The sequence below is a fragment of the Leptosomus discolor genome, chromosome 10 (assembly GCF_034619465.1).
Source record: "Leptosomus discolor isolate bLepDis1 chromosome 10, bLepDis1.hap2, whole genome shotgun sequence".
NCBI lineage: Eukaryota > Metazoa > Chordata > Aves > Leptosomiformes > Leptosomidae > Leptosomus > Leptosomus discolor.
The window spans coordinates 16798801-16942979 of record NC_141400.1 but is presented as its reverse complement, the minus strand read 5'-3'; the positions used below and the strand labels follow the sequence as shown (position 1 = coordinate 16942979).

The 144179-nt window shown below is 44.9% G+C and overlaps 3 protein-coding genes across 4 annotated transcripts; 1 reads left to right on the top strand and 2 right to left on the bottom strand.

Annotated features, from left to right (window-relative positions):
• Positions 1-41542: 41542 nt before the first annotated feature.
• Positions 41543-90843, bottom strand: KLHL3 (kelch like family member 3). Of its 2 annotated transcripts, XM_086470728.1 has the most exons (16): positions 90747-90843; positions 83913-83928; positions 79229-79345; positions 76159-76265; positions 70502-70623; positions 62190-62352; positions 59196-59305; positions 54214-54330; positions 53077-53226; positions 50355-50472; positions 49434-49631; positions 48505-48606; positions 45756-45884; positions 42184-42324; positions 41826-41969; positions 41543-41571 (listed from the first exon to the last, which is right to left on the bottom strand). In XM_086470728.1, the coding sequence occupies exons 1-16, from the start codon at positions 90841-90843 to the stop codon at positions 41543-41545; spliced, it is 1860 nt and encodes a 619-aa protein (XP_086326854.1). The 2 variants fall into 2 exon arrangements, with proteins under 2 accessions (XP_086326854.1, XP_009948517.1); XM_009950215.2 differs by lacking the exons at positions 83913-83928; positions 90747-90843 and adding an exon at positions 86970-86983.
• Positions 90844-99000: 8157 nt separating this feature from the next.
• Positions 99001-100010, bottom strand: HNRNPA0 (heterogeneous nuclear ribonucleoprotein A0). Its single transcript, XM_086470942.1, has one exon. It carries the CDS (start codon positions 99934-99936, stop codon positions 99001-99003), a length of 936 nt encoding a protein of 311 aa, XP_086327068.1. The 5' UTR covers positions 99937-100010.
• Positions 100011-115133: 15123 nt separating this feature from the next.
• Positions 115134-116255, top strand: LOC104348067 (neuropeptide Y receptor type 6). Its single transcript, XM_009953257.1, has one exon. It carries the CDS (start codon positions 115134-115136, stop codon positions 116253-116255), a length of 1122 nt encoding a protein of 373 aa, XP_009951559.1.
• The last annotated feature ends 27924 nt before the right edge of the window (positions 116256-144179 follow it).

The window sequence follows — 144179 nt, the reverse complement described above, 5'->3', positions numbered from 1 at the left end:
ACCTCAAGTGCTGACATTTTTTTGACAGTTTATCTAAAGTCAATTGTCTTCTATTGACTTTTTTCAGCTGCTTCCAGAGTGACGACACTTTTTAGGTCTGACAGTTCATCTGGCTTTCTATGCTCTCTCTCTCTTTCTTTTGGTTTTTCCCTACCATACATAAATCTTGTCAAAAAAACACTGTACCTTGCTAACAATATCTCACTTCAAATGTGTTTCATTAATTTCTCAGATTCTGTTGCTTTCATTGACATCAAAACCAAGAATCAACAAACCATTTTTAAATGCTTTTGAGGTTCTAAATTGAGAGCCAATTTAGGTATGTTTTCAGTATTTTAACTTGTAAGACAGTGACATGTTACTTGCTCTGATTGCCCTTTGGGAGTCACTAAGTGCTCATCCAGGAGCAAACCCTAGAAGACGCTGGAGCTGGCACATAAGCCACAGCTGCTTTGTCCCTACTGAAGCAAGTGGCTGTGTCCCTTGGGCACCCCCAGTCCAATTCCTCAGTTTCCAGCTGGTCTGAGGTCCAACTCTGCACGTGCTTTCCTGCTAGCTCATTACAAAGTCCCCTCTCGTGTTCAGCAGTGAGAGAGATGAAAGCAACATTTACAGGCTTTGCTGAACTGGAACCACACATCTGTTTTCCTTCTGTAACATACTTTTTCTGCAATACAACTACATTTTCCTATGTGTTCTTTCATCTTTTATACACAAACAATTTGATCAAGCTTTACTCTGTATTCTGTCCAATAAGCCATTTCAAGATTTATTCCAACCTTATGTTGCTGCAATGTCATGTTAGGAAGCAAATTAAGTTTATTTTTATATCACTTTCTTACAAGACTATCTGTTCAAACAGGGATCTCTTCCCTTTCTAAATACCCAGGGTTTTTATTCCCTTTCCAGTTCCCATCACCCTTGACTCCCTTTCTTCTGTGCCATTGCATTTCATTCATCATGACCTAATGAGGTCTTTCCTCTCAACGTACTAATAACACCCCCACACTGCACTTTGGACATCAAAGCAGCTCAGCTTTTCCAGCCTCCCTGTCTCACATGCACACACACAAATCCAGAAGATGCTTCAGAGATCGTCGGCCCAAGCCAGAACTCAGCTTTATGAGACTGTAGCCGCTCACTGCTCCCCAGCCCAAGCAGAATGGGGCCTGAATGAGGGCTTGATGCATAACAAGACAAGAGAGAAACCTTTTGAATTGCTGGATAATCTCCTCTTCTTTTTCCAGATACTCTTCCCTATTGCACCTCTTGGGATGTTTCTGGCACACCTTAAATTCCTTGCAACCGCATGCCATGGATCTTTGCCTGTTGACAGTAGCTGTATCTACACTGATAAGAAATCCCTCTCTGCTCCATAAAAGATTCTTTAACTATGACTTGCAGTTACTAATTTCAAATTCATAGTCTGTCAACACTGAAAAGCCTTCTTCAGCAACTTCTGCCATGTATGTTCTTAGCTATTACATCAAACCCTCCTTTGCTACATAAGAGGAGAACAAATAAATTCTAATCACATGCACAAATCTCCTTCCAATATTTGCTAAGCACTAAATCAACTCTTTATCTTTTCTCTTATTATTTCCCAGAATACTCCTAAAGCTCAAGAGAGCCAGAATAGAAGAGGAAAAGTGCAGAGCATGCTAAAAGAAATGGCGAGGGGGAAACTTTTTGAGTCAAGGGAGAAATCAGAAGTTTGAGTGATGGCTGACAACAAACTGGCTGTTTAGGATGAGGAACCCAGCATCACATTTGAACCTCACTAAAGTCTGAAGTTGATAACTAGACCAGAGCCTTGAGAAATGCCTTGGGTAAAAAGTTTTATTACTATTAAGGCAGAAATTGTGTAGGAACTTTATATAAGAAATGTCAGACAGAGAAGAATCTGCCTTTTCTGTTGGCAGATGCTGGCACAGTCTCTCTCCATTTCGATCTCCCCTAGGTTTTTATTTTTATTTATTTGTGGTATGCTCATAGCCTTAAAAAAATCTAGATCTGATTCAGGGTGCAATTTTTCTATGCTTCTAAGTGACTCAGGACCGTGAGTCCATTCGGCTTTTGATGGCAAAGATGCTCCTAAGCAGGTGTGAAATCTCCAATCTTCGCTCCTTATGAACTTCCCAAAATCAAAATCCCTGGAGATAGGCATTGGGGTTTCAGCTATTAAAACCACCAGCTTATCAAAAAACAGCAGTGTGGGCCAACATTGCCCTCCTACCCCTTGCACATTTTCAGGCTAAATCAAACCAGAAATTAAAAAAATATATATGTTGCTTGGTAAATCCCTATTGCTCCTCAGAATTACCGTGAACCCAAGGTAACAGTCTGTAGGATGTCCTACTAATTTACAACTCACGCCCCTGCCCATACCTCCATCCCCCTCCCTGTCAGCCAGAATTAGAGGCAGCAGAAGGAGCGTGGCTGTAGTACTCGGAAAATGTCGTAGCAACACTGAATGCAAAGGGACTCCCTCGCTCCCAGAGCCACGTCAGCCTTAGTCAGAGGCAAACTGCCTTTGCTTGCCCACAGCTCCGCTAAAAACACCTCCGGGAGCAGGGCTGCTATGTCCAGCTGGTGAATGGAGCTAAGGAAAGAACAAGAGGTGATCTCAAAACCACTACAGAAGCAATCAAATGAGAGTTGAAAGCCTCTGTTGTCAAACTGCAAAGTCAGAGAGAAATGGGATCTTTGAAAAAGACACAAAGCCAACTTGAATGTAAAATGTTTTCCCTTAAAAAAATTCAAGAAACCCCCACGCAAATGCAATCTCAGCATTCAATGAGCAGCCACACACAGACACGCAGATACCCTGGATTTTCCAGCTCAAATCTGAATCTTGCAAGGAGAATGTATTTAATCTGCATAGCCAAATATATTCCTTTAAATAGCAGACAAAGCTGAGGAGCATATTATGCTACCAAGAGAACTCCTTTATCTGAATCATTCTTTGCAGTTTCCATAGTTTTCCTAACTGAATCCCACCAGCATTCTGCACTGCATGAGGATTAAAAAACCCATGATGATTTCTGGGTTCCCAGAAATCGTTTCTAGAGTGTGTTTGGAAACGAAGTTCACATAAAAAAGCACATTCTCGGTAGTATAAAATGAGAACTAGAGAGCACGGAAAGGTGACTGTGCTGCAGTGGGCTGTGGATGGGGGCAGAACACATAGTCCTGTACTGGTGAGCACCAGTAACCCCACACATCATGTACAATGGGTACATGAGAGGACGCTTTATGGAGAGAAAAGGAGGAGGCTACAGGGCTGAGGGCAGTGAGGTGGATAACAGCCCCCAGCACCACTCTTCAAAGGGCAGCGGTCCAGGTAGGCACGAACCACTAGCACAGAGGAGACGTCAGCCTTTGGCAGCACCCAGGTAAAGATGAGTATGGACTGCTCCATCCTTACCCATGCCAGATGAATCTCCCTTCTCAGCTCTGCTCAGGCCAACAGGAGTTGGTCTTGAGTCGTAATTAGTGCCTTTTACTGGTGTAATGGACTCTGAGGGCAGAGAGAATAAACTGGGCATTTGGGACATGTCAATCAGCACTTGCCACAGGTGATGCTTCGGCCGATTTCCCCCACGAATATTAGGGGCTGAAGGCACCTACTAATCACAGGGAGCAAAGGACCTCTAGAGCAAGAATGGTAAATCAAATCAAAGGTGTTTGGAATGAGGAGTGGTTCCAGAGCACCTGATGGTGCAGGGAAAGAACAAGTTAAATGGTCCTTGTGGCGGATGGAGGGAAGTTTCAACCTGCAAAACAGTAGAAAACAGTAAAATACTTTCAGGATTTGGAGATGAGACAACAGATGGGGGGAAAAAAAAAATAATATTGGGGTTCATGGGAGAGCTGGAAGAGAAAGATGACCTTTCTGTTCCTTGGAGAGGAAAGGAGAAGAAATGCTGATGGGAAGGAGTCCCTTATAACCTGAGGAGTTAGAGTGGAAGTGGCGTCTGGAGCCCAACTCCCTGCTCAAACCAGGGCCTGATCTGGTTGAGTTTGCATGAAAATATATGCTGATGTTAGACAATACAGCATATAATGTGCTGCCCGTATTTGTTATGAACTTCTGGTTCTTTATATTCAGATTTCGTATCTATTTGCACATGACTATACAAAAGCAAATGAGCTTACTCTGGAAAGCCAAGCAGCCAAATCCTGCTAATAACAGAGGTTTCATTGCAAGTTGCTGAAGCTAAAAAAAAATCAGTGAGTAAATAAGCAAATAAGGCAACAAGCTGTAAAGCGTAGTGTCACAAGCTGTTCTTTACTGGAGTTGCTACGTTTCAATAACTTGTAGTTGCTTGTGGAAAGCAACCACGTAACTTTCTACTCTGTCTTGTAGGACGGTCAAAATGAAGGAGGACGACAGAGCCAGCAACTCATATTGCCAGCATGGATTTGTCCTCCTCATCAGAGCAGCAACGTGCTGCCTGTTGCAAACTGGTGAGCAATGGGAGAGAGCAAGTCCCAGCAGGACAAGGAAAAATTTTAGTAGGCTGACAATTCAACGCCATTTCTATAGGTCCTGTTACATGGCCCAAGAGGAGACCGTTAGATCAAGTGGCACAAAGCCATTAAGCACTGTATTTCCCCAGTGCAATTCCAGTAATGAAACACCTAGGGTTAGATGACTCTGTGCTACTCTAGCCAGAAAATATCAGAGCTGTCGCTGCTCGGGAACTGTGCATGGATTGAAGGGGGCGGTATGTGTGAGCCAGCAGAGATGCAAAGTCAGGGGCCAGGTCCGTGCCCTGCAGCAGAAGGACATAGCCCGAACTGCTGCAGCAGATAAGCGAGTGAAAATGGGATTGGGAGGAGCACAACGGCTCACCGAGCACCCGAAGGCGCTCAGCTTCTCAAGGTGCCCTTGCGGGAGAGCTGCACGCTTTCGAGGTGTCATTTTGCTGATGATCAAAAGGGATAGGCAAGTAAACGCGCACCCCTGAGCGGCACTAGACCAACGCGATAGCTGTGGATCTGAGCGGATGCTGAAGCAACAGTGTTCGTGCTGACACCATCGCCTGTCTGCGGGCGAGCAGGAGGCTTTGCACCCGGCTGCAGCCAGCCTGGATTATCCCAGGGTAGGCTGGGGAGTGACAGGGTGCCACATCCCATCTCTGCTCAAGTGATAATGTACCTCGGGGTCAGTCCCAGGCTCATCCCTCTGCATTAAAAGGTTTCAGACAAGCTGTAGGGACACGCAAGTAGTGCGGGGTGAGATGTGCACGCTGCCAGTGAACAAGAGTACACGCTGCTTGGCTGGCACCAGGCAAATGGACGTGGAAGTCTCCCAAACACTCGAGCTTTCTCACATGCTCACAATCATAAAAGACAAAGAAAATACAGTGAAATGCATGGAGTTAAATGGTGGCAGGGAAACGCAAACACAGACCAAATGTGCCCGAAGGCAAGAAACCACCTCAGCAGCTGATTGCCAGCTTCACAGGGGTACAAAACAGCTATGCCGTTCCTCCACCCAGAAGAAAGTTTCCAGTTTCTCAGCAATTCCCTTCTAGCTGGTTTGGGTATCCCGGCAGCAGCACCGTACCTAATGCTGTCCCTTTCTCCTGCAGCACGTGAATGCGCAGTAACCACCGCTGCGCATCTCGACCCCTCTGTATACTAATGCCAGGAGCAAGAGCGGGCGGGTTAGTTGGTGGTGAGCCTGGCAAGAGGGAAGGCTGGAACAACCCCCGCAGCACTCACTCCTGCTCCAAACCCTCATGCCCTCTCAGCACAGGAGGGAACATTTTTTTGCTAATTTTCCTTTATGATTTCTTTTAAAAGCACCGTATAAATCTGCATCTGTGTGAAGGCATTTCTGTAAAAATACTCCTTGCTGATACCCACTTCAAATGAAACATTTCTTCTGACTGCATTGTTACCAGTCTCCAAACCATGAACACCTTGAAATAATGAACATTGTCCAGGTTCTGCAGCAGCTACCAGCGGGATGCTGAGATACCACCCAAAATTAGAGTGTGTGAGACAGGGAAAGGACAGAGATATGAAGAGGTCAAGACTACAGAAGAGCTACAAGCTCTTCTGGTCTCCCTCCCCTCCATCTGCTCCCCTGGGAAACTTGTTAAGGTTCCTACCCCATAGCAGAGACCTGAAGAAAAATAGTAAAAACTAAGAGAAATTTCATTTTTAGCTCAGGCTTGTTCAGTGGAAGAGAGGGCTCCACTCTCTCATTGTATTTTTTTCAGACTTCAGGATCTGATCACATCACTTTAAAAGTTTCCTTTTTTCCCAGGAAGATAAACCCCTGTCACTTTATTTCAAATGCTTGCACTTTAATATAAGCCACAGGCTACTTCAGGAATTATACATATAAAAAACCCGACACGTCCAAAAAGATGAGGAAGTCAAATTATTTTCCCTGCTTTGATGTTTATTTGTGTTTTGTACTGCGGGGCACTTGTGCAATATGCACAGAAATGCCAGGAGAATGAGTGAATCCTGTTCAAGTAATTTAGAGGATGAAATGGTAAAAGGAACTGCTTTGAACTAAGCCTGATGGCACACTGTGAAATGCACTTTCTGATCTGCACACTGTCACTTTTCCCTAGCTTGGGTTTGTTACCACCAGGGCAAGTCTGGCCATAAACATGCAAGGCAGTACTGGGACTGGGTTTTCATGCTATTTCTTTCTGTCAGGTTTTGAAAAGGCAACAGAGGAAGACCTGGTACCAAGGAAATACGTGTCTCATTTTTCTTCAGAGCACTCTGGATTTCATAACTAATAAAAAAAATTAAAACATTCTCATTTTTGTACATCATTTACAAAATTGGTCCAAAGTTACAAGAGGAATGTGGAAGAAAGCTATGCAATTGCATGCTGATTTTATGAACGCCACACTAATGCCAATGGTTTAGCTAAAAATCTTCAGTATTGAGACTATTAATTGAAATCCAACCCTTGGCTAATGTGAATTAGTGCTGGATTATAATGCTACATCATGATAAGCAGCTTGGCAGTATTTCAAACAGATTTGGGAAGTTGTTCTACGTTAGATTATAAATACTATTAACAGATAAAAAGCCATAAAACAACCCATCACTTCAAAGGGGATCTTCTGGCCATTTTCTAGAAGAGGAGCTGAAGGTACTCAGTTTGCTAAGCCGAATTTGAAAGCAGAAAGCAAATCATGGTATCCAGAATTATTATTGATTCCTTAAGTTATTAACTTAAAGGCTTACCTCATTCACTTAATTTTTATTTAGGATAAACATTAGTTAGATATAAGAAGGGCTAAAACAGGACAAGCTCTTAGCTCTAAGCATTAGAGGTCTTTGAAGATACACATGAAATCTGCATCATGACATTGTTTTTCCTCCCCAGAATGATGCTGGGGACAGCCAGGCAAAAGCAGGGGTCTCATCTGGGCTGGAAAAGGGCAGGAGCTTTGGTAGGGAACAGCATCAGGTCTGAGACACCCAAGCACTTTCGCATGCCTGCACAGGGCATGTCTTCATCAGCAGTTTATGAGATAGTCATCATTGACAGATCCACTTGAGGTTATGCCAGAAGCTATGCCAACATGTAGTTAAAAAAGCAACGACAAAAAAGTCCTTCCCAAATGAACAAATTGCAAAGCGATAATGAAATGGGGCAGACAAGGCCTCCTGAGGGAAAACGAGATGAAATTAAACTTGCCATCAGCTGATCAGCATGAAGTTTTCTTTTCAGCAAAACCCATCAAAAGAGATTTTGTTGCAAAATGCTGCTTGGACAACCAGTTTTTATTCAAGGCTTCTAAATTTTTTTCCTGCCTACTCAAGCAAATGGGTCAAACTTTTGCTCAGTCCCAGTAATGGTGTTCACACTGATCCAAGACCAAAGGGTCTTCCCGACCCCCTCTCTGTGGTTACAACTGAACCATCCTGCTGAGACCTATTTTGATGCTGGAAATAGAGATAACCCTGTAGACCAAATGGGTCTGTATTTAGATTGTACTGTCTTGCCACTGATAACAGAGATTACAAAAAAGTGCCTCATGGGAAGGATTACACCGGGATCTGTATGCCCGATCCTCTTGTAAGTACAATCCCCTTTTCCAAATTCCCAATGTACTCTCTATGGGCAGCTTGTCTCAGTGGCTACGGATCTCTCATATAACCACATAACAGGTAGTGACACATTTACAGCACTTTTCATCTTTACAACACTGTGTGATGGTCAGTTTTTATTATACTTACCAGACAAAGTGCTTTCCTTAGTGTCCACTAGGAAAGAGATTTTTTCCCAGACAAGCTTTTAGCCTAGCCAGCTGTAACTAACAATAAAGATATATACACATTTTCCCATATTACTATAATTGATAGAAAAAGTTATGTCTAAGCCCAGTATGTTTCTGTCTCTGTTCCCAGCTAGCCCAGCACATCATCCTGAAAACATTCTTTTATATGGTACCTTAGCACTGGCCACCATCTCAGCCCGAAGTGCTCCCTCAAGGGTTTGCATGAGGCTCAGAAAGGATGAAAGAACGAACGAACAAGATCAGAGCTGTTGCAGGTTCAGCTTTAGGGGCTACAGAAAGTAGATTTCTAGTTTGTAGCACTTGCTTATTCCTAAAGTTATTAACTGCTCCAATACAGTATTTATAGCCGGGCTGCCTGCCTTCCTTTCCCCCAAGCAAAACTGTCACTATTTTAATGCTATAATAAGAAGCTGATTTGCTAGTGTACAACTTCAAAGGGAAACTTTCTTCTTCTGCTTGATAAAATATTAATGGAGAATAACGAGGCATGGTGACATTACACAGAACCCCGGGAAGGAGCTCTTTTGGGGCTCCGAAGCAGCCCACTCCCTGGCTGGTAGCTTTTGTTCTTGCCAGGTTATCTAATAAAGGGGCCTGTAGGAAGCTCTCTGTCTTATGTCCCAAATTGTGGCCAGGGACAAGAACTACGTTCCCAGCACAATCCATTTCCTTTACAACCCTGAAGCTCCCGAGCAGGGTCATGCTGGAGAAGGAGCTGCTGAGCGGGCTCATTTCCCATTTCACACTTGGGTGCAACAAGTTGGGAGGGAGCAAGGAAGAGGCAGGAACAGGCCACAGCAAGGTATGGCTTAAAGCTTCCTCAAAAGCGTACGCAAAGTGTGCATCCACCATCCAGCCCCGGCTGTATCTGCTCGCCAGACACCTTTGCAGGCAATACCCCAAGTTCACGTATGAGCTACAGCCGAAGAGGCTTCTCCCTTCCATCCAGAAAGGACCTGACAGGTCTCCCTCAGCCAGTATTTGATGCACAAACATATCAGTTTAGTGTGTCAAATATAGCACGTGGCCCTCTCCTGTATTTTCAAGATCAATCCCTACTGCCCTCTCCTTTCCCTCCTCTATCTGTGCTGACAGACCAGCAAGCACAGTAAAGCATTACTGGGAAAGACTGTTAATCACTCTGGTTCAGAGGCAGGATTGTCAGCATATTTTATGCTATTGCTGCACTTTGTACTGGTGTGGAGCCCGTGCATGACAGCCCGAAGCAGACAGGGAAGGTGTGCAGAGGTGCTCCTGCATTTAGATGAATTTGCAGGAACTGCGCACAGAACTACTTGAGGAATTTGAACATGTAGGGTGGCTGGCAAGCTGTAAGGGGAGTTGTCAGAGTAAAAGAAAGCTGCTGAAGGGCTTGGACAGCAGTTCTTGCCTGGGGGCTGGAAGCCCTCAGGTGCCAATCCTGCACAGGCAATTGCATTGCACAGCAATAACATGGGGGTGCTGAGCTGAGAACATCATTTTGAATGAGACCTTTGTGCCTCATCCTGGCTGTCCAGCTCTGATGCAAGTAGAAGACTGCAACTGTGCTTTATCGTGTTTTATTCATCTTCCCATTCAGGTCTCTGGATTTTCTGTAATTTCTTTTCCCTGCATTGCTAAGACTTTCATGTAACATGAAGATGCTGTAAAGCTCAGCACAACCAGCTAGCAGTGGCACTACACAGAGCTGTGGCAAATCATGCCCTGCTTATCTGCACCGAAATAAAAATCCTCCAAACCTGGTGGTTCTGGCCACCCTTCTCAGGAAAGATTGAAAAGTTCAATGTATCATAAAGACCATAAAGATCAAGCTTTGCCGCCTTCTCTCATTTGGGGTTCTTGCACAAACAAATATAATGTCCCCAGGCAGTATTCTGATCCAAAGAGGTAACTCACTTCTACTTGTTCTTCTAACAGACTGAAAAGCACCTGCAGGAAAAGCCTGTTGCCTGAATACATGTCATGATGTGTTTTCTTTGCCTATTATATTGTGGTAACTTTTTACATGTGATTGAGCACTTGTTTTGATTTTTTGGAAAAAATTTTTGCGTTGGTTTTTTGGGAGTTTTGTAGGTAGGTCATCCCGAATGTGCCAAAGAATAAGAGCTTCAGGAATGCATGTGGAGTAAGATGTACCTAGAGAGGAATTGCAAGAAGGATTGGAGAGAAAATTTTACAAATCTCTGAAGGAGGAGACAACTACTCTTCACTCCTCCCAAGTGTTTCCTAAGGTAGAGGGGAGTTACTCTTGGCCTGCAGCCTCTGCACATGCTGGACATCCAAGCACATCAAGTTTTAGATAGGCTGCATCCACCAGCAGAGAAAAAGTAAGAAAATAAAAGGCAAAGCAGGTAGGTTACCACAGAAGCAGCAGATAACTAAAAGCAGAAATATCATGATCCTGAGTTGGTCCTTGCTATTCATACCTCAACTCCTCGCTCTGCCAAGGAGGTTACACTCACACTTGGGCAAGTGCTTCAAGGTCCTCAGAGGTGAGGAGACACCAGTAGGACTTTGTGCCTAAAGAGAGCAGTGAATTCTTGGCCTCAGATGTCTCTTTGAGCTCTGCACATGCAGCACTGAGGATCCTGGTCATCTGCTGCATACAGGCAAATATAGCAAGGACTGGGTTGAGGTAGAGTGATTGGTTTACATCTTGGCAGCGGTGCTATGTTATCATTGCTTATGGGGTTTCTTTCAGATCTTTCACTGCTTTCCATCTCATTTCACAATGGCTGGTATAATTGCTATCATAGTCCTCAAACACTCAGGATTTCAATTATTTGTCAAGCACTTAGAAATATCTTAAGTCTGAAGGGTAATACATGAAAAAATTGATTCCGTACCGTCAGTGCCATCCCACAGGTTTAATGTCACCCCTGGCTAATCTCAATAAACATTTCAGTACCCCAAGTCATTATCGATTATGGAATCATTGTCTTCTGGCCCCTGTCACAGCTAAGGTACACGAGGTCCTGTGATGGAGCCAGAATTACCTTATGCCACCGCTGCAGCACCCAGCTTGCTCGCGTGGGAACAATGCAAGAGTCAAGTCGCTTATTCAACCTCACGCAGAGGAATATTCATTGATGTTTACTGATGTAGAATGCACACACTACATTAGTCACAATCCTATAAACAAACATGTTTTTCATCCACACTACATTAATCTTGATCCTATAAATAAACAGATAGAAAACTACGACTGTGCTCTAAGATACCCCCTGCAGAAAGAGAGTTACTGTACCAGAACACCTCACAGAGCAGGGCTGCTTATGAGAGACCATGGTTTTGCTTATTACTTTATAACAAGATGGTTATTTAAAGGGAAAATGGGGGTTTGGGGGAGGAGGGTGGGTAAGTTTATGCATTGTAGTATTGTCTTTTAGTACTGTCTGGTTTCAAGGTGTGAGCTGTTGCCCACAGCCTTGGGTAAGAACTTTATAATAAATCCAGCTAAACAAAGCTCAGCACCCCACAAGCAGCACCTCGATGAGTGGATCGTGTGCAGAGACTTTTCCTTATGAGAGGAGGAATACACAGCATCATCTTGTGTTCACACAGTATCCCCTCTACTTGGGTGTCATACTGAAGGAAAACCTTCACATTAAACACCATTAGGAATCACTCTCCCAGCCACAGAAATGTGACAGCTGGCTAACTGCAAACTAGCTTGGGATGGAGAGGACACTGTTCCCAAATAAGATAACAAGAAAGCATAGGGAGGCAGAACACCCTCACCTAAAGTGGAATTTGAAGCTGGTGTGAGTGGATATTAGTGCCTACACATAAGCTGTAAAATCTTTTCTTAACAATTGACTTTAACCACCAACCAGCTAAGAAAATGCCAGCAAACGATAGAAAAGAAAAATGAAAACCATTAAGATGATGGAAAGGTACAGAAAGAAAACCAGAATGAAACTGAGCCCTTTTAACCTCAAGCAAGTGGGCCTGGAAACTACAAAATAATTAGATACAGGAAAAGAGAAAGGAAAAAGGAAAGGGAGTAGTCTTTAATCTAAGGCACAGTTTCATTAGCTGTGTCTTATTCTTTGGCATGGTATTGGACTAGACCGTAGACATTTTTGTCTTTACAACAAACAATATTTGTATTTTAACACGTGATGAACATACGACTAAGCATCTTACAAGTCTCGGCATCTGTATGCATCTCATCAGTACAACCTGAATTATGTTCTGGAGGCTGTAGATCAGAGAGTACCGAGCACTACTCAGATGATTGGTAATATGATGCATTGGCCATTTTAATTAGCTTCCCCCTGGGAAGTGCAATAAAACGCATTCTTAATTTTTAAGACCTTAAAGACAACGAGACAAAATTAGAGCAAGCTATGGAGGCCACCTCTAGAGATCAGGGCCATTGTGTTCCCTTTCCCCAGCAAGGAGAGGACCAACCCAACGGCGCTGCAGAGTGCAGATGATTGCTATGGCACATCATCTATTTGGTACACAGAATGTCTGAGGCCAAAGAAAATTTCTGCCTAACATATCCATTCAAATGTTTTTACTGAATCTTATCTTAGTAAAGGCACTTAAGCAATCAGAAATAAAGCTGCCTATTAATAACACTGCTTCCTTTTTGATTTTTCCTTCCCAAGAGGGTGTAATGAAGGGAAATTTAATCATTCATGAAAGACAACATCTGCATTACGTATCCATCATGTTTCCACTTGGAAAGTGTCCCAGTGTGGCTGTTCTCTTTGGTGTGCGTTACCTTTATACTCATCGTTAATGAAGTTGGTTTTGTTATTAGAGGCCTAGGAGCTGTAGCAGGGGCTGATATTTCCATTCAGAGCATCTGTGTTCATTTTATAGGAGATGCAGTTCAGCAAAAGCAGATACAGATGACTAAACCAGTGGGCAAGGTATGTTGATTTTATTTTATTTAACAGTAATGCAGTGTAACAACTGCACCAGAGGGATGCATTTTCATAAGCAGACAAGCAGATGGGTAAAGAAATTTGACTTGCTATAAAAAGCTTGTAACTGCCAAGCAGTCTGAAAGGCTCCATGGAAAGAGTCGTCTATACTGAGAAGTGTATCCCCCCTTCAAAGATTTCACATTATCTGTGCCATTCTCTCTCTTTGGTGTTTTACACCCCACAGGTGATAACCTTAAAGCACAGCTGCTGGCAGCTAGCCAGAAGCCATACACTTCCAGAACACATTTTGCCTGAATTCCTCCAGATTCCCCTCATATGCAGAGGTGGGCGGAGCAGGGATGGGGAGGGCAGAGGTTTAAACACGAATTGCTCATTCAGTTCATTTCATTGCCTCACGGAAATAAAGTTCTTTCAATAAATCGTATTGAAGCAAAAGAGGTTCTCCGATTCAAATGCTCCAAAAATCACACACATGCCAGAGGAGAGGTTAATAGCAACTACCACCTGAAGAATAGGCATGTAGACTAACCAAGCTCTAGCACACCAAACCCAGGCTCTTTCCCATTTGCACTACACCAGTCAGAAAGGCAGATGTATCCTTTTAGTACCTTAAACTGAAGAAATTGGTAGTTTTATGGAACACAGTGGGACTTAGCTGCCAATCTGTTTTGGGCTATGTCTGTGTCACATGTCTATGTCTGGGCTATATCTTGGACCAGTGTCAAGATCTGCTGTGACTGTAGGGCAACTATGCTGCTAGATTTTAATGGCAAAAAAGCTTCAGACCCTTCATAGTTGTGATCATTGAATCCATCCAAAATATCTACAACAGGGCACCAAAGCAATAAAAGTGTCAGTAACTGAACTGAAGTGTCAGCAACTGAGACAGAGGGAGCAGTAAGTAGAGCTCTCCTCCCACGCTGCACGGGTAACAATGCGCTACCACTGACTGCAGCCCTTAATGGCAAACTGTTCTCCTTGTGTTGACAGCGCACAAAACACAAATTTAACTTGCCAAAACCACAATCAATAATGCTATTTTTTAAATTAACTAGGTTCGGAGGAAAGGAGGAAAAATAATTAGTGTTGCTTATCCCTCAGTGAAGGCTTACACTGGAAGCCCAGACTGAAACACTTGAATACAGATGCCAAAAGTCAGGCACATCACCCTGTCAAGATGAGTGGATGCCTGGCACCCCTAAAAACCAGACAACTCACACTCAGTTTCCTATAAGCTCTTTATTGTACCAGAATGCTTGACTCAGAGCAGCAATCATTGTCAGGCTGCTTTGATGTTTGCAACATCCCAACCTGTTGCTTTGTTGTGTTCGAGTCTTTTGTCTTTGACATTTCACATGCAAATTGATTTTCTTGGTTATTTGTGTTCATTTACAAGAGGCATAAGTCATCAAAAGCAGATACAGATGAATACTCCACTGCACTGGGCTTTCTTTTTAATGCCAACAAAACATAACAAGGCAACCTGAGAGATGCACGTTCATAATCAGTCAACCAGATGGGTGCAAAAATCTGATTTGCTGTAAAAAGCTTAGAGGTGATGAAAGTCTTAAGGATTTGCTGGAAGGCTTCAGCTGTAACAAATCCTGCCAGAGTACTAAAAAGACTGATCCTGCTTTGTCCAACTGTTGTCTCAGCATTAGCTTCCCTACAGCCATGCCAAGGCTATACCTAACGCGGTGCTCTGCGCCGGGATGTGCAGCGTGGGGCAGCTGGTGCTGGGGGCCAACGGCCAGACTACAGATGTTACAGGGGTTTGCTTCAGACCAGCTCTTGTCTGAATGCATGTTAGCGTTGGAGCACACGCCAGCTGGGTTCACTTGAAGGGCACCCGCTCTGTGCACTCGCTCAGAGATGTCTCTGCAATGCAAACCACGGCATGAAAAGCGGAGACAATCAGGGGATTTGCTTCAGAAGCATGCTCTCACCCAAACCACAGTGCTACCATAAACATAGCCACATGCAACTAGCTTTCCTAGGCAAACAAGTGCCCATTGAGCGGATTTGCAACCAGCATGGAGTGTCTATTAACTCCAATCGGAGCTTGCCCCTCTACAAACGTCTATTGCCCTCTGAAATCCAAGTCCCTGCCTCAGTTACATCTGCCAGCAAGACTTCGGCCTTCAAGGGCCTGAACCCCTCCAAAGGAAGGAGCAATGTTTCTGCCAAAATACGTCATGTCAAAAGCTGCTGCCAGGCATCCAGGTCCACCCTGTGCTGGAGGAGCCCACGCCATCCTGGTGGCTTGCAGATCTCCCCAGCACAACACAAGGACACCTCCCAGCTATTCCAGGGAGCCCTATTTCCACACTCTTTTACCTCATCTCCACCCAGGAGGCACTATTTCACCTTCTACTTACTGCTGATGTGTTTTGTAAGTACAATTCAAATTAACTTTTCTACAGGCTGTAACATCTCTCCATCATCCACAAGCAGAACACACAGAATATTAATCTTTTAGCCTCCGTGTGCAAAACAAAATCTATTAGTAGTCTTTTTGCACCTAAAATGAGATCTGCAGAGACACAAAAGATGTCCAAAAGCTGCCATGGGCTGTTAGTCCAGTTGAACTGGAAACTCAGTGGAGCCAGCAAGCCCTCTCAAGGCATGAGGAAATGCCTTGCCTCTCCTCCAAGTAGCTTTTCTCCTGCTTCGGGCGTACACAAATTGTATCCTGATGGGGAAAAATTGTTATTCACTTTATAATTTATGCTTTCTTGAAAGCAGTTTTCATATTTTTGGCTCCTTCTGGGTCTCTGGAAGGCTGGATCAGAAAAGGGTCAAGGCTCTCCAGCTATCCAAGCTTGCAGGGCAGACACTGAAATAAGAATAAAGTGTCTGTTCAATATAAATGAAAACAAGACATACCCACTAAGAAACAGAAAAAAATAATAAGCTGTGCAGATTCACACCGGATTTTGACATTGCAATATGACAGATATCCTTAAAAGCACTTCAGAAGCAGCTTTATCAGCCCTGAACACTTACTAAATGAAGCTGTTGAGACCACACCTGCATGTCTGCTAAACACCAGGTTCCCCCCTTCATGCCCCAGTGAGAATTCAGCTTCCAACTGGCAATGTGGAAAGCCTCAGTGTGCAGCCCTGCGGTGGGAGGGCAGCAAACGTACCATCATTCCCACTCAGGTAACGCTCTTGCCTGCTCTCCTCAGGTCAAGGAGAGGGAGCATCACTGGAAAACATATTCTGCTGCTTTAAAACCCAGCAGTGATGACTGGAATCTATAAATCACGTTGGTTGCTTTTTTTCCCCCAAACCTGTGGGACTGCTCCAAGCATAATTAGGTTTTGGGTTTACAAAAAGTACCAGCATCTGTTGCCTGTTCTGTGCACACTGCCAGTCTGAGGGGACTGCTCCAGGCTCATAACAGCTTTTGTTCTCACAAATAGAGAAAACTTTGCTGAGCCTGGAGTGGGGCTGCTGGCCAAGGGCCTGGGAGACTCACGTTGTATGTGAGACTGGGAGCAGAACCAGAGGAAGGAGGAGAGGAAAGATATTGAACTCAGAGTGCTTCATCCTTTAGTTGAATTTCGGTTGATGAGTCTCAGTTTAAATTAATACACGAAAAATTCCCAACAACAGCAGCTGCCAACAATCCCGTTACAAAATAATGCTGGCATAAAGTAATCACAAACATATGCCTATCTCTCGCTTTAAAGTCAGTTCCAAGAAATTAGAGACTGACCAAGCCCCTTGCAGATTAGCAAGGAAACATCCTCTTGTTAGATGAAAAAGCTTTTCTTCCCCATCTAGCAACAGAGAAAAACATCACAGTGATTCTACCAGAGCAACACGGGGTGCTAGTGGAGGGTTAGCAGAGGGGGACCTGTTAGTCTGTCTCCTCCAGTTTCAGGAGGACATTCTGGGTGACCTTCTTGGTGACCTTGGTGCCAGCACCATCCGTGCTACCCTTGTCACACCCAAAAAATTGCTGTCCCAAGAGCAGCAGCAGGGTACAAATCTGCACAACACAAACCCTCTGGCTGTGGAGGCTTTTAAGGAGAACTGTGGGGTTTTTTATTATTAACAAATACTTAAGAACCACATATATTATAGTGACTGCAATTGATGGTCACGGAATACAGGACTGTAAGGCAAACAGCATTCTTTGTAGAAATATGCCAGCCCAGAAACTTCTAATAAATCCAGCTGAACTTCTAATTACATTTGGGTTCAAATCCTTAGAACTCCATCTAATTTAGTATTAGTTTCATTTCTAGATAAGCAGGTCCAAGCAGTTCCTCTGCTTTTAAACCTGAACTTCTATCCTGTTTGGGCTCTTTACCTAGATCCTCTCCCTTAGCATCTGGATGCCTCTTTCATTTCTCTGCACATGGCAGCGCTGTGAGTGCATCACCCAAGCTTGACGATGCTCTTCTCTTCCTTCTCTGAAGGCCAGAAACACTTCCAGGAATCCTACTACTATTTTGAAAGTGCTGATTCACTTCCCTGCTACTGGAGCAAATTCATTCCCACACCACCAGTATCTTCTGCGCAGGGGGAATAACCCACTAGGTTATTAGGTTGTAAGTAACATCGATTCTAACTCAGGGGACCGTGTTCGGCCAGCTCAAACCTGAATATATTTTTAGGAATACATTATGTATGAGGGTATAGCTATACAAGTGGAGTTAAAGAAAAAGCAGCTGAATGTTGAAAGAGGGAAGAGCCAAGTTACCTGCCCTGCTTCACACCACATTCAGTCCCCATACAGGAATTCCATGAAGTCAATACAAACATGTATTTCATGGCATAGGGGATTGGCAGGTGGCAATATATGCTCTATACTGTCGGAAAAAAAGTAGTACATTTTGAAAGACATTCTCCATCAGGTGCTTCTTAACCAGGAGGGACACGTACAGCCTCACACGGGGTCAGGAGCACGAGCCTTTGCACTCTGTCTTCGCTACAGCCACTAGTAAAAAATTACACTAAAACCAAAGTGACATGTCATGCCATGAAACACAAGGTTGTGCAGCGGCTGTCCAAGGTGCAGGGCAGTACTCCTGCAGGAATAAAGCAAAATCTCCCTGAAAATGTATCTAACAGCTGCTGGAGGTGTTGCTGTCATACGGCAGGCTCTGAAGTCCTGCGGGTTTTCTGTCAAAGACACCAGAGCTTTGATGCCAAAAGAACCAAGTTTGCAATTATATCATTTGCCTTTTTATGTTCTTATCTCCTTTTCTAAAAAAAGTAGAGGAAAGAAATGCCTAAAATAAATTGATGAAGGATTGATTAAAAAGTGCCTTGAACTAAGAAGGGTAAAAAGCCTTTAAGTGGACATATAGAGGGAAAGTTGGATAATGATACTCTACATCTACATGATTAAGAAGTTAGAATGGACTATGAAAGGAAGATAGCATTGAAGGCAAAATAGTAGGACTATTTCCAGCACATTTCAAACTCAAGGCTGGTAACATGAGTTGTCAAACATTTCTGAGATCAAAAGACAAAAACCTACCTCCTGGGGCATTTAAAAAATTAAGAGAAACATTTCTGCTTGCAGGAAGAAGGGTAACACACCAGAAATGAACATTTTTTTACTCTCAAGAAAACCCTACTGGCCAGCACACTTAAACACAGAAGAGACCATAGGGGATTCACAACTGCAGATTAACAGAGCCACCACAGCTATAATCCCCCCTGAAATCCTACAGAAAAATGGAAAAATAAACAATAACACCCCAACCCGTTGTGCTGAGAGGGGCAAATCTGGGTTAGAAAAATCTGATTTTCCTTAGCATGGCACAATCCTGCCCTGCCAGTTTAAGAGGCAAAGCCAATACTATTTGGGAATGACCTGGGATGTCCAGGAATAAGTGATGTACACGGCTCACTGCAGGGAAATGTAGACGATACCTTTACTCTGCGATGTCTGTGAGGGACAGCTAAGCAAATCCTGGTGGGGAAAGGGCACGGGTTACTGCAGGCAGGTTTCAAGGCACAGATGCTTCCTCAATTTTCAGTGCAAAGTGGTGAAGAGTTAAAATATTGTGAGAATAGCATAAAATATCCCCCGGTGCCTCAGCACTCGAGTGCTTCTCACAGTGCAAATGTAATTACCTCCTCTATTAGCAGGCCATCGGGGCTACTCTGTGGAAGCAACCACCTCCTAGTTATTTTGAAGTGCTAATCTGGCAATTTTGTCAGAGACCATCTAGATAAAATTAATTGAGGAGTCAGGGTATAACTGTTACAGAGAGTGGCTATGTTTTGAAAAAGCCCTTCTTCATCCCTGTGTCAGCCTAATCTTGTTTAACTCTCCAGCATCAGCCATGCTGAAAAGATATATCAAGTCAAGCAGTATCTTTGGGTTTGTTTTTTAAGGGACTGAATATTGTCGTAAACAGCAACTGAAGGCCAGGCTTAGAAGCCAGCTAGCTCAGATACCCATCGACTTCAATGGAGTTTCCATGTGTGAAGTGCACGCAAGATCAAGTACAACCACCACTGTTACAATACCACTTTAAAAAGCACTTTAATGCTTCAGAAATAAATTGAGAGCTGCAAGAGGAACAAAAGAACATGCGCATTATTGTGCAGCTGAATGGAGGCTCAGCATTGCTTTATACATTGCTCGGGCCGTACACGTTGGCTGGTTAGGCTGGAAGGGCTACTAAGACAATTTGCTATGTTAGGCTCCTGTTTTACCACAAGCACACAGTAAAGACGTTAAAGTCCGTGACTTTTTCTAAAAGCAGGAAAGCAAAACATGAATTCTGTGAGTCCTATGAAAGCTGAAGCAACACACACAACAGTTGAAAGAAATAAGCCTTTGGCAGCTCTAAGTCGTAAAACACAACAGAGGAGAACCTATGGTTAGCACTTGATAAATCTCCAAATGCCTTGCCGTAATCTTGCGACACTGAGTTACAGTCCCTAGCATGACATTTTGATAACTTGATTTTAAAACCAAATTGGCAAAAAAAGGAGATTTACATCATTAAGAGAAGAAGGAATGAGGGGTTTTAGCTCTTGGTATAGGAGCATGACCATACTGGAATGCTGTAAAGAGCCTCTTCTTAGAGAGCACTGCAGACATAGGGTACAAAACAGGATTCTAGAAATCTTTCTTAATCCAAAAATAAATCAATAAATCAATAAAACAACACAACTATGACATCTCTGAAAAGAGAAGACCAAGAAGTATCAAGGTATTCTGAGATTACTACTAGATTTGTAATAGTAACTACAAGATGATCTGAATTAATATAAATCTCAGGCCAGATGGTGATTATTCACAGATATTTATTAGGCAACACGAGTATTTAGGTGGATTTTTACTTTAAACAAACAAAGAGGCCACACAGAGTCAAAAGGGAGCCCTGAAAAAGGATTGGAAAAAGAAAAAACAAAAACAAAAACGTGAAGCATCGAGCATCTAAATGAGGACTTTCATAAAACAAACTCCAATAAAGATCCTTAGAACACATTAGATGAGTATTAGACGAGGGTAAATATTGTTGTTAGCTTACAGCAAACAACTGATAGGCTTTAGGAGGCCAATGAGGGAACATAAACCCACTTAGATCTGGTATGCACAAACAGTAGAAAAGCATTTGCAATAAAATTTTGTTCATGCCAGTAGTATCACAATCAGCAGCTGCACTGGCTAATCTGATGAGCGGTAATTTCATTTTATGCATCCAAAATAAGCTCTTAGATAATACAATTTTCTAAGAGACACTTGTGTGACAAATGCTTGTTTCATACCAGTCTGCTATTAATTTTAAAAATGTTTGGTTTATTTTAAATCCTCTCTTGTCTCCAGTCTAAGGTCCCTTTGCAAGATTTCCTTCCTGCACTGCATAATTGATGCCATCTTGTGGTAGAAAAAAAACATCAGTCTCCTGATGGTTTCTGTCTCAATAGCCAAAATAATCCTTGACTAACACAGTGTTATAAGAACAGTGACTATATTCCAAACCTACGTCTCTCCTCCAGACTCCCAGCTTTCAGAGCTCTATTTCTATTAAACTGTAAATGGTTATTCCAGCACCGTGAAATCAGCCAACGTGTGAGCTTTTAGAAATTCAGACTGCATACAGGTTTCTTCCTCATTTATAGCTGAGGTGCCAAACCTGCTTCCAGGGTGCTTCCAGAGACAGCCCACACCGAGGCAGCTACTTCCAGAACCATCATCTTTTATGTTAAATAACTCAATTTCTTCTCTTTTGCTGAATCTTTCTCTCACAAACTCATTACTTTCAGACATCTCCATTCTTACCTTACTTTCAGTTTCTTTCAAAGAAAGCCAGTATATAGCTTGTACCACTCTGTGTGTCTCTCTCTTTCCTCCTTTATATCACCTGGAGATGTTTCACATATTCCTGGATGTTCTACTCACATTTTTTCCCTGCTATGTTTTCTGTGTGCTGACCTCACCCATTTCAAAGACATCTGGTCTTCCCTCCTCCCCATCAATGTGTAAGCATCCCCTACTTCCAGGAAAAACAAGCTGGTCCCTCCATCTCTCTCACCCCATCCTCCCTGTCCCCTTCGCCAGGGTGACTGGTGCTGTGAAGCATAGCAGCACCCAGCACAGTCTGGATATCTGCTCTGAAAGTGTGCTAGTGGACAGAATGACCAGGAGATCACACGGATCCATCTCCCTTGCTCAAACTCTTTTCTCTATTGCATGTAATTACCTATTTCCCCATCAGCCATTAGTTACATGGCCCAACCTGCAAAACACTTGTCTTCAGGTACATCAGACCTCTACCTAGTGAGACAGCCATGCTCATCGCCTGCCCTAAAGCCTCCATAGACCTTCTTAATGCAGGCCTACCTCTCCTCAATACTCCCAGGGGGTGACTTGCATCCCTCCTGCCTGTGCCCTCCTTCTCTGACAGCTCCAGCCCATGTAGCAGCAGGTACCTGAGTCTGGAGCATCACCCTGAGCATCACTGCAGCAAGCTGGGCTTTCATGTTTACAACACATCCACAAGCAGGTGACCACCCACCCCTCACCCAGAGGTGCACACCAGGGGTCCCCAGGCTGCCCTGACTCTTTCGAGGCAGCAAGAGCTCTCCTGGTACCTCAGCTGGCGGGGCTGGAGAGGAGAATGGCACTGAGCACACCTCGGAGCAGCTCTGGCTTGAAGGGGAGTGAGCAGGAGCTGGGCACAGCTGGGGATTTTCTGTTTTAACTTTGCTTTTCTAACAGGGCAGTTGCCAAAGAAGAGCTTGAGAATGTGGGGTCTGCTGACTTCAAGGATCTCCACCAGTCTTCAAAAAGCCTCTGGATTTACCTCTCACCTGCTACGAGAGGTATTTTACTGTCCCAGTAGAGGCCAGATGAGCCATTTGCCTGTCGACCAGCAAAGCTGAGTAACACCAGGAATAAAAACCTCCTCAGGTGTGTGAGTGAGCATGTTGGATGAATGACAATGGCAGAGAGAAAGCTTCCTCATTTCCAAGTCCTGCTTCTTACTGAAGAACCTGGATACAGGCAGAGAATATAGAAAGCAGAACCGTGTCTGCAGTGCTTCACCCTGGAGCAGTGGAGTTGAGTCACCACCAGTCAAAACCTTTCTGACTTTACCAAAAGTGGCTCCTAACTGAGAAGCCACATCTCCCACCTGGGGTCTCCACCATGGCTGCCTGCTGCACCCTGCACAAGGGATGATACAACCAACAAAGACCGCGCATTCATCTGCCTTGACGAGATTCCCCGCCTTCCCTGAGGGTCTCGAGCAAATTTTCTTCTGTTTCATGTTGCAGAAATGCCAGGCTTTTGTAAACAACAAATACAGCAAACTAAATCTACCTGCTTTGTGGAAGATAAAGGGGGGGGGGGGAAATCTCTTTATATTTTCTTTTCCTTTAACTTAATTTGCTGTTACTCTACTAAGTATTGGATTTTGGTTTATATAAAGGTAAACAATGTTATCACACAAATCTTAATCTTATAATTGCAGCCTCACTTGAATTACTTGGTGATTAGCCTCTAGGCATAATGCTCATCTTGTTCAGTTACACCTTCATTATCATCAGATTCATTAATTTCATCCTCCATGTGCTAAAACGTTGCATGGTTAAAGGCAACATTTAGCAATATTCAGAACATTGGCAAGGTTCCGCATTCTCTGCTGAAGAGTTTGTAGAAGCAATATTACACCAAGAGGATCAAGAAGTTAGTTTTTCCTTTAGATCCTTCATGCATTGAGGTAATAATTGAACTAAAAAAATATTAGTACTTAATTATTTAATTGTAATTTCAGTGCATACTGAGCACGGTGAATGGCCTTGAGGTGGACCCTGAAGGGGCTTTGCCAGGGCATGGCTGGGTGAGCTTCCTCCTCCTGCCTGCACGGCTGGAGAAGCTGGAATCTGCCACCAGGGAGGGTGTCTGGCCCCTGGGGTAAGAGTTTCACTTGCTGAATGACTACTGCAAGCACCTGAGTTTGCTAATCCTCCTATAAACTAGGGTTTGTGAGCAGACTTGCCTTTTTTATTCCACAGTTGTCCTCAGCAGTGCCTTATGCTGCCAGGCAGTACACAGGTCCTCTGTATTCCAATTCCATTACTACAGTTTTACATAAACCCCTTTGGAAGGGGGCAGAGGGATCAGTCAGTCACACAGCAGGGAAGCGAGTGATGGAAACCAGCCATCGAGGTTACAGGCTCGAGGGAAAGTGTCTCTAAGCAACACAGGTGATGAATCCAGACACAGCAAAGTCATCGCATCAAGGTTGGCACAGTCTTTCCGAGCCCCTAAGCTCATCAAATTATTGTTCATTATAGCTACGATAGAGTCAAATGAGGTGTCACACAATTTGTCTTTAAAACATTGAAAGTACCTTCTTGCAGAGCATGGTTTTGACAAGATTCCCCCACCCTCCCAGAACAAGGGTAAACCCCTTCCAGATGCTAAATGTGCCCTTCAGGAATTATAAGGGGTAGATATATAAAAAAACCTACTTCTGTATCAGCTTAAAAACACTTCCATACAGCATCATCAGAACAAAAGGCACTATGTGAACATAAGATATTATCAAACCAATTCACGGCATTATATAAAATTTCTGTACGTTTTGACCATTAAGAATAACAAGTACACAGTTTATAAAAACATCTGTACATGTTCCAGCTAGAGGCACAGTGACCATGACAGCTAAGGTATCAAGCACAGGGATTTTTTTTTTCTAGATCACTAAAATTTTATATTTTAAATACAATATTTCACAATATTTTAGCTTCTTAGTAAATCAACATATTTGGCAACATGTAGAGATTGACACAGCACCACTTATAGGTGAGAAGCGATACAGCTGACCTGCCAGCAAGTAAACTAGAGAAACATTCCCCAGAGATACTGAATATATTTGGCATAAAGAAAAGAATTAAGTAAATACACATGCAAATATATGAAGGCAAATTTAATAGAAGCCTTCGAACTCAAGTGCTAACATTTGTACAGCTTATGCTCTGCACATCTCTTGTGTACTTTTAAGCTACAGACAGCTTCATTCAACAGGACAAATATGACTTGCATTAGAAGGGCAGGTGGAAGCATTTCTCTGGCCTGTCTTCCAGGGTTGGAGCCCAGACATAGGATGGAATGCAGAACCAAAAATATATTTAATAAAGGGAGATTTATAGTTGTTATTATTATAATCTTATAATACTAGTTTTAGAGAAAAAAGATTATTCAAATTTATTTCTGCAGAAGACAGATCCCCTCAACAGAGCAAGGACTCAGCGATTCAAAGATGCCTCAGCACTGGGGCTATGGTGCTTTTCCTCTATATCCCTTTAGAAAGTCAGCCTCAGACATTTGCAAGGTTACAAACCAGCACTTTTTTGGTGTCTTTTGGAGGTTTCTCACAGCTGGTTGGGGACAATATTAAACAGAGTTAGGGAGGAGCGAGCTGTGCTGATGTGCATGAGAGCCCTCAGCTCCACAGCAAGGCAGCCCTCCAGGAGCCATCCTAACTGTCTTTTCTTTAAAAAAAAAAACCACACACAACCAACTTCTCAGTAATTTACAAATTCGCAGTCACATGGAGAGCTTGTGAAGTCTCCTGCTATCTTTACACTACTTTTATCTGGGCTTCCAACCAGCTCTTAATGACACTTGTGGATGGCTGATGGCAGTCTGGCACTGCTACAGCAGGGATGAGAAACGAGTTTGGCTACAGACTTCATGTGTGCAGAATCATGCCCAACAAATTAAATTAAATTAAGTTAGACTGAAGCTGGTGGACAACTTAGGGACCATTAAAGTGTCAGTTAATTAAAGCTGGATTTACCAAAGGTTGAGAGACAAACCTTCATCTGTTAATCTGTCAAAAGCTGAAACTGAAATGCCCTGAACAGTTTAGGGGATATTTTAAGGTGGTCAGATGACAGAACAAGTTGCCTTTTTTCCACATTGACTTGCCTTCCACAGAAGAAAAAAGGGCTTCAAAAAGTTAGTAATTCCATCAAGAAGCCACAATGAGACCAAGTTCCACTAATAACCCCATCCACAAATCATGAGATTTGGCAAATCAGTTGCAGCTTCATAAAGTTAAAAATGTCAAGGAAAAAATATTTAATTGAAAGGGCTCAATTAGTTCTAACACTTTGCAACAGTAAAATTTATTTTATTAAGTTTCTGATCTTGATTTTACCGGTTGCTTTTACATTTGGATCAAATTCAGACAATATTTCATTAAAAGCAACCGAAGAAGAAAGGTATTCTCTAGGGAGAGCAAAATTAGAGGAATCTGTCCCACAGTTCATTTAAACGGCAATTATAAAATGAGTTCACTGCAAAAAGATATGGATTTCAGAACCAAAGACCTTCTCCTTAACAGCCACATTAAGAACCGCCAGCATATGCATGTCTCATCTTGCATATCTTTTCAAAAAAACTAATTAAAAACATGATATGGTGTCAAGCTTTTGTGTAAGTCTAAATCTCATCTCCATAAACTAATAGAAGCTTTTCTGGTTCATCAACAAGCCAGTGACAGCACAAGCAATCAGTCCCTTCCTAGGCAACACCCGCTCCTATGTTATAATAGAAAAGTGAAGATGCTAATAACCTCTTAGGCCCTATTTCTTGAGTTTCAAAAAAAGCTGTCAATGCAGGAGGCAAATTGAAACAAATAAGAGGCTCCAATTTCAACCAGGAGTAATTATTTGCCCTGCAACCATCTGTATATGCTCAACAAAATCATACCCTTTGACCTCCAGAAATTTCTAAATGTTACTTACAGAGCTGAACAGCTTTTAGGTAATGTTATTGAGACTTAATTTTTAAGTTATGCTTCCATTAGATTTGAATCCCAGAACTCGTCAGCTGGAGAGCATCCATCTCACTCTTCCTCTCATGGGATGTCCAAATCGCTCACTTTTTCCAAAGGCTGTTTCCTTCAGTTTAAACTCAGTGAAGCACCTCCAGCACAGTGTGTCTTACTGCTAACAAGACTTTTGGGCAGTGCTGATGGGCCAAACTTCAGTTTCTACTGGAATAAAAGGGAACTTCACAAAGGCCTCATAGCAATACAGCAGCCAGACAACCAAGAAACTCCATGTGAATGAGGACCTAATCCACTAAACGCTGAACTAATACAGCTCTGTGGGGTAGCAAACAGCCAGGAAAAGTGTTTTGAAAGTCACTGTGGCTCAGCAGGTAGGTAGTCATCATGCCCTGGTGCAAATCCCAGTTTCACCAGTTACTGTGCTTAATATTCCCTTTCCTCAGCTTTCCCAGTGCACTTTGGCAAAAGATTCTATGTAGAAAAGCAAACAATTTTATATATTATATATATTTTATATATTTTTATATATATATATATACTAGCTAGATGCATGATACAACTTTGTGTGGCTAAAATACATGACAGGAGCAGGTTGGCCCCCAAAATCTATCCAGACCACCATGTTTCTTGCAGGCCCCTGTGACGAAGGTTTCCCAGTGCTGCACCTTTTTCCTCATGAGCAAGAGTCCCATGAGACTGCCTGGCACCTATGGCATGCCCAGTGTGCCTCTAGGACTTAAGAAAAATTAATGTAATTGAAATAATTCCTTCATTTATTCTTCCACATACACAAGCAGTGGATCACGGCAGGTGTGCAGGAGACCAGATTTTTGATTGTAAGAACCAAAAAGTAAGAAGGGTAAAAGGCAACCCATAAAACAGCACCCTGTGCTGATCTGGCTCCTCTGGCTCTCTTCCCTCCCCGTGCACATGTTGCACCTCAGAAGCCTTTCAGAGAGACAAATCAGAAAAAAAGTTAATTTCTTTTCTGGATAAACAGGAACAGTTTAGGACAAGAAGAGGCCAAGACCAGCTATTACTTTAGCTTAGGTTGCCACAAAGCATGGACCCAAGATCTTGGACCACACATCACTGAGGCCACCCTAAACCTCCATTGCTCCCAAAAGCAGCAGTCCAGTCCTTACTCCCAGTTTCTCATTTACCACCCAGGCAGCCCTTCCTTGCCCCAGCACCTGCTTTCATACAGCAATGTGGCAGGGGTGAGATCTCTTATCTCATGGTGCTTTTTCTAAACTCATTTCCAGAGGGGCTCAATCGCATTTTGCTGCATGGGCAAACACATGCTGTGCCAGTGCTCCATGTCGTGGACCACCCAGCACTGCTGGGTCTTTAGGTCCTCATCACCTCACCCAAGGAACAGCTTCAGTCCTGTATACAAAAGGCCAAATTTCTCCCAGGCATCCTTGGCATGCCCCAGCTGGAGAGACAGGCTCAACCTCCCCCCAGCTTTTGTTTTTCATCAGTGAGGGATAACTTCTGCTTTGGTGGGTTTGTTTTGTTGTTGGGTTGGGTTTTTTTTTGTTTTTGTTTGTTTGTTTGGGTTTTTTTTTGGGGGGGGGGGGGGGGGGGTGGAATAACAATTAGCAGAGAATCAAACTGTGAAGTGGGGTAAATGACGGCCCTAAGAGTTCACGGGCAGTCAATATTAGCTTAATTAAGCCTACAACCCCACAGTGCCCAAGTTTTGCCCCCAACATCAATGTAAAGGCTCCCCCCTCCCATCAGCTGTGGCTGAGCTCACTGCGCCCTCAGGTACCTCGCACTAGAAAAGAGATTACAAACTACATGGCTTTAAAAAATACCCCTTAAAAACTCCATCTTCTCATCAGCAAGTTATTTTTTTTAACATGTGTCATCAAATGAGGGGCTCAGATACAATGCAGCTGGCAAACAGACTAGGAAGGGTTTGTATTACAGTACTTCTGATCCCAATCTATACGCAAAATATAGCACAGGTGCCTGTACTATGAGGTTGCACTGCTTGGGAAGAAAATAACTTTTTTATTATTATTATTTTTCAAATACTATTTTCACGAAGATGCCATGCATCACAAATGGTTCTTCCTAGCCAGGCTTGCGCTCATTTATTTGGCTGTGCTGACCCCCAGAGCCCGGCGCCCTGTACGGCACATCCTAATGCCGAAACCCATCGGGTTGCAGACACGCTTTCCACCTACTGCCACTAATTCAAAGAGGTTTTGCTGAAGTGATTGCTCCCGCAGGCTGGGGATGATTGCACTCTGACAGCGTGAGGGAAAACAGACATTTACCCTGCCTTGACTCAAATTGCCGCATGCATGAGAAACTGCAGAATTAAGTAGATAAGGAAAAAAAGATACATAGGTATTACAGTAAAAGCACATAGAGAAACTCACGGGGAAGCTGTCTGTTCGTATCTAATATCTTCAGCCACACACCTGGCAAAACCCAAATTATCACTGGATAAGCACCAGCTGCAGCAGAAGGGAGTCCTTGGTTTCTGCTTCTTGAGTCAGAGGACCCCGATATTATTTTCTGTTTTATATTGTACCTCTTTAGGAATTCCTATTCATACTTTTCTGAAATGGTTGTCTGCCGTATTAATAACTATCAAACATACTAATCAAGCATTATTAAACAAAAAAGAGATGGATAATTTGGGTAAATTATTCTTAGGTGGCTGCCATGTAAGAGACATTGTTTAGAACACAGTTGCAATGTTGAAACCACTGCTACAGAGACATCCAGCACAGGAGGACACTGGAAGCTGAGATCCATCTCTTTTTGTATTGAGAAAACACATGATTTCTCAATTTCAGAACTCGAGACAACAAAGCATATACATTAAAGCTCAAAAGCTTTAAGTTTGACTGGTTTAGCTCTTCATATTATTTGGGAAAGAAACACTGGGTTTGAGTCCACTTCAAAGTACCAAATAAAAACCAAAAAACCTATGGCTCCAAATAAAGAGTTTGTGAATCAATTATTCCCCTAAATGACAAGAGTTCTGTCAAACTAACTTTTGCAATTTTTGTTTTGGATTTTTGTTCTATTTTAATGCATTTCCTCCACCCCCCTCCTTGGTTGCCTTAGGACAAGCCTGAAACTTGGGCAGAGCAATGGAAGTGTGCCAAGATCTCCCTGATAAGAATCCCCACTTTCCTTCTACCAGCATTCATTTTAGGCTACTTTTATTCAGAGGACATCAACATCCCTTGCAACCGGGGCTCCATGCCTACATCATATTTTGTGCTCCTGAAAACCTCAAGACTATCAGAGGCAGAGATGGGCAAACGCACCTGCTTTACTCCCCTGCAAAGTTAGCACAATTAACATTTTTCTCCCTCTCCCTCTGCCTCTCCCTCCCTCTCTCTCTCTCCCCCTCCTGATAGGCATTCTGTGACTGCTCGATTCTTGTGCCACTTTATAATTAAAGATACATGGACCTACTTCAGGCACAGATTAATGCATCACAAGACCTTCTACCCATAATTACATAAACTTCATCATGAATTTAAGCTGCAATCATAATAAATTGGCAATAAACAGTAGATGGGATTCCAGAGTGCAGCTGAACTGTGAATGGGCAATTATGTATCTCAGTCTTTGGGAAAGGAGTAAAAATTGATATTTCATAAAGTTCCTTATTTACTAAAAATCAAACGAGCCATTACTCAGTAATGTTCATACTCTGTGGAGCAAGGAGCGGAGAAAGAGAAAAGAAGAGAAGGGGTGAAAACAATCTTCAAATCAGTCAAGATGCTTAAAGAAAAACAAAATTATGTGGGAAGAGCTGGGTTCCATGAAAACCACTGCCTTAGCTCTAGTGCTTCACCAAGCCTTCTCTCATCATTGATGCTGAGCCTTTACTGTATTTAGGCACCAATCACATGTTTTTATTACTCAAAATTTACAAAGAACTAAGCATTAAAATCAGGAAAGGGAGAAAACAAGTTCAGGCTACTTGGTACCAGGCTGTAATCCAGTGCTCCCCACACACACTGACCAGATGCGCCTCTTGCAGACACCATTTGCTACACATTCCCTGTGTATCAGCCTGGGAGAGTACAGCATCACAGGAGCAGGTATCTTCGCTGCAATACATATTTTCTGCAAACTCTCACTCACGGTGTGGCTTTGGGCACACAGCACTTCTACTGAAAACTATGGATATACACAGGTAAACAACAACAGAAAAATCTGCCAGACTGGAAACGTTAAAGTACTGTTTTCTTTAGGAGGGCGAAAGTATTTTACCATTTATTAGCATCAGATTCTTCCCTTGCGCCTTCTCCTTCAATCTAGGAACTAACTGAAGTGTCTTTCTCTTGCACTTGGCACTAAAAAGACCGTACAGTTTCCCTTACCCAAATTTAGGTGTCCTCATGGATGAGGGTTTAAGGCTTGTTTTCTGTGCAAGTTTAATATACCTACATATTTTTTAAAACTTTTAAATTTCAATGCCACCTTCAGCCTAGAAAACCAAAAAAAAACTGAAGTTTGTCCTCAGGTAAGAGGCATTTTTCACAACCCAGATGGGAATTATCTTCCCTCTCCTTCCTGCACAAATGACAGCCTGATAAATCTCATAATCTCTGTATATCCCCCTGCAAAGATAGGATCTTTGCCCTTGGCTGTGCTTCCCAACCTCCACCTTTCCCTGAACGACCTTTCAGACTGACACTTGTCTCCACAGCTGCTGCTGTAGCTCAGAGGTCTGTGAACAAGGACAACACCCCTGAATCCCCCTTAGTCACCAGCGTGCTGGACACCTGGCTGGAGCCACAACGTGCTCCCCAGCTGCAGGGCTGGCTGTCATTGACAATGAGTGCACACAGGGGACAAAGGGAAAGTGCTGAAGCAGGAAAAAAAAAAAAAAAAGGAAGAAAAAAGTGATAATAAATAGCGTCCTGGAAATGAACCAGAAAAGCAGTATCACCTGATGTATCACTCAGGACCACATACTGCTCAGAAACCCTCTATCAGCAAACAGGCTGCTACAGCACCAATACATCACCCATGGTGAGACAGCCTGATGGAAGCCAGGACCAGGACTCCCACCTGCAAACAAGCTAGAGCCCCTCAGCAGCAGCGCCTTGGCTGCAGCCTGTGCCTCAGTGCGCCCTACCACCAGCAAGTTACAGCACGGAGCCCTGCGTTCCTTCATTCAGCAACAGAGACCACGGTATTTTGCTATAAACAAGTGTGTTAAACGTTGGAACTAGTTAAATGTAAAATAGCTATTCAGGAAAATAGGCAGCTCCAAGGACAGGTTAAGCCAAGAGAAAGTCTGTGATGCTGTACCTTGGCACATCATCCTCTTGTAGGAAAACATTCTCTACACTTAAGGGAGGGATCTTGGCAATTTTTCTTCTTCCAGCATAAGTCATTAGGGATGTAGAAAGAAAGCACAATGGAGAAATCATAAGACTTCACTGTGACCTTGCACAAATACCACCACCACCTGCAAAATGCCTGACACCAGGCTCATGTGCAGCACAAGGGACTTGCACCCATCTCTATCCAAGCCACAAGCCACCAGCACAGCGTCCATAACCCAGTAGTAAGAACTTCCACCCCTTTTGTACATACCACTTCTCCTGCAGCTTCATCCTCACTTTACGAAAGCCCTCTTCCCTGGTCGCAACAGGTAGGACATCCCCTGGGACCTGTTCTGGTACATCCCCTTCACAGTCAACACTGCTTTCCATGGCTTCTACTGCAGAAACTACTCTCCTGCCTTCACGTGGTAGGACAAGTTGGTTGGGACCAGCAAGAAGTATAAGGCGTTTCTTGCAAAGAAAATTCAGGAGAAAATCCAGAAAAGTGATTAAACTTTCCCTGCACAGAGTGACCAGGGAAAGAGCGGAGGGGCACATGCAAGTGGAGCAGTCAGCACCTGCAGCTTGGGCCGATTGATCCCAATTAAGGTTAAAGTCATCAAGCAGGTGTTCCTGTTTTCAGTAATTTGCTTCCACCTGGTTTCCCACTTTTTTCTTTTTTGTGTTTTAAGGTAGTTCCCTAACAAAGCAAGTGCAGTCACTGCTTGTTCTCAATAGCCACCAGGATCTGCTACAGCTATAGCCATTTTAACAGTTAAATTACCAATGCTCTAAGCCTCACTCTTCACATCATGCTGAAGGACTCATTTTACAGTGACGATGTGATCTTTTGCTCTTGGAATTTGTGTCAATCTGTATATTAATAAACATTCGGTATAACTAAGAATATAAAAATAACGGTTTAATTTCTTGTTAGATAAGCCAAACTACTCCAAATATCTCACACGCTTTCAAAAAAGAATCATCTTTTACATTCAATATACAGTTGTTGAAAACAATCCAGGTAACTAGTAACTGGACTGATTTTTGAGAGATACCGCTTACTTAAGCTGTGCAGTCCACAAGTCCATTCACACTCTGTGTTCTTGTCAGCCACAGGGCTTTTAAACCTCCTTTTGCTTTTGCTCCCTCTGTTGGGTTAAGCCTGGACCACAGCGCACAGATACAGGCTAAAACATGGCCTGCAGCCTTTGTCCTTTGCAAAGCCTGAGCTAAAGGGGGATTTTGAGAACCGCAGAGGAGAAGACAAAGCAAGTGAGTCATGGACCACCGATCTCATAGGACCCTGTTAACTGATGGGTGTTTTGGCAGCATGTAGTCAGACTGGAGGATAAAGGGAGAAGCAGCACGAGGAGTCACAAACAGCAAGTGGCTTCCTAACAGCAGGTTGGGTGGTGGAGATCTAAAATCTTAGAAACTCATTTAGAGTAAGAGCCCCCAGCCATTTAAACCCTCAAACCTGGTCTGAACTTGGAAAGTCAATTTAGACAAAATCTACCACTCCTGGAATGATTTTATCATGTTCACCTTTCTAGGCGACAACAAATTAAGTGTCTCAGGCTGTTTTCCATTAGTCCACAAATTAGCTGCAACTTTTCAACAGCATTTTTTCCACTAACTAACTGAGGTCTGTTATCACTGCAGGTCTGTGCAGCTGCCTCGGGGATTTCTGGGCACTGGGTCAAAGCTCCAACACTCTGGCACACAATGTGTGCCCTGGGATGCAACAGCAATGCATTAAAGCACATGTGATTACATACTTCATATATCTTATTGCACTTAAAACTAAGCTGATAACATGCCAACTGATAGTTCCCTAAACTTTCCTTACACAGGTAAGAAATTCTAATTCTGAATTAAATCAGAGTTGTCTGGAAGATTGTAACTCTATAAATACTGGAGTTTCCATCAGAGAAAATTCTGTCATGAAAGAAAAGCAAAACCCAGAGTAACTTGGCAAGGGTTCCAGCCTAGGAGGAGAGGGGCTGCATGCAATGTTTGCCGGTCATTAAGCCCTGGACTCTAATTTGGCTCAGGTGCCCGTAGCTCCAGCTGGAAGGGCGGCTGGCTGAGCTCCCCCAACCCATCAACAAGGTGACTTTGCAAGCACAGGAGCTGTGAAGCTGGAAACTTCGTGCCATTTGAGCCAGAGCTGTGTGGTGTTTTACAATACATACAGTAGGCAAAATGTTCCAGGTAGGAAAGATGCAGGGAGGGGGAATGGGGCACCAGGAAGAGTTTTGGTTGTGAGTAAAGTGTAAAGTAAAACAAAACTTTCTGTCTGTGTGTGTCTCAGATCCATGCGACTTTCCCTGCTCCTCTGGCAGAGAAATAGAGTCCAGTCTTTTCTTTAGGGAGATCCAGGAAAGCTGAGTTTAGTGCAACAAAATCCAAGGCAGAAAGAGATGTCCTTTCCCAGGAAAAAAAAAAAAAAAGGGCGAAAGAAGCAGCTAGTGTATATACTGGGTTGTAATGCAATAAAAAATGTCTTACAAACAAGTGCCATTTTTCTGATGTTGCCCACACAGGTCTGGTGGCTGGGACTCACCAGCAGAAATTGCTTGTGGTTAAAAATCCTTAATAAATATCAAACAAAGTCTTAGGGTGCATTTCTGTCCCAACACAACTCTGACTTCAAGAACACGATTTAAACTATGTTTTAGCATTTGTCCAGTGAGACAAATTCACCATTGGGTGAGATAGCATTGTAGAAAGAGTATAATGTAAAGAAGTATGAGAAGGACATTGAAAAATAACATTTAAACCTCTTAGGCAGTAAAGAAGAAGAACAGATCCTTTGGGACAGGCATTGTACATCGCTTAAAGGGCCCCTTTAGAAGTTTTTCTGATTGAAAAAAGGGACTCTAACAATTTAAGACCTGTAATTCAGTGAGCAATATGCTTTGCAGAGGTTTGCAATGAAAGAAAGAGAAGGAGAAGGCTTATGGTAATACAGTTGGTAAACCGAGGCCAAATCAAATACATTGAGCTTCAGCAGCTGTGCCAATTAAATCTCATTCAATTTGCTGAACAAGAACATTAACATTAATCACTTTGGCAAATTTCTTAGAGTATTTCGTGTCACTAAGTAGTTAAGTGATTTTGTGCTTGTTTACAGTGCGGAATGACATTATATGAAGCAATATCATTAGTCACTGAGCAACTGCAGGATGCTCTGGGAACCCCTGTGTGGTTCGTGGTGATGTTTCTGTAGTGGTCCTGTGCCTCCTACAGGCTTTTTTCAGCAGTAGCCAACAGACTTCATTTTTTTTTTTAACTGCAATTATTCTTTGCCATCACACAGTGCCCTCAGCATGGCCAAAGAACAAGTCACCAGCCAGGGGATAAGCAGTTTTGCCTCCTGAAGGCACCACATCCACATCCCATCTCCAGGCAACATCGTTATTGCTTGGAAAAAGGAATTCCTGTACAAACTTCCCACTGCAGTTCAGAGCACAAGGATGCAGGGAATCCCTCTTTGGCCACATTTCTCCATTTGTGCCTACAATTAAATAGGTTCATTGTTTATCTGATGTTTGCAATTTCCATAGCTGAGATTTTCTGCTCTACCTTTGATTCCGTTTCTGGATGAGTCACGTACCAAATTATACAGTATCGCTGTTGCAGAAGAGGCATATCTCACCCTGGGTTATTTCAAAACACCTGCTACCCAGCAACAAAGAGGGGAGCTGTTTTGCTGCGTTTGGTAACAGCAACCCAGTCTGGGGCACCCAGCCTGAGAAACGTGTGGGTGCAACAGAGCCTGCAGGAGAATAACAGGAGTGAGCATCACCTGCGAGGAGAAGGTCAGGTGATCAGCTTGCTTGTTAGAGAGCATTTAGGGGGGACATATCAAGTGTCTCTCAGCAGGTAAAAGTCTCAGCATCCCATCAGTGACGCTCCCTGGAAGCAGCCCACCTGCACGCCAGGAGCATGAGAGCTGCAGGGTGCACCAGCAGGGATGAGGTGGGACCTGAACTCGCTGGGCTCACACGTGTTGCCCAGTACAGCGGTGTGGGGAAATGCTCAATTCTGTCAGGCACTAGAGCTGCTCCACTGTACAACCCTGTTGGGTGAGTTTTCCCCATATTTCCTTTCTTCGCTGCAAAAGCACTTGCCCTTCTGAGGTGGATGAGGCAACATGAGAGCTACTGCTACTTGGTCCTTGCCCTGCCAAGGGTGAAATCCGGGGTGCAACACATGCCAAAAGATTAAAATGTAGGATGCAAAAAGAGACAACAATAGAAAAAATTCAGGTAGCAAAATCAAAGTAGTGAGATTTCTTCCTGTATTGCAAAGGATTTTCTTTAGCTGCAGCTTCACAGATTTATCAGTTTAAACAAAGGGAGCAACTGCGTGGGAGACAAGTTATTCTGAAATAAAACAAGGAATAGCTGCCAAGTCCCCCAACCGAGTAGAGCATCCCACAGTATGTCACTACCTGTTCATGAGGTCATTAAATTTCGGGATCCCACAGGGTAAATTTGACATCATACCTTGTTATTAACAGATAAGGCACAAGGAGCATTTCTGGAAAACCAGAGAGCTCAGTGAAGCGTATCGTAAGTGTAAGACAAAATGGGTTGTGCCACTGGTTAAATGTGTTGATCTTTCCAGTGGTGTAAGAAATAAGTTAACTTCATGGTGTCAGTAGGAATTATTGAGCCCATGGGGGTAAAACCTCTTTTTTCATGTTTTCTCTCTTACCACTCACATTCACTAAAGCTTCTGTCTTTGGCCATCAATGCCCCTAACCGCGGGCTTTCCCACCCCCAAGAGAAATGCTTTTCTCCTGCACCGCAGCAGCTGAACAGCCTTAAACTTCCCCTGGAAAAGGGGCAGCACAGACCCCAGGAGAGCATCAGACCCAGGTGTCAGGGCAGCACCTCCTCCAGCATTTGGACCTCTCAGCATCAGCACACGTGGGTACTGCTGTCCCACTCCAAAGGACACATAATAAACCCAGGGTTTGTATTTGCTGTAATTAAAGAGGGGAGAAAAAGCCACACGGAGTGATGAGACTGTTTCTCGCTGTCAGAAGCTGACAAAATCAAAACAGACCCAGAAGAGTTTCATTAGTCCAGTTTTTATTCAAATTAAAGGATGGTGAACTACAACATGATCTTCTTTTATAATATAAATATGTCAGTGAAGAATGTTTCTTGAGTCGTTCGTTGCACTGGACAAGACAGCTGTCAAGAGAAGTACTTTGCAAAGTCCTTGGTCCTTCACAGTCATGCAAAAAATCTTTTTAAAAAATGAGCTTAAAACAGTCAACCAGCTCATTACTGTATACCGTCAGCTACTGAACCAACAAAGTCTGTTTTACAAAAACAAAGAATTTCACACCCAGGTAAATTATTTCACAATCTTCCATTACTCTTAAGGGCTTTTTATACATAAAATATACAAATTAAAATTCTCAATATTTATTGTCACTGTAGAGGTAAAGAATTTATAAACGCATAAACAAAGATACGGGCAGAGGAAAAAAGTGAATTAATTCATTTCCAGACTATAATGTCTAACAGACCCCCAAACACTCTAGCTTTGAGCAATAAATTATGCTCACGTGAATGTGATTTGCAGGCATGATGTTACGCCAAGGGGGCAACTGCTTTGATATTACACTTTATTAGTAACGAATCCCAAAGGTTAAAAACGAGCTGCGTTTATCTGTTGAACCATCATGTTCACTTGATGAACAGGCATCACACATTGCTGGATACTAAGGATTTTGGTCTCCAAACACTGCAAACAAGAGAACAGTATTAAGCTTTCATGGTGGTGTCATGCAAATGCTGCCAAGTATATTCATGGTAATTACAGTGCTGTACACATCTGTACAAAAAAAGTATTTGGATAAACTGAATGAACAGAAAATTGGGTTTAATCACCCCCCATTTATCTATTAGGCACAAATGGAAAAGATGGACTTGAATCAAACTTGTTTAAACAACAGATCGCTTGAGGCAAATCTATCCTGCTTTACATGCGCTTGCCTGTTTTGCAAAGCCAGCAGGGTGTGCACCCACAGGCGATGCTGTTGGGTTTTGAGGGTGCACATCCCCAGGGATGCTTTCTCCGCAAGAGCAAAGTCACCTTCGGGAAACCCAAGGCCGGAATCCCACAGGGGCTCAGCACAAGGTGACCCCCAAAAAGAGCCGACAACAGAAGAGAGCTGAGGAAAGCCTCCACATTCACAAAGGACCATCGCGAGGAAGTAGCCTGAGTTTGGTTTGTAAAGCTTTGACAAAACCTCCTGCAATAATTTCACTGGGTTTGGCAGCCTGGGGGGTTTGCACACGCGCATGCCGTGGTGTGCACGGCATCCTTCTCCTTCAAACAGCGCTGCGCTCACGCAGGAGCCAAGAAACGAAACCGCTGAGAGACAGCTTGTCCACCAAGCTGACCAGGAACCAAACACATGGCACAAGAAAATAAAATCAGAGTATTGAAATTGTTGTTAAAATAACTAATAATCTAAGAGCGTACTGGTGACTGAGGTAATGGATTTTAATTTATCTCATAATGTTGAGCCCAGTGCTGTCCTCCTAATATGTTAGAATCAACATAGGAGCTACCCCAGATAATTAATCTTTTGTGCAGAAAACACACAGATTCATACCTACATCACAGCCAGCAGAAACTGCACTGGAGTGTAAGAATTAGATCCAGAATTTAACAGAAGTGTCATTGACCACCATAAAAAGCAATCCAAAAAATTCTTCAAAATTGTCTTATAAAAATATTTACAGTAAAATTTGTTAGCGCTAATGCTACGTTTTCAGTCCTAGAAAAAGGCAATCTTTAAAGGATCTGGCTCAGGTGCTCAGAATTAACAACACAAACATGAAACCACACACCAAAGACAGACAAGTTCAAAAAAGCATTTCAAGGGGCAGGGGGATACAGCTGGTTCATCACATGTTACGGTTGTTCATATTGCATAGCTGGAAAACGAGGTCACTTGACTTGCATAACACTGCAACGTTTGAGAAGGAAAGAAAGAAACGTGTCATTGGCCATCGAGGAGAACTGGCTGCAGCCAGGAACAGCATCCCTCACCCCTGGCAAGGGCTGCGAGTCCTAGCCCTGTCCAGCAAGCTGCAGGCCTAGGCCAGCAGTGGGCAGAAATGCCATTTTACAATAGTGGAAAACCACCAAAACCTGTTTTCCTTATAAGGAAGAAAGGTTTATAAGGAGGTGTGTAGCAGGGGAAAAATTTTCCAACCTTCAGGCATCTCCACCTTCCACATCTGACAAACACGGCAAACTTCAAACTTGCATGTCTCTAGCAGCAACTACTAATTTTTCTCTCTAGCCCACACAAACTCCTAGTCTTTGGATAACATTGGCCTTTGCTTCAGTGACGCCACAAGCCTGAAGGTTAGCTCGTCACTGTCCCCAACTACTGAGCTGTAATTGGGCTACACAGGAGCTATCTGTCTCTATACCAGACCTAGCGAGGGCCACGTGTGCCCAAACGCTAGTCCACCTTTGTCCGGTCATCTCAGCCCAACCAGAGATGCTAACTCTGACCGAAATGCTTTGCCTGTCCCATTTTATCCTCTATTCCTGCAGGCTCCATGAAAGGGAAACACCTTTTGGCGTTTACTTTTGAGGCAGTGAATTTGAGCCAGGCCAACCCAAGGCATCATCTTGCTTATGTCACTGCGAAGATGCATCTCAGGACCCCGATCCGAAGGCAGCTGCAGTCAAGGGACACACTCCTACCACCCTCAACAGCTTTTACAGTAAGCAACACCTCGTAAGAGAGCAGCATGTTGTACTACTATTTTGGCACGTTTCACTGCAGATTGTAGAACCCAATGCAAAAGGTTTAAAGGGTATTCTACAAAAGACTATTTTTTAAATTATTATTTTCAAGACCTCTGAGCTGAACATACAATGGAAGGGTAGACATCAAGAATAACACTGCTGTTTCTTTGGACAGTTCACATCTGTTTGTAAAAACAAGAACAGCCAAAGAGGAGTGGGTGCTCCACGTTCCCCACGAAGGTCAGCCCCTCTGTGGGAGGTGACGCAGCAAAGTTAGGTGCTGTTCCCCCACAGCGAACAGGCACCCACCTCACAAGGACCGTGTCAACTCCAACACTAAAAATCTACTTATTTACAGAAGTAACCCACTCCTATACAAAAGCTGCACAAGGTGATGTAGCCTTAAATCCCTCTGAAATAAATTTTAAAGTATTTTTCTTTTCTACTGTAGAAGGTCACGTGGAGTCTTTTTGACAGGAGATCTGTGGAGAAAGAAACCAGCAGAACAACAGCGGTAAGCGCTGGAGCTCGACAGTAACATGGGCAGATTCGGTCCTGCAGGCCAGCTGCCCGCTATGAAAAGCCTCGGCTGATCTACGGGGGAAAAACAAACAAACAAACAAAATAAAAAGAGGAGAGAAAATATTTTTCTTCACTAGCTCCCTTTAGCTAGAGAGTCTTTTGGGAGTCCGCCCTGTACACCGAAGCATGCCAGAGCTTGCGAGGAGATGCAAAAAGGTATTTTAAAGTCAAACATCTTCTTAAACAGAAAGCTTTAAGACTTTGGGATGTAAGCAAGACAGGTACCTTACAGCTGGAGCTAGATTTGTCTGCCTTGAATCATCTTATGAATTCTTCACACTAATAGAGGAACGCCTTTCAGTACAGGCAAGATTAAAATAGCAATTACAGTGACAGTGATTAGTTAATCTCCATACTCTGGAAGCATTAAAACACTGCAGGTATTTTACTTTGCTCATTAATCCCTGCTTGGATGATAGAGGATTCTCGCTGTATGTAAAGTCTCTACATTAATGGCACCATAAGGTATTTCATTTAACATCTAAATGCTCTATTATGAAATGGCATTGAGATGCTGGACAGAGCTAGAACTGGGGCTTTCAGCACAGCTGAAATGCATGGGTTGGGAATCCTTTCTGTTCAAGCAACATTCGTTTCACAGGAGCAATACACCCCATCGGAGCAGCACATGTTTTGTGGGGTTGCAAAGTTTTGCGTGGTTCAGGTGCTGAGACTTCAGCCCCAGGGAAGGCACTGCCCAGCAGGTCCCATCAGGTACAGCAAACAGCATTCATGGCAAGTAGAAAAATCACATGGTGTTTATTTCCACAAGCATTTCAGGAATACATACAGTAGTCCAGTGGCATATACAAACGTATGACTGAGACAGCGTCACACTCAAGCCAGAGCACCCTGTTCCAGTCCATTTCTGCTGACTGCTTTTCTCAGTTGGTACTCAGAAGTTTCCACTGCCAGTAGTAAAGTCCACCCTCCAGGCACAGTGAGTAAGTAGTTCAATTGATAACGTGCACGGAGCATCAGTAGTGAAGAAATCCAGAAGTGTTCATTTTTACTCACATGCCCAAACGTAGCAGTTCTGTTTCACACAAGAAATTCAGTGCCTGCAGTTCAAGCACAGTGTTTATCTCAGGGCACTAGCCATTGAGAAGAACAGTTGATTGCACCACAGATAACAAGCAACACCTTGTGTCTAGCATGAAACATGCCCCCAGAGGGATTTTCAATTTGCTATGCAATCCACTGCAGAGCAGATGATGTTTGTAACTTATCACTTGTCATGCTGAGACAACAACAGCAATGCGATGGGTCAAGTCAGAGGTCAGTCATCTTCCCAACACCACCTAGCTGGATCCGCTTCACTTCTGCTCCTTGCATTGGCTTGGCCGTGTGTCACAACGGTTTGTGAATCACAGCCACACCTGTTGTAAGAATGGACAGACAGACACAGTTATCGTAGGAGCAGCTCCTGGGTTGCAATGTGGCTAACATCATCCTGCAAAGCTAAAGACCAGCAACAGGCTAGCAGAAGAGAGGTGTCTACTATTTCTACAAAAGTCTCCTTTACTGAAAGCAACATAAAACATACAAAAATGAAGATGAAAGCTTCAGGAGGCACAGCCCTCGAGTTTACGAATGACCCCAGCTGTTGCCAGCTCTCCCACTGACAGTTTACCTGCATAACTTCTCCCCGTGCTCATGCTGGTTGGTAATAACGTCCACTTGTCTGTGATGGGGTTGTAGTATTCCACCGAGGCCAAATTGCAGGAACCATCATCTCCTCCCACCACGTAGAGGAGACCATTCACCGCACACACACCTCGAAGCAAAGCACAGCTGGTTACACATGGGCTAACACGTCCCCCACGACACCTCGCCTGACACATTCTGATTCATTCCCAAGCAGATACCTCACCTTCCATTTTTATCACTTTCTTACAACACTGATCACTTACATCACTAGCCCGTTAGTTGCACTAAAAACCACACAGACAACTGCAACCAAACACCACGGAAAGGCTTATTGTCGTTACCTGCATTTCTTCGACACATATTCATGTCTGCTACTTGCTTCCAGGTGTTTGTTCCTGGATCATAGACTTCCACACTCTTCCGTACTAAGGGACCATCATGCCCCCCAGTAGCGTACAGCAGCCCACTGAGAACACCAACACCTGCCAAACAGAGCCCAGCATTAGCCAAACTTACAGGGGAAAAGGCTGCATGTCCCTGGTTCTTCTACTGGGTAATGCTTTGGCTGCTCCAAGGCATTTCCAGAACATGGGCCACACGTGCCTCAAGATCACCTGGCAAATGGTCAACTCCCCACCCAACCACCACATAGCACTACAGCAGGCCTTCAGTAATGCCTGGCAGATGTCCTACCTTTCAGGGTCCCTTCTCAGGCAGATCTTAGTCTGTCTGAGATCAATAGTCTAGTCCCACAACATTCTTCTGCCTTTATTCAATCTCTTTGGACTGACTTGTTCTCTCTTTCCTTTGCCTCTCTGACTGCCGCATCCCACCCCACCTTGTTTCCATCTGCCTGACCTTTTCTGCCATGGGGCTCTTTGCTTTTAGCCTGATTCCCTATTCCAGGAGCTTTATTTTTGCTTTTCCTGCTGACTTTGTGCCACAAAGCTTCATCCCTTCAACACTCTTCTTCTCAACAACTTACAGGCTCCAGCTCTTGAGGCTGCTGCCGGGTTCCTCTCCCCCGACTCAAGCCCCCAAACACAGCAGCAGCACTTGGCACAGACAAGGTGCCTCCAATGCCACCTTCCAAGCCACTTTCACAGGCCCCTGGCTTAATCTCTTGGAGCGACAGTGATCCGAGGTGTGCTTCTGCCTAACATTAAGTAAATTAATTAATTAAACTGTTCACCAATCCGTAAGAGTTAAAACTTTCAGCAACATATCTTCATTAACAGACTCAAAGGCCTCTATTAAAATTAACAAGGTGGGATGCTAGTAAAACAGAAACGTCTGTCTGAATCACATCACTGCAACCATGGGCATTAACCAGCAGGATGCCTCCTCTGCCCTGACGATGGACTCGTGCTGACAATCAAGGGAGAGGCACAAAAGGCGTGCACAGGGAGGAGAGGGGCCCTACCAGCGTAAAACCAATGGGTTTTCAAGTTGGCCCCTGTGCAAATATCATTCCTGTTTGCCACATGCAGCACAGGGAAAGGAGAGCACAGGAATAGCACTGCGATGGTGAGCCAGACAGATGTGCCACGGGAACATCTGGTGGCGTGTCACAACCCAGAAATACGACGTGTCATGTTGCTCTGAGTCTTGCCACGGCCAGCAGGAGCACGGACCACCACAGCCGCCATGCTCCACCTGTGCAACTGCAACAAGAGGCAGGGAGGGGAAACCATCTGAGCATTATTGCTCCTCCCTCACCCAAAACCAGGCCAGCACCTAACTGAGACCCACTGATGAATTAAAGCTCTGTCAGGCACACAACCATTTGGGGGACAGGTACACTGCTGCAGGTCTACCATCATCACCTCCCTCTTCTCCGGATTTTCTTAACTTGCTACTGCTGGGTTTGGCTTTGACCAGCCATCTCTCACTGTACCAAGAGTTGGTGAAGTCCCAACATGACATTGGGACTGATGCTTCACTGGTAATTAATCTCTAACTGCCATAAATCCACCCTACTGGGCCAAATTCTTAGTCTGGTTGAGGTACTTGAACGTGCACCACTTAGGAGAGCAGAATATGTCCCGGTGTACTTCCTGACACCAGAGCTGTACAAGGTATCTCCCAGTTGACTAGGGAATGGGAAGTCACTTAACTGGTGAGGAAAGCCTACTGCATCTGAGCCCAGCAGCCTGAGCTTGCAGTACTTAGCATTTGACTACATACAGCTGTCAGCAAAAATTTTGTACTTTTAAGAAATTTAATTACTAAACTAATTTAAGCAAGTAGGAGAGTAAAACAGTGGGGAACACTCTAAGGCTTTTCCACCTAAAAGTGCCTCCCAGTGCGGCGAGGCAGACAGGGCACAGACGGACGGGACGTTCCTGCCAGGAGGGGAAGGGAACCCCCGGCTGGTCCATCCAAGCGGGCAGCACCCGCACATCCCGGACTGGGGTGCCCCCGGGGGACCTGGGGACACCCGTCCTCACCCCGCTAGATGTCAGCAGCGGGACGGCAACGCCGGCAGCTCCGAGCACGGCTCATCCGCCGAGCTGCAGGGCAGGCGGAGCGGCAGCAGCGCTGGGGAGGGGTGGCGCTGGGCAGTCCCCTCCCCGGTGCCTGCTGGAGGGGCATCTGGGTGACAACCACAACTCGAGGAGCTCAGCTTTCAGGTTGGGAACAGAAAATTGCCAGGCAAGTAAAAGCATTCCTAATCCTGGATTTGCCGTGTGGAGACGGACTTGCAAAGCAGCACAGAGTGTTTCAAACAAAGCAAATTCACTAAAATCCATCTCACTACAGGCACAAATTGTTTTGCTGTGTTTCAACACACTGTCAACAACACAAGACACTCATTCTCTTCTCCTCTAAGCTGCTTTGGGCTAGGTTTAAGCATTCAAGCAGATACTAAAAACCTCTTCAACTGAATTCAAACCAACAGTGTGTGACCACATTTGCCTCACCTGCAGTTACAGAAAAGGTCTTATAGTGAGGACAGAAAAAGACAGTGTGTAAAAAGCAGCCTCTCAACCGCCTAGCTCAGAAGGAAATTCCCACCACAGCTTAACCTGCAGGGTCATTTCAGCCCTCGCACAAAGGGCAGCCTCCGGGCTTGGCTGCCTCTGGGGAACTGCCACTTCAGCTGCTCTACAGCAAGAACTGCGCAATTTGACATCGGAGAGGACCCACTGCACACACTGAGCAACAGGATCAACACTGACACGTTTCCTTTCATCTGAAGTTCATTTTAAAAGCAATGGATAGCAGCTTTTATCCCTTTCAGAGAGGAACAGCCACGGAGAGGACAAGTGCTTACTTGGCCTCACGTCACATAGTAACTTAGAAACCATTAAGAATAGCATATAATCCTTTTTTACCATGTCCTTTCCTCCAGCCCTCCAGACCACCAACTCTTGCCAGCAAAAGGTACACTAAAAACTAGCTTAGCAGGGGCAATCTGAGATGAATTCTGTTACCTTGACTTGGTCTGCACATCACCCAGTGCAGATGTGCTTTGTGCTGCAAAGCATCCACCGGATGCTTGCAAAGAAGATCCGAAAGGAAAATCCCTCTGACAACCCCCAAATGGTAGGAGAGAAGGAGGTGCAGCCTGGCTTTCCAGTCCCAGCTGAGCCTGCAGCCGGCAATTCGGACAGAGAACTCTCTGCTTACAAGTGAGACACACCTGTTAGCAAGGCTAGTTAGAACTGTTGAATATTATTCCATTAATCCAGAAATTAATTTCCATTTGGCAGATTTTAACAAAGTCAGGAGAGCTGCTGAAAGCTTCCAAGCAATTATGGGTTTTTTCCCCTCATGGAAAGGGGGGGTGGGAAATAACAGGTTGCACTTGCCAGCCCAGCAATGCCAAAACGCACTCTTCCCTCCCTTCCGTGAGTGGGGCAGAACCCAGTGATCATCCCCTCTTCAGAACACATCTCAGAGCCAGTACCTGCACCGCTGCGTCGAGTGCTCATGTCGGCTACGTAGGTCCATTCGTTGGTGGCTGGGTTATACTGCTCGACAGTACTAAGGCACTGACGGGACGCTCCGTCGTAACCCCCCACGGCATAGAGCTTCCCTGGAAGAGACACACGTTGGCATCAGCAGTATGGCTACGGCTGACTGACGTTCCCACCACGCCTGACAGCCCCAGGTGAGGACAGAACCTGGCTGAGGGAGGCCCTGGGAGACGTGCCTAAACCTGCTGGGATGTCTGGGGAAAATCCTAGCGAAAGGATCTGAAGTAGACTCGCAGACAGGCGGGACTGGTTTTAAAGCTGTTAAAGCTGTCAACTAAGACAAGGAAACAACACGACCCAACAGCTTAATTAGAAGCCAAAAGCCCAGAGGGTTTTCCAAAGGATTTGTTGGCCCAGGAGAAGAGGTAACATCAAAGCGTGTTCTGCTGCTCGAGCGTTTCCTCCTGTTCAAGTGCCACAAGGCAAGGTGTGCTGTCAAAGGTCGACACTGTACATTAATTACATCACACGAGCAATAAATATGCAATAGCCTCTTATGTTAATATAATACCTGCATGGAAACCTAGACCTGATTTCGGAAGAACCTGGGCCAAATCGAAACCAACCAATGCCGCTAGTACAGCTGATGCCAGCCTGCTCACTCGTACCAACTGATCACAGCACAGAGGATACCACGGGAGAACTTCACAGCATGATGTATCTGTCCCTCCCTGCCTCAACACATGAAAGCTCAATAACATACACCTGGTGAGACCAGAGAAGCACAATCAGATGTCACGGGACTACATCAAAGATGAAACAAGGCTGATGCTCCATCATGTCCTCTGTTCACAGGCCTGAGTGGTGCTCTCTCCTTGTCTCCCTGTATTGTCTACCAGCTCGTTTTGCATTTAAGCAGCAAACTCTCTGGGCAGAGAGGGTTTCTTTGTGCTTCTTTACTACAGCACCTAGCACAAAGCCATTCTGGTTCGAGACCAGGCCTCCTTGACAACCTCCTACAACAAACAACCATTAATACAGTTCAACAAATATGTAAGAAAATTCCAACACAAATTTCTCTACAAAACCCATGAATAAGACCAATTTTCAATCCATAAAAGCAGAACCTGGCCACAAATGAGCTATGCAATTCTTTACATGCACATGAGACTCCCACCAGCAGTTATCATCTACAGTCTTAGACTTTTGCATTCCTCACCCATGGCTTCCTCAGTCTGTGATCATTAGGAGAGGTCTGCAAGAATCAGGTTTACGACTGCACTCCTTCTGTATCTTCCTGTCTCTACAAACACTTCAAACATTGTGCTGCTGGTTCAACCCACCTGGTGTTAGTCAATGAATCAAGGCAAGAGTGCCAGACCAAGCAAGACAAGATAAAGTTCCCTGGCTGGCATCAATTGTTAGGTATTTTCAGTACCCACAGACATCAGATCAGTCTTCATCATGTTCAAACGAACACTGGATTAAGTGCAGGCTGCAGCTTGTTCCCTACACCAATATGATCGGCTCTTCTTCCCCACCACATGCCCTCATTTCATTTTTTTTTTATCATGCACTCCAACATGTGCAACACTTACTTGAGCTTTCAAACAAAACAAAGGAAAAGGATTTCATATGTCTCCAGTAGAAAACCTCTCAGGTATGTACTCAATATTTGTTCTGCATTCAAATCACTTCAGCAAATCCCAATGACTATCAGAAGCCCAGCACTTCATAAGCATGGACCAATTTTGAAGGAGATGCCTCTTACACAAATACCCAAATTTAGCACAATCACCGCTATTTATTCTGACTTTACCTCCCTCCCTCTTCTCGCATAAACACCTTTCATGTACATAAACACGTTTCACATATTTCCCATTCAAACAGGTCAAACAAAACCACTTCAAAGCACAGTTTATCACAAGATCTGTGCTGGCGGCTGCTCCGCACCATACTAATTGGAAACTGCTACGCCACGTGAAAGACAAGGTCAAATAAAACCTTTCACTTGCTTCAGAATTGATTTTACTGAAGGAAGGTTCCTCCTTAAGCTGCTCCTTCTCCTGGATCCAACCCAAGCTGCTCAGCCCCATCTCACTTGAGTTTGGTGCTGACACATAGGTGCCAACAGCTGCCACAATCCTTCCAAGCACCCTCTCCACCCACCTCGTCTGCCTCGCTCCCGAGCTGCTGCAGCACCAGCGTTTGCTACCGCCAGTCCCTGCTCATTTACAAACCAGAGCAGAGCGTGCCGTGCGTGCTGGCAAGCCTGATGTCAATAAACACAGGTTTTAGTATTCCTGCCAAACCACCAGCTTGGGGCTGTGGGACAAACCCTGCTCCTGTTTCTCTCGCTGAGCAGATTTTCTGTGAGGGGTAATCCATCCACGCAGCGTCTGCTGATGGCAACAGCATACACTGTGCAATACCACTTGCTTTCACCGGCCAGAAGCAGCTCAGGAAGAATAAGGATTCAAAGAAACCTGCACACATCTAATGGAATTCACAGGAGGCACGGGCTGGTCTGATACAGGTCTGAGGCTCTTGGAAGCTACACACGATTTTTCACTGAGAGGAGAAGGGAAAAAGCTGCAGCAATTACATCATATAAAATAAATCTTTACCAACTAGTCTAGAGAACAGTTCCTGCAGTTTCCTCCTATTGCACTTAACCATTCAGGCTTCTGTTGGACACAGTAACATTTGCTTGAGAGAAATGGCTGCTGATTTTCTTACCCTCCACAACTCCAACTCCAACACTGCTTCTTCTTGTGTTCATGGGAGCCACAAAAAACCACTCATTGGTTTTATAGCTATAGGCCTCAACTGATGCCAGACCTAGTTAAAAAGGGGATACACAGGTTTTCTAATTAAAAAAAAAGAGAAGAAAAAAAGATTGGTGTTGCACTTTCCTCTGCCTTCTACCTCCTCCCAAGCCCGTAATTCCCCCCACACTCCTGCAACCCACTTTTCCAGTCCCTTGCCTTTCAGGCTGGGACCAGTGCATCAACGCCACTTCTTCAGCAGCTGGAAAAATTGTTACCCTGTTACCCGTGCCCTGGGACTGCTGCCCCTCCAACGTGCTGGGGACACCAAGGTGGAGCACAGACCAGATTCCTAGCCCCAAAAACCCATGTCCTTTCAAGCATTACAAAATGTCCATGCAAAGGTTGAAAAATTCCCCTAGACTCTGCCACATCATACTTATCACCCGCTGAATTAGTTAGTTTAGGGCTTAACCAAGTGGCAAAGCTCTCCAGCAGAGGCAGAGGTGTGAATCTAAACACAGAGTTATGCCAAGATAAATCTCAGACACACATACCCCATTAGATGCCTCGCTGGCATTTTATTCATGTTGCTGTGAAAAATTCAACTGAAACAAGGAAAAATCCCTTTTCAGTCCAGAAAAAACATACAGAGAATGAGACTGAAAGAACCATATCACTAAAGAAAAAAAAACTAGGCTGAGATTCTCTGCAATAACTGATGGGTCAGCACATGCACACGGTTAGTTACAACGTGCAGTAAACCCAATCTCTGATTCTTTCTCTACAAAATCAGAGGAAGGACGCAGGAACCTCCCTAAAGCTTTGCAGTCTTCACAGGGGTCTCTGAAAACATTTTTTTCAGGTCAAGCACTGCCTGGTTTTTGCTCAGTCACCTACCAGTGCTGCCATCAAAGCCGCCCACTGCATACAGGAGATCATTGAGCACAGCTGCCCCTAAAGTGCTTCGTCTTTCCTGCATGCTGGCGATGGACGTCCACTGGTCCTTCACGCCGTCGTACACGTCAACCGTCCGTACCCTCAAAGATCCATTAAAGCCCCCAACAGCATAAACATTGCCAGCCATAAATACCACACCTGATAAAAGAGGAGAGAGATTTTAGGGAGGTTTTACGAACAGTTTGGGAAGCAAGTATCATCAGACGTCTGTCGGGGTGTGCAAGACAGCAGGGAAGAGCAGAACGTGGGCAAGTCTTTGGCATTTTCTGCAGGTTAAGAGCATTGGAGCCAAGTATGATAAAACATACGTGTCGTATGGAAGGTGAAATGAACATAAATACATGGCAACACAAGGCACAGATGGATTTCACACCTGAATGAGTAATTTTCTGAGCCAGACGGAACACCAAATGGTGATCCACATTCACAACCCTGTCAGACGTCTTCAGAGGAACACTCCCAATTTACAGACCTTCTCTCCATCACCCACACCTCGGCACTGAGAAGGACTGACTCAGCTCCTTTGATTTTCACTAGGAAACCAGCAAGGAAAACTGGATGCCTGTGGGCTGCTGGGACAGGAGGAGGAGGGGAAACACCGATGGAGGGGCAGCCAGCAGAGAAAGATGGTTAAGGGGAGACAGGGGCTATGGAGGGCAGACAGGCAGGAACAACTCCTCTCGACAGCAGGGCATCCACCTGAACAAGAAGGATACACGTCTGTAGGGAAAGAAAAGGAAGGATGGTAAAAAGAGCAAGCTGCTTGAGGCCAGGGGCACAGAGGAAGGCTGAGGACATCCACCCAGCGCTGAAGAGCTGCACTAGGAAAACCACGAAGGTTGCAGCAAAAGCTCCCGTTACCTGCTCTGCATCTCCGAGAGGGAAGCTCAGCAACCTGATCCCACCGCTCCTCCTCAAAATCATAGCACTCCACACTGCGAATGGCTTTGGGCGCTTGCCCACCCACCACAATCATCACCTGGAGACGGAAGACAACAGTTAGAACACTTCAGACACCGGCCCAGGCAGCTGCTCTCTGCAAATAAACCATCACCTCAACCTGATCAAGAGTACCTGCCAAAAACCACACTGCAGGCCCACTAGAGTCAGTCAATTCTATTCCAAGGGGGGGAAAGTTATCTCCAATTTAATGCACACTAAATATGGCAACCCCATTAACCCTTCCTCACCGTTTCTGAGGTGGGCAACCTGCCCTGTTTCCCCATGAAACACAAAACCGCTTGGCACTACAGCACACGCAAGACTTGCTGAAGTATTTTTAAGTGAAGATGATCCCAGCACAATTTCCAGAGCCAGCCCACTGTTTAGTCATTATCTCCATGGTGGTGCTAAAAATAATCGATTCCCCTTAGCAAATAAAACCTGACAGCTGTATTGCCACCTGCGGGGAAGATGACACTCAGGGAAATCGCCAGGACTATTAAGACCCGGGGTGCTGGGCTGCTGAAGGAAGTGATTTGTCAGCTTCATCAAGGCTTTTGGCTGCAACATGTATTGATGCAAATTCAGTAATTAAAGCCTAAATTCCTTATAGGGAAGATCTATGTGAAGGTGATCAAGGGTGATCTCAGGAGTGTGAGAACCGCTCTGACAGGTCAAGCTAAAGGTCCCTCCAGCCCCAGGCTCCATTACCAGCAATGACAAACTGTGGATACTGGTGGAAAAGTGAGAAGACCTGGACAGCGTGCAGCTCTTTCCAAATCTGCCCTGCCTGCCACCAGAAGACAAACTCCCCACGGACTCGCTGACTTGCCCAGGGGCAGGGGTCCCAGAAGCCTGCGGCTCAGCACTTGAGGGCTGCCCATCGCTGCGGAGCCTCAGCTGGGCACTGCAAACCAACGCGAGCACAGGCAGCGTCCAAACCACTTGCACCTACAAACAACTCAACCACACATTTCCTTCGACCCCCACAGCTATCAAGAAGAAGGATTTGCTCCCTTTATCACAGCAAATCAGCAGGCACAAACACTACCCAAGACAACCTGATTTTTACAAGGCCAAGGAGCTACAAGCAAGATAATAGGCTTCAAATATTGTCAAAGAGTTGATGGGAAACTGGCTTTAGCCTCCACAAGGTGGCTGTGGGTAGCTGAGGGGATAAGATCGTCACTCGAGGTCACTGGGGTAATGAGCCCAACTCCAATCACGGTTGCTTTAAAAGTACAGAGCTAGACACCATTTAAAGAATTTCAAGAGCATGAAAATATTGGACTGTTTGATCTACAAAGACGAGAACATGACATTAGAAAGCAAATTGAGTCTCAATTAGCAGCCTGACTACTAGTTGTGTAACAGTCTTCCATGGAAAGCTGCAGAGCTTCACACGATTACAGAATTAAGAGATTTCACAGCAGACGGTAATCCCTCATCAGCAGGACCAACAGACCAGATGAAAGTTTCTCAGTAACAGGATTTCTGGAAGATCATCACCTTCTCCCCTTTCTTTACAGTTAAAAAGAAGGGAGGAGAGACCTGCAGAAGATTTGGGTTTGTACTCACAGGTCACGCTATAGAAGATGTTGAGAACCTCCGAACTCATTAGTTCACTGTTCATTTTATCCTTAACTACTTTAGTCCTTGAACAAGGGTCACATCAGCACTTCATGATACCCCCAAAGCTATGTTCTAATAACTTCACCTCAGCGCCAGCAGGCAGAAAGGACACAACACACTGACACACTCTGCAGGACCACAATTTCTCAATGGACGGTCCAATATCTAAACATCTGAATAGCCCCTCATAGAACAGATCTCATACACCATCCCACAAACTAAACTCCCTCTGATTTGTGCTTAGAAAAATAATACACTACAGTTTTGACGTCTCACAATCTCCAAAATGCTCTACTAATAACTTCAGCGACAGTCTGCTGAGAGACATCGTGCCAAACTGTGTTTATCTCCGAGGCACAGGGAAAATAGTTTCTGTTGTCATTTTTTTTTTCACTAATGAAGTGGTGACCAGAGCATCACACGCCTGCAGGATAAATGAGGAGACTAAGAAGGATTATTTATTCAGTAGCTGCTTTGAGTCTATCGAAATTTGCCTCAGGCATCCTGCCCACAGGTCTGGGTGCTGCTGTTCCCTGCTTTCCTGGCTTCCAATTCTGGATTTGGGAAAAGGAAAGACACCTACTGCGACCCTCCTCAGCAGGCCTCCACGACAGTGCTATGAGCCAGCAGAACCCTCAGCCAACCCTCCGAGCTCTACAGGCAGCTGCCCGCAGCTGCCACTGCTCCACGGGTCAGCGATTCTCAAGGCACAGCTCCAGGAGCAACAGCCATTCGCAAAACCACTTGTGGCTGCCAAAATGTTTCAAGAGCAGACCCTTGCCCCTGGGAGCAGAGATACTGCTTCTCCTAAGGGTTTAACTAAGTTTATCTGACTTAATTATGTATCCTGGTGGACATAGGCAATACCAGAAGAGGGAGTAAAACACTTCAAAGGATGGTCATGGTGTTAGTGAGAAGTAACGCGGCATGTACGCCAGCTCCTTTCAAAGACAGAAAATGCCACCGGTAATATGGTGTGAGGCGAGACGAAGTGACGAACCCGGCTTACCTTTGGCAGGCTAACGGGTGTCCTCGGCTTTGTTCTGGGATTCTTTATCAGTTGCCTTTGATCCAGAGGAAGCAAATGATATTTCATGGCCTCGATAAGGAAGTCTTTACAGGTGTTGTTATTCTTGATTAAAGCTTCTTCTTCAACTGTCTGAGAACACGCACACACATGAAAGATCATTTAAACTGAAGTATCCAGCGGCACAGGTCACAAGGAGAAAGAACACGAAACTTGGAATTTCTCTTCCAAAGTACCAACATAAAAAAAAAAAATGCATAAGACAAACACAGACTTCCCCCTCTTCCCAAAGAAACACACACGGCAACATCCAAGCTTCTCACTTTTTTCCAGTATCACTCACCAGTAGCAGTGCTCGCTCTATTTTACCACCCTGCCAGACACCTTACTCGGCAGAGGAGAATTCACCAGGAGTCCAGGTACAAAATAAAAAATTTCTTTTATTTGAATCAGAATTTTTAAGGAGAGGGAGTATCTTTTACTTGGTCAGAAGATATAGTTGAGAGAAAAAAAAATACATGATGGGTTCATCTTGTGAATAACAATTTTATTTCAATTGTATTGATTTCTTTAGACTCAGATAAAGGCACAGCAAAGAGCCCACATGCCTACTCCTTCTTTGGGGATTCTCAGCTCATTAGCAAGGCCCAGATCCCACGACTTAACTCATCGAGAACAATCCCTAAGTCAGAGAGCATCACACCTGCCAGTCACACAGATCCATCTCTATGCACAGACACATCTTAAGCCAAAATTATCACACGACATGTTTTCACCAAACGAACCCATGCATTAGGGAAAACAAATGCACAAGCTTGTAACACCACCACCTGGGAATTTCACGGTGAAAAATCCCAAGATATCAACCTCTAAATGGCTTCCACCCAGAGGGGCAGGAGCTCTGCTCTTGGCACTGCCTGGCAGAGCACAGGTCACACCTACATGAAGGTTTCTGTGCACACACACTGATTTCAGAGTCCACAAGTTTTTCCTTTTATCCCTCTGTTTATAGACTGCAATATGCCAAATTACCCATCCCAGATACAAAGAGCCAAGCCATTGAGTAAGAAGCTACCAGCAGCTTAAGTGCAAGTATTAATTACTCATTTGCAGACTAACCTGTACAAGGTAATCTCTGGGCAAAAGGGGTAGGCGAACATGCTCCATCAGTTTAGCCATGTGCTCTAAGCGAGATTCCTTCTCATAATTTATCCAAGAAATAACCGCTTCAAAGACCTATGCAGATAAAGGACAATTAAACAGAGAAGAGAGAACTGCCTTGCACAGTCACCTACCCAAAATCAGAAGCATTGTGATTTTGCAGTATCAAAGGAAGGCGGTGCGAGCTCTCTATCAAACAGATGAAAAAGCTGTGACCATGCAGAGCGCGCTAGCACCACGGTAGCGAAGAGGTAAGCTGACTGTGCACATTAACACACAACTTCACATCTAAATGTGCTGTATCACTCTCTAAGCTAAGTGTGTGTCCAGGACAATCATATACCTCTGGGACATTAGTACGGGAAGGCAGCCAGGAAACTTAATTAGCCTGCTGACATTTGCACTGGACATTATTCATGAAATCAGCCACAACAATTACTCCTGATAACAGAGATCTCCCCTCCCAAAGGAGTCTGGCCACACAGTAAGTCACTACGCTCACCATCATACTTAATCGCTGCGCCAGTACGTGTCTCCCCCACAAAAAACCCAAGAAATCTTCAGGACGAGTACACTACACGTGCAGCAAAGCCCCTGCCTGCAGCCACGGAGCCTCTGCACTGCATGCATTTCACAGCTAAAAATACTCAGTTACTCCAGCTGGGAAACAAGGACACGCTGGACTTCTGGTCTGAACCAAAATCTAGTTTTACTGCCAGATCCAACCGGTTCAGATAAGCATCCAAACTTTGGCTCCATGACGAGCTGCTCACAAACAACCCCATGCAGCAGGAGCCGTGCAGAGCCCTGCACGACAGACAGACACGTGCAGAAGTGTCCTACATGGGCTCCTGCATGAATATGCATGTGCTTATATAATGGTGAGACTCACTTCTCCCAGAAGAAAGACCTAAAAATGTCACCAGGAGTGGGAAAGGCTTCCTGAAACATCCAGCAAGGCACGGAGAGGGGCTGGTGCAGTCCCAGACGCCACACAGCAGGATCTGGATCATTGCAGTGGAGTTTCCCCACAGACTCAAAATTAAATTCTGATCCCTAACTCACATCTACAGGCAAAATTCCTCACATGCTCTCGCTACCCAGTTACTCGTGGGGGGCTGAGAACAGCCCTCTCCCGCTGACACTGTCCCCCCCAAAAGCATCGCTGGCCCTTCACCCCAGCACACTCAACAAGTGCCCTTGGTTTCAGCTTCCCTCCAGGGTCAACAAATGGTCAGGCCAATTTGCACAGATATTTTTTCCTTTCTTTCCGTCCCTCCCATCACTCCCCAAGAAACCATTTTGTTTGGTCCAAGGTCACTAATTTGACAAAATCAACCAGAACTGAGGGCACCATCTCTCAGTCCCCAATTGGTGCTGGCAAATGTATGTGCAGGAGGCACTGGCAGAAGTGTCCTCTCACAAAGGAGAGGCAGAGAGAAAAGAGGTTTCTTCCTCTTAGGTTAAACTACATACTTTTAAAAAAGCAGTAAAGCACCAGCCTCGTTTCCTACGCCAACAAATCCTCCTGCTGTACTGTTTGGAATTCAGGACACTGCAATGAGGATTTAAGCGACACAACAGGGAGCCGTGTAATCAAACCCCAGCAAATGCAGAGGAAACTAATTCCTGCAGAAACTTTAAGTGTTTTAAAATGAAAATAAACAAACAATTTCACTTGGGCTACAAGGCTTTTAAAGTAGCAACTAGGTTGTTGTGAGATTTTTAATTGCAACAGAGTATGGAAGGAGCACAAAGTGAATCTTTAGCCAACTAACACGCTTTTCATTAACCTCTTCTGCACAAATGCTGAGCTACAGAACAGGTCACAGGACTGGGACATACCCAGCTACAGACCAAGATGACAGTGAATAAGTCTTAAAGGAAGGTAAAGCAAGTGTGCACAAGGAACAAACTGCTTCCTCTGTGCTGGAGACTGCTCCTGAGTTAGGCATACACTGTGCCTACTCTAAACATAACAGAAATTTTTAAAAATCCTATTCTGGCACCTTCCATTGGCTCCAATTCCTAATTTTATGAGAAGCAGGGGAAAAAAAAAATCTTAATCCAAGACAGCGATATCTCTATTTAAAGGCCACATCTGTTTCCATGACTGCCGTGCCCTCCCTCCGCACGCTGTGCCCGCTGCAGACCCCGAGCAGCTGCCGCCGCTTCCCCAGGAGACGGGTCTTTCCAGCCCCGCACGGCCTGCTGCCGGGCTGCGATGAAAGGAAGCCGTTACCCCACAGCTTTATTTAGAGCAGAGGCATGGCCCGAGCCAGCGGCTGGCACCTGCCTGGCTGTAGAAGCAGTCCTGAGCTTGGACTTGAAGTCCTGAGCCTTCTTCCCGCTCTATGGAGTAGAAGGGTCAAAGCCTGGAATATCCCCTTTCTGCACACTACCTAAGCAATGAGCAAGCCCAGACATTTTCCCAGTCTCTTCAGCTAAAAATCCAGTTCTTAGATACTCCCAGGAGTGAGGACTAAACTGCGCGTCAGCTTCTACTGCATGTTAGTGGCATGAGATGATGAGTCGATTACTGGACTCTGTAAAATCCCCAATCCAAAAACCCCAACCACTTTAAAATTTTCTTCCATCACTGTTCCAAGTTGGCAGGAGCCCTTTTTCAAGGCCTGGAAGCCCCTCCATTTCACACAACATTAGTAAATATGAATAAACATGATTTTTTAAACAGTTTTTCCTTGCTTGCATACACTGTTAGAATTAAAGAGCCAATTAGGTCAGGTACAGAAAAAAGCAGTGATAAAACTGTCTTCAAAGTACTCGGCCATAGCAAAAAGAGCAGGCAGGGACCAAAATAAACCTTTGCCCTAAGGGCCTGTGCAACCACAGAGGCTGGCAACAACAAGGGGGAGAGGGAGAGAGAGAAAGCAGGATAATCTTTGAGTAACGAGGAATCACTCTCACCAGTTTACAACTAAAATACATTTCTGTCGCAGCAGACAATTTCTGTAGTCTCAGTGGCCTAGGGACGTAAGTATGCCAAAATTTGTCAAGATAAATAATACATTTTATTAGGCCAATTGGTACTAGTTGGGGGGTGGCAGAGGAAGGGGAGAACACACAAGCTCTTGGGCACACATGCCCTGAAGCATTTTAAGGGCAATATATCCCTGCCTTGTTACCTCCTGGCGCTGGCAGGACTCAGCTACAACGCTTCCCAGCGACCCAGAGACGGCAACGCTCTGGCACACAGGCTGCAGCGCACGTATGAGACACGGCAAGAACAGGCACAAGAAAGCCTCTCCTGAAACCTGGCTGTGACAATTTAGCCCTCGGATGTTTGAAGTATTTGCCAACTTAGCACATCTTGTTGCTTAAAAAGTTATCCAACACATGTGCACACACATACACATAGATATATGTGTATGTATGGATGGATGGATATACACATACATACACTTCATATACATATATATATAGATATATATAACTGCTTGTCTGTCATGAAGCTAACATAAAACAGCAGCCGATGAGTCTGTCCTCAATTTTTTGGACTCCAGCACATATTTCATGTTTATGTTCCAATCCCATTCTCTGCCTCTCTCCTGTTATTCATATCTGTTGTTTTGAACGTGCAGCTTATGCTTACATTTCCTTCCACTGCCTTGCATTCTCAACTTTTACAATCAGCTAAAGAAATACTGGGTTTGATTGTATAAAGCTCAGATGAGGGAAGGAGTACTTTGATTTCTCTGGGCACAAAGCCAATAAAAGCTTTTCAACAATGCTGCACAGGACCGGAAAAATTGGTTACTAAACTTGCACTTCCCTTTGCAGGCTGCTTGGCTCAGGCAGAGCGGTTCTGCTGCGAGTTCACGCCATTTGTTTTTTCCCTTTTTGGCCCTGCCCGTATGGCACCTCGCAGCACCCCACCGAGACGCCCATGCTAGCCCCATGCCTGCGGAAACGCGCTCCCGAAGCCTCCGAGAGGTTGCTGGCTCAGGATCCGAACGAAGCATTGCTGCATTCGCACCTCACGTGGTGCAGGTTTGCTGGCAAGCTTTAGGGTCCCTCTGGGCCCCAGCACCCGTGTCTGCAGCCCAAAGGGGCTGAGCAGGATGGGTGCACACACCTGGATGTGCAGCCTGACCAGCTCAGTACAGAGCAGCAGCACCAAGCACACCCAGGTCGAGCCTCATCCCACCAAAACACAGTCATTCAACGAGGGTCCTGAAGTTATAAGCCATGTAATCCCCAAGCTCTCCTGCAGCCTCACCCAAGGGTCCATCTCCCCACAGCAACAATCCGGAGGTGAGCTGAAGGACTCTAGGCACACACCTCTCCCCAGAAACCTGCCGCAGGTCATGCAAGAAACCTACACCAGCGAAGTGGCTGGACCTGGTGTTCACCAAGTACCGTTACCACTGGTGACCCTCCTTCCCAGGACTACGGACCACATGAGATGTGCTGAACATTTCAACCACAAAACAACATCCACCAGTGCTTTCTTCCCCCCCCTCTTCCATTAAAAACACTGATGATGCTCAAAAAACGTTTTCCTCTTTCTTTTTTGGTTGCGGGTCATCTTTAGTTGTTCTGTCCAACATGCAACAGAAGCCAATACTCCTCCCTGGCCTAATGAAATTCACATTTTTTTGAGGTTTTACAGCAGAGAGGTTTACACAACACCAGATGAGAAGTTCCTAGTTTTCCAGAGAGGGAAGGTATTCAGTTCTGCCTCCCCAGGGCTTTTGGAAGTGATATGGATCTGAGAATCATTACTTCCTGCAAAGAACAACCAAGTGAAGGTCATTTTAATGTGCTTTTAGGATTCACATTATTTTTAATTTTCCTTTCCATGTGATCTCTGTTGGAAAACGGCCCCTAAAGAGCATAACATGAGAACAGTTCCTGATGTAAGATCTAGAAACATTCCAGCATTCTTACATTCACTGTTGCTATACAATTTACTGTACCTTTTCTTCAGAGGAGACTGTGAGCTTGTCACTTGATATTAAACTGCAAACCTGGTCCAGACTAAGGCTAAGAAATTCTTCTCCTAGCATCACCTCAGGAAAGTGCTGCTCTGTTCAACAAAGGAAAAGGGGGAACAGAAAATTATAATGAAATCCATGCTTTAAGTCAATGGAAGGACTACAGCATTCAGAGAACCTCTATTATTACAGCTCTGAGCACCCGAGGCAAACAACACACTGCGATTGCACGGCAGAACAGAAACAGAAAATAGTCTCAAGAGCAGGTTAAGGAAATTTGATGATATTTCAAATACCAAAAGCCCCATGAGACTTTTACAAATGACACTAAATGGGAACTGACTTTTCTGCAAAGCCACTAAGTACCTCCCAGTGGCAAACATCATTAGAAGTGGCAATTCAGAAAAGTGCCAGTGCCTTTCTAAAGCAGTAAATAACCCAGTCACCTCGAGATTCAGCTCTTGCCCACTTCAACTAGCTAGACAGAATCACATCTGCTCGACACCTGGATGAGAGACTCCAGCAACGGTCCTTGATATTTATAGGTATTCAAAGGAAAGACCATCCAGCTGAATCTGTCTGTGCAAGGGGGCACAAGGGTAGATGGGCAAGGGGGATCTTCATCCCATGCACGCACGCGGGATCATGTCTCCTTCTCTCCTTCCACCTTCTACTTCTTTCCCCCAAATAAGTAAAACTAACCTTTCTCCTGGTCCACACCCTCAGCACCCATCTTTCCCAGCAGCTTTGCCCCTTTCCACTGAAGTCTGCAACTGTACAAATTTCTTTTTCTCCCTTTGTGCCTCCAAATCCCTCCGTGCTGTAACTTCGGGAGCCACTCGAAAACAAACTACACATCACTGCTTATAACTCCAAACTGGAAGAATTATGACCAATGATCCAAAAAGGATCATCAAATCTGTCAAGCTTTACATCTAGCCAAAAGGGCGCTAGGAAATAATTACTTCTAAAAAAAAATAATTTCTAAGTCAAAACCGTTGTTAGCCCGTTGCAGACAATTTTAGTTTTGCAAGCATTTGTTACATATACATGCCAATTTAATCCCACCTGCCATTTGCTAAGTCCCGTTTATCTTTGGTTGAAATACAGAAACATGAATCTCAGACTCTTTATCTGAAGCAGCTTTTTTCAAGCTCTAATCCTTTAGCTTTGAGAAGCTCAGACTCGTATCCAAAGAGCTCCCTCCACAGCTAGATCTGCCTGTAGTTTTCACATCTGCAAATTGCTTTGCCTGCCAAAAAGCACCACCACAGGGACACCAGCTGGCATAACTTCCAGAGAGGACCTCCTTGGGGATCGCACCTGAACAACTCCATCACCAATGCTGGTGCTGCAGAGGGCACTTGGGCTTCCCCCCCCACGGACATTACTTGGTCTAATGGTGACAAAATACCACAGCTAAGCCAAAGGCTTTGACTAAAAATAGCAGTATCTGGATAAAGTTCAATACTCTGTCATGCTGGAAATCATATATAAGATCTAATTAACTCTTCTGGCCTTAAAAACTTGAGAAGAAGGAAATGCTTGCCCCACAGTAAGCTGGACACACTCTGACTTCAGGACACAACCTCCTATTCATTCTGGACTGGCATCTGGCAGTAGAAAGATATTTGATCTCTTGTTCTTAGTTGGAAGCAAGTAAAAATATTTACTGATTTTAAGAAAGTAACTTGTGCCTGCATCACGAAGGCTCCTCCACCTACTAAAGTTATCCACTGGCCAGAACTAAGCATTTCTCAAGTAACTGAGCTCATGTACGCATGGACTCTTGAGCATGGGGACTTCTGTCTTGGTTTAACGCTGTTACATAAACAGCATAGTGAAAAGAATTTTAATGGCATTTTTATTAATGGAGTTCCATTAACATTACATAGACTGCTGTACTAACTGGGACTTATGAAGGCCAATAAAACAACAAAGCAGACTTTCTAATTGCCAAACAACCAAATAAATATACAGTGAATGCACTGCTTGTTGGGTTAAAGATTAAACAGGGCCTGGAAGCAAGGATAATGAGATATTACAAGCAAGCCTTTATACAATTAACCATTCCTTCCAGGGTACCTTTTCCTCCAGGGGGTAATACAGCCAGAGCAGCTGTAAAGGTTTTACTTTTATTTGCAGGAGAATAGGGGAGGACTCGGTGGGCACATTTGTATTCCACTGAGCCTACTTATGGTCCAATTAAGGACAAAACCATACCAAGGAAAATGCTGCAGGACAGAGCAGGTGCTTTGGGAGACAGCAGGTGTATTTTTCCCGCTATACAAATAGGGAAAAAAGTAGAAAAACAAACTGAGTAGAGAAAACTACCAGCTTCTCCCAAGCAGAGGTCAAAGGCAACTCTGCCAGAGAAGACTGGAAAGTGCTGGGGAGTTAAGAGCATGGGGCCGCTTGGAACAGCTTTATGTTTACGGCGTAGAGGAGAAATGCTGAAAGCCATGGTCTGCACCTACTTACTGCAACCAAACACACCCACTCTCAAGGAAACAAGAGGGTAAGTGGCCATTGCTCCACAGCTCAGAGGCTCAAACTGCATCACAGTTTTAGCTGAGTGTTCCCACTCCCACTCACAAGATTTAATTTTGCCCAGTGCCATTTATTCCTAGAATGCACAAATCCCCGGCATTGCCTACTGCTCCCACGGGGCAGCTACATGGGGAGGAGACCCGCACTGTGTTGTTGAATAGGCAGCCAAAGAGCTTACTAGAACACACTAGGGAACTATTTAATGGGCTGGGATCCAGAGGAGTCAGGCTTCTTCACCTCCTTCGGTGTTCCCCTGTGACCAAACCACATTTCACAATTTGCTGCATCACAGCAAGTTATTCCCTTCCCTGTTCTAATACAAGAAGCATGAAGAGACCAACCAGGATGTGCTGATCTTGCTCAACTCCACAGGTCACTGTACCTGGAAGCAGGTTTAACTCAACCAACAGACCACCCCTCCCTCACCTGCATAGGCATTCGCCTGCTGCAGCAGTTCAGTACACGCGTGCACATCGGCAAACGCTCGGATTCCAAGGCAGTTTGTGGGATGCAGCTGGGACTGAAGAAAGTCACAGCAGTTTTTTCTAACATCCATCAATTGCAATAAACTAGCAGCTGGCAACAAAACCTGCAAAGGCAAGAAAGTGGAATTAGAGTTAGCAACGAAGAAAGTTGGACTCATGGCTTGTACAAATTAGATGCAATTCCCCTTCAGACAGAGACACATCCCTGTGGGCTACGAGAAGGAAGGATAAAGTTTTAGCACCACCCGTATACAGAAGATCCCCGTCGGTGCTCTGAGAGATAGAAACAGCTAACCCATGATGGGTTAAAAGTGGAGCTGCTCTCCTCGTGCCTTCTCCCCACAAGGCCTCAAGGACAAAACACAAGCAACCACAGATGCACCTGAATTTCTGGCTTTGCTGCTGGTAAGTCCTGCACACAGATTTTTAATTTTTTTTTTCCCTGAAAAGCTTTATCTTATTTATATGCATTACCATCACATTCAAAGCCCACAGCAGCCCAGCACTCCTCAAAACCTTGAACTTTTTTTTATTTCCAACAAAACCCTATTGGCTTGTGAGCAGGGTGCCCAAACTGCTGTGTAAGAGAGGGAGTTCACAGAAGCTCAAGCAGGTTCTGGTGACAGCAAGGCTCTCAGGACAGATGGGGCTAACTATTCAAACCAACATCCCTCATTTTCACTCACACAAAATGCTGTGGACACTTGTGGTTCATGACTGCATCTGAAAATCACAGAATCACAGAATGTTAGGGGTTGGAAGGGACCTCGAAAGACCATCTAGTCCAACCCAAAATGAGGTACTGCTTTGTGGCTGCAAAACTAGGTGCAGAAAAGAGACAGAAATGGATCAGCAACGTGACATCTGAAGGAAAAAAAACACCTTTGAGGGTAGGGAGCGGGACAGGAAGCAGAAAATAAAGTCAGTTGGGATGTTACAGCCCGTGACATCAGCTACTTCCTTTCTTATGTCGTACAGCAACTGCAGACGTGTCTTATCCCAGCTCTTCCATAGCTCTGGCTGCTTCACACATGTCCTTCCAGCTGGGCATCTGTGCTCACCATCTGAGCACAGATTTCCGGAAAATTATTTCCAATTCAAAAGAAACAAGCAGCTGTTAAATAAAACAAATAGGTTAACAGCATTCACCTCCCTAGATCTTGATGGCAGGGAAGGGAAAAAGATGCCCCCTCCTTGTCCCTGCCCGCCTGCCCCCACAGTCCCGTTCCACATCAGGGCAGGACACTGACAACCTGCCCCAGGTCTTTTCTAAGCCGCTGATGCATTCCAGCCCCAGCCCAGCTGTACGGCGTCTGACTGCTGCCAAGCAGCCACTCCAACAGGCAACAATAAAAAAAAGAAATCAATTAACCTGGAAGCCTGTTTTTGCCCAAGCCTCTTGATGCCAGGAGGAGATTAGATTGCGGTTTTGATTAAATCAAGATAGCAATGCTCTCGCATGTTTGAAACCTAGCTGTGAACCACTTTCTATCTAGCCAAACCATCTCCTTCTATCAGCAGAAAGGCGAGCACCTGAGCTGCAGAAGGGCTCTGGGTGAAGAAGTCAGACTCCCTGCAAGCCACCTCTGGCCAGAGCTTCCTCTGTGCATCCCCCCCATCCATCCAGCGTGCATGCCTGCAAATCCAGGTGGGCTGTCTACCTTGGGTGCTTTGGGATATTGCCTCTAAAACAGAACGTACTCACTACGAGCACTGATGCTCACATGCTACGGCCCCCCTGGACATCCCAGTATTGCTATTACAGCCTTGTGCTGGCTTGAGAGGGCAGCGTAGGAGCCTTACACCACAGCAGTTATTATAAGAAAAGGGGCATTATCTTATAGTACTTCTCAGAAATAGGATATAAATGGCCTATCAGGAGATGAGTGGATTTTCTCTTTCTTATTTCCCAGCTGAACGTCTCACCACTCATCTTGTTTTTACCAGGGAAGGCGAAAAGCAAGGAAAGGATATCCGCTCACATGAAGCCTGTTTCCTTTAGAAATAACAAGAGGAAATGCCCTGCCTAAACATGCCGGACCAAACTGCAAGCCCATTAATATCCAAGCAAGTTAGTCACTTGGGTCTGGATTTGGCTTTTAATATTTGAACTCCAAGCACTGTGAATGATTTACAGAGAGCTGGCTTCTCTACTCGATCAGCCTCCATCAGAGCACTGGGACAGACTGCCCAGAGAGGTTGTGGAGTCTCCTTCTCTGGAGGCATTCAAAACCCGACTGGATGTGTTCCTGTGTGATCTACTGTAGGTGGTCCTGCTCTGGCAGGGGGGTTGGACTGGATGATGTTTCGAGGTCCCGTCCAACCCCCAACATTCTGTGATTCTGTGATTCCATACCAAATCCCAATCGTCTTTTGAAATTATGTCAAAATTAGCTGCTATTACTAGTGAGGCCGACTTCTTTGCTAAATAAGTTGAGTCCAGAACCTCATCTACGGTGCATGTGTGTATATGTACACATGTAGCCAGAACCATCTAGTTCACCAGCTGTGCTCCCCAATCTCAAGTTTACACAACATTGCCTGTGCAACTGAATACTTTCATAAACCTTTGATGTCTCTGAATTAGGAACATTTTTCAGCCAAAAGCGCTCTGTGTTGCTGTAAGGTTCATTCCAGAGGCAGGGCATTAACACTGGACTTCAGAGACTGGGGTTAGTTCCCTGCTCTGACGCAGCCTTCCAGGTAACCTTTGCCAAAAGTTATCTTACACCATTCCTCATCTGCAAAACAGAAAGAAGAGCATTTTCCCAAGGCAGGGGATGTATTAAAGCTTATAAGCAGCTTTGATGATGTAGTCAAATTGGAAGCCAAATAAGAGTACTGGCTGTAATCCTCAGCAGCACATCCAGGGCCACAGCTGGGACATCTGCCGAAACAGCAAGACAGCTCCCAGGCACCTTCCCAGGGGAATCTGTGACCAGAGAAACAAGCAGATTTTGTGTTTGCAAGGCAGGTTAAAAATTCAGTTTTAAATGAACTGCACCAGTAGTGAAGACAAAACTACATTACTGTAATGTGGCTTTTCAGTGCAAGGCAGGGGATCAGGCTTTAACACTCCCCAACTGCTACCAGGCAGTGCAGAGGGTGAACAACAGTGCTTCTACTGGAATGCTCCCCTTGGGGTGAAATAGCCCAGGCAGAGGCATGTGTGACAGCATCAGGAAGCCACAAAGAAGGATAAAGGATATAGAAGTGAGAGAGGAAATGGGAGCAGCTGGCAACTTCCCTCCTGATCTACCTTCTCCAACTTCACTGCACAGAGCAGATACACCATCCCTTGGTTAAACAGTGGGATACAAATGTGGGGACACATCCATCAGACGCAGTATAGTCCTCTGGTGCCACCTCCACAACTCTCTCCTCACCTTTCCATCAGGCCAATCCAGTTTAAAAGACTTGCTGTAGGCCTAGGAAGGGCCCCCAACCCAACTGCTATAACACCCCAGAGAAGTCAGCCCTGCTGTTGGCCAGGGCTCTCCAGCACTCCAGGAGGGTGATGCACGGCAAGGAGCCTTTGCTCCAGGGAGGCAGATAGCCCTGATTTATTGCTTCTCCTAAAGCTGAGCAGAAAGGCACTCCACCTCACCCTGGGCATGCACCTACTCTAGTTGCCACTTTTGGAGTGAACAAGGGGAAGGCAGATGAACTGATCTACTTATCAGCCCTTTAATCACCAAAACTGCATCTGCCACAGATACTCTCCTTCCTTGTTGTGAAGTCCTAAGTCCCTAGGGAAAGCTGAGGTGTAGCAGCACACTTCTGAAAAGGAAATGCTACAGCTTCTAGCAAAGCTTTTTTCCTCCTTTCTCAAGCCATTTTTTATTACAATTACTATGTCTGCAAAGCTGACAGCTTCAATATCTATTTCCTCCAGATAGCTGATCTCAGATATCATTCTTTCTACAGGAGCCATATCTCAAACTGTGGTGGGATACAAGGACACATCACACACGTGGTACGCTGCATCTCACTCGTAAGAATTTAATTGTGAAATTAGTTTAATCAGGACTTTTCCCAGGGAATCATTACAACCCTAATGGTCATGGCTTTCTTAATTGGGAGGGTAATTCTCAGGCTGCCTGCAAGCAATTAAGTGCCATCAGTAAGGATGGGTGGGACACACTGAAGAGGGGCTGTATTCACTGTCTACAGCCAGAGGTCCAGGTGTCTTCACAGGACTGACTAGGAGAATGAGAGGCCTGCTCCCAAGTCTGTTCTTCATTCAGCCCTGTTCAAGGACACCGTGTTGAGCCTCTTCTCCATCTCTGGACTTTGCTCCCATCACTCACTGAGCTGGCAGGTTTGATAGTGCTGGAAAGCAAGCAGCAATGCAGCCAGTTCAGTTGCGAAACCAAGACCTAACCGAAAAATTCAAGGAACTGATATGTTAAAACAGCCATCTATTCCATACAGGTAGGGACTAGCAGTCCCCTGTCCTCTGTCTGACATGTGCATATGGTTTCCATTGATGCCAACCAGGGCTGCAAGGGAGCATCTGTGAACTTCCCCAAGTTGCTCACTTTCGTTTTCCTCACTTTCTCAGAAAATGCACTGCACAACTTTCTTCCAAATAAATTTATCAAGCTCCACCTTCAAAGGAATGAGATCTTTTTGTCATGTATATGAAACTTACAACCTTGATGTGGGGTGCCACAGAACAGTAATAACAGAAGGCAGCAAGGACAGAAATCCCAGGATGAATTTTCCTGAGACAACCACACAACTGCAATGAAGACAGAAATTCTTCCTCTGCTCCATGCCTTCCAAACAAGTGGCAAGTTAAATCCCAAATGCATGTTCAGAGGCAAAACACCGCTCAGCACAGAAGCCTCTCCATCATCCATCATCCCCGAGCCCTCCTACTACTGCATCCATATTGCCTTGAAATCTCACTCTAAAAATGAAGTTCCAATTGCATTCGTCGGGGCAATTCTCACCCACATACCCCCAATGGAGTTCAAAGAGAGTATTCGCTCCCACAGGGGCTCTGTGCTGCCCTTCATGGAGCTAGGGTGGACTGAAAATCCCCTTTACCTGTACATTTGGGACATACTGTTGAGGGAAATTGCATGAACACCCCCCAGTAACTCAATACATAGATGATGACTGGAACTTACTGTACAGGCTTGGCCCCTTGTACACACATCCTTCCTAACTTAAAAAAAAAATATTCAAAAACCACTTTGTGCAATGAAACAACAATCGGCTACAAAAATACATGCTTAGAAAAAGGGAGTCTCACTTCCTGAACAACATACAAAAGTATAAAAAAACTACACGTTTCTGTTAGAAAAGAAACAACAAAAATACTGTAAAAAGGCTTCTTGTGGAGAAGTACTGGGCATCACTCAGCATTTGAGCACATTTGGGAACACTCACTCCTGCACCCCGTGTTAGCTTTGCTGCTCATCTTTGTCTTATTTCAGTTCTGCTCCCATTTTACTTTGCTCACTGACAAGATACTGCCTTTTCACTAATCACATGTTTTGGTAGCTTGGCTGCATCTGTTCAGTTAATGCCATTTAGCAATCTTTTTTCTTGTAGTTTCTACAATGACATTACCTGGCATCTATAGCCAGAAATTGCTTCTTCTAGCTGCTGAGGAAGTCTGAAAAAACCCTTTAAAAATGCAGCCTTGCCCTGCTAGAAAATTAGAGCTCATGACATGGCAATAGGAGAGCTCTGGAGATACCCGCTGGAAAAAGAGAAGGTCTCGCCATGCTCAAGCAAGCCTGTGAAGGAACACTGCTGAAACAACACAGACTGGCACTACCAAGGCATCCTTCCAGCTGGATGGCTGACACAAAGCTGTGCAGCGGGAGGATGTGACAATGCAAGGGACCAAACCTGCCCACTTCTTCCTAAGACTGATATTGCTAATCCAAACCAAAGACTGCAAGGAGCTCAGTATTTTGTTGTTCATGCTGTTTGCCTTCACTGATGTGAACCTTTCCAACGAATCACTGAATATTCTTTTCTGTAAACCTTTTTTCCTGTGGCTGCAGGTGAATATTAACCTATTTCTGGCATTCTGTTCAGGGGTAAAACACCCAGAGACAGGATGGACATTTCTCTTCAAACTTTCTATCGGTTTCATCACAAAATCCTATTAAATTCCACAAAGTATTTTCAGCGTGGCCATTTTTAACACACAATAAAATTTAAACTAGTCAGTTAACCCTGCATTAGATCAGCTTCATTTGTTAGCTCCCATCAATAATTTACCTCCAACCTAAAAAGTTACTCACAGAGTGGTTATTTAAGTAAATCCTGCAGTAAAAGGACCTGCTTTAATAGCCTGGGAAAAAAACACTATGCCCAAACCTTAGTATTCAACAAACTTAGAGATTTTTTTTTTTATCTTACTGTGTGAGAGATGGAAGCCAAAATACAGACAGGGCTCTTACTTTAACTCTTTGTAATCCCTAGGCCACAGAAGGCAGGCTTTGGTTAGGTTTTACTAAAAAAGACAGCTTTCTGGTTGCTCAGAAAAGGTAACATCTGGACTTCTTCCTAGACCTTCTGGGCAGGACTGAGCTGGCTCCCCAGCCTGCTCCGGCTCCCGCAACACTACTCATACCCAGCTGCAGGTGTACTCAAGCACTGAGACGCTTGCATGGGAAAACAGCCAGAGCACGTGTAGTCACTTCAAGGAAGCTTCATTCAAGGCAGACTGACTGGGGCCAGCACACCAGATGGTATCCCGAGCTCAGCACATCCCACATGCCGAGTGGGTGCTTCTGGGCCACCTAACAACCAGCAGCATGGAAGGAAAGCGTACGTTTCAGAAAGCACAAGGATATAGTCTTCACATTTCCCACAGGAAAAGGGTCCAGCCTGAGTGTGTGTAAATGTCATTTTCCCTCTAGCAAGTAAGATCCCAGAGGTCCAAGGAACTCCACCCCAGTTCCCCATGGAAGCAATGCTGTATCTCAGCCCCTGATGACCCCAACTATACACTGTAATTAAGCGTGGGCTACACAGCAGACAGCTAGTCCAAGCCACCCACAGTTGGGTTTGAGCCTCAGCTTCTTTGCTGTAACGGCACCTTGACAGTCTCCTCACTTGCTGGTCCTCAGCCTCACCATAGGGCAACCAGGGTCCATACTCCCTACCAACATGACAACTGCCAGGTTGAGAGCACGCCAGAAGGTCAAGTTTGTAAAACTGGAGGGCAGAAAGGGCAAGAAAAGGCACACACAGACTTAGGTCACAAAGGATGGCACAGGGCTTAGACTGCAAAGTGGACATAGCTCAGGGTTTTGTCCAAGTTCCTGCAGGAAGAGCAACAGGTCAGCAAGAACCAGCACCCTCCCTGAGGGCCTGGGGCAGAAGAGTACGTCCCTCCCACAGCAAGAATCTCATTTCAAGCAGAACCAGTCTAATTTTGCCATGTTAATTAGGTCAACAGAACGCACGCAGCAGCATTGCCCCTCTCTCTCTCCAGCATCACAGACACAAACTTGTTACCCTGACCAACATCCAGGTGACAGAGAGGAAGACAACAGACTCAAACTGCCACTTGTGAACACAAATGGAGACCAACCGAAAAGCATGTCCACACAGGAGCTCCCAGCATCCCTTCCAGAAACCAGGGGCTAAGTGCACAGCCGTTTTCTTACCACAAATACAAGCAGTCAAAGAAAAAGCTTTACCAGCAGCCACAGCCACATGACATGACAAAGTGCTCTCTTCCTGACCATCCCACTTTATCTGTAGGCTGCCTTTCAATTACTCTTTCCACTGCTGGACAAATATTTACCTCAAAGAAATTCAAGATGGAGAGCACACACACACAAAAAAGGAAGAATGCCCTCATTTTAACAATATATTCCACTCAAAGCTCTGCCAAACAACTCAAACTACTCAGAAAAATTTAAAAACTAACAGCCAGATTCCTCTGCCATGACCTTAAAACAACATTTGACTTGCTGCTTGTTTGAGTCTATTCTGACCTTCGACAGACTGACCCACAAGTCAGCACAGCTTCTTGGAAGGCAAATGCCTGCTCTCATTATAAGAGTTCCACACAAAAGCTAAATGCAACATGACTTAAGTGCAGAGAAAGCAGCAAAGTGCCTCAAGACTAAACAGTGGCTGGAAGTAGCTCTTTACAAGCTCAACCTTTTACTTTCTGCACCCTAAAGAGATCACTCACTCCCAAAGGACCTGTGCCTTTGAGTTTCAAGCTTTTTACTCTGGTCTCCACAGGACCTGTTGAACCAGACCTACCTGCACATTCTCTTCCGTGACCTCAATCTCAGCAGTGTAGATGTAATCAATCAGCTTCCTCAGGGTCTGCCCATCAACATCTTTTATCTCAATCTTCTTGGCTTTACTTTCAGACATGTCTCCTGAAATTCATTTCAAAAGGACAGTTAGAGTTTGCTTCGCAGGACCTCATTGCAGGCCCTTTCTACCCATATATCCAGCACATCCTCCTGGCATCTGACTAAAAGACTGCCCTGGTGCTACCCCTGACCACTGAAGGACAACCAGCGAGATTCCCAGAAGCCTCCTAATGCCACCTAAAAAACATCTCAATATTTGGAGACACTAGTGTGAAATAAAAGAAGTCAACAAAAGCAACAAGTTCAATTTCTTGCCAGAAAAGAACCTGCCGTAGTTCACTTGCATTCAAACACATACAGGGGCTAAAAAAAATAGCCCAGTATGACCCTCAACCATGTCTCAGCACAGGGACAGACTCAAAGAGACTGTGGACAGGACTTAAGAGGGTTTTTTTTTAAAAAAAAAAAAAAAAAAGTATTTTATATGTTTATTAAAAATATTTTTTTAGATGTTTCTATATATGTAGGTAGATGAGTAAGTTGCAACAGCTAAGTTAGGGTGCTTTGTGGTATACCCTACAATAAAAGGCAGCATTACCCTCTTTCTTTAGAAAGGGCCTGAAACCTGCTGAGGAAAACAAGCACACATGCCAACAGCTACATCGAGTGTGCTGCAAGCTTTTCTCCTGCTGCAACCTGTCCACACGGTCACACCTTACACAAAGCACCTGTGCAGAAAGATGTATTTCTCTTCTCTCACCTTCCCATCACACCTCAGAGGCAAGGCAGCCTTTGGATCCAAACTGTATCCTTTCTCCAAATACATAACTTTTTAAAAAAACCAAACCCACAGAACTAGAGCAGTAATTTCCCCTATGGATATACAAGTAAAGCCCTTATCTGTGTAAGACCCTATATATGATGGGGCTTTAAGCAACCTGGTCTAGTGGAAGGTGTCCCTGCCCATGGCAGGGGGGTTGGAACTAGATGATCTTTGAGGTCCCTTCCAACTCAAACCATCCTGTGATTCTATGAACTGGTGCTTCATGTGCAGCTTCCCCACTGTTGTGGCCAATGCTGTGTGGGCACCAGACACGCATACCCTGTGCTTAACAGGGGCACGTCACAGGAACAAAAGGATGCTGTGGGGAGCAGAAGGAAGGACTCCCAGGGGTCCTTCCAGCACCCACACACATGGTGACCTCACCTTGGTTTTAATCACCAAGATCTTGAGGAACCACAAAAAAGAAAGAACAAACTCCCAAACAGAAAGAAAACAGTAAGTGAAAAAAGAAGCTAAACAAAGGAGAGCGTGAGGAAGTGTCAATTCTTAAACCTAGGCATGAATAATCACTACTCTAAGAAATCTGGTGACTCAGTACTGCTGTGGGATTAAGAGGAAAAATAGTTCCTGCAGCCTATGGCAGAAGTAATTACAGCCTACATCTCTGTACAGCATGCGACAAAACGTGGCCGGGCACATTAAGTGCACAGCACAGAGGCAGACGCTAAAAGGGGTCCAAGCCTGAGCAAAATCTGGATCCTGGAAACTGAACTTTGCAAGCTTCACTTATGGCAATAAGGAGGTAAATAACAGGAGTGGTGTCAGACCATAAGTATTCAAAGAGCCAACAACGTCCCAAGGGAAACGTAGACTGAAATGATATTTGCCTCAAATTCAATTTTGAAAACTAAATAATAAAATGTTATTCAAAGAAGTCCATGAATACAAATGTACAAGTACAAAGTGATAAATGACCTACATTTAGGAGGCCTTCAAAGCAGGTAGGACTTTTTAATTGACAAAATAAATGTTATCTCCTTCACACACTTTCTCCTCCCGCAAAAAAAATACATCTCCAGAGATGAGAGGGGGCTTCTGAGAACAGGCTGGTCCCCATCAGCCTACATGGAGCTGGAGGTGCCTCTAAGGAGCACCCAGCCAAATCCCCAACCCCCCCCTGCACAGCAAGGGGCAAGCGGAGCAGCCAGAGCCCTGCAGTGCTTGCTGGGACCCGCGGGGCAGAGGGGAGGCTCAGACACACGCACCTGGAGATCGATGCAGAAATAGCTTGGAGGGATCGATCCGATAACATCATCTGTCTTTGTGGTGTTCATGTGACACAGGCAACAAAAATAAAGGCTGCGTGGGCTTCCACACCCACCAGCAAGCTGCCAGCCCTGCATACTAACAGCCTCTGCTGCCTCTGCTCTGGTAACAGCCCAGTGCACGATGAGAAAGGGGCATCTTGTGCGCTGTGCCCCACAGTCAGATGGGATCTGACCCCTCCAGCCATCCTGGCATGATCAAGCGCCTGCCACTTGCCAGAGGGTGCTGCTCTGGACGCATCTCTAACACTGCAGAGCGAGGGAGAACCTGACAACACCACAAGCAAGCCAAGGCAGGGGCTGGTGCAGACCAGGAGCAGGCAACAAGCTGCCCCCTCCTCCAAGCACAGACCCAAGGCAAACACAGCCTCTAAAGTACGGTGGCCGGCAGACAAATGGTGGGGTAATTAAGGCACCTCATCCCATATTCCTTCAGAAAAAAAGCCCCACACCTTAAAGCCCACTAAACCCAACCCCTAGGATGTCTTTCATAAGTCAGACTCGAGCCTCACCCGATACCTTAACCACAGAATAATTCAAAGCACCAGCATCATCTCTCATACATAAGGGCTGTGCTGAGAAGGGGCTGCCCGAGGCACTGCACAGTCCCCGTCCCTGCACCGCAGTGGTGGGGCAGACATGAGTGACAGTCTAGGAGCAAGCAAAGGCAGCTAAAACAGGCAGAGTGGCTCCACCCAGACCCTCTTTAGGGGACAGACTTTGCAGACACCAGCCCCTCGTGAAAGCAAGCCCTTCATGCATCATGCTCAGCACACAGCAGTGCTTTCTGCATTCCCCTCTGCTCATAAGGGTGGGGAGAGAGCAGAGCTCTGCTGCTTTGTCGCAAGATAAACTACAGTCAAAACTGCAGCAGCCCGTGGTGCCTTGTTTATCCAGCACAGCAGCTTGCCCTGCCTCCTACGTGCTGCTCTCCAGAGAGGCTTCCCAGTACACAACTATAGCTTTTGTTATTTCCTCAGTCAGAGATATGCTGAAGGAGAATACGAGTGCATTGGGTAACAAAACCACGGCCTCCTGCACATGGGGCAAGCGCTTTGAAGCGGCACACGAGACCTGCAAGGGAGGTTTCTGCGTTGCTGCTTCCTCCTTCAGAAGTGCTGAAGGTATCTCGCAGGAGCAGTCTTAGCAGCATCGCTGCAGTATCTATTATCCTTTCTGAAATTATTGTGGTTTTTTTTCTAAACGGACAGAAATTACTGTCCCAAATCATCCCCACAGAATGGTGCCAACAAGGACCAGCCACCATCCAAAACGCTCTAGAAAGCCAGTAAGGGAAAGGACACTCAGTTACGAAGTGCTGAGTCTCATCTCTCCTTCACCAGTGGAAGATACAAATGGAAGATGTGCCTGCTTATTTTTGGACTTCCCAAGGCTGTTTCAAAGAGGAATGCCTAATCAGAGGACACCAGATGGTTTAGGGAAGACCCCAAGGTCATCACAAGGTCATTCATGAGCCCAAAGTCAGGCCAAACCTACAGGGACAGGGCTTGCAGAGAAAGCAGGCGAAGGTGGACGAGCCGCAGGTCTGTTTGGCTCTCACTGTTCACAGCTTCACACTGATCGTTCACTACCGCGCGGCTGCTGGCACTGCTGGGGACCCCTCCAGCTCCCCGCACCCCCAGAAGGTGGCTCCCCCGGGGGGGACTCCGCAGGTACAAGCCAGTCCTGCAAACACCCACACAATGCAGCTGCCCCCAAGCCATTGGGTTGTATCGCTGATGTGCAATGAAAAAAAAAAAACCCAAGCCACAACCACCAACTAATGTTCAAGTCGTGATTTTAAAATGCCCCCCTCCAGACTGTGAGCCGCCAGAAGATCACACGCTGGGTCTTTGCAAGAGGGAGATCCAGACCTTAGAAATTTGGGACGAGCTAGACCGAAAGCAAAGGGAGAACCAGTCTTTGCTGACCCACTGCCCCCGGGGAGGGGATGGGCAGCCACCAAGGCTGTCACCCAGCCCAGGGGAGCTGCAGAGCCGGCCACATGACGGCGGTTAGCTGATTACTGGTTAACTCGCAGCGTGAGGGATTACACGCCCCGGAGAATTCCTGCATGGAAACATGAGCAGCCCCACACCACCACCTTCCTGCACAGATGACCTCTAAGGATCAGAGGGGATTTTCCAGTATTTTTTCTTTTTTAGACTTCTCATCAGGAACGAGCATCACTACCACTTGCAAGTCGTCCTCGAGGTGCCCTGCGCAAATGGTGGCCTCTGAGCAGCGTCTGCTCCTCTGCCTTGCCACCACCCACTTCCACAGCACAGCACCAGTGCCCTGGAAAACACAAATGCTCCCCACCTCAGCTCACCATGGCAAACCTTACATCTCATCTCACATTCAGACATCCATTTATGCCTGAGGTTTCTTCCCTGCCTCCATTACAGAAGGGAAAAAAGCTTCCCAAATGACAAACTTCTTCCTGAGAAATGTTGCGTTCTGCTTCCAGTAAAGCAAATAAAACGAGCTCTAATCTCAAGGCTTTTAAAAGAAAGAAGCAACCCCTAGACCACAGGCAAAGGAACGTAAAATGGGCAAAAACCCCCAAACTTCATTTATGCTGAAGCTGAGGGACAGCTGACAACCATTTCTTGGAGCATACACTCATTTTCTTTGTATTTGGTTAAGCCGGTTCCTACCCTGGAAAGGAAGGCAAGGAAAAGGAAGGAAGCTGAGGAGCTCCTGTTCAGACTCCTTTTACTAGAATGACTTAAATAAGCTGGTCACTCCCCTGCCTTGGGATCAGCAGGGCTTTTTTTGCTGCCACACCTGGGCATCGCCTCCGAAGGGCACCTGCTACAGGGGTGAGGTGATCAGAGCAAGAATTCATTCGTCGTTTTCCCTTCACACCGAGGTTGCATCTGCCATTACCAAAATATACTAGAGTGCAGCAACACACCCTGCAAAAAGGCAGGGCTGCTAAAACACACTGGGATCAAGAGAACAAGGGTGTTGTTTCAGGCAGCAGCAAAGAGTGCCATGGGAGATTAAACATCCATGACTGCAAATCTGCATCGGCAGGGCTGAGCCTTGGAACTACAATTCCTGTGCCAGCAACTTCTTTGATGTCCACCATGAACATTTAGGGCACTGCATATGCACTTGATGTTAACGATGGGGGGGGGGGGACACACACACACACACACGACAACAACCCAAAAAAGCAGTGAGCCAAACCTCATAGTAACCTTCCTGTGCCTCATATGCTACCCACTCAGCCCACACCCACACAACCACTCCATACCCATATACCATGTCTCAAGGAATTAGTCAGGGATGACCAGCACCATCCATCAAGTGCAGAAAACTGCAGACCTAACCATACTCCCTCTCTCTCAAGGAAACCCTTCCCTCCTAGGCCATGCCTACTGCCTGTGCTGCAGCTCCTGCCAGAGACACAGCCAGAAGCCTCTGGGTTTGCAATGGCCTGTTCCACCCAAGTACAGTGTCTGATGTCAAGGAGAGTACCTGTAAACATTGCACAAAAATAAGGGCTGCAGGCCGCAAGGACCACACGGTGGGCTTCCATCTCCACAGTTTCGGCCACAATCACCACATCACAGAGGAGTCGCTTGCTGGAAAAACACCAGAAAAGACAAAGATCATTACAGAACTCCTGGTTAGGCAAAAAGCTATGTTGGTACAGCCTGGAAAAGTAAGAAGAAAACACACCATAAAAGACAAGGCACCTGAGCTTCTGCCAAATCCCAATGGAAGGTCGTCTGATCCTTCAGCTACCAGCTCCTATCAGTATTTGCCTACAAAGCCAAGCCTGAATCCTCACGATGCTGCAGCCCTGCCTGTGGTTCTGCTTCCCCCACAAAAAAAGAATATGGAAGCCAAACTAGGCATACGTGCTGCCTGAAGAACAGATGGGCAAGGGGCTCCTTCCACCTCACAAAAAAAAAAAGTCGGGCTTACAGAAGGCTCAAAAGAGCTTAAGAGTTTGGGCACAACCTGCAGCCAAGCTCTAATAGATCTATAAGACAAGAAACAGCCATCCAAGGGAACAGCAGCAGCACTTTCATCTTTCCAAAGGGAAAGGTAGACTGGAAAAATTAAGTTATTTCTCTACCTCCTTCCAGTTGCCCCTAAAGAATGTGACCACCAAAACATCTCCTGGCACTGAGCAGCGCAGAGGCTCCCTCAGCCATCTCCCACTGAGGATACATCAATCACTGGAGTTTATCCACAGGCCTGAGGACTTCATTTACCACATGAATTAGTCTGGGATTAAGAGTCACTGGGATAAAGCACAGGATTCCAAACAGAAACCAAAAAAACTTCTGAGCTCCCCCACTGACTCGCTGTACAACTTTGGAAAAGTCACTTCATTAATTAGTGACCTTTTCTACTAGCCCCATGTACAACCTTTGAGGATTCATTAGTTAATGTTTGCACAGGGCTTCGGAGATGCTAGACAGATAGAAGTGCTCAGCCTTCCAATAAGCTGGTTTAAGATGTTTGAGCATATAAATGCAGAATAAGGGTGTTCTTTTCAAATGTCAAGCCTGAAAAAGGATCAGTGTCTGTAAATCTCAATGTCGCCTTCTCTTCAGAAATGCTCATCACGCTGCACTTTGTCTTTAGGAACCTGCATATCAAACAAACACACACAGAGCTTCTAATGGACTAGGTAGGTCTCCTCCATATATTGGAATACATGAGGAAAATGTCTGCGAAATGGAGAGTTATAGTTGGAAAACAGGAAGGAAGTGGGAACTGGCAGTCTGTGCTCTACATTTGCCCCAGTTTGGAAGGGGTGACGGCAATGAGGGGAGCTCTTTAACAGCCTCTTAATGGAGGCTTCCTCATTTCCTTCAGCTTATGTAAAAGGTGCTCTGTTCAGTTCCTCTTTGGACTATACTTATCTAAAGTACCACTCGCTAAATTAATTTCATCTACATTTGAAAGCTAAAAATGTCAAGTGAGCAACATATAGCGAATAGAGTAAAGGCTTTTTCTAGACCATCTGCATGAGATTTCTGGATGCATTTGAACGGAGGCATTCTTACTCAAGGTAGCTATTAACACTGACTGTTGACAGCTTAACAGATCACAAGCTCAATATATATACAATAGACATGAGAACTGTATATTCCAGAACAGCAGCAGGAGCTGACAAAGAGGCATACCCAGAAGAACAGAACATCAAACCGGTGCTTAAGGGCAGCTTTTAGTCTTCTATGTTTTAACATTTCAGTATTGCACAAGATATAGCTAACTACAGGCACTAAGAAACATTGTCCATCTCCAGCTATTCCCACTATGCCTCAACTAACAAAGGATTAATAGTAGCACAATAGATTTCTGAATATAGCTGCACAAACCTCTATTTTCAGATCCTTTGCTTTCAGCACAAAGAAAGAACTAGACAGATGCCAATAAAAAATAAAATAAAATAAAAAAACCAACAAGCACCAAAAAACCCATACTGCACTTCATGTAATTGTTACAAGGGAAGTCTATTTCCATTTTCTGTTCCCATGCAACAGAGAATCGCTGTCAGACATCTGTGGAAGGAGATATTTCTAATCCTTCTGCACACTGGAAAACATGTATATTGGGAAACTACTTCATCCACAGAAGAAAGGCGGCTATTACAGCATCTTTTGAGTACTTTGAGCGTGCAGGAAGAGTAACAGGTGTTACCTGCTTTCATCAAACCATCTGGATAGCGAGGGAGCACATACATTCATGTGTATGACACATGCACCTTCCATAGGATCTTTTCAAAATCGGGTTTCTAAGTCTGTTTGAATGGTAAAGGACTCAAATGAGCTAGTCAGAGAAACGCTCGCTGAACTTTAGCTGTTTCATGGGATAACAGCCACCAAGACACAACTCGGGTTTAACCACTGCCACCACTTTGCTGACATGATGACAGCCGTACTTGAAAACTGTGTTCACTGATATTTTTTCATCCTCCATTCTCCTCGTACCCACGCAGCTGTGTAAAGAGACCAAGGTGTTCTCTTTTAACCAATTTAAAAATTCACAAGTAGAGAGCTGACATTCTTCCCGAGTTGTTGCTTTTTTTTTTTTCACCCCTTACTTTGGATTGCTAAGCCCAGACTGAGCAATGCTACGAGTTAAAGAGAATAAGAACAGTACATTAATAATCTTTGGTCTGTAATTATGCGTAGGTGTCTTAATGTCTGTAATGTTCTATTACTGGTTTTCAGACCATTAGCTCAGTTAAGAACATAGTTTACAGTTGAATTTGCTGTAAGTAATGGAAAAGACTAAATGGATGATCATCTATAAATGAAGGCTATTGCTCAGATGATGTTTTTGAGCCATAGTTGGCTACCTTCTGCTGGGAAGATACAGAGGTATGAGAAGGGGAAAAGCAACCCACCACAAAACGGCTATATTTTAGCTGTCTCTTCCTACTTGTTTATTAATTCCCTACATGCAACCATCAGCTGTGACAAAGTCGGCCCAGAATTTTTTCAAAGTCTCCCAGAAGCCTTTCTGTTCCAGTCAGCCCATTTCTTCCAATCCAGAGAGGGTGCCCATTAAGTCAAAAGTGTACCTCCGTAATTCATTCATGACCTTGAATGCCTTTCTCATGTGAGAGGGGTTGACTGTCACTGTGCGCTGGTCCTTTTCATCTTCAGCTGCCTCAGAGGATCGGGAACTCTGCTTAATGCTAAAAACAGGGACAAAAAAAAAAAAAAAAAAAAGGAGTAGAAAGTTTGACTCAATGACACTTTAAAAAAAGTGTATCATAAAACTGCAGCACAGGGTATTATGCGTGGAGTTACTTGCACCTTTGTTAGTTGCCTCAGGTTTACCATACAAAGAGCATCACAAAATGCAGCTACTTCTGCACGGATGTTGAAAGCCAACCCAGCCCACATTCCAGTCAGCAGGGAAGAAAAGCAAAAGGTGCCAAACACTTGAGGACAAAGCTCAGCCTTACAGGCTTCAGGCCAGGCAAGCAGTATAAGTTGAAATTCAAGCCAGAACATAATTGCCTCACTGAATAGAAATAGACTTCAGCACTGGGAACTACAAGAACCGTGGATACTTTAACATCCATACAGAGAAAGAGTAGTTTTCAGTGTCCCACCTGAAAGGCACAAGGAATCAACACCTGACTTGTAGAGAGGCAAGCACAAACCAACTATTAAAACTCCTTGCACAGCTTCCAAAGCATTAGCTTTACAGAGGCCACTTCCCATTTAGAAACAGGGCTATTTAGTGCCACTGAAACGTATAGAAAGAACTATTAAAGCAGACCTTCCTACCAGCACCACCAGCTATAGAGGTAATGTCAAACCAGATGCACCCAGTTATGTGCTGTGTTTAACCAGGCCAACAGGTGCCTAAGGCATATACGCGCCCTCATTACTTTGTTGGGAGGCACTGGCTCTTTATACAGCATTGACATCAGGTCAATATCTCTACCTCCCTGATCGGAAAGTGTGCGAAATCACTCAGAGCTAAAGGTTTCCACCTTCGAAAAGAGCAGCAGTTAGAGCCAGGTCCCTGTCCTGCTTACACCCACAATTCACCCCTCAAACCTGCCAGCAGGCAAAGGCAAACAAGCCAAATCGAGCAAGGTTGTCCATGTCAAAAGCCAAACCCAAGCGAATGGCAGACCTCAGGAGGTAACCCCACCGCCACCATGCACCCGAATGGAGACCTTCTCAGGGTTCTCCTTCCAAAGGACAGTCTCACTCAGCTCCACGTTTGCCCCTCCTCCCCGCCACCCTTCTTAGTTGGGCTTGTATCACAACAAAAACAAGGCTGAATCGTGTTAAGCCAATAGTCTGGGCAGCCCAGCATCCTGGCTGTACTGGTGACCAGAAGATGAAGTCTGAATAAGGGTACAACATCAGGGAAGTGCAGAAGGATCCCTCCCCAGAACAGCCTGCCAGCCTCTGCTGAGGTATGTATGCATGCACATATGTATCTATATAGGTGTATACTCACACACAGTGACTTTTCCTCTGAAAAATACAATTTTTCACAATTTACAACCCTTGCTGAACATTACGCCCTCCCCATTGCCTGCTCCTGACCTGTGGCTGTTACCAGCACCACGACCCTTCAGACCACATGAAGCTCTTTGCCCCCCCAGCTGTCCTCGGTGGGTTGCATTGTCCTTCTTCTAGAAACAAGATGTTGAATAGCAGCCAAGCTGCACGCAGCTCGAATACACGCCTGCATACTGAGCGGCCTCCAGCTTTGTGCCCGAGACAAAGGTTAATGCCAAAAACCAGCCAAGACCAATTCTTTCACTTTGCTGAGCAAGTGAAATATTTGCAGTCATAAGTGAAGCCGCAAGGCTGAGCACATCACTCAGCACATGTCCCAGTGAGGGAGACAACTTCCCAGACTGTGTTGCAGTCATCACCCAATTAGCTTAGTATGGGTGGATTAGAAGGGAAAAAAAAAGAAAAAATCAGAAAGAGGAGTACCTCTTGTTAAATATTTCGTATTCAAGGGACTGGTACCAGGCAACAACACAACCAGCTTTTCTGTCCCCGAAGAAAGCCGGACTCATTCTGTAGCGCACGCATTGCCAGCGGCGTTCACGGGCACAGAGCAGCGGCGGCACTCGGCTCTTCCCCAGGTCTGCACACCCCAGTGAGGGAGTCTCCTTGCCCCGGGGACACGGCCAAGTTCAGCTGAGCCTTAGTGTTGTACCTATGAAAAGCCCTGGTTGAAGTCTTAGGCCAAGGGAAGTTTGACCACAGCTTTAACCAGCCCAGCGTAAACCCTTGCTTTCTGAACACCTCAGCCTGCCCTTGCAGCACGCCGGAGCCAAGGAGTGAAAAGGGAGGCTCTGGAAGTGCAAGCGACTTCACTGATCTCCAAAGCTGAAACAGGTACAGGAAGCAAACAAAACAAAAAAGAAAACAAACAAAAAAAAAAGAAAGTGAAACCGAAAGGCAGTGGCAGGGACAGCAGTACCCATCGCTCCTGGGGCGGGATGGCTGGACCACTGCAGGATGCTGCTTTGGTCATCGTCCAAGACCTCAAGGGATCCAAAATCAAATGATGCACACAAAAATCACGGGGCTGCTTTAATAAGCACACTGGTGAGATTTATTTGTTGGCACTCCAGTGCCGGAAACCAAAGATTCATTATGTTCAAACTTTTCCACTGGCAAAAGATACAGTTCAAAGGACACGGCAAGTTTCATTGAACACCAAAGTAAATGTCAGATCAACACGCCTTCATAAAGCCTCGACTCCACCAACGTTTATCTGTGTATTCTAAAAGCAAAATCCGTGCTCCAGAATTTCTGAAAAAGATCAATTGGTTCTTCCAAAAAGCATGAAAAAGTAACTTTTAAAAAAGCATCCTAAAAGACATTCTCAGCTTTATTAGCAGGAGTGGATTTCACATTTTGCCGAAGGCTCACCATAAGAAAATACTGCAGACCGTCTGGTTAAAAACTTGTTTCAAAAAAATCAAGATATGCTATTTAAAGTTTTTCCAAATGACTCATATAAAAAAAACACATTTGAAAAATTAATGGCTGAGAGCCTTTAACTCATCTTTGAGACTGACTCAGCTTCCACAGAACTGTGTTCCAGTAATGGACAGAGGATGATTTTATCTTGGAGAAAGATTTCACACCCCCCTGCACGCACTCTCAGAGATCACTGACAAGTTTCCAACATAAAAATGCAAGAACCTAAATGCTCCAAGCAAATGCAACCTGCCACAATGCAAAAGCTACCCCTGAGAAGACCAAAACAGTGCATTGCATAGACCTTTTCTGAGGGGTTTTTCCCCCAAAGCACTAAGAATTATTACACTTACTACACTGTTATTATATTAATGGAGCAAAGCAAAGGAGGAACATGGTCCTCTGATCAAAGGTACCAGCCAAGACCACCCAGACATGCTGGAGCCCCTGTACCTTGTGACCACAGAGACTTTCCCCCAGCACCCGCACGTTTGCCTAGCCCATGTCCTACCACACCAGCGGGACTCGCGAGCCGGCTGCCAGGAGCAATTTGTTCTATTCCTGGGCTATCCGAGGCAGTGCACCGAGTGAACAGACACATGATTTAATTTCCCTGGGCCAGATGAACACCCTCGTTAGGGACACAGCAGGATTCTCCTCAAATAAGGAAAAAGGCTCTCGCTTTCAGAGAGCGCCCACCCCACCGCCACCTCCTGTATGGCCTTACAACGCTGTCCCCAAGTAGAACAAATGAACCCTGATTTGAGAGCCCCCAGATAAGCCAGCGAAGCTAATCACCACCCTGTTTACACCGCATTCCTCCCCTCCAAGACCCACTAGCAGGGCCCGGCTCAAGCTACCCGCAGGCTCAGAGCACAGCTCCTGCCTGAGCGCAGCCGCATACCAACCAACAGAAAGGTATTTTAAAAACCCATAACCCGTAGCTCTGCTGCATACATGTACCAACTATAAAGTTGGGTTGCCGTAGTTACCAGCAGTAATTACAGATGTCTTTGTAGATTACGTTGAAGAATAAAAGCCTTCCTTAGAGGTAAACTGTCCCCTGGCAAGATTATTGCTGTGCAGAGAGCTGGTAAACCCCAGGAACAAAAATCCCAGCTCTGCCAAAACCAATTCTACCACTTTAGTTCACCCTAAAGGGGGAGGGGGCAGATCTCAACTGGGCTGTTCTTCAGAGCAGAGAAGGATGAGCTTCTGCTCGTGTTTCTGGAAGAACAGCCGCCGGGCTCAGCTCCTGGCCCCCATGTGGACACCACAAAGGTCTCTCCACCAAGCTCTCACACTGCAGAGATGATGGGACTCCAGACACACCCAGTCCAGCCCAGCCTCATCCCTCTGCAGAGCACTGGGGGGGTCTCTGGAGGCTGCTCTCACCCACAGGCTGAGGTCTGCTCTCCTGGGTTGTCCCATAACACTGCAGAGCTTCAGCCCCTCAAGGCTGGCCAAAGAGTCAACAGGGCTCGGCAACCTGCCCTCCCTCAGCACAGGCAACCCAGCACCTCCCCAGGCACTTCACATCCTTATGCCACCTTCCAAGTGACAAGCTAACTGTAAATTTTCAAAGCCTATGGAAGCGTCTTTGCAGGATACGTTACAATCATCACCATAAAACATTAACCTTCAGTCTCTGAGAGGTTTGAACAGCTCTGATCTAAAAAACTGACAGATTCCCAATAGCAGTCACTCGTGTTCAAAACTTAAATGTCTCTACTAACATCAGTTGAGACCAAAATATTAATTTAGTCATAGCAAAATGAAAAAAATCACTTTAACTGGTGTAATTCTCTGTTTAGAATCAATGGCCAAAGTCATGGTGCAAATACATTATGCCAAATAGTTTTATTCCTCAAGTCAGGCAGATGCAGCAAGAAAAAGATGTCAGTGTAATGGCATATTTATAAAAATCTCAATTTCTGAATTTGTCTTTAGGTATATACAAAGATAGTAAGGAAAAAAAAGTGACTAAAGGGATGCAACTACCGAGATGGATTTTGAGAGGATTTCAGCGAAACATACCATTAAAACATATCGGAGGTAGCATAATGGAAAGGATTATTTTTTTAATAGCAATATTATTTTCCTATTCTGTTGAATTTTTTCAGTGCCTACATCAGCACAGAGACATTAGCTTAGAAAAAACACACAATTGGTATACAACAGATCCCCAAAAGGATATTCATATCAAAGGAGACCTCAGGGGAAAAGCAGACTTCAGGAACTGCTGGGAAGAAAAGTCTTTGCTGACAGTAATGGAAACAACACAACATAACTCAAATATGACAACACCATTTGCTTTCAAAGGCAAATACAGTATTTCTCAAACAAATACTATGAAAACACTACCCCCACCCAAAAATAAAATTAAAATTACAGGCATTTTAATTCTCCAACCAAAAAATATTAACATTCCAGGGTGTTTTTCCTATTCAAACACATCTTGCAAATTCCAAACCAGAGTACCATGCTCGATCATACAGCCTTACGTAATTTCTCCATAAAATGAAAGTCTCTATCAGCACAGTAAAAGAAAAATCAGGATTCTGAAGTAATTTATTGCCAAATGTGAATGTTTCAGGTTAAATACCCCTTGGCCACAGCTGCTTCTGCCCATGAGCAGTGACATGGGCACATGATACCTCTGAACAACTCAGATGTGCAAGTTAGCAGGATATTTGAGTCCGGGCAGGCTTGGGACCAGAGTCAGAGGTGATGCGAGCACCAATAATGTGTTCCTCACTGACTACAAATACGGAAAAAGCAGTAACATTAAAAACCAGGGGGAATTCCGCTGTCATGAGAGGCACAGTGTGTAAAATTTGAGGCCTAATCTGCATGACACAGATCTGTGTGGAAACGCAGAGCAAAAGTATAAAAAATGGGAACAGAACCAGCCCACGGTGCTCGCCCACCAAGGTCATTTTTTTAACACCTCCTTCCCAGGACTTGCTCGGAGCAGGCAAAGCAGCCTCAGCACAGTCCCACACAACGTGCCCTTTCGAACCAGAAAGCAGGTGAATATTTCCAGCTTTCCTTGCCAAGAGTCAAAGCCCACATCGTTACTGCCCGCAACTAGTTCAGGACCGCCCTCCTCTTCCCGAAAACTAGAAATACAAGCAGCAATTCGGGTAATCATTCCCCACTTTCAGAGGCAGAGAACATGCTGATGGGGACAGTCCTTCCTGCCCTAAAAACAGATGGTCTGGAAAAAGAGGATGAGGCAAAACAGTCCAGCTACCTTCCCAGTGACTTTTTCACTGCTGTATTCCCAGCAAAAGGCCTCCAGTCAAAATGAGACCATTGCTGGTAACGATAAAAACAGGTAACAAGTAACAGCATCAAGGGTGATCCCAGCCTGAGGTATCAAAACAGCTCCACTCCGCTTCCTCAAACACTCATCTACATACATAAAGAAAACCAAAAAAGCAAAACCCATTCTACAGGCTAGCATCTAGCATGACAAACTCAGATTTCAAGGCACTTGAAATTAATTAATATCTGGATTAACATCCAGAGGTAGCCATTCACATCATTATGGGAAGCAAAAGCCTTACAATGTAATTTAAAAAGAGATGTAGCCGGCTGAAAGTTTTGTTTTGCACATTAAATACACAAACAATTGCAATCCTTGAGTCACGTAAGGGTAGAAAGCTGCCCTCCGGAGCTTGGAAAGCAACTCCCACAGGCTGCTGTGAGTGTTTTCCCTCAACAGAGGGAAACTTTCCAGAATTTGGGGGCTGACCCCAGCTTAATTTTCCAATGTATCATATTTAAACAAAACTTCTGCCAAGCCCTGACAACTAGTGCCACCAGTGGGTCAAGCCCCCTCTCTGTTCCCCTACCCCCTGCAAGGTCACCAGCACAAAAGGAACCACTCAGCATATCCTGTTTTTACAAAAAAAAAGAAAAAAAAAAAACAACAAACCACAAAACAACAGCTTAATGCTTAGTTTGAAGCAGTGCAAGTGAGCTTCTGGTGTGCAAAAGGTGCCCCGACAGAGGGGAGGAACGAAGGCAGAGCAGAACATCTCTCTGGCATCTACGAAGTCCCTGCGCAGCAACAACCTTTTATGCGTTCAGTGGACTTTGGGTCGATTCTGCAAGCACTTCTACACCCAGATTTTGGAGCAAAACAGCTACCTTGCAGGACATAAAGTATATACGGCCCAGCTACCGTGCGAGGGAGACACGGGATCCCCTCCCGCCTGCCGTAACACCGGCGCAGCGTCCAGCTTCTACACGCCCAGACAGGTAAATCGACTCCACAGACGTTACAGATTTTCACTCATTACTCCAAAAAGCAGCAAATATCACTGGGTATGCCTTCCACTGCAGCCAGCTGCTGGAGGTTCAAGCCAGGCAAACCCAAGCCCAGCGTTTCGCCAAGAGCATCTTGTCGACGGAGCGACCCCCGCAGCACACCAGCCCACCTTTCCTGCCCCGCACCTCCCGCGCCCCACGAGCGATTTCAGACGACACCCCCTGGAGCAGCCTCCCTCCCTCCCCTCGTTATTCCCATCTAACACATCCCACCGGGAAAAAAACCCGCTCCGCTCCTTCGGTTTGGGCACACGGGGCGAAGCAGGCGGTCACCATGACACGGCAACCTCGAGTGACAACACGGCAGGCGCTCATCGCAGGGGGGATTTCTGCAAGCGGGCAGCACCGGGGAGGGCGGGGGGATCCCCGCAAGCCGCGTCCTGCCTGCCTGCGCACAGCCCCGCCGAGCATCCCGGGGACCGGCATCCCCCACCCCGCATCCCTCCGGGCGGGCACCCCGCGGTACCGGGCGGTGAACACAAAGGTTTTCGTCGGCGTTTTCCCTACCTTTCCTCCTCCATGGTGCGATACGGCGGAGGCCGGGGCGGGGCAGGCTCAGAGCCCCGGGCCCGGCATGGCTGCAAGCGGCCGCCCCCGCCCCGGGGCCGCTTCCTGCGGGAGCGGAGCGCTGCGTCCCCGGCGCGCCCCGCCGCAGCGACTGCCGCCGCAGCCCGCACCGCCCCCCGCCGCCTCTTCCTCCTCCTCCTCCTCCTCGCAGGCTCCTCCCCCGGCGAGCTTGCGATCGTCTCCGGGCAACGGCAGCTGTGGAGGGCGGCCCCGCCGCTCCGCTCCGGCCCCCGCCGCCGCCCCCTCCTCGCCCGGGCTCCGGCCGGCGCCGCTGGCGCAACCCCCGGTGACGGCAGCGAGGAAACAAACAGGTCGATGGGGCGCCCCGAGCCGAGCGAGGGGAGGGCGGCGGTGGCGAGCGGGAGCCCACCGGGCAGCGGGGACGGGAGAGCTGCTCTCCCCTCCCCGGCATCCCTGTACCAGTGCCGGTGCCTGCACAGCTCGGGAGCCGGGCTCTGGGGAGGCGGGGGATGCGCCGAGCGGCCCGTAACTGCTTTAATCCTTGCGATTTACAGACCGAAGGAAAGCTTCAGCGGACTGAAAATGCCCAGGATTCGAGCAGGAGGTCGAGCCTGTGCAGGGGGCAGCGGTGGGAGAGGAGCGGGGATGCTCAGAGCTGCTGACGAGGGAGAAGGTCCCAGCCCACCCCCAGGTCACCTCGCTCCCTCCACAGAAAGCAGGAGTTCCCCAATTTATAAAAATCTTGCTGTCCTTTTAGGCAAGCTATCAGGCCAAATCCACGCTGCAAGAGGCAACATGGGTCCTCCTAAACTGCAGGTGCTGTTTAGTCTGCAGCCCTGGACTGAATCTCACCTGCCATTTTTATTCCAACTGATACACATGCAGGGACTTTTACGTAAATATTTTTTTTTCCTCATTTTATTAAAAGATTTTCTCCATCTTGTTCTGCAACAACGAGGCCCTAGACGTTAATTATAATTAAAGACAAGAAATATTTGCTATTCTCATTATTCTTTGATTCACAAAATGTTCTTGTGCAAAGGAAAGAGATGATTAGAAGTATCAAGAGATTTCTCTTGCAAGATGCTGCTCCATCTCTTTTGTAAATAAATTTCTCCTCAAACCATTGTCCCCAGCCTAAGTCTCTCACATCTTTTAAAATGTATCAGCAACAACAATCAAACAGATGCTGTTGCACCTTCCACATGAGGGTTTCAAGAGAATCTTAGTCTTCATGCCCATTCTTCAGATAAGAAAACTTACACACCTGAAAGTTAAAGGATTTTATCAAGGTCGCAGGGGGCTGGAGAGTCAAGAGTCCTGCTGTTTAAACACCCGCCGTTTGGCAGCCTCCCCATAAACAGAAGAAATACAGATAAAGCCATGAAGTCAAACCTTGCACAGGAGTCAGGCAAAATTCCTGCATTTGCCTTTTGAGAATCCTGTTAAACTACCAGTTTAAGACATCCAGATCCTCAAGAACTTCCCCAGTGTCCATTCAGTCTAATTCTCTTGACGCACAATGTGCAAAACAGCAAGACACGAGTTCAAACCAGAGAAAAAGTAACTATACCAAAAATGGTAGAATTTACCTAGAAAACGATGGCTAGACCTTGTTTCCATTGAGTAAGTCCCTCAGTATCACAAAAAGTCCAGATCAAGGGCTCTCCTTTTTAGTTGTATAAACCCCTCCACCCAATTATTAATCAAGTTTCTCAAAAAGCTATGGCTTCTGCATTGAAGAGCTGTGAAGGGTGCACACAAAACACTGCATTCATGGAAGATTCCAAGGCTGCAACTTCTCAGCATAAATTTTTCATCCTGTTTTTTAAAAGGTATATATATTTAGATAAATATATATATTTATATATATAAACATATATCTTTTATAAATGTATATATTAAGTGTGTATATATATATATATATTTATCTTTGTCTGAGTGACCAACCTGATCTAACCCTGAAGCTAGTCCTGCTTTGAAGAGTGTTTGAACTAGATCGCCTCCAGAAGTTCCTTCCAACTAAATTTATTCTGTGATTCTAATTAAGTAAATATTCATTTAGATAGAACTGTATTATACCATATGTTTTCTGGGAAAAGGTCCACTAAGGAAATTAACATAAGAAAAACAATGAAAGGTATCTACTGAACTAGATGTCTTGGTATCTCAGTGGCCAACTGAAGTCACTTGGAGGTGGTACTTGAGTACTGCACTGGCTCCCAATGGACCTGGAGCACGAGGCGCCTTGGCAGGGAAGTCCTGAAGGAATCTGCTGCCCAGCCACTGCTAGAATTTAGAGCATGCCGTATTGCTTTCACATAACAAAACCAAAACAACAGCTAAAATTTAGCTACTACAGCAACTCGCGGGGACCCAAGTTACCACAAGGCTCCAAAGGAAGCTCTAGGAGACCTTCTAGGTAGGGATCTTCCTACAGCTGGAATCAGTGATGTTTTGCAGCTGAAGCTTAAGAGGTAAGAGACTCCCACTGAAGCACTGTTTTCTGAAGAATGTGATGTGTACTGGAGAGAGGGCTGGAACACACACACCACCACCCCCCCGGCACCAGGACCCTGCTCCCCAAGCAGAGACGCTGCAGAAGCCATCAGCACCTCCAGCCTCCAGGACTGTTGCCCTCTGCTGGTAGATGTCCCACTTTCACACTTCGGTCTGCCACAGGCCAGCAAATTTGGGGTTTATGAAATATATTTTTCCTTTAATCTTTAATGGAAATCACCCTTCCTATGAAAATAGTGGTTTTGCTCCAACAGTTTCATCATAACGTTACCACCTTCAGAATAACCCGGCCACCTTCACCCCCAGGCTGTGATTTCTGGGGCACAAACCATTCTATTGTTCACCCCCCACAGCAGTAACACATCAGCTGAAAACGTTCTTCCTGCTCCTCCTCTTACTCTTTCCTGTAGCACAAGCAATTGATGTCGCCCGCAGCCAGCTACATCAGAAGCACAGGCTTCCTGCCCTGTAGTCATAGTACCTATTTATCAGAAACTTGCTGGAAGATTTTCAGATAGATTTTATGGGTTTGAATTAGTGCTCAAAAGGAAAAATGAGCATTCAGGAAGAGAGCTGTAAAAAAACAACTGTTGTGGGCACTGGAACAAAGGCAAAGGCCAGTATTCAGACACCTAAATATTACTAAGTCCCTCTGCCTCACAAGTCCCTAGTTTTGACTCCCATTTCTGCACCTACTGAAGTGTACAGCTCTCGCTACAGGCTGAGCACACGGGCTTGAGAAAAAGCTTAGGCTGTGATCCAAAATGTGGGATTTTATTTTCCCCAAAATTTTTGCCTAAGTGTTAAGATATCGTTTTAATGTGATTCTTTGTCTTTATAATATATCCCTTAATGCTTCCACTACTACCTACTGTAATAAGGGGAAAACTACCTATACCCTTCATAAAGATGTTGTATGGCTTAATTAATACCTGTATACTGTAACTCAGAGACCACCATAAACAAACCTATTCTCATTCAGGATCTCACCACCCCAACCCAAGTCTCTTTACTACCAGTCCTGGTACATTCATTGCCTCGTTTTCTTCTTAAATTTTTAAAAACACATCATTTCTATTTCTCTGTAAAAGCCAAGAAACAGTCCACCACCCTGGTATTGTAACACTGCATGCTGCAACATTAACATGGATGAGGAAATCAGACAGCTGCCACACATTAAAATTTAGACAGGATTGTTTCTGCAGGCTTATTATTTTACCTGAACAGAAAAAGCACGTCTCATGCAGCATGTCTTCTTCACAGATAACAGATTGTCCTTCATTACCCTTCTCAGTATTTTCTGGGCAAACACCTTTTTCTGCCCAAATTCCATAGCATATTCAGAGTGGGAACTGTGTGTCAGGGGCTCAGCTCGAGTTTCTGTTCACTTACTGCACTTTTGTGGTGTGCTTTTCAGGGCTCAGCTTTCCCATCCTCTCTCTCCACGCAGACGTGCACCCTGTGAGGGAGAAAGAAAACACACTTTGAGAAGGCATCAGAGAGCATGTGGCATCAGCTCGTTACACCACCTTTGGCCTTGACCAGCACCAGCAGTAAAACAAGCCCAGCTCTTCCTTCCAAAGGTGACGTTTCTCAATTCCCTCCCAGCTGACTCCCCAGTACAGAGAAAACAAGAGTTCCCCAGTGCCACCAGCTACTCACAAACACAACGTAACATTTCCAAAACGAACGTGGTTCCGATTCATCACCAAGCTCAAGCCTCAAAGAGGCTTTAAAAGTAACATTGACACCATGGAGCAGAAGCCTGGATTCCAGCTGGTGCTGGGCAAGTAAGAAAACTCCAGTAACAGCTTCTAAATTATAGAATTACAGAACAAGTAATTTGCCTACACTTAAAATTGCAGATAATAATGGGCAGGTAGGCCTAAAGGGTAAAAGGCATGACAATTCACACCGGGTTACTTACTGCAAAGGCCTGAACCCCTCCTTGTGCTCCTGGGGGTCTCTCTTTTTCAGGAGGATACGTCTCCGTGACAATTACGGTAGGAAGCTAGCATGACTTCTCTGGCAGAACATCCTACACAAGAGGCATTAGCAATTACAGCTACCACCGTGCTGCAGTCCAGCAGTGCTCGCGGTGGGGAGAAGTCCTGAACTTGCAATCAGACAGGACTCACAGGAGCTCTCTCCAGTAAATGGAGCATCGTTATTCCAGCAGTGGTGGAAAGAAAACCACCATCCCCCATGAAATCACACAGCGAAGACCTTTGGCCAAGTTTGTCGCCCAGTGAACTTAAGAACACTAAAATCTGAAAAAGTACTAGATAACCAGGGAGAATTGGGAATTTCGCATCAGAAACCTTTCACGATTCTGCAACCCGGCCAGGGAGCAGTCAGCGAGCATCCTCTGGGTCCCCTTCCTCCTCCAAAGGGATGAAATAGCAGTGAAGTATTTCAAAACACAGCTGGCAGTGCTGTGCTTGTAGACAACAGCTAGGTAAGCACAGCCTCCCCCCAGGGCCATGCCCTGCCCCTGTTGTTGTAATTTGTTATCAGGGTGTGTGCCTGGGAGAGGGAGACTTTCCACTGAAGCTGCGTTAGTTTGCAGTGAAGAAAACACAATTATTGATCCACAGAGAAAAAGTAAAAAGAGCATGAACCTCCAGTCCCACACACTACGTGTGCATTTTATCCAGCACTGCTTTCATGCAAGTCTATGCTGGAAATGGGGACTGGACTCCTGATCTTCTTCCCAAGCAGTGCCTGCAGTGACTAGACTTGTGCTTCCTTCCCTCCAGGGTTTTGTGGAAAGCAAAGTTTCTTACACAACAGAAAAAGTCCATTGTAAAACTACAGAAAGCAACAAAAGTTACAGAAATGACAGAAGAGACTGAGATGATGTTCATCTTTTATATTGACGAGATTACACACTAACAGCACATTCCCAGATGTGTAACTTTGCATGCTTTTCAACTCAAAACAGTATCCCCAGTGAGAACAAGGCGCCTGCGAGACAAACTAGTTGGCAATTGCATATTATAAAGTAGCATTTGAACAACCGAAGTATTTTCAGATTTCGTCAGCTCATTCTACTTCGGAGGAATTTTTCTGCAATGTTCATCAGTGATTTGTACTTTGATAGTAGCGAGCAAATGTGCATCTTGACACATTTCCAGCCAGAAATTTAATCCCTTTCTAAACTGGCATGGATTCCTTACTGCATTACACATGAAAAGAGATATTTATAGCAGTTCAGTGAAAGTAATAAGTATCAAAATTAGACATAGCTCTACATAGTATAGTTCAATTTTTTCTTTTTGAGGAAGAGCTGTTCTTTCCAAATCTGTGTATTTTTCGTTTGTGAAAGCATTCAGGAATGAAACTGTATGCATCAGACTAAGAGGGTTAATATCCAGATGCCTCAGACAGATGGCATTATTAGTCTGACTCGGCTTGACATCTAGTTTTCAAAGTTAAGGAGCTTTGGTTACTTGGATGGCTGACAATCTGAGAATAGCCAGTGCTCTGAGCTTGATGCTGTCTGTAATAGCAATACCACGGCTTTGCCTAACAGACTTTCAGCAAAAAAAAAAAAAAAAGTTACACCAAGATCAACCACACTGAGAAAGTACTTGGAAAATGCTTTTGGAACTTGTAGTTTAGGACTCCAACTGGCAAAGGCTGAACCAAGGACAGAGAACAGTACTTGAATTTTAATTTTTATGTTGGGTTTTTTTTTTTTTTCGCGCTACAGCCTACACCTGAAGTGTTCCCTCTTTTTAACTGTTCAGTCTATTCAGTAGATAGAACTACAGGAAATAGAAGAATCTGAAGAATGTCTCTCTTCTGCACCAAACTACAGCTTTACAGCCCTTGCCCTTTCAATGTTCCCACTACCCATTTTCCCCACGAGATGGGTTAGGTGTTTTTAAGGGGAATATAGACATGATTAAAACACTCTTAGAACCGTATGAGCAAGATGTATCAGCTCAAAAAGTGATTATATATTTCCTCCCCTTCATGCATAACAGAAATCGAGGAGAGTTCCAGGATTACAGAAGGCAAAAAGACTAGGATTTGTCAAAGGAACATCAAGGAGATGCACCCAACTCCATCAGCCCCTTTACAAGTCCTAGCACCCAGGCGAACGATAGAAAATTCCTAGGTAAGGATACACAGCAGAAAGACTTTCATCTTGTTATAAGAAATACACATCCGACACCTACCAATAGTAGTACTCACACTACTCTACAACTAAATAGTCATTAAAGGTCAGTGGAAGTAGAGGTGATGGATGTGTGTCCGTATACATGCATGTCTATACTAGAAATAGCAGATGCTTCACCAGCAGACCCAAAAAAAGCCCATCAACAAAAGCAAATAGTGTTTTTCCAGGCTGGCTCAAAAGTCCTTATGGAGTGCTTGCGTTGTGAAATACATTTTGGAGTGAAGCAGGGATGCAACTGTTTTATTCATTTAAGAAATACAAAAATATCAAGTAGAGAACTGATCTTTAAGGGATGCATACACCAGATCACAGAATCAGTTATGCAACAGATATTAAACAACCCATTGTTTTCTAAACTACACCTCTGGCTAAGGTGAAAGAGTGAAATTTCGAGGGTTATACTTTCAGTCACCTAATATTAATCCAAGGTATCATCTACAGACACAGTTTGAAAAACATACTGGAAATGCCTTCTTCCTATTAAACAGCTTAGGAAGCAGAGGTCATAACACATACAACGTAGATGTGGTACAAACTGTTGATTACGTGATAAACACTAATCCATAGTAACTACAAAAGGACAAGCAATCCTTTTTAAAAGGCTTGGCTAAGCCACCTTCTATTAGAAACCAAATCATCTCACAGACCACAGGAGCAAAATCCCATTCTCACAAAATGCCCCATGTTTTTGTTTACTGTGTGCTTACCAGAAGGGTGTCCTTCCATTTTATTTTTGAGGGATTAACCATTTAAACCAAACTTTTGCATTTTCAAAAGAACATTCTGAGGTACGCAGAAAAAAAGCAGCTGCTCTATTTTCAGACTCGAATGGGAGGCTGGGGTCCTCAGCACCACTCAGGCTCAGACCCTTTTCAGCAGCAATAGGAATGCCATTATATTGCGACAATGGTATCAGCTGACAGGGCAGGATAAGTGTTCTGACCTACACTATCCACTTAGGTCTTTCAATGCTAAATGGAAGCAAAATTTGCTTTACAGAAGGGATCCAAGTTGGGGGAAGAACACCATAAAGCATTTGAGAACTTTAAACTACATTTTTACCCATCTTAAATATTCCCACTCCACTGACTGCAGCGCACGTACGCACGAAGTACCCGACAAGAGTTCAAGCCTGTCTCCCGCCAGCCCTGCACTGCGCACACCACCAGCCTCGCAGCAGGTCGGCGCTCCTGGAAGTGGAATGGGAAGTCCAGGAGCTACCACTGCAGCTTCCCCGCTTGCACCACACACCACAAACCCAAACGCTTGCTCAGCTCTGGAGGGTGAAGATGTCCCACCTCAGCACGCGAAACCAGCCCCAGAACAAGGCAGGGCTTTTGCTTTGCAAGTCAGTCACAGCTCTAGCACAGCCAGTGACCCACAGAGCTCTGCTGTGGCCGGAGCTGTTCCAGCTGCTACCGCTGTTCTAAACTACCGTTTCATCACCGCGGGCTGAAACACACAGGCAAGAGGTGCTCCCACAGATTTGTGCCACTATCCTCATGTCTACAGGTGTTCAACACGCTTCTTTTCAACACAGCAGTCGTCAGTGTCACCAAAGTGTATGCCAGGCTAATTTCCTCAGCCAACTAAAATGTACAAGTCACACAAGAAGCAGAGTCAAGAACCAATTATACTTCAGAGTAGACATGAATACGCATTCCTGTATAAAAACTGCACACATCACCACGCCGAGCTATACTGTGCTCTCTGCAAAGCTTTGTTTGGGGGAATTTCTTTTTGTTCATGCAGATTACAAAAATTTTTAAAAAAAATCGTGTTTTAAGAAACCTACTGCACTTTCATTATTAAATGCTGAAAAGTAAACTAATTGCTCTCACTTCCTACTTCTCACAGGTGCAACCAACACAATCCAGCATTCATCCCTGAACAGAAGGCCATTGAATTAGAGATAATTTCAGACACATACTTCAGAACTGAACCACAAATTAAAGAATGGCAAACTAAAGTTACTTTATTTCCAACTCCATGACCATCCTAGAGTGACTATGAGTCACCAATTTCTTTATTTACATGCCAGCTACATAATCTGTTTCACTTTAGTTCTTCCTACACACCTCTACACAGACAAATCCACCCAGGGTCAGAAAATTACTGAATACTATTAAATGCACAAGCAAAGCTTTAGCAAATCTCTTCTGTTTACTAGGAACTGTGCTAGAAACAAGTTTATATTCAAAGACAGTCTTTAAGTCACCGTGTTCAATGTTATCCAGCACAGATCTACATCTCTTTCCATATGCCGAGGCACATTCTAGCAGTGCTGCTCCTTTTTAAACAAGCGCTTACATGAGCTTCTCAAATGTTACCTGCATTGTCACAAGGAAGTTCTCGCTCCCAACAGACAAGAGGTCAGAGTAGAGCAGGTCCCACCAACTCAAGACACCGCAGAATACTGTTAAACAGATGACAATCTTTTTGAGAGAGAAATTAGGCAGCATACCCCCTAATACAGGTGCAATTTCTGGGATCTACTTTTTAGTCTAGAAGACATCAGTCCCACAAGAGGACTGTTACGCACAGACAACCAAGCAGCATGTTTCAGTACAACAGTTCCCAGAATCAAGCCACAGCTTGGTGAAACTACCAGATTTCACACATGAAGTCACTTTTTTAAAAACCCAGTTTCTAGTATCAACATATTCTTTCATGGCACATATCACGTGAAAATACCATCAAGCTATAGTTGGTGCACAAATCTTTACCTTCCCAAGCCAAATGACAAGCCATATCACAGAAGGGAATTTTAACGATTTCTTTCAAAACCAGGCTGCCCCTCAAAAAGGTTAAGGCGATTCCCCATCGCGAGGGACTAAACCATACGCCCAAACTGACACAAGACCTAGAACTCAGGAGTTCGTTTCGGCTACAAAAAGGAAAGCTGTGCTTCAAGCGCAGTTCGAGGATGACTGTCCAACATGGTTTTAAAGCACAAAGATAAAGCAAAAAACTTAAAGCCCAGTAACTGAAATAAAACCAACCACCTGAAGCCGTCTGCCAACAACAGCTGGTACTTGCAGTGTTCTACAAACACTTCTCTGAAACAACCTGTGCTTTCAACAACATCTCGGTGATACTGGTTCACAAGAGGCTAACATGCTTTTGAGAAAAAAAATTATAATGTAACTGCAAATAACAAGTTACTCAGAAGCTATTTATAAAAGCTAAGCCAAAGAGAACCAGTTTCACTGTAAAAGCCAGAAGTCATCACAATCAAGAGGAAACTCAGCTCATGACTTAAATCCTGAGGATACCAGAAGGTTGTCCTGTTGGTTTAAGCTCACACAGGTGATTAAGCTGATGCTAGTTTCACCTCTAATAGCAACAAAAAGACTCATTCCAACTAAAATCAGCTTCAGGTTAGACTGACATCAAAGACTGACAATACCTTGAAACTTCACACAAAATCCCTCAGCCCAGCAGCACAAAGCCCTAGATGGTCAACTTCCCCCTGGAATCAGTGGGAATCACATGCCTAATACCTTGCGTATCTGAAGCAAAGCAAAAAATCAGGTTTTAAGATGCAGGCCCAGAAAGCATCAGCATTAAAGACTAAGCACTTAAAAACCTGAAGTTAAAGTAACTTCGTACTTCTTAAATATCATACATACTCTCACTCAAGCATATAAGGAATTCAAATCTTTATTTAATATCCATAAACCCATAAACGTTGCTATTCTATATTTCTATGCAGGAAGGCAGTTTTCCCCTAAAACATTATGCTTTTTAATAAACAACAAACTTTAATTCTATTGCGTGAAAGGGCTACAAATATACAGTTGTTAATCAAGCAGACTACACAGATATTTTTGCTTTACAACTGGCACCTATGTTACTGGTACACTTCGCTGGCTCATTTATCATAGCACTTTGCCCACATAGTTTAGATTATCATCTTGTGAAATATGGGCAATCCCAATTATTAAAAAAAAAAAAAAATTTGCTGAGGCAGGTATTGCAAATTCATTCCTTTTTTTCCAGTCAACACTCACGGAGCCCATCTTTATTCACATGCAGATGTCATTGCATTCTACACCAGTCATCTAGTGGCATACAGTAACTTTCAGAAGTCAAATACAATCGTTAGCAAACCAATTTCACTCCCGCTGTACCGCAGCCTGCAGCCTGTTGCCATCCTGTCGGTAGATGGTGCTGCGAGAGATTCTCGGGGAACTTTAACGAGGACAATAGTTCAGAGTGAAAAGTCTGTTAACCCGGTACTATGAAAACAAGTATGCGTTTAACAGAAGGGATAAATGCCGACCCTTTCCTGGAAGGAATCATACACAGACAAACCAATAAGAGAACTTGAAACTAAGCCATCGGAAATTCTGAACATTTTATATGAATGAAGCACATGCTTAACACAAACTATTTCTTCAAAACTACACAGTACATAGGCTGATGGAAAAGTCCTATAGAAAAAATTGACCAACCATGTCAGCACGTCAAACTGCCTAGTACAAGATGGTGGACGCACACAAACTGCGTGAGAATGAATATTTAAAAAACAGACCACATCCACGGAGTAGTACTTCAAAAGTTTCTCTGTCGAGTGTTTGAAAACCAATCAATCCACTATGGGAGTAGCAAAAAAGTCAATTAGGACCTTTACTGGCAATGACATATTCACTCTAAGTACACAGAGACTTTAAAGCAGAGGAACACTTGCTTCAAACCTAGAAATGCCTTAAAACCGTACGGAATGGATCCTAGGAAAAAAAATTAGACATGTAAAGGTCAATGAACACAAAGATTTATTTAAAAAATAAAAAACGTAAAAACGATTTTTTTTTTCCTCCTTTACAGAAATGTTAATTTCAGTCATGGGATCCAAGTAGATTTTGTAGAAAAAAATGTAGTAGCCAGGTATCGAGTCCTTACAACAAAGGAAATTCTCCCATAACCCTCCCCAGTTTTTACTCCAGATCAGCAAGACACTTCCCACCCCGTATCCCCCCCCAAACAAATTAAAACAAGACATTTTTTTCGTTGCTAGTATAAAAACGACCAAGGTCCAAGTAATAATAAAAAAATAGAGTCCATCAACGACTGTAACACAAAGTATGTGTATGTGGGGCCCAGTCCATCTTCAGAGAGAAAGAAGTGGCACAGGCAGCAGAGGCGACCCCCAGGGGGCATTTAGGAGCTGCTCCCACAGCAGGGAGGCATTTAAAAGGAGCTGCCCTTCGGCGAATGAGGGAAGAAACCATTTAGAAGCTGCCCCGTATCAAAGGGAGGGCTCTCCACGCCACCCCCAATGGGTACGGGCGCTCCAGCTCAGAAAGAGCCGCCCCCGTAGCCTCCCCCACCATAGCCTCCTCTGTACGGTCCACTGTTACTGCGGCCCCCCCAGTTGCCGCCCCCTCCTCCACCTCCTCCGCCGCTCTTCATCGGGCCGTAGGAGGACTGGTGCTGGCTGTAGCTGCCGAACCCGCCGTACCCGTTGCCGTAGTCGCCGCCTCCCCCTCCGCCGCCGCCTCCGTAGGAGCCGCTGCCATAGGAGCCGTAACCGCCGCCGCCGCCTCCCCCGTAGCCGCCGTAGCTATTGTAACCGCCGCCTCCTTTGGAAAGACCGTTGTGATCCCGGTTGCCGGATCCGCCGCCGCCCCGACCCCTTCCTCCTCCTCTGCCTCCCCGGGAGGGCCTGGAAGAGCCGCCGCCTCCCCCGCCCGACTGGATGTCCTCCTTGGGCACGGCCTTCTTGACCTCCACGCGGTGGCCCTGGATGGGGTGGAACTTGACCACGGCCGCCTTATCGGCGGCGTCGTGATTCTGGAAATAGACGAAACCGAAGCCGCGCTTCTTCCCGCTCTGTTTGTCGGCGATGATCTCGGCCTTCTCCACGGGGCCGAACTGGCTGAAATGCTGCACCAGGTCCCCTTCGCCTACATCCCCTTTGAGGCCACCCACAAAGAGCTTCTTCACCTTAGCGTGAGCCCCCGGTTTGGCCGAGTCCTCCCGGGACACGGCCCGCTTCAGCTCCACCGCGTTCCCGTCCACGGCGTGGGGGGAGGCGGCCATGGCGGCGTCGGCCTCCTCCACCGCCGAGTAGGTGACGAAGCCGAAGCAGCGGGAGCGCTTGGTCTGCGGGTTGAGCACGACCACGCAGTCGGTGAGGGTACCGTAGGCCGCGAAGTGCTCCCGCAGCCCGGCCTCTGTGGTCTGCACGTTCAGGCCGCCGATGAACAGCTTGCATAGCTGCGAGTTCTCCATGCTGCCGCCGGTGCCGGGGCTGCGCCTGGGCCTGGCGCCGAGACTCCTCCTCCTGTTGGGGGGCAGCTCGGGAGGTTTTTTCCCCCCCTTCTCCGTCTTGCCGCTTCTTCCCCCTCGCTCGCTGCGAACAGCGCGACCTCACGGCTGCGGCAGCCGCCGGCAATGGTTCCCTCGGCCTGGCCCAACGCCTCCGCTTCGCCTCACCTGACCAGCAGAAGAGACGGGGCGTCCCGGCTGCCGCCGCTCCCGCAGCGAAGGGGGGGGGTGGGGGTGGGGGAAAACACAAGCACGCACAAAATGGCGGCTGCGACTCCTCCAGAGCTCGGCCGGCGACTGGTGCCCACACAAAGGGGACGCTGGGAGCCCCGCCCGCCCGGCCGCCGCCGCGCACGCCCCCCGCGCCGGCGCAGCCAATGAGAGCGCGCCGCCGGAGCCGTCTGCGACTCACCTTTAGGGGCGGGGCTCCGACCGCGATCGACGAGCTCGGCGGCTAATCAGAGGGCGCGACCTCCGCCGCGCGTCGGCAGAAATGCCCGAGGGGGGTTCGCCGGTGACAGACGCGTCGCGCAGCCAGTAGAGTTGCGATGTAGCGGCCGGTGATGCTGGGCACCCTCTGCGCGCGCCGAGAGAAGGGGCGGGACAGCGACCGGCCCGGGCTGCGCCAATGCGTCAAGCCAGCGGACGGGAGCCAATGGGCGTCCTCCGGCCCGGCCGCGCGCTTTCTCCCCGGCGGCCCCGCCCCGCGGGCGGGGGCAGCGGGCGGCGGGTCCGCGGGCGGCTCGCGCGGGAGCGTTTGAAGCGCTGACCGTTAGGCGGCCGCGCCGCGCGCCCCCCGCCCCGGCACCCCCCGTCCCCTCCGCCCCGGGCCCCGCTGTTGCTGCTGAGGGTCGGGGACAGCGGGGCCGCTGCCCCCTCACGGCTGGGCCTCGCCGGGCGGGGGCCGCAGCAGGGTTACCCGCCGACCGAGAGCCTGGCCCGGCCCGGCCCGGCCCGGCAGGGCCTGTTGACCTCCCGGCGGCGTCCCGCTGGCCTCTGCCAGCCCCGTCACCTTTGTCCCGCTCGCCTTCCCCGGCAGCACGGACGGTCTTGCTGAGGGCAGGGACTCCCTCCCCTCTCCGGGGGTTTTAACCGTGCCGTTCTGTCCGTTCCTGCCCCCTCTCAGCGTTACTTGGCCCTTCTCCCCTCGATTCTGTCCGTTTTCCCCTTCCCAACCTGCTCCCAAGCCCGTTCCCTCGGGCAGCTTCTTTCTCGCTTTTCCTCCTACTGTTTCCCCCCGTTTCCCAGTCCTCCTCCCAACCCTATCACTGCTTCCTCACTCTTGAATCTCTCCTCGGCTCTGAAAAGAAGAAGCAATTAGAGCTGTTCAAGGGTGTGCAAGCCCTGTGAAATGACTAATAATGACATGTAATACTTTCTTTTTTTTAATATTAATAGTACCTTAAACATTGTCAGCTTTAAGACTGCAGTGCTATTTTTAACATACTGAATTTTTCATCAGAAACAGGATTTTTTTTTTTTTGTCTTACACCCACTGGGGTTTGTGTTGGAAATTATCTAGGAGCTAAGAACCATTTTTGTGATGAAATTTTCTTTCCTTGGAGGTGAAAAGGTCAGCTCACGTTTCACTGGGTGCTTTAGCACCTGAACCACACAGTTTCTGAAAGTCATGTTAACTTAGTCCTCCTCACAGATAATTGTCTAATCTAAATTTCTAAAATTAATTTCTAAAACCTTCAGTGAAGGCAGTTTCACAACCTCTTCAGATAGCTTCTTCCTTTGCTCTTTATTTACACAATGAGACAAGTGTCCATTTAGACCTTGAGACAAACTTTGAAAAAAATAACCACATAATTGAGTATATTAAAGGGAGCACCAACCTCAAGAACTCATGAAGTGTTAAAGCATCCGTACACAGAGTACTCAGCCCGCTCTTCCTCTCTGCTGAGTAAATGTGGGCTCTACTCAGAGGATAACACTTCCTCTTCTGTTTGGGCACTTCTCCCTCTTTGCTCTGTTCCTTGTTTCCTGTTGCTTTGCTTTTTCAGGCACTAGATCCTGAAAAGCAGGTCTGTCTTGTCTCATCTATGACAATAATTCCATGGATGTTTTCCAAGATTTTTTAGGACAGTGTTCCCTATGAAAGGGTCATATCCCCTCTGCCAATGAGCACGGGTTGAGAATATTTGTGACCATTGCAGTGTTTGTCAGACACTTAAGATTCACACCTCCAAAGAAAGAGTTCGAGCTGCAAAAAACTTCCTTGAAGTCCTCTCAGTGTATATCCCAGCGCTTGGCTTTCAAAAGCTGATCTGTGCTGGTTTATTCTCCGTACCATCCAAGAACATGAGCACCAAACCTCACAGTCATAAGTCACTTCACCCTCCTGAGTCACAGATGGGAAATCCAGATTAGTGCACCGGAAACAAGAGGTTTTGGGGACTGGGTTAATAAAAAATTACTATTAGACCACCTGGTTTCCAGCAAGATCATATCCCAGATCCCGTCAGATACCTTACTGGTCCCTTGCTCAGGGAGAAGAGCATGAGCCTTCCCTCTCACGCCATCCTGGGAGCCGTTACAACGGTGTGCACTGAATATCCTGACCCTCCCGACCTGGTGGTTTCAGTTTTGGATTAGGCGCCGTGTCGGGATGTAGTCCCAGCGCTGTCCCAACCGTGCTGTGCGGGGATGGCCGCACTCCCGCCTCCGGCTGGGCGATCCCACCTTCTCCCACGTGCCAGCCCTGACGCTTGTCCAAATGCACAGCGACCCGCTTCAGAGAACTGAGATGGCCAAAAATAAATTTATCATGAAAAAGGGGCTCGTTTTCAGCTGCCTCAGCTTTCTGAAGCAGTTTTTTCTCATGATTCCATGAGTGCTGGTGCTGACAGGAGGGAGGAAGCGGAACTGCAACATCCCCCCCGATTTAGACCAACTGCTGTGGCAATGCACCCTTGGAGACTGGCAGATACAAGCGTAACACTGACTGCGCCAGGAGGTTCCTTAACTACAGTTGTCCCAGATGAAGTCCAGAGAGGCTGCACAGCTCAGCACAAAGATCCAGCCTTATTCCTCTTCAGATGGTGTCAACTCCAGAGATTAACACTGCTGGTAAAATTCCAGCCCCATTTCTATCAGCAGGCCAAACTTTCATGCTTTAGTCTCAAAGGCTATGATTATCATTAACCAGTAGGATTAATACTTGCAATATAGTAATCTGATTTTTCTTAAATTGGATTTTTTTTCCTGTTGTAGCCAAGTCTGTTAAGAGTAACTTATTAACACGACAGGAATATTAAATGTCCATGTCTGACAACCACTTATAGGGAAAGTTGTCACGTGTTTAAGTCCACTTGTCTCAATGCATGAACAGACACATTTTATCCAGTTTTAGGAAAGAGAATATACCCGTAATGTCGCTGAAATATTTGTGGGCTTAAAATAATAATAAAAAAGAAGTATCCTACTCTATTAAAAAAACCCCACTTCTTCCCAGAGGCTGGCTGCAAGCTCCACACAATTACAGGAAATACAAAAATATATTTTGCCTACCACTTATTGTAAAAACTGTGTGGCCCTTCCCAAGATACATTAGTATCTGTTTCATGCAGAAAATAACCCGCAAGAGTTTTATAGACCCTTAATAATTCACAGCAAAAAGGAAGAAAAATTAAGAGGAGCTAATTGTGACCTCACGGATAACAAAGAAAACAGAATGCTTGTTTACAGCTCACTTTGTCTCCCTGGATGCCAAACAGACAAGTGTGCCAGGAGAAGGAGATGAGGGTCTTTAAGACGTGAGCAAATCAGTCACTGACACCACTCAAGTATAGCCCGGCTGCTTCCTCTTCATTTGCACTTCTGACTGGTTGATTAATGATAGGAAAACGCCTTTAAAATGTATAGACCCATCTCTTGGAGACAGAAATGTCTCCTCTGATAGTACAGAAAGGCCAAACTCCACTTGACCTGGTGTCCTCCTGACCACTGTCCTTTCCCAGCTGCCGTGTAGTGACATCATGTAGTTCATGTATTCACTCAAAATCACCTTCTCAGAGTTCAGTCCCCACAGCGAGAGAGCCAAGCGAATGCACACATGCCCAGACCCGTACCACCAGGCCCCGGTGACGCAGGGTTCCCCAGACAGCTAAACATCGGTTTCTCCCACATATCCCACAGACCTTGACGCCTCTTGGGTCTTCTGAGCCACCACAGAGACAGACGCCAACCAGACCGCTCCAGTGCCTGTTGGACCGTGCCTGGTGAGGCATCCAGCCACCCGAGCAGTGCACCGGGTCCCTCGTTACACACATCCCTGTGAACGATGTGCCTTTAGGTGCTCCTGAAACCTGCCTCTTCCCTCTGGGTCTGTGCGTGAGACGCACCAGTGCCGCAGCAGCGTGAGTGCAGAACCGAAAGACAAGTCTCATGCTGCCTGGGAGATGTGACAAGTCCACTAAACAGACGGCACTCCAATAGCTACAGCAGTTTCTCCACCATATTTTTAAACAGCTTTTCACTATATACAAGTAAATGCATATACCATCCTATGTATTTAAAAGTTCTTAGGAAAACACCTGTTAAGAGTGTAAATAAGTAAGTTTTAAATAGAACAAATCACGTAGAGTTATACTGTTGTGTGGTTCAGTATGCTGTCGGCTTAGCTTTGCTTACTTAGCATGAGGAGCTCAGTTTGCAGAAGCCTTAGGCCACAAGCTGTAAACTTTTTGCCTAGATTTACAGTACAGAGCTCGTATCCATTCATGCAAGACAAAGCCGCCAGAGCCAGCACAAACCTGAAGATAAGGAGGCTTCAAGGCTACCACCACCAGCCAAGATAACAGCCTGCCTGGAGACAGTGGGATAGGAATCCAAGAAGGAGTCAGAAGGTGTCGGGGGATCTGAGGCCAGAATCACCGCTGGACCAAAGGGTGCATGAAGGTCACGTGGAGGGTGGATGCACAGTCTGTGAGGGTAGAAATGCCCAGGGATTTCTTTATTCGGGGTCCCTCTCTGGAGGCGCCCATCTTGAGCTGACCCTGCTGCTGTACCATCCTATTAAATTATTTATTTTGTAAGATTCAATGCCTGAAACTCTGCTTCAAGAAACCTAGGGTTTGGGCTGCGCTTCTTTAGCACACCGTTAAAAAGAAATGCACACTTTTGCCCCCCTGACAGGGCGGTCGCAGCATCACATCTTTTCAATTCTGATAGCAACTTCTAGAATAAAAATGCACTGTACAAGCAGTTTAAGTTTCTAACACAGGTAAAAGCTCCACCTGTATCATCACCTAAAGAAAATGTGTTGCTCAAACCGGAGGCACTGGCCAAAAACTGCACTGTGTTAAATGTCTTCACGGGATGTTTAGTTAGAGTATTAGAAGGGAGGAAAACCACATGGTTTTCACGCACGAAACACTCCAGTTATTCCAGCAGAAAGCATACTACCGAGAGTCCACAGGAGGGCATCGCTGCTTAAGAGATGGTAACACCGAGGAGTCTGAACAGTCCCTTTCCAGCACTAGGCTCCCTATGTCACCACATATTCTTGGTAAAAGCTTATACAAAATAAATTATTAAGGAGGTTTTTATCGCAATTTTTGTCCCTAAAGAAACACACCTCTGTCGTTTAATGGGTCCAAACTTCCAAGGTAGAAAAGGAACACTGAAGTTTTGGAAAAGAGCATCGGGTGCGACAGGACATTAAGAACTCAGAAGTAGCTCTTATAAATTATAAATATTTTGATTATCTAAGCCCTCATATAAACACAAAGTCATACGCAAAGTCATAATTTGTTTCAACCTCGTTAATCTGGTTTGTATCAGCATGGTTGGCTTCCACAGCCAACAGGTGTTGATTCATTTTTTTAAAACAATGTAAGCGTATCAACTGGATTTTTTATGATAAGTACGTTTTGTTAGTATGGTGCAATCCTCTAGGTTTTGGTCTGATTCTACCTTTCAGCAGACAGAAAGCATTTTGAAACCTACAGGATTCCTTCATGCAGACTGTTTGCTGAATTAATTCTGCGTTGACATTGTGCTCCTTGAAGACCATAATAACATCATCCTAGTGCATAGGTGGAAATAGCTGGGAATAGAGGGGATTCGACCGTAATTTCCCAGATCGCTCTGAGATCCATGCACATTCAGGCAAGGATTTTTTACCTAACCATTCCAAAGAGATATTATTAGACTTTTAGAAGCCTCATTCCTACCCAAATCAACACCTCAGGCAAAGAGTAATTTTGCAGTTCATAGGAAGAGATTTTTGCTAAAACAAGCAGCAGCACCACAAACTTCCCTATCCTGGCCCCTTGCTTCAGCTGCGAGTGTGAAGAACTTCTTAAAAGAGCTACAACTGTCCTTGAAAGAGCTCTTGCTTTTTTGGCAGAAGATTTAGCTTTCACTCTGTTCTGCTGTTTGTACTTTAATCTGCATAAACATCAAATCTGTTGATCTTACTTTTGAGACTACTGTGAATTAGCACTGGTTGGGAGAGGGTTTTCATTGAAAAAGATCGATTAAAATGCACTGAGAGGAAATTAGATAGTCTTTTGCCTGCCTAAAGCTTGAACATGACACTCTTCAGGTTATAAATTTCTACCCTGTGCAAATTCAGATGGGGAATAAAACACTACCCCTCTCTTTTATTTGCTTAATGCAAAATAAGATATTCTACAGATAAAAAGGTAACTACAGAATGACCCACAGGAACTATTTCTTCAGTAAATAATATCAAAAGTTCATCTTATTGAACAAAATCTTCCCTGAGCCCTTTGTAAGGGGAGTGTGCTGAAAGAGAGAAACATGAAGCGGAAAGTCATCAGAGAATTGAATTTGCATCCTTTTCTTCAGACTTAACATCACCTTCTTTCCTTAAATCCCGCCCTCCACCCCTCTCCTTTAACTCTCCTCCCTACTCTCCCTCCTCTTCCCTCTGAAGCTCAATTTCTCTTCGCTTCTTTCATCTTTTCACTCTTATGTCATAATTGATGATTTCCTTTCTTCTGTTTCCTAAAAGTTTACATAAGAGCTGGTCATAATTTGGAGTGATGGGATGAAAGCAAGACAGCAAAATACAGTCTGAAAAGTCAAGATTCTTGTCAAGGATCAAAGAATCTAGCAATGCTGCTGTGACAGATGTGAGAGGGTCGATCTTTGCCTGTATCTTAGTCCGAGACAGACCAGGATCATGAATTTTGCCAAAGGAAGACCTGGAGCCAGCAGCAATCTCAGCCATGTTGTGCTCTTTTTCATCTGCAAATCTTTCTTTATGTATTTTCCAGTTAAATTAAAATCTATTTGCCTTTTTTCCCTTAGCTGTTCCTAGGCCCCGTCTATTTCTCACTCCACAGAACCTCTGTAGGGTGGTTTTTGTGGTGCTTTTGCACGACTGACATTTATCTTTGTTTGAAAACAGCAGGAGGAGTTAACGCTGTGAAGTTCAGTATGTACCTGCCTGAAATTAGCTGTAAGACATCCATGTCATTCAAGAAATTTTAAAATGAGGTGGTGTACAAAAGCGAGGCTTTCTAGACACAAAATAGGAGTCTAGAATTCATATTTTTAATTCAGAAAATCAAAAGTTTGAAAATTACGGTTTGAAACATGCAGGCAAATTGAAACAGACTGAGATTAACAGGAAGAACCATTTGATTATTTAAGTACTTTCTAATTAACAATTAGGACAATGAAAGATGTCAAGGAATGAGAGCACAGGGTTTGGTGCTCACAGTGTTGTTATAAAAAGACTGTAGAACGGAGAAAAAAAACAGATGCAAATTATCATATTCCCCGAAAATCTGTGAGCTATTGAAATAATTCGTTCTTTGGCAGAGATCACTCTTGGGAAACATCAGCTGGAGAAGTTCTAGAAAGCTACAAAGGATTGAAGCAGGGTTTGGAAAGTGGAAATTATTATCAAATATGAATTAATGCTGTCACACTTCTATTACAATTACTCACACATCTTATCTCTCTTTCAGTAAGAAAAGTAACTTGGCTGACCCAAAAAGGATGCTAACCTTCCAGCCAGAGTATATCCATCTCCATCTCAATTGTATGCCAACTTGAATAAGGCCCAGAAATTAGCTGAAAGCTTTTGGCATGATATAATTTTTAAAATGAATATGCTATTATAAGTAACTCATTGAAAGTTAAAGCAGATTTTAAAACAGCTGGCTTTTCATTCCAGGCATGACCTAATTGAGAGGTATGGACCGGAATGAAGCACCAAGAATATTGCAAAGCTATTTTGTAGAGCTATGCGATACAATGGAGTGAAACCTGAACTCCAGGCAGTGGCCCTGAGTGATTGTTGTGATAATATTTTCCAATTAGGAAAAACATTCTGAATCACGGAGCAGTGCTCCAACTTACACATATACATCAGTCCTTCTTTACCTGCATGATCTTTGAAGAAAAATTTACAGTGCATACTTAGGTGATGTTCAGATGTTGCTAGTTTGGTCAAATGATAGTGATTTGCTGAAGGTAGCTTGTTAGGTTGTTGACCTCTCCACAAACAGGAAAATGTGAAGAGACTGTGGTTTTCCTCCATAATAGCATATGATCTTACTTTCCTGATGTTAACTGGCACATCTGACACTAACGCAAGAGATTTCCAGTTATTCTTTCTTGTTTCTCTGTGCCTCTTTTGAAGTGCTATAAAGAATAATACTTAATAGGAAGAAATATTCCAGATCCTTCAGAGATGCTACAGGTCACCGAACCAACTCTTAGCCAAACTGCTATTAAAGAACTCTTTCACCTAGGAAGCTGAGAAATCGTATGTACACATCTCTGCTAAATCCTGCTTTCTGAAGAAGGGGGCTGCACCAGGTAGGAACAAGGACTGCTGCACAGCTACACGGGAGAAGCAACTAAGCCAAAGCGAAAGCTTAGAGTGGTCAGCCGTCAGCAAAGGTTCCTGCTGGGAAAGGAATCATGTAACTGCCAAAGTAAAAGGTGAGCTCAAAGGACTCACACGCTACAGAGGTTTTCACCGACAGGCTGTTGCCACCGCAACAGACATTATCACAAACTGGAAGTCTGCAAAACTGTTTATTGTGGCACCTCATCACTTACCCCGGTTTTCCACACTGCCCGTGGTCTGTAAGTCTGGGAGCAAGAGTAACAGCACGTCCTCACTGCGATCAAGGTGAGGCTGCGCTCCCTAGACAGGGACCCCGTGAGCTGTGAGCTGTCTGGTTTGGATGACAGTGCCCTGAGCTCTCTGCTTGTCACGGCTAATTGCTACCTGGTGTAAAACTACCTTGGGAACATTTATGCAAGCTGAGGTCATGCCTCTAGCTGCTGTATAACCAGATGCTTGGAAAAGATGTTCTAATTGATTTGAAGGTGAATATCATACCTGGAAAGCTTTTAGGATCAGGCTGTTGGAATGATTGCGATGAGCTGATAATCAGTATAATGACTGGCATTCAGTATAGCGATAATCAGAACGCTGATTGTCTTGAGGTTTCTTGTTCATTTGTTTCTTTTGCAAACCGAGACAGAAATCCCCAATAAAATGCTTTACAAATCGTGTCAAAACTCCTACGATTTCCTACGAGTCATCTTTGAGCTGCCGAAATCCCGCAGAGGCGGAGTTACTAAATTTCCACTTGTCATAGGCAAGCCAATTCCAGTCTTATCTTGCAATATGTTTTAACTTTTTGTTATTAGGTTACATATAAATTTGCTTCTTATTACAGTTACAGTCCTGCCTTCCAGTTAGTTATCAATGTCTACTGATAAAGGCTATTTTTCCATCACTTAATACTGAGCAATTTAGAAATCACGTGATCATTTCTATAAATACAATTCTGCTCTCCATTACCTGTTTTTGCAGATGCACACTACAGCATTGGGCTGAAAACCTTGATCCCTTCGTACACAGCCACGGATTCCGCTTCATACACTCACCTTGGACATCAGGCATGAACCGACCAAGAGCAGCTCCACCCACAAGCCTCTGATGTCGGACATGATCTAATTCACAACAGGTTACAACAAAATCCACGGAAGGCAGAAGGTTGATATGGCTGTAAAACCAAGGTGATCACACATTAAACATTCCAGTCTTTGTAAATATGTAAATGCTTATGTAAATAAGCAACCTGGCCTTTGTTTGAAATGTATAAATAGGCTCAGAACATCTTTTAATTTTACTGACTTATTTTTATGGCCTGTTCTGATGCATATCTGGCACATTTAATTTTTAGGTCTTGATTCACTTCCTCGGTTACGCGACAACCAGAAGCAGAAAATTCTAAAGTACTTCGGAAAAGCTTTGTTTTTAGAGTAATTTTGACATTATCAAAACCAGCAAGTGCTAGAAATAGTTTAGAAAAGTATATTCACGTTGCTTGATGGTAGAATTTTTCTTAAAATTTCAGAATTCACAGATGACTCTCAGAATAAAAAGCAATGGGCTAAAGCAAAGGAAATTTTAGGGGGAGGCATTAAGGAAGTCTTCCTAACAGTAAATTAGTCACTTGAATACATAACCTAGGATTACCAGAGATGTGTAAAAAGCAGGTTAGACAAACACATCATGAATAAACACAAATCTACTAGAAACAGGAGGTTTGGCTGGCTGATCTCAGAGGCTCCCTCCGCCCGTTTACTACAAATACAACAGCATGACAGCTATCAGTATTTTCACCTAATTAGTTCTGACCTGCACTCCAGGTACAGCACCAGTCTTGCTCAACCCAAAATCCTATTGCTTTTCGAAATCATTCTCTCTAAAAATACAGATGCAGTAAGACAGACTCCAGTACCCTCTCACATGTTTTGTCTGCAAGCCTCTACTTCTCTAATTTAACAGGGAATCATCATCTCGTTTCCTGAGTCTGTTCCCACACAAACACGTTCTAACTCTGGACTATTTTCTGTTGCCTCTGCTTTTTCTAGTGCTGGAGAGCCACAGGATGGTTCAGCATAACAGACTGGGAAACCAGGTACAAATTCAAGAGTTTAAAAAGCAAAGAACTAAATAGCAAGTCCTAAGAAAGACCAGTGCCTTTCCTGTCCCATAAACATCCACTCTAAATATTTAATAGGGAAATGTTGAAAAACATTACTGGAAAAACAGTAATAATAATAAAGCCCCTTTCCAACATGTGCTAGCGTAATGTACCACGCTTTGCTTTTCAGGAATATTTTTATATCGCTGGAGTAAAAGTTAAAATGGCAATTTCTAATGAAAATATCACAATCTTAATTGCAATAGAGTAAATGATACATGTCATAGGGTGTGCATGCTCTTTCTAAGCAGCTTACAGTATTTTCATATCTCCCTCAGTTAAAACAGCAATAAGCCATCTGTAGATGTTTATGTATGAAATCCAACATAGGGAAAACGTTTGCAATACAGACCAGATAAGATAATTGAAATTGCAAGATAAGGTGTTTGACAGGGCGGAGGGAAGCTGCACAGTGGAGGAAAATCCATCCCCATGACTACTGGTCCTTTCTCCTCCCTGCTCATTGCTGTGTGCCTCTTCTTGGATTCCAGAGCTTGTTTTATTCCTCAGCAGCCGTTTTGCAGCCTGGTGGATTCAGTCACTTTGTTCCAGCAAGAGAAGGAAGGAGAGTTTAAGTATCGCTTGAGCAGCAGATGGCTTTGCTTTGGATTCTTTTATACACAAAGGAGGTGTGCTTGCTGGCTTTGTAATTAACTCAAAAAGGGAAAAGAAAAATTGTTAAAGGCAGCCTGGATATGACTTGAACTTTTCATCAGGTAAGAAGCCAGAAAATTCATAAAACTCTGGCAAAACTTACTGAAATACATCTTTTAAAGAATTATTGTGTTCTGTATATCCTATATTTAAAATTAAATGGAAGGTATCCTCCAGATTTTATCTATGCAGTGCTGTGGAACTTAGTAAACAGACGATGTTTGCAACAAAAACATTTACTGGTCACTTTGAAGGGATGGGACTATGCATCTTTAACATAGGGAAGAAAAGACTTAGGAAAGAAAGCCTTTTTAAAACACTTTTTGTTTTAGACTATGCTTTTAGCTTTCTTTTGCTTATGCACGTTTCAGTAATGTTTCTGCATCCAGAGGAATGAAACAACTGGGCCGAGTGGATTATCATTTCTTAGAGTGTTAAACTCTCACTGTAGTAGAGAATCTTTTCCAAAATGCATGGATTAGTGATCAAAGTAATTAATTCTCTTATTAAACACTTCAGTCCAATTCTGATATCAGCTGTAGTTGCAGCCCAAGGATACTGATTCTGCTAATATTTATTAGCTTAAAAAATGCCACTATGTATTACAACAGAGTTCAACATGCTGCAGCAAGTACTAGTGTAACTTATTTTCCTAATGCTGTGAACACTCCAGATGTTTAAACAAGACAGGTGGAATTGTTTTATTGCCAAGGAAATATTTAAATTGCCTTGCAGTATGACAGGACTAAAGACTACACTTTTTAACTCATAGTTCAAACCAGTTAAAAGAAATTAATTCCTTAAAAAGAGGGTAATGCAGACGATCAGTGTGCCTAAAGCTGATGTAGTGAGCGAACTAGTGATTAGAAGGTCAGTACAGGGACTTTTCCTTCATGGCAGAAAGGGCCAAAGAAGCCCAACCACCCTCATCCCAATTCTTGGGAGAGGACATTCAGCACTCGCTACCAAGCCGTGTTGTGCAGCCATGGATAAATAAGCAAGCATAGCAAATAGTGCATAAAATATTGCAAACCTGGCTCAGCCTCATGTCCTTTGAGTCCCCACAGCTTCTCCTGCTCACATAAAAGGCAGGGAGGAACAGAGCTTGTCTTTGAAGGTATCTTGCTTCCAAGCCAGATCCCCTGCTAACGCCTGATCTTTTCCCAAAGGGCAGGGCTCAGATCTGCGAGCGTCAGGTGAATATCTGAATATCGCAGGCAGTGCAAGGAGAAAGATCACCCTCGGGATAAAGCAGCCAGACTTTAGACCCTCACACACCTAAAGTGGCAGTAAAGCTCATCAGGGCAACATTTACCACTGGTTTGCCTCTTGTCCTTCCAGCACCTGCATCCTTCTGTGTGACAAATCCAGCCAGGCAATCAGTGCTGCTCCAGGGAAAAGTGGTTACAGTGCATTCCTGGAAATGCATGACCTGAAGGTGCTGTTGCCCAGCCACATCATCACCTGCTGTGACTGCGCTGGCTTCAGGATCCCTTTCATTTCTCCTGCACTCGTTAGGAGAAGAGTTTTTGCAAGCTGGTGCGCCCACGGTAGGGTACATGGCTCTTGTTCTTGCCCTGCTGGAGCAGGGACACCTGTGAGGGACTACAAAGTCTATCTGAGCCACTAGACTTCAATAGCTCTCACAGCACGATTGGACACGTTTCTATGCCATTCCCCCAACATAGCTGTCACCAAGCCAGGTGGTTATTTAGGGAGACTACAGGGCTTAATGTCAGCCTCTGACCACAAATGAAGCCATGTTTGGAACATCAGGGCTACATATAGTCACGTGTATCTACAGCCACTTCTCACTGCAGCATGACTGCACTAGTTGAAAAGTGTACTTTAATCAGAATGAGACAGGTAATAGATGCTCCAAAGGTTGTTGTGTTGGGTTTTGTGAGGTTTTTGGTTTTTTAGAATCTTAATTTGAAGCATCCAAACTTACATCAAGCAGAAGTATCAGGGTAAGGCAGTCCAGGATATAACTCTAGCTGGAATATTCTTTGAGTGCCTGGGGGAAAACAGTTACAGAATCATAGTTCCCAGTTTAACCCTGGATTTGGTGTTCAATCTCGTGCAAGCAACCAAACATTTTTTATCCCTTAGTGATTAAATAATGGCAATCATTTCTATCAAAAGTTGACAAATGTTCTACATATAAACAGATTATTCCTAGCAATAATAAAACATCCACTTATCCCTTCTTTTTTGTGCATCCTCTTTAACTTCCCACTGCTTCTCCATCCTCCTTTCTCCACAGGTGCTCAACACTATGGTATTTATTACTAGGGGTGAAGAATGACCACCTTCCAGCTAGTTTTCCAGTAATTCTCCTTCAAAAAGGAATTAAGGTGAGTTAGAGTTGAGTTTTGAAAGGTACATGTGTAGAACATATGTATCCATCTTTCAGTTTTAAAAGTAACTCTTTACATCCTTCTTTTTTTCCTTTCCCAGGTTGGAAACAACCTCTTTCTGACCAGAGAGCTGGTGAGCCTTTGATTTAAGATTAACTTTTTTAACCCAGTGATAAATTCAAACCCATCAAGATATTCTACTGAACCTAATTCTTCCCATTAATATTAGCTTTACAACAACAGAATTGTACTAACGTAAGATTTTTGATTTAAGTTAGAATTGAAAGAATCAACTCTGTGTCTCTTGAGTATATGTGGCATTTAACGACAGAAAACTTTGGAAATATCATTTGTCAACATTGAACAGTGTGTAGGGAAATAAGACAACCTTTCGCAACTACTGATACGGAAATACTTGTGCATATAACTAAGATGTGATCTTTGTTTGGTTGACGTTTTTCTCAGATTAGATTGAGGAAAAAGGACATGCTATCTTTAATACATAAGCAGAACAGGAAACTTCCTTACAGATTCATTCACAGAGGTGTTGAATAACACCTAAGCTCAAGCCCACATTATTTTGATTATGCCAGAGGGATTTGGTGTATTAGCTCACATTGCTTTGTAGTTCTAGAGAAAATGTAAGTGTGATGTCTAAGCTAGCAATGTGATGGCAGGACCCAGTTCTTCTCTTCTGATAATAAAAAAAGCAACAGATTATCTTCATTGGAATTCCTTAAACCTTGCTAAATCTTTGGCTGAGGCAGACGTTACAATATTTTGTTTTGAAAAGCAAAGTTTATCCACAGTTGGTAAAAGAGGATTTGTATCAAAATATTCACACAAGTTTAATCAGAGCTATCACTGTTATTTCTGATACGTCACTATCGGTTTCAGGTGTGTAACACTGTCAGTGCAGAATCTCAGAAATGTAGCATCAACCTCCATAAATATATATATATTCACAAAACCACTGAAACTCATCCACTGGCTTTTCCAGTGCTGCAATTCATTATATTAGATTTGCCCAACACTTCAGGGACACCAACTACAATAGATTCATCGTAATCCCTGCCTTGCAAATCTCCATACAAAGTATATTCTAAATAATACTAGGTTTTGTCCATAGGTTGGGAGATGCTTCGCGATGGATAAAGCCATTCAGCATCCCAGTGAAGTTCTGTCTAACCAAACTATCTCTAACATTAGCTATGCTCAGTTTTCGAACTTTGATACATGCCAACCTTCCTTCCTTGCAGAACTCTTGCTTATTACAGCCTACACATTAGTTACAGTAGTGGGGCTTTTTGGAAACCTTTCCCTGATTATTATAATAAGGAGACGGAAAGAAGCTCAAAATGTTACCAACGTTTTGATTGCCAACCTCTCTTTGTCAGACGTCTTGATCTGTATCATGTGCATTCCTGTCACAGTTGCATACACCTTAATGGACTACTGGATATTTGGGGAAGCTATGTGTAAAATAAGTTCTTTCATACAGAGTATGTCTGTCACGGTGTCCATTTTCTCACTTGTACTGATTGCTATTGAGAGATATCAGTTAATTGTGAACCCACGTGGCTGGAAGCCTAATATTTCACATGCTTACTGGGGAATTATTTTCATCTGGGGGTTCTCCCTCGTAATATCCATTCCTTTTTTAATATTTCACCAATTAACTGATGAACCCTTCAAACATCTGTCTTTCCATAGTGATTTCTACAAGAACAAGGTTGCTTGCATTGAAGCATGGCCATCTGTTACAGAGCGACTGATTTTTACCACTAGTCTGCTGGTTTTCCAGTACTGCTTCCCACTGGGCTTTATTTTTATCTGCTATCTCAGGATATTTGTATGTCTTCGAAGGAGACACGGTAAAATAGACAGGATGAGAGAGAATGAGAGCAGACTGAGTGAAAACAAAAGGATAAATATGATCTTGGTATCAATTGTTGTGACTTTTGCAGCTTGCTGGTTGCCTCTCAATATATTCAATGTTGTTTTTGACTGGAACTATGAGGCACTAATGAGCTGTAATCATAATCTAGCATTTACAATATGCCACCTTGTGGCCATGATCTCAACATGTATCAATCCCATCTTTTACGGATTTCTCAACAAGAATTTTCAGAAGGATTTGATAATATTAGTTCACCACTGCAGATGCGCAGCATCACAAGAGGAATATGAAAATATTGCCCTTTCAAACCTGCAAACTGATGCATCTAAGGGATCTCTCAAATTAAATAATCCCCCTGTGGATATCTAAAGTAATCCAATAGCAGTTTCCAAAGTTTTGTGTTTTGTTGCAGATGACCTCTTTCTGTAGTCTTGATCATGTTACCGCTGAGCTTAGAGGAAGTCTTCACTGTTTAGTTCAGCAAAAACCAGGATGATGCTCCCATAGGCATACTCTTAACAGGTGCTTTATGATAGTATTAATGCTAATAAACCACTTCCAAGAGTCCTAAAGATCAATAATAATAAATTATAAACAGTATTAACATCTTACTTCTTTAATCCACGATTTCCAAGTCACTGGTATACTACCTTGGCACCGATAAAAATATTTCCATTTCAGCCACTGACGCAGTTGTCCTTCCTAAACACTGGGCTTCACCTGAGCAAGCCATGAACAGTACGGCACTCCTAACTGCACCCACCTTTTCACAGACTGTTTTCTGGCCTTTTCATTGCCCAACTGTACGTCGTTCATCTGCACAACAGTTTATAGGCAGTTCACACTGCAAGGAAGGCCCTGTAGGTTATCCTGAGCCTCCACCACCTTCCCTTCAGCCCCACCATGCAATTTGCTTTCATTTATTACCAGTTCAGCCCAGAAATTGTTTTAACATGGGAAAAGGCTAGAGCTGGAATTTTTTTTTTAATGAGCACTAACACAGGCCCCATTTGATGTACTGCAAATTCCACTCAGATTGATGCTGTTCCAGGTGAAATAGGTATTTCACATTTCTCCTTAAAAGCACTATATTCTACTCCAGACCACCAGCACAGATCATTGCTTTCTCTGTTACAATCATCACTAGTCCTTTAACACAGACTTTTAGAATCTCCATTATCAAACAAACACATGAGGAATTCAGAGTATATTTTGCTTTAGCTACTTCTCCAGATTATAGGTTTCTTTTTGAGTAGAAAATCAGGTTTGCCTTTTAATTTCTTTCCCCATATTTCTGCACTAGCAAGAGGCCACACTTGAGGCCGATGTGGTCATTTCTGTTGGACTCTGTTTGAAAACAGTTTCTTTTGTAACACAGTGCATACCAGCCCACAGGTGTAATACCAAACACAACTTTTCTCAAGCTAAAACATTTTAAAAAACACTTTTAAAACCACTTTCCCAGTTCGGCCATAAAAAAATAACCAAACATATTCTTCATCTGTGCTCCAGTGCCAACATAAATAATCAGTTCATATTGGTCTGTTTAAATACAATACTCAGAACACTTTAGTTCAACAGCTCACCATGCTTCCTCTTGTTCAAGTTAAATATAATTTATTACCTCTATTGCTAAAGCCTCTTCTTTTTTATTTTTGAGTTCCAAAAATGACCCATGTTTTAACACTTGTACATAAAGTTCCTTGTAATTTATTCTCTAACTTTAGCAATTTACCAATGCCCCACTTAAGCAAAAAGAGTTAACACTCAGGTTACAATCAGCTCCTTGATGATTCAGCTATGATGAAACCTACCTTAAGGCTGTAAAGTTCTCTTGGATGGCATCGTCCTTTTCTGTAATCATACGGTTCCTAAGGGATCCGGTCAGGTCACAGTTCTCCTGTTGTGTTGCTACAGCACGAGTGCAAACTGTCTGCATTACTCTCCTTACTGGAGGAGCTCTGCCAGAAGAGCCTCACAAGCTCTTGCAGATATGCTGGATTGTTAGGTGCTTCCTGATACACATGGAGCAAAAAGACCTCATCGAAATCTATTGGGGCCTGATCCCATTGAAGTCACAAGAGTAAGGATGGCAGATTTAGTGACATGGTAATCAAGTATTTGAGTGACAGGTAGAGATTAGTTTGGGCATAATTTAGTATTTTTTGCTAATTAGATCAAATGTGAACTGTAACTTAATTTCCTGCCTTGTGCCTCATACAAAAAAAAAACCCAGCAGACAGATAAATACCTAATAAAGGCTAATAATCAGACTGTTCAGAGTATCTTAGTATTAATTATTTCCATTAACTCCAACCCTCAGTCACTGGGCTCCTCCGTTGCTGATACAGACCATCTGCTCGTTCAGCTCAACAGGCGTTTAACCGAGTAGAGAGCAGCAACTCTCAGTCAGCGACCGTGCTGACAGGCCGTGCACAGCCAGGGCGGCTGGTACATGCTTTGGTGATGGGGAGGCGATGGAGCTGGTCCTCTGTTCCAACGGTTGGACTCCAGGGTAATGAAGTGATTAACTATCTCCATTTCACTTGCTTTATTGAGAGCAAATCTGATCCAGGATTTTCACTTTTCTTGGAGATTCCAGTGACCATACGGAAGGCCATCTAGTATTGTCAGAGGAGCATTCACTGAGCAGAGCACTTTAACAAATCGCGGTGGCATAGCTGCTAGAGGCTGGGTTGTCAGCTGGATTTCTCCAAGTGTGGAACACCAATCTCTACCACCATCTTCCTCGTAGTTAAGCCCACTGTTTCCAGCTTCAGGGCCCATGCTTAAAGTGATTTTCAAGCACGTGACATTCATGATAGACTCTAATTTATTAATATTAGACACAATAGTTCAGATTACTCTCAGTTCTCATCGTGACAAACATCTCAGACAGTATCTAGTGTTTGAATCGGGTCTAGCTGAGATTCCCACATGTGAACTTGGCCTGAGTGGCTCCCATACCAGTATTCCCATCCCATAGGCATGCCCAAGTGTGCTTAGTCCTACAGCAGAGGTGGTTTTAGCATTAGGCCCCAAGTGGTTTAAATACAGCTGCAAAATGAACACTAGTCTAAATTATGTGGTCAGTGGGACAGCAGAAACCCTTGTGACCTTATGAGAAGGCCAGGGATGCTGATGGTTGGTCTCCCTTTACTGTCTCTCCCTACAAGTGCTGGGGCAGTACGTTTCTGTGGCACCAAACAGCTAAAAAAGAAAAAAAAAAAAAAAAAGGTTGCTCTTGTTGTTGTCTACTCCTAACACCCTGATCAGAGTTAAGCAATCAATTTTTCCAGTCTGAATCTTGGCATAAGAGGGTTCTTCGCTACCAGGTGGAAGCTCTCTGAGCAGTGAGACTGCTTCAAAAGTGAATGAGAATAGTAATACTTGTGCCTTGATTTCTTCTTGTCATTTCTTCCTTCCACTTTCATTTGAGTCAAGTGCTGATGCTCCATTTCCGTTCTGAGCGTTCAGTCACCGAGCGTCACTTTTCTTAAAGCTGCACTTCTGAAAATCATCGCTAACCAAACAGAGCATCATCACTGTCTTGAAAACATCACCCGTCACGCTGATGTTCTCTCATTACATCCACTGGCTTTATATACAGTCTTATCAGAGAGTTATTATAAATGAGATACCTTATTATAAATGAGATATCTCTCATTTCCAGATAAGTCAAGAGGAATGAACTGACTCTGACAGGAATAGGAACAGACAAAGAGAAGTTACTTATTTTTATTACATAAGCATTATGGACTCCAGCATGGTGTGTGATGGTGCTGTATGTAACTGTGCAATATGCAATAGTTAAAGATTGCTCAGGTCTTAATAATAAACAGACAAATGTTGCCCCGTGCTAGGTAATGCTGGTAACTTTATTTTCCCTTATTTTATCGGTATAGCAAGTAGACAAAATTATAACAGCCTTGCTCACCGGACTGTAGTGACTTGATGCAACCAGATGGAGGACTGTGAGCTTCCTCAAGGGAGCAGAAACATGGAATTAATTACGGAAAGCTAGAGGGGGACCCTGAACTCCAGAATGTCATCTAAATGTCTTAGCAGCCATCCAAATGTCTCAGCAGTGATGGTTTTTTAAAACCTGCATCAGAGCTTTGTTCAAGTGGTTCCGACACATAGACCAGACCAATATATTTATAAACATCCTTGTAAATTAATATATCCTTACATGTATTTGTATTTTATGGTCGATTGGTTTAAGTGTAGGTGCTTATTAACTAGACGCAACTACCTGGAAAATGGCATTCATTGTGAAAATGATTCTGCTGAACAGAGAGCTCAATTGATTATTGACTGTAATTCTGTATGTGGTCAAAAGCAGTGCCCTTGCTGTGTGTTACTTAAAAATACTTGGATTCCTTCCATCTACTGACAAATAAATATTATCCTGTATAAAACTGCTACGCTGCCCAGCTGGTAAATTTTACTGCCTGTAATCTCAATAGGACAGTTCTCATACAAACAGTTCTGGAAATTGGTTTAGCTTTTCACATGTTCACTTATTAGAGAAACAGAGATCAGTGAAAAATTAGATATTTGCTGTTTCCAGAAGAGAGAAGGATTTAAAAAACAGCTAGAGTACCTAACCAGGGCTCATGGTGCTGACACTTTTTCACGGAGAAGGACAGAATCATAAAACAGGGAGGTTTCAAGTGAATTTATGTCTCAAGGGCAGAGCAACCTTTTACTGTGGTACTTCATGATTTGTACTCAAATATAATCAATGTGTTTGGAATACTGTTTTCTTAGACATTTTGCAGATACATTGAATAATCTGTGCAATTTTTCAGTGTGGAAGTTTCCCTTCAGCAGCTCAGGAAATTTTACCTGTAGCACAAATACTGAAAGAGCTCTTCTGAGTGCTGCATTGCAGCCCATTCCAAAGTAGCATCTACCACTGTGTTTTAATTCATCAGTATCTAAGTAAGAGAAAGATACTTTTGGATTTTCTTGCTTAAGCCAAAATATTCATAGTATATTTACCTGCTTTATCAATATTTTATCACATATGATAAAAACTCCTGGGATTTTACAACAACACACATTACTGGGACAGATTCCAGCCTTGAAGATGAGATGCTTTTATTTTACCCAAACCTGAACCACTACAAGTGGCAAATGATACTCAGGTTCTATTTCTTGCATTATATTTTTGAAGTTACATCACAGCTGCATCAGTTGCGAGGTACGAATATTTCACCCTGGCATAACTGGAAATTAACACCGCACTAAACTGTACCATCGCAACAGGCAAAATTCTGAAAAACACTAGAGCTGACTTTCAGGGAGATAAATTTTGCACCTAAGAAGTGTCTGAATCTTATCCAGATTCTAGAAAGAAATAGAAATTACGGCAAGGCAGGTGACTACATCCTCGTAGAAATGTGGCCATTCAAGGCAATCACAATACATTATTTCATGCCGTGGTTCTTACTTAGGAAGCTCTGCTCCGTGCCTTTGGATGCACAGCTTGATTTCAGCCTACTCTCCTACAGAAACAAAGGTTATACCATTATACTGCTGTCCTTTTGACCCCAATAACATTTAAGCCATTGGCCAATCTTAACCAAACTTGAAAGAATAAATGTCTCACAGATTATTACACTCCTAGCTTTGGAAGAACGGTGGCTGGCTAGAAGACAGAAACGCAAGTTGCCACCTCCACTGGAGGGTTACACGTGCAGGAGCACGTTCTCGGCTCTGCCCTACCTGATCAGAAGATGCAGAGCTTCAGCCTAGCAAGAGCACACACCGTCCGTCACCCAGGAGGGGTATCAGAGTTCCAGGGAGATGACACAGAAGTTTTGCCGCAGCATTTGGGATCCTCTGGAGTTAAAAACAACCGACCAAACAAAAAAGAACCCGCACACAAGTTGCCACACTATGACCCCAGTACACTGTTGTAAATACATCAAAACCTTTGCATTCATGTAGGCATGAATGGCGTTTTAAAACATCTATGACATTTTTTCCAGGTTGAAATGGCTGATGGGGCAGAGTAAACACAAAGTAAACAGAAGATGACAAAACATCACCACTGACAGAGAGGTCTTTTAACCCAAACATTATCTTGGGACTCACAAACTATCATGGTTAACTATAGCAAGTCCTCTAAGCCCTGCTCCTCCTTTCCCAGCTTCCTCCTCCATGTTCCCCACGCACAGACTGTGTGGGGCAGGGGCTGTTCTACAAGACATACCAACACAATCTACCATCTTCTACTTGCAGTTCTGGATGCAATTTAATGGAAATAAGATAGGATTTGGCTTTCAGGAGAAAAATCATTCTTTACATTCACAGACACACCTTTTTCTTCTTTTTTTAATCTCAAATCCTCCCTTTCCCCAGGCCCGCCACAGTAGATGGGTGATAAACCAAGCTATTTGGTATACATTTATATATTATATAAATGTTTGGGTTTTTTCTTGTTTCAAACAGTCCTCAGAGGAGAGCAAACCTATAGCAAAGCTTTGATAAACCTTACAGCAAAGGGTCAGATGGACTGCAGATGTACTTAGTGGAACCTCACGCAATCCATAAATATAAAACAACACTGTCCTTTCAATTCTATGTTAATAAGACACTTTAAAATGTTCCACAATGGCAACCTTAGAATTATCTTGTCTGCTATCACTCATTTTTAAACAAGGTTCCTTTGGCACATAGCTTGGTTTCCATGCAAATGCGCTGACTGATGTCTTTTATTTCATTTCATAGGCTTCTCTATTAGTCACAGGCTATTTACATAATGTGATGGAATTGGCACCTGTGTGGAGCTGTTCTCTGTGCAGAATTCATTTCGCTGTCATACCTACTGAGGAAAACTAGTTGATTCATGTAGATGATAGGGCAGGAACAGCTACATGAATTAGTTCTTCCGAACAAGAAGGGCTACTACAGTCAGAAGTGCTCAAAGTTTGGGGTCCCTCTAAAGAGACTCGCTTATATGCCCTTGCCAGCTCCATTTTTAGGTCGGAGACTTCTGCAGTGCTTACTTCCCTGGAGCCAGAACCGCAGTGTCAAAGGTGGCTCGGAGGGACACGGGTTTCCCAGGGACCCTCTTCTGTAGTGACTGCTGCACAGCCTCCACCTCCACAAGCTCCCAGGCCAGGGTTACATTTCCCCAGCACATTCAGATATTTCTCTCTCTCATCCTCAATACAGGCCAATGAGCAACAAAATGACTACCTTTGAGAGTAAAATAATTTGGATGGCATAGTTGATGATGATCCCATGCTTTTATTTCTACCTGGAAGCCATCTCAGGATTTGCAATCCTTACAACTACTCAAATCCATCCCGTGACTGTAGTCTGATCATATTCCCATCATTCCTCAAGTAGTTAGCCAATGCAAACTATTTAATGCACATTAGATTGTTGGGCTTTGGGGGTGGTGTTTGTGTTTTAGTTGTTTTTCAAATAAACGCAACCACTGTTTTCTTACACATGAGAAGTCAATCTAGGCAAGAATAAAATTTGAGAAGTTTTATGTGGCTCAAAACAAGAAAGGAGGTCCAGGAACAGTCCTCATACTCTCTTCTGTCTCTCCAGAGCCAACTGTACCATTCCTCTGGAATTTTCCTCAATAAAACATCCAGCTGTCTCCTGCCCCCCCTTTTAAGTAACTCTGCAGGAACTTAACAGCATCTGTTGCCTCGCAGTCCTTACCCATTCCCATTGCCTCTTGGACAGATTCCACTGCTAAAGGAGCTCCCTTCAGCTGCAGAAATGAATGCCAAACAGCCTGGATTTTGGGGAAGAGGCTCGACTCTGAAGCGTGAGGGAAGGAGCTGAAGTAGAACGGAGCCAAGACGAATGCTCACAGGAGCTCAGACCCTGGAAGAGACTCAGGAAGATTCTGCAAGAAAATGGAGATCCAGTTTACAAGCCTTGGAGTAGATTGTAACAGCATGAAAATACACATATGTGTTTAGCTCATACGCTGTGGCAACTAGCCGGGCTTTCAGAGAAAAAAAATGATATTTGAGCACCATATCCTCACAGGATGTTTTTACAAAGACAAAAACGCACAGGAACAGTTTCATATTTAACTTGCACAGGAGGGAAATCCACATACACACTGCAGCTGTGCCTGGAGAGGTAAGAAATACAGGCTCTCCTGGCAGGAACACAAGGCCACCAGGTACCTAAGATGTTAGCCAGGGACCCCAAGCCTCCTCGTGTAAGGCTAAGGTCTTACAGCAAAGAGCACAAGAAAGCCCAAGACCACGGGCTGCTCTGAGAACACAGCCGACCGGTGGCTTTGCCGCAGGATGGGCACTTCACATCCTCACCGCGTGGTTGTAAGTTTATTCTCGTTTGAGGCAAAGTACAGGTCAGAGGGACCTCACCACACCCACAGGATAAACCTTTGGGAGGATAATTAGTCAGCAAATAAGCTCTTTTAAGGTATCCAGGCCTAATATTCCACTATTTGTAAAGAATAGCTTTACCAGCCTAGCAAGGCTGTCAGCATGGGATGACAGCCTACCCAGCACACAGTTACATTTTTGCATTTCAGATGGCTTTAAGTGTCTTATTGCTTCCAGCTTTTTATTCACAGACCTTTCTGACCATGTGAGCAGGTCAAGTTCTCACTTACACCAAACACACGCTGGTTAGAAACCAGACTTAAAGATCTCCTCCCTGGGACCCGCATCATTCATGTCAACCAACACCAAGTATCTGTCGAAAACAGCCTACGCTTCCTCCTGAAATTGGCTCTCAATAGAGCTATTCCCGCAGGTGCCGTCTGTCTCCAGCTCTTTGTCTCAGCCCGAGGAGGGAGGAACTGTGGAAAAATGTCACACTCCAGCAGTTTTCAATGCTGCCATCCGGGTTAGTGACCGTAAACGTGATCCTGAGAGAGCACATTCTCCAGGGGCATCCACAACCTTTGAGCACTGCAGAACCTCCTGACAACCAGTGTTGGACTCCCCACTTGTTGGGCAGAAGACCCAAAACCTGAGGCATATGAGGTATAACCATGTCTTGAAGTGCTCTTTATTAACTAAAACCAGCTAAAACTTCACCTGTATTTAGGCGTGCATACAAAACCATCAACACACTTAATCGTCAGTTGAAGGAACACAACTTGGGAACACAAGATTGCTGGCTTCTAATTAAAGATGAAGTTGAGACTCCTTGAAAAATTTGCCACAGAGTTAGTACTGAATCCAAAAGCAACATCTGAGTTGACTGAAAGGTCATCAAACACAGGGAGATAATTACTGCTCGGTGTTCCAGGAAACCCAAGCTCTGACACTAAATTTAAAAAAAAAAAAAAAGAAAAAGCGAGCTGGAAGCCTTTGATGAACAATAAGAAAAAGTTTCTTTCTTCCCATCCACATCATGCAAACAGGCCAGGCATAGAGACACTGAGGGCATTCTGCAAGAAAACCCCAACAATGACGTAAGCCTGAGCATCCTGTTAAACTTCACGTCTTTACTCACTGAAATACAGGACAAATCAAATATTTAAAAAGAAAAGTATTTTTTTTGTTGATAGTATAATTTACTTTGCTGATTAATCAATTTACAGAGTTGATTAGCTTTTGCTTACACAGCTTTGAGTCCTTGCCTCTTTGCAAAAGGCAAATGTACTATGTACTAAGATTCCAGGAATACTCAAGCTGTGTTAAAATGCTGTGTGGGGTCAGTGGTAAAACACTTTCAGTATGTTTTCGCATGGAGGGGATCTGCAGCAGCTGTACAAAAAGCATTTGAGAATAGCAACAGCAAGTTATGAACAAAAACAATTTATGAACAAGGAAAAATTATGAACAGTCAAATTAATATAATCAAGAGGTACAGTACATCTGCTGCTAAGAAATAATAGCTGCTTCTTGTATTCTTGGAAAAGCTCAAAAAAATCAACTGCTCGTTTAAGAATTAAGAAAGCTTTGAAAACATACAGAATGAATCACTGAGGATGGGAAGGGACCTCTTGAGATCATCTAGTCTAACCCCCCGTGTTCAGTAAGAGACAATGCTTTTTCTGCAGTACAACCATAAATTTACCTAAATAAAACTTCAGCAGAAACCTGCTCCTGGGAGAGCTGGCCATGGAGGAGCTGTGGGGGGCGCGTGGCCAGCGGTGCCACGGCACATCGCTTCACCACTGCTGATCTTGAGGGGAAGCGTGGCTCCGGGTCAGTATCTCCCCACCCCGGAGGATTCTTTTTTTTTTTTCTCTCTCTCAGTTCATGTTGCTGATAAACCAGGAGCTGAATTTTCTCAGAAAAATCAAAATCCTCCAATGGAGGCCACTCTGGCCGTCAGCAGGCAGGCGGTGTCCGGGAGGCTGTGGTGAGCAGACGTGGAGCCGCTGATGAAGCAGTCAGGAGCCGGGTATGTCTGGGCAGATGTGCAAGGCAAAACGTAAATTTTTTTATTTTTTTCACCCAACAGACCCAAACAGGGCTGAAATCAATAGAAATGAGTTTTCTGCCCACTTCATCTGTGGGATCCTAATGGGTTTGGAAGTTAAAGTTTCAGTACATGGTACAGATACAGAAAGAGAGACCAGCAGAACAGCCTTAGATGGCCAGAATCCAGAGATCCTGCAAATTACTGCCATCTACATTTTATATTAAATATGTCTGGAGGATGCTTGTCAAATTCGATCTTCAGGAATATGTGTCAACCTTTTATACTGACTTTATTTGTTTTACATTTAGAGCAATCAAACTAGTCCCCGAGGCAGGTATTACTCGCATGCCACCTTTAACACAATCAGATTAGCGCTGTGTTTACTCTAAAAGCTGAAACCTTGGTGCCGTGGTGAACCAAATGCTCAGCATTGAAATGAGATCACCTGAACAGAGCGTGCAGCCCGGCCCCCATTTCCAGCCCCATCTTGGAGAGGACTGTGCTTACCATATGGTGCTCCTGCTATGCCTGTGCTATTTCTAGCTTCAAACACTGGAATTGGAACGGACAGATGTAAAAATAAGGCTTTGATCCTGCCAAGACATCTGCTGGCCACACCATAGAGCTTTTTTGCTGGTTGTCAAACCAGCATTGTGCCATGCACCCTTCAGATGATCCCTGTTAGTCCTGTCACAATACCGGTTCACACACTTTGCTCTTCCTTACCTGATTCCTCAGACCTACTTTTTCCCTCATTGCTTTCTCTCCCGCTCTTCTTGCAAGCCTTCGTGCCTGGATGTGGATGTGTTTTGACTCTGACATTATTTATCCAGCTAGAAAGAAAGCAAACTTATACTCTAGGCAATTAAATGAGTCTTTCACTTTGGAAAACCTCATTCCACCATTTACCTGACATCCGCCATCAGCGTGAGGTGCCACTTCTGCAGCACAAACAGACCTCCTGGAGACTGGCCAGTCCTGTGCCCACCACCCCACGCCCACTCCTCTGGGCACAGCTTCCAGTCAAAATCTGGTGGAAAAGCAGGTACTGATGACTCTTTCTCATCCGAAGTTGCCCACATCCCAATGTCAGCTTAAGGTAACACTAAAAATAAAATAACAGTTTACCTAAAAGCATTAATTTCTACATAAATTCCTGGATTTCTACTTAACTGACCTCTAAGGATTTTTTGGTACACCAAACACTCCTTTCAAAGCCAATGATTAGGGTTGTACAAAACCCATCCTTTTTACTCTACTATTCAGCAGTTAGATTAGCCTACGAGTTTTAACATCTCAGCAGCCATCCTCCTGCAAAGATGAACACTTTGCAGTCCCAGTCAAAAAGCCTTGAAAGGCTTCATGATTCACAAGGGGGTGACAGAGATACAGAGGCTGTCTCCTTTGCACAGCGACTAACCCTCTTAGATCCCCACTGCTGTAGCAAAGACAGAAATCTGGCTTGTGTAGCACTCACTTCAGTGCTCGGAGTATATCGTAAATGAACCACTTGGCGTGTAGGATCAAAGGTAAGAAAGTGTGTCGTTATCCGGGACGGTTGTGGAAAGAGGCAGGTTTCACCCAGGCTGAGTTTCCAAAATACATATAGGAAATGGATTACTCCTGTCTCAAAGCTCATCACCCATTTCCAGCTATGCCAGGACAGAGAGCCCTCCAGTGCTTGGCTCTTCAGATTGAAAAGCAACGTAAAGAAAGAAGGCTATATTCATGCGGTCTGTGGAAGCAATCTTACAAGGCCTGGAGCTTGTGCAAGGCGTAAATTAATGCCCTTTGGACAGTGCGCCTTGGATTTATTTACTTTTTTGCCCATTAGTCCTCACAAAGCACCTCTTCCTGCTGTATAGCGATGTAAATTGGCCAGGCATTAGCATGTGATTTGCTACTCTTCAGTAAAAGGCAAAGTAGGGTGGAAACTCCGAAACAGCCTGCAGAAAAACAAGGCAAGATCTGCAGGAAGCAGCAATAGCTGATACTGCTGGATGACAGAGAGTCTTTCTGGAATTACCAGCCTTCCTTCAGATCAGGTGCAGCAACATCTGCTACAAAAGCCTGCAGTTCCTTCTTGGACACAACTCACGGCTCAGAAAACCTCTAGTTAGGGCCAAGTCACTAATTCCTTACTGACCCTACCCAACACAACTAAAGCCTGTGGTCTCACATGGAGGGCAGCCTGTCTGAAAGGCATGATGTGGAGGGTGCTGCAATGTCACCTGCTGTATCACGATGGTGGGTTTTAACCTTATCAGAAAGGATGAGAACAAATGCGGTCAGCTTTGGGACACAACAACCACCAAGAGCTAGAGTTAGTAAAGGCTGACTTGAAACCAGGATGAAAAAGGTGCTGCATTTCCACTCCACCTCTCTCCTGATGGAGGTCATGCAGCCGGGGTGTATCGTTTGGACGGATCCAAACGCAGCCAGTTAAGCAGGTGCAGAGCCTGCGTTCACATCGTTTTCTTGAAGCCAAATTCAGGCCTGCTTTTCCTTGTCTGCTGTTTACTCCACGCAAGTGCCACATGACATTAACATGAAAGCTCCCTGAAATTCCACCTCACTAACATTTAAAAATACGCTATTGATTGGTGTCTGTCTTGTGTCGGGACTTGTCAGCAAGCTGCTGTGAAGGACACGCGAGTGAAGCGGGGCACCCTCCAGAGGCGTTCTGCACGAGAAAGGGATGGCCCAGAGAGCTCAGCAGCTAACTGCAGTTCCCAAAGGGCTACGTACACTTTGGTAATTGAGATTATTCCGGTTTCCCAAGCCAGATGGCTGATTGATCTGATATTACAGAGCGCATAGCCAGACTAAAGCAGTTTGTCATGCTTCATTACACAGTCTACTTCCATGTCTAGCTGAACATCTTCAGATCCTCTGAGAAAAAAAGTAAAAAAAAAACCAAAAATACGTTACTCCCAAAACTGCCAGGTATAGCAATACCCTTGTCAATAACTAAGTTGTGAACCTTCTTAGCGAAAGCAGTGTACTTGCAACGCAATAAGACAACTTTTCCCAGGCAAGTATTTTGCTCTTCAGGTACTTCCAAAACGTGAAGTTGTTGCATGTCACAAAGAAAAGACATTTGCCAGTCAACTGCCTCATTTTAAGTGTAATGAAAGGTCAGGACAAACTCAGCTCTAGATCCCTGCCCAGGTCTACTTATTCTGCTTTGATTCCCAGCAGCACACACTTGTTCGGGCAGCCTGGGAGGACCAGCAGTCCCTTTCTGCACGTTACTGGGAGCACCTGCAACGCTTCCTGCACAAGCACTGTGTCAACTCTTCTTCCCACGCAGCCCAGACCTCTCAGTCTGCCAATTTACCACACATTACACCGACACTACTATAAAATATAGTGAAAGCGTTCAGACACTGTATTATCAATGAATTTATACAGCTGCATTTAGACAAAACCCTAAGAGAATCCAAACCCGCTAAGCTTCATGCACGAACTGCCTGAGCTGTCTGCCGAGTTCCACTGTCATGCTCGCCACTCTGCTAGTAAATCTGCAATTTCCACATATTTTTCTCCTGGTGGCCTCCATGTAAATATGCAGAGCTTGAATTTATGAAACAATGAGATTTATTTTTTTTTTCCTCAGTTTTGAATAGAAGGAAGAAAACCAACCGGAATTCTTTCCCCGTCTTGCTCTGTTATTGTATTGGCATTTTGTCTTTTTATCTCCGGAGACCAGAGTTAAAGTTCCAACCCAATCACAAGTCACAAGGCTTGATGGAATTGCTTCAGTCCCTAATAATTATTTGTCCACATCATAAAACCATTATCACACAATCCGTCATTGCTAGCCATTATTGTTTGTCCAAGGCAGCAGGTTGTATTGGTCGCATCTGAAGCACAGGCTGGGTTGGGCAGCTTAGATAACACAGCAACTACCCACACAAGGCATACCTTTAGCTAGGAGAACTCTTCACTCTTTTGAAAAAAGAACCAAATCAACACAACTCAAGAGGAGTGGTTGCTTTGTGGGCATATTTCCTGCTAGTGTTTTATGGGTACAAACTATTTTTCGCATTGCAGAAAATCAGGGCAGTATTATGCCTAGATTGTATCTAATTAATTTTTCATACTAAAAACCTTCTCAATGCCAGATGGCTGCTATGTGGCTATTTAGAAACCAGACGGTATCAGTCAGAAAAAAAACAAAGCCCTCAACTTTGTTCACTGAGCACCCTTTCCATCCATGGCCTTGCTAGTGAAATTGTATTATATACCTCTGAGCAGGGAAGTCATTTAAAAGAAGCATGAATTTTTATGATTTTAATGCACCTCCCTAGGCTTCAGAATTATTCCTTCCCATTGAAGCCATTACTCTCCAAGGTAAAACACAGGCACATATAATGTTAACTTTTGATCTATCTTTTGCTAAGTCAAAAGAGCTTTTGGTCATCTTCATCATCATCGTACTTGGGGCCACTAAGAAAGATGCACAGGGAACCTAGAGGCTGGGTCTGGTGTGGCTCCTGTTGCCATCTTCAAGGTACAGTTTTCTAACTGGCAAAGGACGATCATGCCCACCAGGACAGTTGAGCAAGGGACAGGGAGGGCTCCCGGATCCAGCACAACCGCAATCAGACCCCACGTTTGTCAGTGCTGGTGCAGAGAGGATCAGAGCCCCCATCCCCTTCTGCTCAGGTGAAGCCTGGGCTTACACAAACAGGGCAAAGGCATTTCTGTCCTGTTTATACCAGGCTACCCGCTGGCTAACATTTGCCAGAATGTCACAGGGAAGGGAAAAAAAGTGCTCCTTAATTATAGTCCTTCTGTTGTTCGACTCAGGGGTTTTATTAAAAGGGAAAAAGCATAGAGAGCAGCTAATCAGCTGCTCCTAACAAGTGAAGTTCTGGAGATTGATTTTTCAAGTGATTAGCGGTGCAAACACACATTTTCACAACTCACAGTCTTTGCATTTTTATCCACCAGCTATTTTTGTTAACCAAGAAAGGATCAGAGAGGGACAGTTAACAGCCAGTACTAGCCTAAAATGCTAATGGCTTTATTACCACAGCACACAGATTTAAAAACCTATATCCCAGCTTTGTTTCTGTAGCCCCAAGAGCTCCATAGGTTCCTCATGCAGCTTTAATTAGAAGCAAAAGCTGTTGCTGTACCTCTGCACATATGATTCTTTCACGACAAAACATTGCTTGCTGGACAAAATGCCATTCGGCTTCACACAAGCCACTCACCATCTCCAGCAGCATTTAGCACCCTCGCTCCCATGCTCAAGTTAGAAGCTCTAATGACAGAGCAGGGCAGCTGCCAGCAACTTATGGGCTGAAATAGGAATTGGAAAAGCTTAGAGACAGATGATATACCCTGAAGAGAGCTAACAATAACCATGGTGGCATCAGACAGTCTATATGTTTGCTGTGCTTCTTTCCGTACCTGCTAGTCCCTTGAGGTATCGAGAACTTACAGCTGACTGTACTGCTGGGATCGGGAACGCTGGGTGCTCAGCACTTACACAATACACTTCCAGGTAAAGCCATGCCACAAAAATACCTGTTGTATGGACCACTAACTAGATTTAGTTTAAACCTCCAAAAAGGGCAACTTTAATAAAATTATCACTTGTCTACCACTCGTCATCAAATTTTCTGAAGGCAAAAGTCATACAAGTCTCACCAGTGAGACACCTCTCTGAGCAACAGATTAGATGGGGAAAATTTCCTTGCTCCCACAAACAATTAGCACATTTTCACCTCCCTGGCCCCACATACGTTGGTGACAGAAGATGTATTTTTTCCCCGTGTGCTCCTTTTTACCAGCCATATCCAAGAGAACAGGCTGGATGAGCTTTGCTGCCCACAACTTGAAGAGAAAACACCAGGGAATTTTCCTTCTCCCAAACATGAGTTTCCATGAAATTTCCAAACGCCAGTCCAAAATCTCATGGATGGCAGCAAGTTAACATTTCTCAGAGCAGGTAAGAAATGCACGTGTGGAGATAAACAGCAGCGTGTAAAGCAGCTGTGCTGGGGAATGAGCGACTCCCAAGCCATGCATCATGAGAGGAAACTGCAGATGAGAGATCGGTTGTGCTCTCACCCCCAGGAGACGCCATCCTGCATGCTCCATGGCTTCTCCTTCATGCAGCACAGCCCTGCTCACCCTCCCTGCCGTGCAACGCCTCACTGGCACCTCTCCACTGAAACATCAGTCCTGATGCGCTGTGAGATGTGACTTTGGTCGCCAAAGATGGATGGGCAGGTCCCAGCTGGACAGTGGGCCCACAGGATCCCTGCCCACACTGCAGCAAAGACTTTCACAGGCTCTCAGGGGCATTAAAATGTCCGTAACTCATACTGGAGGGAGACGGTTTACACAATCAAGGAAATACATTTAGGCTGCGAATACCTCAGCTCTCAGCAGCTGGAGGGAGAGGAAATGGGGAGCTGCTGCTTTCATTTCATTCTCACCAAAGCAACCTTGGTCTGGCTTAACAGGGTTTATGGCAGGTTTTAGATTCTATTCCTTCAACCTTTTACAGCTTCCAAGATGCAGCGTTAATGCTGCAGGAAGGCAGAGGACTCTGAATGAAGGACACAGTTGTCACACAAGTTGTCACAGCCCTCCCGCTTTCACCCACTGCGCTCTCATTATGGAGCACCACGGGATATTCACTTACACCGACGACTGGAGCTTCACAGCCTTCCTGCACACAGTGATTTTTTTCCCCTAGTGAAATGCCATCATTTCCAATTAGTGCAGTTGTGCAGGACACCGTCACCGAGCCTGCAGTTAACAGTTGTAATTAAGTGTTGGTGACTGGAGGAGCGTGGACTAAAGCACTGTCTATACATCACACAGATCCACATATACTGTTCTTCAGCAAGATATTCCAGCCCATATCTGCAAACCCAGCCTTTTACACTGCACTGCTTTTCATCCATCCTGCACAGTGATTGCAGCAGGTCAGTGGGACCAGGACAGAGTATGACTGTATGGGTTTGTCCTCACTCAAGATTTGTGGCTCCTAGATCATCTCTCCAGGCCCCACGGATGAGCCGGCCTCATAGCAATCAGTGAATTATTTCCAGTCTCAATGCCAGGTTTGGTTTTCCTCTCCAAACTGTCGGCACAGGCAGCTCTTAGACCAACATTTCACTCCCAAGAGAAGCTTTGACCCAGTGCAGAGCAGCTGGAAAGCCACCTGAAGTTGCTTCCTAAGAATTGCTCTCTTGAAGAGAAATCCACTGTCTAATTTAGGGCTGTCACAAAATCCTGTGTGCCCCAACCTCCACTTTCTGGCCCGTGGCACGGATGGTAGAAGCAAGCCCTGGCAGTAGCCATGTGATAGTTTCCTGGACCCTGAATTACACTAGACATTGGTGCAGTGCATCCAGTCAGGGATGTTTCTCCTCTCCCTGAGGCAGCTTCAAAATCACAAAAGTATAAATGAATACATACGGTACCTGAGAGTAAAGGTTGGTTCCTTGTGCTTATGCAGGCTCAGAGATAATCTCACTGCAGTTCTCAGTGGAATTAATTCATGCACTGTGGACCCATAATGTTATCAAGATATGAGAAGGAATGCATTACATAAATATACATGGAGTGGAACAGCTGAGACCAATTTTCATTTTTGCTTCTGCACTTAGATATGCTTTGTAGATATTTTCCTTCAGCAAATGATTCAATCCATCACAATTAAAGTAATACAATGTAATCTTTCCTTTCATTTAATTGTTCCCCTTCTGCCAGATATACAAGTTCAAAATACATTCAAAGTAATATTTAAAATAGAAAGATTATTTTCAAAATTAGCACAAATCTCCTAATGGGTTCAGAATTACATGCTGGGAGTCTTGCAGTGCATTGGGTTTGGGTACTTAATTTTAAAAGATTTCCAAAGTATGCCACCGTGAATCTGAGTTGATATTTCCCAGGAAACTCTAATGGACTTGGGTATTCAAATCCCTCAGAAGATCAATCTTCTTTCCCGTTGGCTGCTGCAAACACTCTCCTTCCCCCTCGTGCTCAGAGCAGAGCTGTCGCTCTCTTGGATCCAGGACGGTGCCTGCAGCCCACGGGAGAAGCAAGCCCTGCCTCCTCGCAAGGCAGCAGCCCACAGCATCCACAGCTCGGGTACTTACAGAGCTGAGGCGCGAAGCCACGGGGAAGGTCACAAACACAAGGTCAGAATGAGAGGTGCATGGAAAGACACCAAGCAGAAACTCAGGGTGTCCATTTCTTTGGCAAAGACACTCGGGGTGAGGCGACAACCGGCTGTGAAGCCAGGCCACGTGCCCCAGCAGCTTTGCTCACTGCTAGCTCGGGCAGATTTGACCTGGGAACTTAAAAGCTTTTACTAATAGTTCCATAAGCTTGCCCAAGGTAAAGCATATGTACATACAGATACACTTGTTAAATAGCAAAAAAGACCCATGCTCAGAGCTTTTGCTCTCCCCTGTAACCAAGAGGCAAGTGAAAAAGAGCAACTCAACATCACCCCAATTAATGAATGTGATTTCTTGTGTCCTTTCCTTCTGTCTTCCATTTCCTGACTATTTTCAACTCCCTTCCCTTGCTGCACCTCTTGAACGTTTGATTTTATGTCTAGGCTCTGCAATGGAGAAATGCCAGCACTGATGTTTCTTCAGTGAAGAACTGAGGACTACTTAGTGTGGGGCAGCCCACCACTCTCAGTAGGGGCACCAAGCGTTGGAGTGTCACATTTTGTGTCCCTGCTGAGATCCCCAGGCTGCAGAGCCACTGACAATAATTTTAGTGGAAATGGCATGCGCCATCACTGTCAGGATTTAAGTTTTCGTTCGCTGTTGAAGCAGGGTTTTATACAAGCAGCAACGCTGTTTTTTCAGGACCCTTCCTCAGCAAGCAATTCAGAGGAAACGATTACCTAAACCAAGCTGTAAGTGTTCACATTATGCTGAAGCACTTGCCCTTCCTCAGCACGGCCATCCTAGAGCTCTCTAACTACTTAGCAAGACAAAGGATGCTAAAGTAACCAGCTCAAACCCTTACTGTAGCAAGCATGCAGCAGGACCTGAAAAATAGCCTCAGAAAAGAAACTGGTGTAAAAGGAGTAAAAACTCACGAGTTTTTTTCCTTTTCTCAACTGTCTCCCTGTGTCTGGCAGGCAGAAAGCAGTGTGCGAGCACATGCAACAAGCTTTACAAGGTCAGGATGGGAACCAAAATCGGCAACGTCCTACCAGCTCACTGTCCCCCCCGCTGGGTTTGCACAGAAAGCAATGCTGGTCTGTCCCAGGAGGGCTTGGGCATCTCCAGACTGCGCTGCATCAGCCAGTACAAAGCCCTCCCCAAGGACACCAGCGTTGCTGCACAGCACCTAGGAGCATAAGCTGGGGAGGAAAGGGTCCTTATTCTCCTTCTCACCCAGGTGGGCTGGAGCAGGGACCAGCCTTCATCCCAAACCTTTCCCGTTCCTTCTCCCGTGCACGCTGACCAATGCAAGTGAGGCAGTTACAGACACCCACCGGATGGAAAACTGGCTATTTTCAGCACACAGCAACAGGCAGCGACTTGCCAAGTGCAAACCATGGCTTTTGGAGTTGGTCTCCACCCCACAGTGGTGTCAGTGGAGGAGCAAGGTGGCCAGCTGTGCACTAGTGGAGCAGAAGGCCTGTGTCTCTCCTGCTTCATGGATGAATTGAGGACCATTCTGCACAGAAACACTGGATACAGTTATTTACACCACTGTCGCAGGATCCAGACCCTTTGTCTCCAGATACAGATTTACTTCATGTAGTCGCTCTATTGAAAATAAAAATTGCCTAATTCCTTGCTTATACACTCATAAATTAAGACATCAGAACTCTTATTTTTAATGCACACATACTGCTATTGGCCTATCCCACCTGGAGACTTGTAGCTAAACGTGATGCATGTTTAAATCAATGGAAGATTTTTCCTTCATCTTCAACAGAATTAAGTGAGACCCTCAATACCAAGATCCTATTGTGTTGTGATACTAACTGGTAGTAGGATGCACATTAGTATGTACAGCAAAACATAACATCAAATCGAGCGCTGTTAGAGCCTTATCAAAGAAATGATCGACAGGAAATATGTTCTCTGAAAATAACCACAGTATTTGCTCATGGCACTCACACGAGGGACATCTTTGAGCCACACCTCATATCTTTGCCAAATGAGAAACCTCTAAAAGAGCCTAATTTTTTGCTCATTTTAATTTTGCCCATTTGATTTTACATACAAAATTCTTTAAAAATAATGGCAACGTATTTTAAAAAAGAAGTGGGTTTTTTTTTTTGTATGGACAGCATAAAGCGAATTAGTGATAGCAGAGCAAACTAACAGACTCCATGCAGCAGCTTTTGACCCTCATTTACACAGAGGAAATAAACAGGGACAGCAGTCCTCCTGAAATACAGGATGGACAGAAGGAACCATCTACATGGCCTGAGTTACCCAAAAACCAAGGGCATGCCACAGTGATTATAACCTTATGAGGTCAACTACAATTTCTTCTGCTTGTTCATGTCATCACGGCTTACATGTTTCCAACATCCAAAGCCTGACAAGCTTTTTCTATCCTCCTACCACCTCCGAGCCATACAAATAATTAAGAAGCAACCCCATTTACAGCAGGGGAGAACAAGGCGGTTGAACATGGGGTTGTAATGATGTAAAGGTTGGGGCTGCAGCCACTGTTAAATCCGAGTCACACAGAAGGACAGGCTGCTAGGCTGGGTTAAAATAGGGGCTAAAATTCCTGGCCGTTGTTGTCACACACCCATCGACGGTCCTGGCCAAGGGGAGCTGACAAAGCAGCTCATCCCTTCCTGCGACTCCACCGAGCTGCCGCCTGCCCCAGCCCCTGAGGGTGCCGCTCTGTGCCCACCTGGGCGACAAGGAGCTCTGTCCCACCCGTCAGCCACGAAGCAGAAGTCAAATCTTTTGTTTGTTTGGCTACGAACCACTGCAGCAAGGCACCCGAGGAGAATCACAGGAGGAATTACAGCCACCAGCTGCCTATAAAGTTACTTATACAAAAAAACCCAACCAACCAACCAAACAAAACCAACAGTAACACAAAACTACTTCTGCTACAGCCTTAATTTTACAGTTTAAATGCTCAGTGATATTTCACCTGCTCAGTTCCAAGCTGTGAGGTGTTCTGCTGAGGTTTTGTGGATTGCCTGACCAGGCACAGAGCGCTGGTGCCATCTGCCGTTTGCTGGGTATTGGCGGGCAAGCCCAGGCAAACCAAGTAACAGCATAACAAAAGAAAACGACTGGATAAATTAATATCCGGCATAAATGAAAATCCTTCAGATGCCTGAAGGTCTCCTGTGGCAGTTTAGGGATAAACGGGGTTTTACAAAGATTTATTTACATGGGAAATACCACAGGCAAATCCTTGCTGACACAGTCCTTAATGCTGCATGAAATTGGACACAACGCCCTTCGAGAAGCAAAGAGCAGGATAACAACAGAGATAGCCACTGACTTTTAGGGTTGAACTTTATTTACTTAGTTAGTTTTAGCTCCTCAGCCAGGAGCATGACTCCTGGAGCTCATAAACCCAGCAGTCCTGAGGAGAACGAACAGCACCAAGCGCTTTTCCTAAAAACTTATTTACTATTTAGGACACACAGAACCAGCTCCATATATAAAACCCAGACAGAAACCCAGCCTGCTCTCATCCAGCTCCTCCACCAAAGGCACCTCCAGAGGCTCACAACCCTTCATGCTGTCGAGAGCCACCTTCCCACACCATCCCCCCTGCAGCCTTCCTCAGCCACCCTCCTCCTCGCCTCCTCCAGCTGAGCCACCTCTGCTTTCAGGACCCCCTCAGCAGGGCAGGAGGTGACAAATCCCCAGGGAAGCAGCTCCTGGCTGCCCTGGCAGGGAAGGTGCTGCCCTGCGACAACGGGGGTGATGAGTGGCGAGGCTGAGCACTGGGGCACGTCCACCCCTCATGGGGACAGGGGACCTGCCTGCCCCCTCCCTGCCAGGGGTGAGAGCACTGCAGTGTCCTGAGGGGCTGCAAACACAACCACTTGCCCAACTGCCTTTTCAAGATGCCCAGTTTATGTCCAGACCTGACACAGAGATGGCAGCTCCCAAGATACTGGTTTGAGTTTGACAAGGGAGGATGTCCTTTTGCTGGGGCCCAGTTCAGCTGGTTTGTACAAGAATAATTTCCATTGTCCTTCAGGAGAGTTATTTATACTGACAATTGCGCTCTGCCTTAAGCACTTAAGCCTGCTGCCCAGCCAGAAAACAGGTTTCACACCAGATACCGTGCCTCTTCCTACCCCCACCAGTCACTAAATGCTGATAAAAGGTGCTGTGCCGTGCAAAGAAGGCAGGTAGAATATTTCTGGCAGAGCACAGGCAACATAATTTTCAAACGCCCTTTCTTATGGGCATTGAAATCTGCAAACTTGAGGGCCAGAGGTGCTTGTGTGGCCATCGAGAGAGCTGCAGCTGTTGGGATGGCATTCTGAATACGCAGAGGGAGCTTCTGCCAGAGCTAAAAACAGAAACCCTGGGTGGCGCGAGCAAAGTGCAGGCGATCCACATGCTGCATTTGTTCTGACCGTCTCTGGCTGAGGCACACCAAAAGGACAAGTCTCTGCTTTTAGCCATTTTCTCTACCTCGATAAATTGACTCTATGTCCTAAGCACCTAAGGGAAAAGGCAACTGCAAGAACCACTGTCGTGACGGGAAATGGAATGAGAGATGATGATGAATGCAATCTTTTCTGCTCTAGCAAGAAGGTTGCTCAGGGAAAGGCCAGGATAAAACATCCTTCTCTGGAAATATCTCAGCTCTAGCTAAAAACCTACACCCGCATCCATGGGGGGAAACTCACCAAAATTTTGACGCATTTTGTGGAGCTGTCTCATGATGCAGCCTGCAGAGGTTTGTTGGGACCCAGCTTGGGGGCACATCAGTACACTGTCTCTATAGATATCAGGCTAAGTGTCCTACCCAGGACTGGCAAACAACCAACAATGTTCACCACTCCTCAAACTGCCTATAGATAAGTCTGTATAGCCCAGACGGGCACAGGCTTAAGTTACAGTGGAAAATACATTAGATATGTCCAAATGTCTGAAGTCAACCCCGAGGGAATGCTGCCAGAAAGCATAGCTGTAAGACCATCCAAGAAACGGATGCCTCGAGGCATCATATAGTAACGTCTCTCTTGCAACACTGCGAGTGAACTTCAAGTTGAGGCTAGTCAGTCTCCCCATCAAAACGCTGCTCCAGGGATTCAGGCAAGCAGGCACCTCTGCTAAGCTGCTTTCAGAAGTTAATACCGACAGATGACCGAGGACGTCTGCCAGCAATGCCACTTTTGTTACGTAATAAGACAGTTCCAAATTACTCACGCTCATTTGCAATCCTTTTCCACCACACTTGCTCAACCTCCTTGAAGTCTACAAATATGTGCTTGAAGTCTACAAATATGTGCCAGCATAATTTAGAGGAGTATTTGCCTAATATCATCAGAGATGATCTGAATTTACACAAAAATACCCATGATAAGCATCTCAGCTAAAACTACTGATCTGTCTGGTTCAATGAGAACATCAGATCTTCAGTGGAACAACTAGTAATGGCAGGAGAAAGGTCAAATATGTCCTGTTGTCCAAACACAGCCCTCACAGAAATTTGCATTGCTCCTCTGAAGCCAGAGGAACCGTAGCAATCCACATGTGGGGTTGGAGCAGTGTACTACTACCAAAGTTGGAGGTAGCCCAGCAATTGCTGGTCTCAGACAGGCTTGGTTAAGTTTAATCAATCAGACTTGGCTGAGTCTACTGGTGAGTCCAGTTTCAGACAGGTTTTACTAAGTGTAATCAGCCAAACTTGGCTCAGTCTATCGGAGTTTACCACCCACTTGGAGACCTCTGTGGTGAGAAGATCGGAGGGAGGGCTTGGGGAGCCTCCCAGCATACACACTTGCAGCCCCTCCACTGCCTTTGGGCCACAGGCAGGCTGTGACACCTTCTGGCAATGACACATCTGTGTGACTTAAACCTCCCCAAGCCCCTCCTTCTCTGTTCGCAGTTGAGTACTTTTAACTTCCAATCAAGTTCATTCCACTTTGCTGAGGATCTCTTAGAAGAGCCCTGACGGTTAGCAGCAACGGGCACCACCACCTTCAAACATACCACAGGCAGAAGCAGAAGGCTGTCCTTGCACCCGTCTGCTCAGTGTCCTCTCTTCCAGCAGCTAGCTTCAACCAGCCTCTGACGACCAGAGGCAAACCACTCTGGGGAAGACCAGCTGGGGCACGCCAGGCTACCTGGAGCTCCTCTCTCTCCCCAGATTCATAGCACTGCCAAGCTTACTCCCTATCCCAGCCTCCCTTGTGACATGAACACCAGCTTACGCTCAGCTTCTTCATGCAAGAGTGAGAAGGTGTGCTGGATTTCCTCGCAGAAGTGAGAAGTTTCTGCCTGAACTCTGAATCCAACTGTAAAAATTAATTTAATTCTTGCTGTCAAAACTACCCTAGACATCAACTTGCCAGTGAAGACACCTAGTTTCTCCACAGGGCAGGTCCATTCATTTTCACACCATTTCTCCATTCAGAAATCCCTTTTGGAAAAATAAAGATTTTTTAAAAAAAGTCACTACTCATCTGTCTTGGGGTCTGCTGTGGTATAAATTGAAATGTCACTTCAGAGGCCCCTGACAAAGCACTTCAGGAAGAAGGGCCCCAGCATTTGTGGCCTTTGCGCCAGCTGCTTTTCCATTTTGGGAAGGGTTTAAGATGGCTGGAATAGCCAGTCTCTTCCCACCACCCCTGCATTCAAGCCAGTGTCAAAAGTTCATCTGATAATTACGCCATCAGGAGTTGAATAATAGTTTAAATTCCTCGGGCTAAATTGTCTAGCTAGAGGATCCAAGCAAATCCCACTGACTTGCAGCAGAGTTGCTTGTCCACAGAGCAGGAAAACAGCGTTCCGGGAGTCCAAGACCCCTTCCCCTTCCTCGGAGGTCTTCAAGCCCAGATGAGAACCAGAGAGGCCCAAGACAGCCAAAAGAAGAGGGTGCAAGCAGTTGCGGCTCCCAGAGTATCCCCACACCACAGTCTGCGCTGCAGGGAAGCATCCACCCATCCTCAGGCCCAGATGACCTTGATACAATTTGCAGGGACTCAAAAAAAAATGGTAACAGTGCCAGGAGAGATGCTTTAGCCAAAAGTAATTTATACCTTTTTGCACAGCTTCTGGGACTCAGCATGAATGAAGCAGGCAGGTAACCGGAAAAATTTAAGAGCTTGTGCTTGCAGGAAACCAAACCACAAGTCATATTTTCAAACGAGGAATCTGGGGAAGGCCTGCAGAACCCCACAAAAAGTAATTCAGCTTACCTTAGACCACTGAGCAGGGCTTTGCAAAGCAGCTGGGTTATTTTCATGGTCACAAAACTGATGGAGGCTGACAATGCCAAGACTGAGCAATCTAACACCCCTTTGGCCTTCAGCGGTGGAAGTGCACTGCCATGGCAGAAGACAAGATCCAATTTGTTTGTAGGCACTTTCAGAGCAATGGGCAGCTTTGCTTGGGGATCTCTCCTCCTACCCTTTATGCATCTACACAAAGTAATTCCTCTGAATAGTCTGTTAACTATTGTTTTGGAGCACAGGAATTTCCACTTGAACTTGCTGCATTAACACTGGGCACAGACACAACCCTGCACTTCAGAAATGCCCTCGCTCCAGCTCCTCCCCTACGCAGTACCTCACTGAGTAATGCACCTTGCTTGAATTTTAAGTGCATAATAGTACTGTGCTTCTGCCATCATCAGGACAATACTTTAGCTCCCTAGAGCTTTACAACACAGATCTTCTGCCAAGTCTGGAGGATGCTAATGTGAAACTGTTCAAGTCAGCAAGACACACATGGGCTCCGCAGAACCCAAGCTATCCCCCTGCATTCCTCCGCATTTGGGGAGAGGGGAGAAGCTCAGGTTTTCTTTATACCCCAAGTGAATAGGAAATTCTTTACATTCCAGATCTGTATGAGAGAGTCCTGATTCTAATGAAGTTTTGCTACACTTCCCTTTCTTGGCTCTCTTTCAATGTAGAGAGTCACAATTGACCTGAACTGGCTTCCTTCCAGCGTTCAGGACTACTAGCATGATAAATTATAAGCAACTACGGATCGGGCCACTGTTGTATCTCACAACAGTGAACCTGTTTTGTTCCAGCTAATGGTGCCACTCTGTTGACTTTCAAACAGGCTGGAGAGAATAAATTGCTGCAGTTTATTCCCATACAGCTGACATTCCCGCCATGCCATCACTCACAAGCAGGGATCTGAACATTAGAAATGTAACCCACCACCCCAGACAGCCTTCAGTCCTCGCAGGGGAGTTGGTGGAGAGGAGACTTTCCACTTCAAGACTCAGCGCTGACTCGAGCTGCTGGAAGCGAAAGCCCCAAAACCAAATTGATGCCTTTGAGAGGTGAGTAATGCTTTAATTTCTAGCATACTAATCATGCTCTCAGGTTGCATCAGGGCTTTGCAGTGGGTGGGAAGGAGAGACAGGGATGTGATTTTCCATTCCAGATAGCAGCATTCCCCTTTCTGGCGCACTGAGCTCTGCTCTTACCTGTAGGCTCATCAAGGGTGGTCATTTGAGCACCCTGGCAAACCAGGAGCTCCAACCCCACAGCATGCTTGGCTCAGTCCTCCTGCCTGCACGAGCACCTCTTACCCTCACACCCAGGAAACCCAGGAGGACTGTGCTTTCCGAAGCAAGAAAGGACTCCCCTGCCAACCAGAGGGCATCCGGGCTCCACTCCACAGGGGTGAAGCCACAATGAGCTCTGTCCCCTTGAACATCTCACTTCATTAATGAGGTACTTTACAAGCAGTCAAACCCCTAATACTTCATTTACTGTCTTGGGCTGAGAGATGAGGCAAACGGTCCACGAGACGCTCAGCTGAGATGCAGGCTCAGTTGTGCAGCAGAGCATCAGCTGGGCTCCACAGCCGCCTCCTAAACATGGCTCACGGGCAGGCTAAAAAGGAAAGAGAAGGGGTAGAGATGCTACAGGGAAGAAAGTGGCTAGAAAATACAATGCATCTTCTCAGTGAGAGCCTTTCATAGCACTGGGAACTGTACATACTAGGGACAACCAGAACCACAGGCATGGGATTTGGATTTCGTCTTTCACCCTGCTCCACCTTTCCGCAGCACAGACTGCTCTGATCCTCTAACAGCACATCATTTGCAGCCACAAGAATTCACTGCCAGGAGAACTAACACAAAGCTACCTTCATGTGCCACAAAAACACATTACCTGCATATTCCTCTGCAGCAGCCAAGGATGCAGAACAGCCTGTTTGTGCCCCCTGCAACAGGGGAGCAGCAGAGGGTAACTTCAAGCAATGGGCAGAGCTGGGACAGTAACCTCTTCTCCTACCCCAGCAGCACACAACCCCCAGCCCTATGGCACAATAAACACCTTGCACACTATCTGTAGGCCTAATCCAGAGCGCAGTGAACACAAGGGCCAGGTGTGGACGGGAGTTTGGGGCCTCCCAGCTCCAAATGACACAACAGTTGAGGATCAAGCATTTCCTCAGCAGACCAGGGAGTGCCGCAAACCTGAAGGCAGGACCTGCCTTTTGAAAGGGACTTTAGTCCCTCTGTTGCCTGGATATCAACTCTTCATATTCTGCTTTTCAGTTGTATTAATTAGTAGATTTTGGGTATCCAAGAGCTTTGTCCATAGCCCTGTGTTATGCCCTAGAGAAACTCCTAGTTGTCGTTGCAAAAGGTAGCAAGAAAATTCAGTGGTGGGTCTTCGCTGCCTGAGAGAGGAACTTTATCTGCTTACTACAGATACTATTAACAGGGACTGTAACTTGCCTC

Coding starts and splice junctions, on each gene's coding strand:
- KLHL3 (XM_086470728.1), bottom strand. CDS start 90,843: ATGGAATTTGGGCAGAAAAAGGTGTTTGCCCAGAAAATACTGAGAAGG. Junction 41,970..42,183: donor TATGTGTCGAAGAAATGCAG/GTAACGACAATA, acceptor CTTTGCTTCGAG/GTGTGTGTGCGGTGAATGGT. Junction 41,572..41,825: donor CACGGGGAGAAGTTATGCAG/GTAAACTGTCAG, acceptor TTCTTACAACAG/GTGTGGCTGTGATTCACAAA.
- HNRNPA0 (XM_086470942.1), bottom strand. CDS start 99,936: ATGGAGAACTCGCAGCTATGCAAGCTGTTCATCGGCGGCCTGAACGTG.
- LOC104348067 (XM_009953257.1), top strand. CDS start 115,134: ATGGATAAAGCCATTCAGCATCCCAGTGAAGTTCTGTCTAACCAAACT.